Raw genomic sequence first — 131533 nt, 5'->3', positions numbered from 1 at the left:
CAAAGACCGTTTAAAATTGCGTTTTTAAAACTACAAGTTTCAAACATTTTCCAGGGAGAACCCCTGGACCCCCTCTTTTTAAAAGAGAATTTTCTTCCAATGTGCCCCTCTAAAACTGTTTTCTAGTTGCGCCACTGCTCCTGTTGTCATGTTTTGACAGGCATAAAAGTTTTATTAATTATGCATCACTTAGAGATTAGATAGAAATTGGTGTTAACACACTTTGATATTTAAAATATTTTTTCTTTTCCAAAATGCATTATTAGCATATCGGAGAAGCTGCTGAACTCCAAATGATTTCGAGACATGAAGTAAAAACGTATACCATATTCCAAAATTAATATTCACACATAATTTTTTGTATAAACTAAATGTCAAACGTATTTTTTTCTTTTTATATTTGTCTACAAAACCTCTCTCAAGTTGTTAACTATATGTTACCTGAACGCAAGAGCAGAGGCGCTCACAAGCTATTTGCACGACGGCGCCGATCAAGCTTGGCGCAGCCCTGAGCAGTCCTTCCTAAAAAGTACAGTTTTTTCTAATTGACATAAAAATTTTACTTTTTGAAAGAATTAAGTCAATCTCGCGAGTTTAAAAATCTCAAGGGAATCCCACTTGATTGATTTTGGCGCGAGATTGGAAACCCTTGTTTTCATATGAGATACTGGACAAGAAAACGTTTTTGATCAAAAAAAGCATTGGAATTTAAAAATTGTAAATTTTCAAACACGTGATTTGGGCTAGAAATAATAAAAATTTCAATTTTTGTTGAGTGGAAATAAACCCTTTCGGAAAAATCCGTTCCCCCCCCCCCCCCTACCCAAAATGTTTTTTTTTTTTTTCCCCGGGCGTTCCCATCTAAAATCAAGCGTATTTCAATGTACTGTATCAAAGAGTATACGCTTTGTATTTTAAATAAAATTCTAGTGTCGCGGAAAACGGGGGAAAACGAAAGTAAATTTTAAAATATTCATTTCAATGTATTTTTTGAACCCTTTGAGGTATTATGGCTTCGTTTCAGACCTCTTATTTTATTTTTTTTTTCTCTTGAGCTAAATTACACAGTATTTCGACAGTTGGCTGGAAAAAAAAAGAAGCTAGGTGGCCTCAAACGAAACCGCCATTGGTCAAAGAGTTGATGAAAACTTTTTAACATCTAAATGCTGCAAATAAAAATTGTACATATATCTTCCTTCTTAGCCATCTTCCGTCACTGTTATCAGGGGTGCTTCCCTAAGAGCAAGGGCACCCCCCTAAAGCCAGCGCCCCCCCCCCCCCCCAAAGGTCAAAAATACCCCTCAAAACACCTCCTAAAAATTTCAATGGCGCCAGTCTGAGACATGACCCCCTCCCTCCTAGGTGGGCACCCCGGCTGTTATGGTTTTCACTGTTTGCGTATTTCACTCCTCCAAGCGAAATTTCACTCCTCTAAAAAATCTCAAGAAGTATTTTCACGCCTCTTTGGAAGAAACCATATATCTGTATCTCTGGGGAAGAGATATTTTTAACACTTTTACAATTGTATTTCAAGCTCCAAAATTCAGAAGTGCGCCTCAAAAATTTAGTCAAGCGTATTTTAACCAAGGCTGCGGAGTCAGAGTCCGACTGATTTAGGGTAAAGGAGTCAGAGTCGGGAGTTGAAGGTGTAAAATTTCAAGAGTCGGAGTCGGTCCTTTTCCCTCAAAGTCCTCAACTCTGCAAGTGCTTGTGGAGTCGTCAGAGTCGGAGTCTGACTGATTTTGGGGTAAAGGAGTCTCAATTTTCCTCCGACTCTTCAGCTTTGATTTTAACGCTTTGTACTGTGAATAAAATTTAAAGTAGGGGAAAATGGGGAGGGAAAAAAGAAGCATTTGGATTTTTTCAAATATATTTTTTTCCCTTGCTAATGGGATTGCATACTGACTACTAGCCATTCGCAGACCTGAGATCCCCTCGAATGGCGTAGTCTTTCATGTGCCGCGAATGTCCAATGGCATAGATACTTTTGACACCCAGTTTCCCCAGCAGATGAAGGCACCTGGGCTCGCTTCGATGCGAAGCTGCACTAGAAATTTAATTTTGCCTAGAGCATTCAAAGCCAAACAATTACCCAAGGGATCTTAACATTCCGCATTATCATACATGAAAGCGTTAGTCTGAAGCCCTTGTTTTCCTTCTACTGGTAGTAAAAGTCAACGTTTCTGCTCGTATATTAATGGAAGTTTTTTTATATTTAGTTATTTTATATTATTTTTTTTAAGTTAACTTTTCAAAGCTGGCCATCACCTACACATAACTCCTTTCTCTTGAGGTTGTCTTTGATAAAAATTAAAGTAAAACTCAATTTTTGACAAGACTTGTGTATTTTGAAATCAAAATCAGTTCGACAATTTATGGCCGAACGAAGTTTATAGTTTTGAAAACAAATTAATTTTCACTGTAAAATTTGTATTTTCACATTCAAAACGAAAATTAAAATGCTGCTAATTAAATGTAATAATTTTATTTTTCTCTTTTTATTCAATAGAAGTTGATTTGATGCATCCATAATGTATGAAAATAGAGAAATTCACTAGCGCGGCCAGAATTTACCTTCTGGGGGAGGGGGTCACGATAGTCCTTACATGAACACAAATTACCACATTAGCATTGGCAATAGCGCTAAAACCAAGGGTTCCGAGGGTTTTTCCCTTCCCCTTGCTGTGCCTCTGGTGAAATTAAATAACGCTCTTTATTACAAAGCATTATTTAAATTTCTTGCGTAAGAAATTCTACTCCACATTTCCATCAGTAGAATAAATAAAAGTAATACTTTCTGGCTTTTATGACCCACGTAGGGGAAAAACTTGGTTGAGTCTTAATGTGCATTTAATGAAGTAATAATTATGCACCGGCAGTGTTCAATTTCACCAGCAAAATGAAATAAAATGAACCAAACAAATGCGTAATAAAATCCATCACGAACTCAACCAGACAACGAATTCGAATCGAAATTCAAGGTCAAGTTTAGCTCGGCATCTCGCCAAATGCGCGCGTTTTTGGCGATAATGGCTGCCCGTTCCCCGCTGCGAGGGCAGGAAGCAGTTCCATCAATGATCGGGCGTGGATGCATGCGTGTGTGTGAGAAGAGCCAGTCCAAGGAGGGTGGATACCCCAGTTAGCCAAGGTCCCGAGTTTAGCAAAGTCATTCAAGGTCATTTGGAACCAGTACTGAGTGCTGGTGTCTTTCTGGCTCAGGTCTTACACTACGTAATCGCCTGTTTCTTGCGTCACTCGTTTTGCTTTCATTATCCAAATCATTTCTTAGCGCTCAACGCACGTTGGGTTAGATACTCTGAAAAGGTTCCACTTAGGGCTCTAAGTTCAATTGAGCAAACCCGAATCAACAGATGGCAAACCTGTAACCTGCGGGTTTACGTGGTGACCGCGACAACGTTTAACGGTACCGGTTTTTATTTTCAAAACGGTGTAAAAAAATAAATTATACACTAATAGATTTTTTATTTTTTATTCATTAGTGATTTTCCAGCTATTTTGTGCGCTGCTGATTTTTTGAACGTATACTGCTCGGAAATTTCAATGTATAATATTATAAATAATTCAGATTCCTTAACGAAAGTTCGAAATGTTATGAATTTAATATTCTGAATCAGTTTCAGTTAAGTTTGTTGTAAAAAAGAGGAGGAGGTGGAGAAGTACGGCCCAAGCCCATAATTTCACATTTTTTTTTCCTGGGGTTGGGGAGGAAGGAGTCAACGTCAAAAAACAAAAACCACGTTCACATGTATCAACATACCTGCAACGCAGCGAAGGGGGGCTTTGAGGGTAACCCCCCCCCCCAGAAGCATAAGGCGGTATTGATTTTAAAAAAAACTTCAGAAGGAAGTTTTGATATAAAAAAATCCTCTCCAGAAGGAATTTTTCATCAAAAAAAAAAAAAAAAAAAACCCTCCAAAAAGTATTTTTGATAAAAAAAAAAAATTTCTGGCTGCGCTAAGGCAACATACAATAACTTCTCAAAGCCGGGGGTGAGAGCAATTGCCCCCAGGGGCGCCCCGAGCCAAAATTTTTGGGAGAGCAGAAAGTCTCTATTTGCCGAATGGAACTTCCAAATTTGCTGAACTATAAAATACGGGAATGCTTACATAAGTACATATGAAAAGGGACACCCGGGAATTAAAATTTGCGATTATGTCCCCAAAATATGCCGAATCGTCAGACAAAGTTTGCCGAATAAGGACAATTTTTAGGAGGTCACAGTGACCTCTTGTCGGGGCGTCCGTGATTGCCCCTTCCTGACCGCTAAAATGATGGGCCTGACGACTCCAACCAAGAAGAAATTCTTTTTTATTTCTGTCAAAAGATTTTCAGTAAGCAATAAACAAGATTTGCTATGGTAACAAATAGCAATTCTGCAATTTATAAATATTAATGTTTTAACAGGCATATCAACATAAAATACTTATTATTCATACCTTTTCGTAGTTGTTCTAAGAAGAGCACTCATATCAGGTTTCTCATTAAGAACATTATGGTTGTTGAAAATGTGCAAAGACCGAGAGAAGTATTTCCAGAATGATTTCCTAACTTGACTGAGAATAACTTTATTAAATTGGCTTTACTAAAACTGCGCCCAACAATATATATATAGAATTAAATGAGTGTGACGTCACTGTGGATGTATTTAGTTTTTGAGATTCGAGTACCGCGCTTTATGATATAGTCCGTGGCGTAACAAAAATAACCGAAATATTTCACTTTCGGATACCAGTGTGAAATTTTGCACAGTGCTTATGTACATATCTAAGAACAAAAGACCTACGGGAGGTACTTGATCGGGGGTCATGAACCTCCTGAAGTGACGTCATCAAAATGGCCGCCATAAAAGGTTAATAGGTTCGTTTAACGGTGTAAAACGCTTTTAGTAATCATACTTTTATGAAATATAGGTATACCATATAAAAGGTCTTCAGAAACGCTATAAAGAGATTGCTCACGTCATTTAGGGGGATCAGGATTTGCCAATTTCTCCTCCCCCTCCCGGATTTATGAAATCATTGTATTTACATAGCAATTACTAATTCTGTGACAATGTGTTCACTTGTGATGGGCATAATTGAGTTCTCATAATCGAATCAATCGATTATTCAAGATCACTCGAGAACTCGATTATCAGATCTCGAGTTCTCGATTGTCATATTTCGAGTTCTCGATTTTCGCATTTCGAGATCTCGATTTTTACATTTCGAGTTCTCGATATAAAAAGAGCTCGATTAGCAATCGCTCGAGTTCTCGATTTGGAAAGATCTCGATTATCTATCACTCGATTATCGGAAGTGCTCGATTCCCGAGACCTCGATTATCAAAAGTTCTCGATCAATGCCATCACTAGTGTTCCCTATTGAAAATTAATTTTAAATTAGGAGTCGCCCATTAATGATGACACGCTTTGCTTTCAGGGGGAGGGGGTTCGCGAAATTATGACGAAGGGGAGGAAGGGATAGGTAACAGGGAATATGACTTCTCACATTTTGCTACAAGTTTTTTTTTTCTTTTTCATTACGATATGTATATGTAACACAGCGTGACACGTGACAACAAGTGGAAGATGTAAGATGAAGTGGGAGATCTTGGCAAGGGGGAAGGGGGGTCAAATGTGTGGAACATCAGCTATGTCTAGTCCCTAGTTGCATGAGTGATTGGTTTATACTGTAGCAAAATATATCAATTAAAGTTGGGTCGTACAAATTCAATTGCTATTTGAAATAAATAACTTTGCTTGTTTGTTCTTTAGACCTTTAATACACTTATACAGCTTGTATTCATTACTTAACATCCTTTTTATTAGGCGAAATGTTTATTAAACTCACAATATGTTTAGAGATAATTTTCTTTATTTTTTGTTTCGGTGAACCAAAATACTAATATAAGTCGTCTCCTTTTAGAAGCTACATACAATCTCTGTATCTTAAGAACAATTATAAGAGCCCGTTTAGAAGATGGTGGTAAGCATTTCTCGAAAATTTTATTACAAGCATGCAACGGGAAAATACCTGAAAAAAGATATTTTATCAAAATAGATGAGTTGGGAAATTCTCTCTAAAGGAACAGATCCTCAAGGTTTATCCTGAAACCAAAAATCTTCGTCAAAAAATTTACACGTGGATATGCGAGGGGGCTATAGTTTTTGCCAACAACGCTTTGCATCATCTACATGAATTCCTTGATTCCCTTAACTCCTCAGGACTTCTCTTTAATGCTTTTAAAATTAAAGGCAATATTTTAATAATTTTATTGCGCAACTTAAATTTGCCTAATCTATGCAATGGAATTGGACCCCTATTGAAATCACTGTGGAATAATATGATATATAGTATTTTTCTGAAGTTCAGTTAACTCACGTTTCTTGCATACTCATGGTTCCTGCATATTTCCATTTCCAATTTAAGTGATAACTTAATTTTCATCATCCTCAAATCTGAAGTTCAAACGTACAACTATACGTAGTACAACGGTACATACGAGAAGATTGTATTGTCTGTGGGAATTATATGTTGTTCTCTCTTGATCGGGCAATGAGGTAAATCAATTTGTTACAAAACCTCATAAAAACGAAACAAAAAATATTGTTTAACCTTAAATTTTAATCTAAAAGTACCTGCACATTATTTATTTAAGATAGATAATTTTTTAACCCGAGCAAGGTCGGGACAGGCTGCTAATATTTTTTATGAATAGAGAAACTATCTCGTATCGAGAGCGAAAGGACTGCAATATTTGTTCGTAATAACCGAGTGCTCACATAACGCGAGTTCGTGAGCTATCTTATAGTCTCTTTTTTCTGTTATTGTTTACAAGGACTAGTCGCGGGGGGTGGTAGCAAAAAACCTAGTCATTGACTCCCCTGATGGCTAAAAACTTAAATCTCGATGTCTAAAGCACTTCCCTCACCCTCTTCGCGCAAAATAATCCTCCTTAACATTTCAGTAGCGCAATCAATCGAATTTCAGTTTCCACCTTACTCCCCCCCCCCCCATTCGCTGGAGGAACGTGTTTTCAAATACTTAAAACAAGGCTGAATCTCAAGCTCTCTCGGAATCCTGGATCCAAAATGTCGGATACGTCATCCTGTCCTCTAAAATGGTTCAAATTTGGAGGCTTTTATGCTTTGAATGCTTCAGACGTATAATGCATTGGTCGGAAAACATTAAAACAACAGTTTAATCAACAGTTTGAAAAGAAAAAAAAAAAAAACTAATTTCAGTGGCTCCACGCCTCAAACAAAATTTCAAGTTGTATTAGTTCTGGGCCCGTTAAGTTTAATAGGCCATAGAAAAGACGCAAGACGTACTTTCACGCTTGAAAAAGTAAGGATAATGAGCAAAATAATGACACCTTTTAGGCTAAAAAAGCTTTTTTCTACCATTCTGCATAACTTTAACCGCACCTGTTGATTGTTGATAGTTTCCTTGCTAACTGTAAACATGAATTCGGCTGAATGAAATGGGACGTAGTAAACAAAGTGAAACTACGGGGAAAAACAGTGATGTGCGGCAACCCTTGAATGGTTAAATGATTTTTTTTTTTTTTTTTTTTTTTGAACTTTAGCCTTGTTCGATGCAAAGTATACCACTGGAATATTTCGAAAACAAAAAATTATAAACGCTTCAAATAGTCAAAACATTTTGTCGGACTTTTTTGCTGTCTTTTCTTCCATATAAGGATCGTCTACAAATTATTGCCACGCTTTGATAGTGATAAGATTCGTGAAATTGTGACAAAAGGGTAGGCAGGGCCGTCGCGAGGTCAAAAAAAAAAAAAAAAAAAAAAAAAAATGAGAGGGTGTTTTTAATTCGGTGGCCCCTCAATTATTTTAAACATTGTTTCAATACAGAGGAAGAAATGGTTCAATATCTTGTATAAAAGGGAGTCATTAATAAATCTAAGTACAGTGGCCGCCGCTTATATATGAATCACGTTTGTTCTAAACAGCTTTGATTCCATAAAGCTGCTGATTCCATAAAGCTGCTGATTCAATAAAGCGGCTAATTCAATAAAGCTGGATTTTGTTCTGTTTTTGGTAATTTGATTCATTAAAGCGGTTGATTCAATTAACCACCGATTCATTTAACCGGTGTCAGTGGGTTTCTCCCCGGCATATTTTTCAAATTAGTAGCCTTAAAAATGCATTTTAGACGATCTTTGGTATATGGGGAGAAGAGGCTCGTGGTCGATTCCCCGTCTATTTTTCGAAATTGAAACTTAGGTAACGCATAGTGACTTCCGATTTTGATGAGGAAAGGGGGGGGGGGTTCGGGAGACCTGCCGCGTAAATTTTTCAATATTGTAGCTCTAAAAACAATTTTAGACGATTTGTTTGGTAATGATTCGGAAGCCGACCCTTCGAAATTTTTATTTTTTGTATGGTCTTAAAAATGCATTCTAGATCTTTGCTTCTGTTAAGGGGGAGAAGAGGTTTCATAATTTTTCCAAGTTAAAATCTTAAAAACGGAATTTTAGACAATCTTTAAGGATGAGGTGGGGCCTTTTTTTTTTTTTTTTTTTTGAGGGTTTAGGTGGGAGCGCACTCTTAAGAGTCTTTTCGAAGTCGAAATCCTAAATACGTTAGTGTTGGCTATCTTTGATGTCGATAGGCGATAGGGGAAGGGAAGGGATTCGGAAGCTTTTTCAAAGTCGCGCATTTGTTTGGTTTCGTGGCGTAAAATCAAGGGAGAGAGTTCGGAAACCTCCCCCCCCCCCCTTTCTTTTTATTTGATTAAAATATTGATAAAGTATTGTAAGAACACTTTCACCAGTATTTCTTTACCAAAATGGTTTGAGTGTTTTGCTTTTTCCATAGTAAAATGTTCTATTTCCAGCTTTATGTCTTTATTTGTTTGAAATACAAGCGTTTGCAGCCTCAGTCTAAAAAACAAGTCAATAAAAATGACAAAAACATAATTAATAAATAAAGGAATTTTCTGAAATAAACAATTACTGAATAAGTGAAGTATGAAACCGAAACAGTGCTGAATAGAACAGGCAAATGAAAACTGCATGTTGAAAAATTGTTTTAATAGTTAAAAAATTGGAATGTGCTAAAAGCATTATTTCTTTAAATTAAATAGTCAATCACTGCAGGTGAAATAATATTTTTATTTTCTACGTTGGGTTTAAAATATACGTTTATGTAGCACAAAATATTACCTAGAAACTGAGAGCCCGACATGGGGCCCCGATCGGAGGTCACTGTTACCTCCCAAAAATTTCCTTATTCTGTAATTTTGTCTGATGATCCGGCAAAATTCTCATTTTTTGTCAAAATTTGGAATTCTATTCGGCAAAAATTATATTATCATTCGGCAAAATTTGGAGCGACGAATCAGAAGTTTTTGAATTAGATATAGATCCGGAATACTAGAAAACATTTTCTCTCCCCCCCCCATTTTTAAAACTTGAAATATTTTAAACTTTCATTTAGTCACTTCATATATGTTAATTAGAAAAAACCCGACATGCTTCATTTCTTTAACATTTTTTATTTCATTTTAGTAAGTCTCCCTTCCCCCAAATGATCGTCTCGATCCGATCCTAACCTGCGCATTCCACTGATGGTGTTAGTGTATTTTAAAAATAACAAATGGTTGTAAATAGCGAAACTTATTTGCTAATGCAGGGGTGCCCCCCTAAGAGCAGGGTCACACCCCCTCAAATCACGAAGACCCCCCCTCAAAAGCAAGAGCCCCCCCCCCAAATGACAAAAATGCCCCTCAAAACAACATTCCACGAAAAAATTCAATGGCGCAGTCTGTGCCATGACCCATCCCCCCCCAGGTGGGCACCCCTGGCTAATGCTCTAATTGTTAAGAATCATCGACAACGAAATTCCCCCAAAACTTTCATTCACGTTAAAAATAAATATATGTTGTTTTGAGTTATGCTATGTGTGCATATATCTTTTTACACATGTAATTAAAATGAAATGTTTGTGTGTGTTTGCGCAGATGAAAAATTTTTTTGTACTGCCGCCAAACATATTTAAGCAGCCACCGAAGGCGTATTCTTGTCGTTAAAATATATGCGATATGCATAATATAGTTATGCGAATGGCATAAAAAGTGAACTGTGCAAACGGGATGAACTTTCACTGCGCTCTTACCGCAATAGTTTGCTGAAAAATCTTCAAGGGTCTAATAGACTCTCCTCAAACTAAAATCTCTCTGAATCGAAAAATCAAGCATTAATTTTTATTTTTACATTGAAATGTATTTAATAAGCTTAAAATTTTACAGCAACGAAATTACAGATACTTAAAATAATGTTTGAAGAATGAAGTTTCCATCTGTGGTAACAATGCATTTTAACTTGTCTTCAGGTTGGATTCATTAGTCATACTCCTCCAGCTGAAAATAAAGTCAATAATTTTTAGAAATATATTACTTCAACCCAAAAAATATTCGGCTCCAAGAAGGCGCCAGAAAATTTTCACCAAGAAGTTAATAATAGTAGTAAAAATAAGTTAATTGAAAAAAAAAAATATGTAGGGCGTCCCCGAAAAGTCCTTGACACCTTTTTAAAATTCATAGAAAGGCAACGAATTGTCGTATCAATACGCGGTTTTTGCCGTAATACTTCACAGGTTCACGAATTTTCTATGACTGTTAAAAAAAAAAAAAAAAAAAAAGATAAAGCAAAAGAAAAAAAGAGCAAAAAAATGTAATTATAAGTAATTTACCTTGACGGCTAGAAGTATAATTTACCAGAAACTGAAAATTGGAAATATTTAAATAGAGTAGAACACCGATTATACCCAAACTCCTATTATCCGAATCACTGAATCGCTCTGAGAATTTCAGAAAATAAAAATTGAGACAAAAAGGGTACTGGTATTCGCAAAATAATATTCTATATACGTGTTATTCAGTCTTCACCAAGTAATGACTTTAATTTAAAGCGAGGTACTTACATACCCTACTACTGTAACCCAGCCGTAGGTGGGGTCTGGTCTTTGGGGGACCAGGCCCGTCCCTATACCGGTCCCAAGCCCGGGTAAATGGGGAGGGTTTTACGATGGTGTAGCATCCACGTATGTAAAACGACCACTCTTTACTTGCGTGTGAGCAGATTTGTATCTGCCCAATGGCTATCGAGTGGAACAGTGAGTAGGCAATGGGCACCACCGGAGTCAGGTCCGTACCTGGGTCCACGGTGTCTAGAGTCGTAAGTAGTTTAGATCTCGTTCCCTTATGGGTAAGGGGGCCCCGGCCGAAAGGTCCGTTCTCTGGAAGCCCTAGATGGCATAGCAGAGCGGGGTTCCCTATTCTGTACCCTACTACTGTACAGCACTTATAAATACGCTTAAGGCATAAAAGTGCTCTTCTTATTTAATTTATTAAAGACTCTTTTTCTTTAGAAATAATTTTTCCTCCCATTTTCAACATGCATACAGTAATTTGTTAAAATGGACATTTTTTTCAGAAAAACCCAAGTATATAAATTTTTGGTTATCCGAATGAGAGTTGAATAAATAAATACCTTTGTGCAAAAAAGTAAAATAAGAAATAACAACGTCAGAAAGCACAAATTGCAGATTGCTGCAGATACGTGTTACGGCGTTACCAGGGCCGGCTCTAGTAGTTTTGCCGCCCTAGGCGATATTGACAAATGCCCCCCCCCCATTGAATAATAATGATAATAATATAAAATAATAATATATTAATAAAATAAAAATAATAATAAAGTGCTTAAATTTAAAGTGAGTTTCTAGTTACATTCCAAATTGGGTTTTGCATATCAGGGCACTAGTACACTCTTTAAATTACCTTTTTTAGTATTAAACTAGTGCATCTTATGGCACTAAATCAGATATTAATATTTTCAAAAAAATTTTAAATCACGCAATTTGCCGTTTCTGAAATTAAATTGAATTTTTAGTTACATTCCGATCTATGTCTTGCATATCCAAGCACTGATACACATTTTCAATTATGTTTTTAGCATTGAAGCTGTGAATCTGATAAAGCTGAAACATATATTCATACTTCTTTAAAAATGTTTCAACTTCGAAATTTGCCACCCCCCCCCCCAAAATCTGTCGCCCATATCGCCTACCCCAGGAGCCGGGCATGGGCGTTACAAATAACGTCTTTTTCAATGCTAAAGAAATGAGTTTATTGATGAGAAGATATCCGTAAGCTCATTTCTTTTTGCATTGAAAAAGGCGCTCTTTGAAAACGTCGAAACACGAGTCTGCGCAGTAATCTGCAATTTGTGCTTTTTGACGCCGCTATTTCTTATTTATCCGAATGAAGTTCCATTCCAGTTGGATAGTTGGAGTTCTACTGTATTATAAAATGGAAACCAATTCATACATAACACAAACACTCTAAGTACAAAAATACTTACTCGAAACTCAAAGTAAAAATTATAATCAGATAATTACACTGGATTTATTAATTAGGCGACGTGATGTTTCACTCTATTGCAAAGCAGAGGCAGACAGGTCCGACAAGAGGCCATGTCAGCGTAGTCGGAAATTAAGGGCCCGGTGACATTGATGCAAAAAAAAAAAAAAAAAAAAAAGAAAAGAAAGGAAGAAAGAAAGGGGGGGGGGGGGGACTCCGAATAAGAGAAAACGTAAAGATTAAAAGTAAAACTTGCTCTTTTATTATTTACTGTTGAGGCACCTACTAAAGTAGAGTTAACTGTTTTCTAGTAAACAGTTTTGATTTTTTTTCTCTCCCCCCCCTCTTTTTTCTCTTTTTCTACTTTTTTCTTCTTTCCTCCTTTTTCTTCTTTTCCCCTTTTCTTTTTCTCTTTTTTGGGGGTGGGGGGGGGGCGACATAACTGACAAGGGGCCCAGTCAGTTATGTCGCCGCCCCTTGGCTCTCTGAGGCCCTGGAGACAGAGAAAGGAAATTATCCGAGTACATCCTAATAAAATCTTTTCCGAAATGAATCCAAAACTGCTAACAAATCTCATCGCCTGGGAAATTATAACGCTTGAAATGAGCGCATTGAGGCAGGAATTTTACCCACTTTTCAACCGGCCGTGAATGAGTGTTCTCATGAGTAAGATTTCTCGTGAGAAATGCCGGTTTCCATATAATTGAAAGTCACCAACACGGCCAAATTTTGACAGCTCAATTCCGCCGACGCTTTAATCGATATAAAATCGATACTTTGGCTTTTAAACATCAAAATTTTGATCAGTGTAATGGAAAATTTTGCTTAAACATACTCCTAATCTGCTTGTGCTTGCGGTCGTAAATGAGCAGGGCTGCGCAGTCGGAGGGAAAATGACCGACTCCGGCTTCAAATTCCGGAAGTTTTAAGAGCCTCCGACTCCTTTACCCTAAAATCAGTTCGATTCCGCAAGCATTGGCAGAGTTGCAGACTTAGAAGAAAAATGACTGACTTCGACTGTTGGAATTTCACAATTTCGACTTCCGACTCCGACTGTTGGAATTTCACACCTTCGACTTCCGACTCCGACTCATTTACCTTAAAATAAGTTTGACTCTGATTTCGCAAGCACTGGCAGAGTTGCCGATTTGAAGGGAAAATGACAGACTCCGACTCTTGGAACTTCAAACCTTCGACTTTCGCCTCCGACTCTTTTTCCTCAAAATGAGCCCAACTTCGACTCCGCAACCCTGTAAATTAGTGCATGATTTTAAACTGAACATAATGAGCTACAAGTTACCAAGCCAAAGCTAAGGCATGACTACAAGCGCATACCGATAGCTCAAATGCGACATCCAGATACTGCAGTTTCACTCTTATTAGAGATTATCAGTCGGCAATACACATAAATGAACTGAAGGCAAATGTCCTCTCATTGAAGATTAGACTACCTTCACACTGGTATCTAAAAGTATAAATTATCACACCTATCCGCAAATATGGTGCTTTATGATGTGCCGAACTATGAAGTGTCTTATGTCTGATCTAGTCATAAAAACGTGCATTATCTTCGCTTAAGCCATGAACACATACATTACATTTTGATGAAAAAAAAAAAGGATACATATAAAATTTATTGCTCAATTTTTGAAAAAATTCAGTAAGTCTTCGCGTGCCACTGTTAATGCTCTGCCGTTGCCACGGGTTTTCCATCCCTGGTTTATGCAAAGCACAAGAGCTCCCATTCAAATTAAGCACTCCGGCACTTAGCGTTTTTTATGACATTTTCAAAAAGTCGTTTCAGTAAAATTTCCGAGTGATTTATTTCCCGAATACTGTTACCAAGTTTTTTCCCTTTAGTGACGCTATGTTTTCCTACCCGAAAAAAACCAAAAAAAGCATGTACAGTACAATTCCTATTAATAAAAAAAATCTAGAAAATTTTAGTATTTCGCATTTTTTAAAATTTGATTCAATAGCATTTGGACATAAAAAGGGTGTCGCCACTGGCACAAAGCTAGTTTATAACTGAGGAGCAGGAGAGACCGACGAGAGGCCATGTCAGCCTAGTTAGAAACTAGGGGCCCGGATCAGAATCGGAATGCTATTATAAGTTTGATAAGTTTACAGGGGGGAGGGGCGTGGAGTGACCCAACTGACAAGGGGCCCTTGGCTCTCGGCGGCCCTGCTGGGGAGTAGTGGCGTATTATCGATATAATAAACTGTGGCACAATTAAAATTTCTTTATTGGAGGAAAGCTGTTCAAACATTGAAACATTAAAAACACAATATTAGTTTAGACTGAGAAAACTAACAGTAAAAACACAACGTCATAACTTATTTGCTCATATTCTAGGGCTTGAGAATATACAGTTAAAACTAATACTGCGTTAAAACTTTGATTTTTCTCTAACTTTTTTTTAAATTCATATATATATATGCGTATTTTTTTTTTTTTTTTTTAGATACACCCCTATTATTGTCAGTTAATATGCATATTTTTTTAAAAAAAGGTTCTTTTATCAACGAGTTATAACACAAAAATATCTGGGGAGCCTAGCTCTCGCACTTCTTTTAAATTGTTTGTGCATTTTCTCATAATTGGTGGAATTCAGGCTATTAACACATAAAATGAAGTTCTGAAGACTACAGGGCTCCTGCACTTGTATTGTTCATTAAGAGATTAAAGATTAAGTCCTAGAAATAACTATATCTTATAAAATTGGGAAGCTGTGATCAATCGAACAGTTGGAAATAGTTCATTAGCACCAGACAATCGAACTGGGACAGAATTTTGCAAGAAAATTAAAGGAATAGTTTTAAAACAGGCTTTAAAAATTGAGCGCTCTTTAAAAAAGGCGTGGCTTGAAATAACGTCGCCTGTTATTCAACTGGCGCCAAACTCAGAGACCAATCTCTTTTTAACCGACTTCAAAAAGGAGGCGGTTATCAATTCATACCGTATGTATGTTTTTTTTTGTTTGTCCACTCACAGCGTCTCACCTAGTGAACCGATTTTGATGATTATTTTTTTAATGGATAGGGGATGGCTCAACTTAGGTCCCATTACTTTGTTTGACTATATTTGTTACTTAGAAAAAAAGTTATGGGCAAAAAACAGTAAATTTCATGCAATTTTCCTATTAAATGATTAAATATGAAACCCATCGTTATAAAAGTTTTGTGACATATAACAGTAACATTAATAGGAATGGTAATGATACTTTTGAATAAAGGCTTCTCTGAAGCAAGCATCAAGTTTCTTCAGTGTCATTGCTCCACAGTGGGGGTAAACCTAACCTGGAAGCGAGGGGATGCAGTAATCAGGATCTGCTTAGCCTTCACAATACTACCAGGTTAGGTTTACCTCAACTATACAGGATTGCTTCACAAGCAACTTGTATGCTGTGAAATGCAAATTAGTTACGGAAAACTGAATATTTCAATGGTTATAATTAAATTAACATACATTATGAATTCCAGAGAGGAACAAAGATAAATTTTTAGTGCCAATCGCTTAAAGTTTAAGGCGTGCTTATAGTTTTCTTTTTATGCTTTTTTAGTTTGGAGCATTTTTATGAAAAAAATATGGTGAAGTTTCGTGATGGTAATTTATTACTTTTACTGAGTTATCTACATTTACACTAAAAAGAATGAAATAAAAAAATTTTGAAAAAAAATAGAACCGACTTCAAAATTGCTCTAAAAAGTGAAAAATAATTTTATTCTTTAAACACCATCGATAATACTTTTCAACATAATTTTTGAAGTTGGCGCAAAAACGATAGATAAGATCATTCACAGCCATAACTCAACTACAACTATAAATTTAACCCATTCTTAACTACCACATACATTATGCATTGATGACAGAATATTTGAGCAACGATATAAATGTTTCGTTCCTAACTTTTCCTTAATTTTCTGAAAAAAATATGAACGGAGCATGGTTACACTAGATTTTACTTTTTGTTTTTGCGCCAACTTCAAAAATTATGTTTAAAAGTATTATCGATGGTGTTTAAAGAATAAAATTATTTTTCACTTTTTAGAGCAATTTTGAAGTCGGTTCTATTTTTTTTCAAAATTTTTTTTTTCAAGCACCTCCAAGAAGTCTCTTCCATCTTTATCCCTTTTTTTTTTTTGCTTTTTCAGAATCGATTTACGAAAAAAACAAAGGAAAATGAAGCTTGGATTTATCAAAGGCCAATAGAACAACTTTCCAAAGATTTCACTGGAAATTATTTTTCATTTCAGTAAAAATGATGAACCGCTTTAACTTGCCGGAAACACGAGGATCCAAAAAACAGGCTAGTTACCATGAATTTCCAATGTGATCTGACGTTGATTTTATAAATATTTATACTTACATTGCTACTTAAGCAATTGCAGTTAACATCAAAAAGTGTTGTTCTTCTGATTTCCGAATTTATTGTTTCAAAATGAGTAAAATTTAATAAATTCATAGCAATATTTTGTAGCGGTTTTGTAGTCATGTTTCTTTGCTTTTAATATTTTCCAGAAATTAATTGATCATATTTATTTCCTTTTTTCAGTGCAATAATAATTATTAAGATATTTGAAAATTTGTGTAAATAAACTAAAAGCTATTTAAAAATATGACTAAACTTTTTTTTTTTTAATGGAGGATTTTGTATTAAAAGTTTTTTTCTCTTCTACTCCGGGGGGGGGGGGAGGGTATCAATCAAAGGGGGGGGGGGGGACTTTGATTAAAAACAACACTACAACTTTACTCTGGAACATACAACTTTGTCTACATCACGTTTTCAGTTTATAATTTATTCAATGAGCAAACATTACAAGAAGTTCAAGAAAAATATTTATGATATCCTCTTCATCTGCTGTCTTATTGACTTGCATGGTTCTTGAACTCATAATAAGCTTGAAGCATTCAGGAAGAAATTTAGAACGTACTATTAGTTTTGATACTTATTATAATTATTACGAGACATTTTAATTTATTTTATCCTTCTTGGGCATGAATGCGTGCATGTGTCACAGACACTTTTGAAAGATTACTGTGACCTTCCGAAAATTTTCTAGTTCGGCAAATTTTGTCTGACGATTCGGCAAAATTATCAAGATTCGGCGAAATTTGGAGTTTCATTCGGCAAATTGAGAATTTCTGCCCTCCCAAACATTTAAGTTCGAGGCGCCCTTGTGTCCTATGCTCAAATACCATCAGAATTTTTCACCCAGTAACAAAATAAGACTGATGAAACTCAATCAATTACGGCGATGTTTATACTACAGCAGATGCCTTTCGTAAAACATTTGACGGGCATTAAATCGCCAAAATTGGCGAGAAGTCACATCATTAGCAGATGGTAACCTACGGGATTTCCTGCGTGGATGTTCAGTCGAATGCTCAAGCAAGCAGCTGCTTTCTCTGGCTCTCCGAGCGGAACCACGCATATACACCCGAAAAACGAACAAGAAAAGAAGCTTTTTTTCTTTCACGACGTTCGAAAACATTTTATCTCCTTCCTTCCGCAAATTTTACCTTCGTTTATCTGCATCAGACTTAACCTTCGTACAAACACTAACGTGATATGATGCACGTTCTAAAAGAGATTACAATTCATCGCTGTTAGCAGACAATACAAAACAAAAACTGAATTGGATTAAAACAGTGGTGTCGCTCGTTGTGGGGGGGGGGGGTCCACCCCGGGTGTCACCCGTCTGTGGGGTGACACCCAAAGTGAAATTGCAAGTTTTTTAAAAAATATGAAGCTAAAATGCATTTTTAAGACCACAAATTTGAACATTTTCCGGGGAACTCCCACCGCACCCCCTACTCCCACACCATGGAGTGAATACTTATGCTCAGAATTTGGTTGATATTGTCAATACTAAGACCTAGTAGTGACTTCCTCTTATACAAAAAAACTGAACCCCATTATCTTTCCATGTGTTTCAGATACGTTTGAAATAATTAGATTGCCATCAATTACATACACCCCCTTACTTTTTTGACCTCTCAACAGCCTGCACACATACGTCTAGTGCTAGTTAAATAAAAAGTGTTCATAGTTTTTATTTGGATTTTGACAAGAACCCATTTAAAATTTCGAAACACACAAACCTGAAAATTGTATAAATTTCACATTTTTATGTTTTCATAGAAAAAAAAACTTCGTATTTGTGTGTGTGGGGGGGGGGGCGGGGGGTTGAGACCCTACATTACCACCCCGGTTGTCTCCCCTGCTAGGTACGCCACTGGATTAAAACCATAGGGTAACTGTTTCGAAATACTTTTGCTATATGAGGCAGTGAGAAGCAAAAGGATGTAATTGGCAAAAATTAAAAATTTGGAAATAACCAGTACACATGGTAGATGAACCTCTCCTCTGTCTTGGGGCAAGAGATGGTACTAGTAGTCCTGGTAGTTGCTGCTAATACAGCAAGATTTAGAAAAAGAAGTCAATGAAAGCCTACCTAGGATGTTATCTTTAAACGCGTTTTACTCAACACTTGAAAATGTCCACTTGCATCCCTTTGCTTCTCACTGCCTCATGTGTGCTGCAACACAGGTCATTACGCACAATACGGCACAACACTTCTATATCTTAATCAAATGTAATGACTTGGCCAAAATGCCTTAATGCATAAAGGCCTGATGTCCTCACCATCATTCACTCGGGACTCAACACCTGCTATTACGAATATAATTGTAGAGAAAGTTAGAGGAAAGTTTTGTTTTTATATCAACAGGTGTTTGTATTGCCATATTCATCGCTTCAAATAACTCTTTCAGCTTCAACAAAACGAACTGAAATAATCAAAAAGCTTAAAAATGATCTTATTCCGTGGATTTAGGTTTTCGAGAAGACATGGATTTGGTGAAAAAATGCTGCGAGTCAATTTAAAATATTTATTTCTCTTTGTTGTAGATGGTGTTGGTAAAATTTAGAGAACATTCTGTTTTTCATTCTGTCTTCTTTCTTTCTTTTTTCGCAAACATCAGTTCTACTAATTAACATGGACTGCAATAACGGTATACTGGTTTTTTTTTTTTCTATTTCATGCTACAGTCGAACTTGCTTATAACGAGAGTAAATCGACCGCGATATTTGCTCGTTAAAACCGAGTGTTCGTAAGAAATGAGTTCGTGTAGAAAAAAATCATAAGAATTAATATATTAAAAAAAAAAAGTTTTTGTAGATAACCACCGAGAAAATTTGCTTTGAACTGTTTCATTAGGTCTTTTTTCTGCTTCTGTTTTCGAAGAATACTCATGGTCCGAAAAACATCAGTTGCACTCCCTAGCTTCGAAACAAGTTTAAAGTTCTCACATAAAAAAAAAGAGTACGTTGACCTGTTAAGCTTACAATTCTTCACATTTGTCGTTGTTGATATTGCTTTCATCATCTCTATTATTATTATTATTTTTATCTTCATTAGTTTGAATTTGAGCTACAGTATCATTGGAAGTAACAATGTCGGTGCCAATAAATGCCTAATTTTTAAATACTTTTCTAATGCATAAAAATTAAAAAGGTACGTCATATAGGTTTAAAAATCAACTGCATACATTTGAGAGATACCATTTTATTTTCATGTACATATTGTGGCTGAACTTCCTCAGAAATACAATTAATTATTCAATCAGAGCATTCAGACGCAACTGTTGGAACCTCCTAAAATTGATGCCAGTATTTCATATAAGTGATTGCAATACCGGACCAGAAATACAGTTCCGCTATTTGTTATTTTTAAACGTGATATCGGGTTCCTGGTATTAACTAGCGTGGAAGAAATATTTTTAAAAACAAAATATATGAATAAATAACTAAATAAATGAAATAAAAAAAAGTAACAGAAACATGCTCGTTTCATATCAGACAATTTTATTTAAAAAAAGATCACAAACTCTAAAAATGTAAAAAGTTACATTATGAAACAATATAAAATGAAGGACTAAATGTTATAATCAAATGTTAATAATAAGATCAGTTAATAACTTATAACATTAGAAACGAAAAATAAAGGTAAAACGGGACCTTTACAATACAATAAAGGAATGAAAGGTATAGCATTGTTATGAGAAACAGCAAATACCAACTCGCATATATATATATATATATATATATATATATATATATATATATATATATATATATATATATATATATATATATATATATATTTGTTTATTTAGCGCGCAAGTATGATTCTTCACACTATATAGTGGTGAAAATACCCATTGCTTTTATCATTGATTATCTATAAATTCGTGCTTTAGGAGCCAAATTTTAGCATCAAATAATTGACTTAGATTGCCTCATTTATGAGGGGGGGGGGAGAAATCCTCATATATTAATACCAATTCACTGATCGAGTAACACTCTGACGTCACCAACGAAACTCGCGCCATAGCAAGATAATTTCATAATATTTTTTGGTAATGTTTGACATGCAGGGAAATGTTTTACTTTGACAAGGCTCAACTGGATTCGGTAACTAAACTGTAATTTTAGGAGAATGAAAGAACAAAAAAGTGGCCAACAATTGACGCTATCTTCTGGAGTTAAGGGTTAATCCACTGCTGTTAGGGTTAAAATTTCAACGATCAAATTATCTCCAAACAGGCAATTGCTTCGTTCAAATGTAGAAACAATTTTCACCCGTCAAGGCGATTTTCTAGTAAATAAATAAAAATAATACAAAATAGCAGTAGACATCTTATAAGCCAAACTAGATACTCTTTTAATTGAACAATGACCAATATTTATTATTTGCAGAAAATACCGAAAATGCAGGTATTTTACTTCATAAAACAGGGGTGCTCACAGAGGGGGATTGTGGCGTGAGTTGCACCATCAAAAAAAATTTTTTTTTGGCGGGGAGGGGGGGGGGGGGTAAATTCCTTTTAATTAATTTATTTAAATTTATTTATTGATTTGTTTTTAATTTAAATTTTTTATTTTGTTTTATTTTGTTCTGTTTATATATTATTTCATTTGTGTGTGTGCGTCACTGGCATAGAACAGAAGTCTTCTAATAAAATAATAATAATAATAAATAAATAAATAAATAATATCTTTTAAAAATAAATAAAATAGAGAGCTAAAAATAAAAAATACAGAAGGGAAAGAGGGTTGAGAAAAAGGGGGGGAGGGTATTTGCGCCATCGAACTTGGGGGGGGGGCACCCCTGTTATAAAATACCGGTTTTACAAAACAGCACGAACTATCAATATTAGGTATACCGGTATTGCAATCACTAATTGCGTAGTATATTCACATTATCCAATAAGATTCACAATTACAACATCATCCTTACATGCGTTTTGAAGAGGAACCTAACATGGGAACGCAGTCTACTAAATCCTCCACTTCCCGTTACTTAACTCAATGTAGATCTGAAGATGGTATGAAACAGGAAATTCGTCAAGAGATTTTAATTCTGAGTCGGAAATTCTTCCATCATCTTTATTACCAGTTTTGCAGACAGTCTCGCCTGAAGGATTTATGTTTCCCTTTTCAACCGGACATGATACTGACCATCCATTGAGCTGAAAAGTGGGGGACAGCGGAGGAAGATTTACTTCCCACGCACGAAAAGCTGTCACACCAACTGTTTCCACAACGAACTGGACCCTTTGGCAATGCTTATTGAGAAAATAGAAATAGGATTACTTTACATTTTCGGACAACAAAGTTAGTTTCAATCAAATGAAGACTAGTTTATCAAAATTGAACATATCCATTTTTCAAAAACATTCAGGAAGTGAGAAAAACGAATTAGGGTAAGAGCAAAATAGTTTTATCAACTTCTCTGGGTACAGAATTGAGCACAAAAGCACAGCTAATCACTGCCTAGAGTAAGAAATGTTTGAGTAAAAAATAGTAATAATTAATTTGAATTCTGAAATTTTGAATTCAAATTATGTGTTTCGCAATTACGAGTTGCGACAGGACCTTACTTATTGGAGTTATTGTTTCTAGAAACGGCTCCTGTCCTTCCAACGGGAGTGCTGCAGAGGGAGGCGGGGGGGGGGGGGGGGAATAAAATCAGCGTAATGTCAAGGACAGTCAAATGAGAACAATAAGTAATCGTGATTGCTCAAAAAAAAAAAAAAAAAAAAAAAAAACAAGTAGATACCGCCATTTTAATTTTGGATATGTGCCCTTTTGAACGAAAACCTGAATGTTGAGAATTCCAATTTCACCAAAACCCTAATAATTCACCTTCTCATATTCTCTTATCGAAGTACATGAACCTAAAAGTAGTGGATTAAAATTTGGGGATTTTGGACATGTGTTCCTATGGATCTAAAAATTTTTGTACTACAGATTCTTTCAGGCTATGTCCCCTTTTGCTCAAAATAAGACGTGCAGAGGACGGATTTGTTACCTTTTGATCAAAAAGTCACACTTGACCCTTAAATAAAATAGGATTTTCCACGTTTGTACTTTTTGAGAGTAAGTGATTTGATAAAGATCATCTGAAAGATTTAGAAAATGTCATAAAATGAATTTTTCTAAAAAGTGGATATGTTCCCTTTTTATAAATTACTCCTCAATTTCAAATCACTTTCATCTTTTTAAAAATTGAACTTCTTATTTTTTTCAAAAAAAAAAAAAAAAAAGGCTTTGCCACTTGTCATCCCAATTCGAAATTGAAATTATTACTGTCAACTTTTAGGAATTAAATCCGTGCTAAAAACCATAATTTTCACAATGGAGGTGTTGATAATACGTGTATTTTACAAAATGCTCTTTATTTCCGAGCAAAGTTGTACGGCTTTGAAACACAGCATACCTTCGCACTATCTCTATTTTTTACGAAAATATACAGGATCTGGCAAACAAAACTTTCTTATTTAAAAGCGCAATAAAGTCCCATTTTGAGAAATTTGGTGAAAAAAGTTTTTTATTTATTTTTTCTAATGCAGGTATATATATAAAGGCTTTTTTTTCTACGCAGTTTTGAACATTACTTCCTCTTTGCCCATACATCGAGTAAAAGCCCGTTTGTGACATTTCTCGTCACTCCTACACTCTGTTCACGGAAAAGATACACCGAAACTAAACAAACAGGTTACCAGAAGGTTTGCGGCTATGCGACTTTTGGAGATTTTCTCTGTAATAAGTAAAAATGTTAAACAATAATAGGATTGGCATTCACCATCTGCTTGGCACCAATTCGTTCTTATGAAAACTGAACACGAGATTGATGTCGCCAAATGGCACATTAAGTTTTTTACAGGCTAATCGATCTTTCTCGTGAACGCAGCACAGTAGCATAACAGTGCGTTGCAGCGAAATATTGCATCTTGTTTTTCATAAAAAGTACACGTTTTGTGCCACTGTTAATGTTAAAAATTTTTGCAGCATTATTTTACTCTATTTACTGCTAAGTCTATTTCACTCGAATATTAATGCACAATTTCGGCAACAATCTCTCACCATAAAGTTTTCTAACGATTTTCTCACCTTACAGATCCTGCTAAAAATGCGCAAAATAGAACATAATTGAATTTTAAAAACACCATTCAAATGCCGTTAAAAAAAGATTTTAAGCACTAAACTGGCACCTGATAAAAACACACTAAAATAAATCAATAAAGATTATCTGAAAATACTACATATATTAACCCACTATTTATTGTAATGAGTTCAAAATTTTGATGCAATACTCGATTTAAACGGAAAAAATAGGAAAAAAGAGTTCGAGAAAATTTTGTATATTTTTTTATCACAAGAACTTAGATAAAAATGGTCTATTTTGGTGGTGTTGCAGCAGTTGAGAGTAGTTACCAAAAAATGTCTCGCGATTAGAATGAATGAAACTTATAGATATTCTTATTTGATAGAAGTTTGTGAACTGGATCGATCTCTCATCTGAGAAAAACAATCTTTGTTCTGAGGCTTGTTTATCATTCGCACGAAATTTTTTTAAAAAAAAAAAGTGCGCTGGAGAGTAATCGCAAAACGGATCACTCGTTCATTGCCTCATTCGTCATAATTTTCTTGTCAGGAGTAGTGATGTTATACATCCACTTTGCGATAAAAGATGTCGATTGGTTTTGTAGTGGGTGACATGAAACACTATCTATGATGAAACACTATCCGTATACCTCATGACCAATGAGGTATACAAATTTTTCATTGAAATAGCCTTAAGAATAGAGTCGTTGTGTATCACATGTCTGTAAAAAAAAAAAAAAAAAATGTTGCAACTTGAGTTTTTTGCATAAGAGAAAGAAATTAGTTCAATTTCAAGACTGATTTTTGCCAGAGGCTACCAACAATATAGCGCTTTTCTGAGCTTATTTTTGGATTAACATTGCGTATTCGATTTAATGATATGTGTGTTTTTGCCCTTACTTTTCCGTATTAGTTAAATCATTTGAGTGCCGTTCAAATGGAAAAATACAGATCGTAGGTTAAAATAAGCTCCAGAGTCCTTGGTTTTCAGTCATATTGCTAATCCTGGTATGGTATATTTGTATTTATAGAAGTACTGTTTTGACCTCCTCCCTCAGGAGAAATTTTTGGCTGTACTAGTGGAAAAATGTAAGCCTCGGCCTCCAAAAAAAAAAAAAAAACCGACTTGGCAAAAAGATGAACAATTCGTCAATTTCGACTCTCTTCCACTACTTTTATATATTTTTTTCATTTGAAGGTATAGGATCAGTAGTACCAGACTTCGGAGATTAAAACTAACTCAATAACGCCCTTGATTTTAAGCCATACTGCCAAACCTAGAGTGGAAATGAGCATACATATAATATACGCATACACATTATGAGCTCCCTCCCCCGAGAAAAATCTAGCTGTGCTAGTGGAAAGACAAAAGCCTCTGAAAATAATTCATTTGGTGAGAAGATGCGGAGTAATTAGACATTTGCTACTATATTTAACTGATTTTAGTTTGAATCGAATAAATGTCGTTGTGCGTGAAAAGTTAAATAAAATATAACAACGTTTAACTGAACAAAAATTACAGGTTACTGCATACACATATTTCGGCGTTGCAATTAATGCATTTTTTCAATGCAAAAGAAATGAGCTTATGAATGAAAAGATACCCGACAAGAGCCATCCACTTTTTACCCACAAGCTCAATTCTTTTGCATTGAAGGCGTTCCGTGCAATGCAGTAATCTGCAGTTTTTGTGTAATTAAAAGCTGTTTTTCATATTTTACTGACTATTTATTGTTGACTGACTGTTTATTTCTTCGGTTGCAAGTAGGAGATCGGTAATATGCTTCTTTTAAAACTATATATGTGTACTCAACTTGGTTTGTCCGTCCGTTACAGAATATTTGGAGCATCAACCACTTGTCCGGCGCCAAAAACTGATCCCCAACCTTCTTCGTTATCTTCCACCCCCCTGTTTTAGCTCGTTGTGAGAGCAGTGGCCTTTACAGAGGTCCCCTTATCTTCACATTAAGGTAAGTACACAAGTTTACAGCCTCGCCCGTCTTATCAATCCTTAAATCACGCGACTCTTCACTCTGACCTTGGAGGAATGATTGTCTGAGCCAAAGATTTTAGACGTGCCACTTGGAATAACCGTTTCTCAGGGCTGCTGAGTCGGCATCGGAGTCGAACTGATTTGGGGTGACGGAGTCGGAGTCGAAAGCTTTAAAATTCTTAGAGTCCGAGTCGGGTATTTTTCCTTAGAGTCTGAAACTCTGCCAGGGGTGCGGAGTCAGATTCGGAGTGGGCTTTTAAACTCCAGGAGACTAAGTTGGACATTATCCCTTCGACAATTCAGCTTTGGTTTCTCTCTCCCATCTCGCAACATGCTACACATTCTACCAGCGGCGGCTCGTGGCTTAATTTGGCGGGTGGGCGCCCTGATGGAGGTCATTGTGACCTCCCAAAAGTCTCTTTATTTGGCAAATTTGGAGTCCATATAGCTTTTCAGGCCTAATGTATCTTCTAATTATGTTTTAGTATGTGTGCATGCTTTATTTATATCATTCGATAAAGTTAGGAGCTTCATTTTATAAATTGAGAAATGAACCACTCTCCTCCCAAAAGGTCGGGTTGCCTCTGACGATTGTATAAAGTTTTCACAAGAAAAAGGCAAACAGATAAAATGAAGAGAACTAAGATGGGCGTGCCAAATAATAAGGCAATGAAGACCAATAAGACCCCCCCCCCCCCTCCCTCCTTTTTCCCATAAAGAATAGCAAAAATTGGATTGTGACTAGGATCATGCAGCAGCATGAACTTTCACTTTAATATGCTTCGTTATTATATGAGGTAGTGAGAAGCAAATGGATGTAAGTGGACATTTTCAAGTTTTGAGTGAAACGCGTTTAAAGATAACTTCCTAAGTAGGCTTTCATAGATTTTTTTTTTCTAAATCATGCTGTAGAGCAGTACCTACCAGGGCTATTAGTGCTATCTCTTGCCCTAAGACAGAGGAGAGGTTCACCTACCATTTGTACTGGTTAGCTCCAAATATTTAATTTTGCCACTTACATCCCTTTGCTTCTCACTGCCTCATATATATCAAATTACGAAAATGGTAACTATTTCTTCTACAAACACAGTTTACTGAATTACCAATATATTCTTTTTATAAGAAATATAAATTACTTTTAATTTTCATTGTGTAATAATTTAGGTTTGCTCAGAGTTAGAATACTCTAGCGCAGAAAAGACGTGACAATAAGGCCAACACGATTAAGACTTATTACTTTAACCAAATATCATAGCTTATAAGAAAATTGAAAAAATCTCACCCAATGAAGATTATTTTAGGTGCAGCTTTTAATTCAAAAATATAAAGTTTCAACTCTTATTATATTAGCACGACACTGAAAACCAACTGAACCTAAATTCAAACTGAAACTTAAAAAATGGCAAGCGCCTTTTCGAAAATAAAATGTCCATTCAGAAATTTCGAGAATGCGCTCAAAGTTCCATAAAGGAAAATAAACAAATTAAAATGGACATCCCATGCAATAAAATGAGTGGGAACCCAAAATATTGTAAACCCCAGTACCTCATGGTAACAGCCGTTTAAGATTAAAGAAAAGAAAAAAATGGATTAAATCAAAAGAGAGAGAGAGAAAGAGAAAGCGATGAGAGAACTTTTCCTTTCCCCGTGGGGTGGGCTCCGAAAATTCTGCCCATCGCCTCACTGAAACTTAGTATAAGCGACGCGAGACAAGACACGTTCCTCTCATTGCTTACACTATTGCTATTGAATGAAGATATTTTTCGAGGGGGCAGGAAGGGAGCCGGCCCATACGCATCGTTCGGAGTGATATTGCTTGCCGCTTTCGTTACTTTGATTTAATGCTCGCTGGTTTTGTGGGCTGCCGTTAAAATGGCCTAAAGAATCATTCTTGAAGCACTGTCGCTATTTGATAGAAAAGGAACACTTTTTTTCTTATATTAGCGATTAGCAAAGTGCTAGAAATTTAAAATCAGTTTCATGCCCTGATTTTATTTAAAACTGAAACACAAAAGACATTTTTAAATAATTTAATTATGATCAATTTTATCGGGTGGGCCCAGCCCACCCAGCCCATAGTGACGAGCCGCCACTGCATTCTACAAGTCTGGATCCAGTCAGTCGCATCTTATCACTTGCTTGTAAAAAGACGCCTTCCTAGTAGACTTATAAGAGGAAGAAAAATACTGAGAATTTTATGCCCAACACGGAATATATCGCTCATTTATTTATATTAATCTATCGCTCATTTAGAAAAAGAGTGCCAGAATACGAAAAAATGAAATTTTACAGCAGAACCGTTTGAAGTTGAACTCTTCAGGCAATTTACATTAAGAAACGTAAGTTTGCTGTGCTCTCCAGTGGTTAATATTTTTAAAAAATGTCATTTTCTAAAGAAGATAACGTCCTTTGAAGGCCTTTAAGCAAAAAAAAAAAAGGAAATTAAAAATTTCGTATTGTGGCACTCTTCTTCCAAACGAGCGATATTATTTATATTATTTAAAACATTTATTAAAATTATTTAAAAAAAAACAATATCGGAGAACAAAATTTTCCAGAACTGTCCCAATAGGGTTTAATTGTTTATATTTTTATTCTAAAAAATCATTCAGTCGCTAGAAGTGAGCATGAGGGGAGTTTTATGTAATCGTATTTTTTGATTGATAAAATGAGAGGTAAACTCCCGTATAATTCGGGCATTGTATCATTGCTCATGATTTCTTCAAGATCCTCTTGCTATAATATTTCTCACACAATGGCTTTAACTTATGAATTTGATTAACATTCTAGGATGTGATACATTTCAGTTAAGTTTTTTTAAAATTATTTTCAAAATAGTAGTTTATCTAGTAAGAAATCTATTGCTAAGTTGAGCATTTGAATGATCAGGCATAATTTTCTTCGGAACCGTTATGATGACACAATCGCTTGGAAATAAAATAAAGCAAAACGTTTTAGGCTACTTTTACGTTCTCATAGATTTTTTCCTGTCCAGTTTGTACTGCACAAAAATTTTATAATCACACTTTAACATTCTTTAAAAAAAAAGCCTTCAGTTTATTTTAAGTTACATAAAATCGTAAATCGTTAAAAATGTGTTTTCGCTTTTTAGCCTTTCTTTTTTTCTTTAATTTCGTGTTCTCAAATAAGTTTTCTCGCTCGCAAATGTCGAATAAATATTCTTGTTGCATTTAATTTTCAAATTCTTCCAGCAAACTTCAAACTCTAGCATTCCTCAAACATATTTCCTTTAAAAAGTACATTTACTAAAAACCTTGGGATACATTAAATAAATCTCGTATTTTAAAATAGTTTCCGCTTAGCAGTATTTTTCAAAATGAAATTAAATACAGAAAGAAAGCAAAGAGCGATAGAGGAAAAAAAAAAAAGAGATTCATTTATAAACTTAATCATTAGTTACAATTACATCAGAATATGTTATGCTGATAGCAGCTGATACAGTCACTTGGCATGAAAATAAAGCTAATTGTAGAGAATTACTTTTACATTCCTGGATAATTTTCTCTCCCAAGCTAATTTGTTTTATAAATGCATTTGACTCTAAAGTCCTCCAATTCCAAACTACTGTTGTAGTCCTGGGGGAAAAAAAAAGGTGAGGAGACGCATGTGTTTAATTTTTTTTTTAAGTGTGGGGAAATAACGTAGACTTGTCCTTCTGCATCACCAGGGCACCTCGATGGGAGGTCACCGTTGCCTTCTAAAAATTTCCTTAATAGGCAAATTTTGTCTAAAGATTCGGCAAAACTATCATCATTCGGTAAAATTTAGAGTTCTATTCAGCAAAATTATCATCATTCGGCGAAATTTGGAGTTCCATTCGGCAAAATTTGGATTTCCATTCGTCAAACTGAGAATTTCTGCACTCCAAAAAAATTAAAGTTCGGAGAGCCCCTGTGCACTCCTCTTGACTACACCACTTCTCCGGCCATCAGATCCCTTACATAAGGACACTTAAAGGCGTTCTAACATCTTTAGAATATGTTTTTGCGTTTGAATTTTCCAAACGATAATTGAGCATCAACATGAGGACGTAAGATAGCAAAACTAGCTACGCCCTGTTTTACAGAACGCATAATCAAACGCAATAGAATTTGGTTTAAGGGCTTGTACAATCTCTGGTCTTTGATGGCAAGCAACTACAACCAAAGTCACGTAATAAATTAAAAATAGTTGTCCTTAAAGACAGTTGAAAAAATGTAAGGAATCTTACCTCCCTAAGTACTTCTAAAGATCCGAAGCAGTTAGACTGATAAGAGTATCTCAGGTGGCGCTGCGCGTAGAATTCGAAAAATTGGGCATTCCGATCGTACGCAATCGTTCCGAAAACAAGAAAAGAAATTCAATCTTGGAACTTCCAGTTCATTAGTTCATAGCGAAGATATACAAGACTCATTCATTAGCGACTGTTCAAAATAAATTTATGCCACGAATTATCAGTTAAATATATTTCTTTAAATATCTTGGGCATAAAATTAGATAACGATGGCCATCGGACTTCTTTTGAGAAAAGTGGGGATTCATTTGACATTCTACTATCAGACAGATGACATCTAAAAATTTTAATGATTTGGAATAGTTGTTCATACTTTACATGACTTAAATTCAACGTGGGCGATTTTATCCGTAGTGTATAGGATAAAAAAAAAAAAAAAAAAGGAAGAAAAATGAATTACTGGCAAAACTAAGACTCGCAAAACTGGTTGGTGACAGTTGCTTGCTTTATCGAATCAATGCAGTACATAGCTTGGTGACTGATATTCCAATTAAAAGACTAATGTTCTCATTATTGTAGTTGTATTTTTGATTATTTAAAATCTTACATTCAATAAATTTAAAATTGCAGGTATTGCTTTGCATACAACATATGTTTAATTAATTAACTGACCGTAAAAGAATAGCTGGGAGTCTTTTCTTCCAGGAATTTAAGTCACCATCCGTGATAATATGCATACCATACCTGATATTTTAATGGAAAGAGCTGATAGTAGTAAATAATGTACTGCGGAGATTTCTAAAATTCGACGTTGTTGAGTAATTGTAAAGTAAATGAAGTAACTCCAGGATCTGATTAGGCAAATCCAAACAGGGATGCTTTCCAATACACCCCACGAAAAAGAGGGCCTTTAGAAATCTTAACATTGGAAAGTAATAACTTAAGTTCCACTTTATTAATTTCTTATTTTTTAAAAGGAAATGTTAACTATTCTACTCAAAAGTTAGTAGTTTCTTTCACTCAGAATATTTACTCACTTCTGCCACATGAGGCTAAGAAATTTACTATTTTAATCATAATTTTAGAAAGTTTCCCTAGACGAGCACTTAAGTTTCATTTTTATTAATTTTTATTTTTAAAAGGAAATATTAATTATTCTACTCAAAAGTTAGTAGTTTATTTTCTCTCAGAATATAAACCCACTTCTGGCACATGAGGCTAAGAAGCGTACTATTTTAATTATAATTTTTGAAAGTTTTCGTAGACGAGCACTTAAGTTTCATTTTTATTAATTTTTGTGTTTAAAAGGGAAATATTAAATATTCTACTCAAAAGCTAGTAGTTTGTTTTCACTCAGAATATTTACTCACTTTTGAGCCTACACATGAGACTAAGAAAATTGCTATTTTGATCATAATTTTGGAAAATTGCAGTAGACGAACACTCAAGTACGAGAAATCAAGTTTCCTTCTATTAATTTTTATTTTTTTAAAAGGAAAGTTTAACTGAATCGAAACATTTCTTCGATTAAAGAAAATTCTCTCCATTTTCATGGCATTCATTTTATCGAGAAAGCTAGGTACTTGATAACTGTAAAAATGCAAAGTTAAAAAATTTCTTTTAAAACAAATTTTTCGATTCAAAGAAGGTTCTCTCCATTTCCATGACATTCATTATGTCGAGAAAAATAGGTGCTTTTAAAATGTGAAAATGAAAAGTGAGAAATTCTTTTTTTTTCCCCAATTTAATACTCCATTTCCATGACATTTATTCTGTCGAGTTTAAACTGCAGATGCATTGATCTCCGATGCAATTTGGTTGCCGTGCACTGTAGTTGGCAATTAAGAAGTTATTGGTACCGTTTAGCCAAAAATAGTGCGTGTTCAAAGTGAAAATGCAAAGTTCAATATCACTTATCTTTCATCAGATTCTGCGAAAGACGTACATGAGGCCTGCATAAAGAGGACTTCATTTCACAACTTGCGAACCCACACAAAGGCCGGATATTCCTGACTGAGAATTCCTAACTCTGAGAAGAACAAAGAGGGTGGGCGGACGACCAGTTTCTTATCAGTCTCGAAAACAATTCTTTATCAGTAAAATTATACACTTAGAGAGAAACAAATGCCACACACGCATTCATTCTAAGTAACAAATGTTTGAGAAATGTATTTTAGAAATGACAGAATTCAATGTACAATGGGGGATGCTCTTTGTTGGTTTTTGAGTTTGTATGCAAGAATTTAATGATTGAAGTGACCAAAATACCTAAGTTGATAGCAAAAGCTATCACTGATGGGACGTGGAATGGATCAAACTTCTCTCTCATTTATTGTTCGATGTTCAATCGCGGATGCTCTTTGGTATTTTTGAATTTGTACGCAAAATTTAATAACTAAAATACCTAAGTTGATAGCAAAAGCTATGATTGATGGAACGTGAAATGGATCTAACTTCTCTCTCACTTATTGCTCAATGCTTAATCGAGGACGCTCTTCGGTGGTTTTGAGTTTGTATGCAAGATTTTAAAGATAGAAGTGACCAAAATGCCTAAATTGATAGCAAAAGCTAACATTGATGGAACGTCAGCACATGAAATGGATCAAACCTCTCTCTCATTTAATGTTCAATCGGTGATGCTCTTTGGTGGTTTTGAATTTGTATATGAGATTTTAATAAAGAGACCAAAATACCTATGTTGATAGCAAAAGTTATCATTGATGGAACGACGGTGCATGGAATGGATCAAACTTCGCTCTCAGTTAATTTTAATGTTCAATCGAGGATGTTCTTTTTGGTGGTTTTGAATTTATATGTAAGATTTTAATGATAGAAGTGACCAAAATACCTAAGTTGATAGCAAAAGCGATTATAAATGGAACCGTGTAATGGATCGAACTTCTCTCTCGTTTATTGTTCAATGTTCAATCGAGGATGCTCCTTGGTGATTTTTAATTTGTATGTAAGATTTTAATGATAGAAGTGACCAAAATGCCTAAGTTGACAGCAAAAGCTATCATTGATGGAACGACGGCTTTTGAATTTGTATATAAGACTTTAATGATAGAAGTGACCAAAATGCCAAAGTTGATACCAAAAGCTATCACTGATGGATGGAACAATGGCGGTTGGAATGGAATCAATCGGTAGCAGACGCTTACCCAATTGTAAGAGGACAAACCTTTTAGTACAAGTTCTGACTTAGGTTGATCTACCTTCATTGAATTTCCTAATAAGTTGTACATAAAAATGTAGATGAAAATTTTGTAAAGGCACCAACTTAAAAAAAAATCTGCTGAAAATTTGCAGCTTACTGCAAAATTTAAAGATACGAGCAGAAAATCAGCAGAATTACTCAATTATTGAAACTTCAAATCACGACAACCCTATGATTTGACCACTTTTGCTTGGACAACTTTATACCATCGCGTTTGTAATATTTTTTATCTACATTCTACATGACTAATGAGAAAACTCGATGAGAATAGGTCAACCTAAGTCGGAACTTAGATCATCTGTTCAAAATAACTCATCACGCCAAAAAATCTTCTTGATCTGTAAAAACTTTAAAAAATAGTGAAAAGTATAGGAAAATATTTAACTAACTAAACTTTTAACGAGGAAACTATTTCATTATTATCATTCCACAGCAGCCACGGGCGCTCCGAACTTGAATTTTTGGGTGGGCAAAAATTCTCAATTCGCTGAAAGGAACTCCAAATTTTACCAAATGATAAAATACAGGTATGCATACTTCTCAAGAAAAAAGACATTCGGCAGGAGTGCCCCCCTAAGAGCAAGGGCGCACCCCTTCAATATCGCAGAGACCCCCCAAAAGCAAGAGCCCACCCCTCCAAATGAGAAAAACCCCTCAAAACAACCCCTCTAAAAATTTCAATGGCGCAGTCCCCGCCATGACCCCTCCCTCCCCCCCCCGTCCGCAGGTGGGCACATTCGGGCTTATAAAAGTTGTACTTATGTCTCCAACTTTGCCGAATCGTGAGACAAAATTTGCCGAATACGGACATTTTTTGGGAGATCACAGTGAGTAAATGAGGGGGCCCCTGAAAAAAAAAAAAAAAGATGGCATTCAACTTTTAATCATGAGTCATTTTGTGACAGTCTCCATTTTTGGGATAACTTTCTTTCCTTTATCCGAATTAGTTATACATATTTTTTAACTTTCTACATCTTTTATTTGTTGCCTAGCTCGCGATTATTCTAGGAAATACATTTTCGGGCTTACTAAAATTGTAATTATGTCTCCAATTTGCCGAATCGTGAGACAAAATTTTTCGAATAAGGACATTTTTGGGAGATCACAGTGATCTTCCCAGTGAGTAAATGAGGGTGCCCCTGAAAAATAAAGATGACATTCAACTTTTAATCATGAGTCATTTTGTGACAGTCTCCTTTTTTGGGATAACCTTCTTTCCTTTAGCCGAATTGGTTAAACATATTTAACTTGCTACATGTTGCCTAGCTCGCGATTATTCTAGGAAATACATTTTTTAATTTTCGCGCCACAATTACGTTTCACACTAATAGTAACAGTTAGCCAGCCCTTCTAAGAAAATCGTGAATTTTTGCGAGTGAGTGAATGAATGGATCCACTTCCGCAAAGCAGGCATGCTTCGGGAACGAGGCGATTAAAAGTGAAACTGAAACGAGCGCCCTTTCACTTGAATGTCCCCCCACCTCCTGGAACATGGAATGTGATGTAGACAACGTTCCAATTATCACGAAACGTTCGGAAGTGGCCACAATCAAATGAACAAAAGGCTTGAGTTCGAAGTCACGTCAACAGGATGTAGTTAAAAGGACAATTTGAGACATCACTATTGGCAACGAGAACGCTAACAATGAACGCAGTTGGCCGAAATATGTCACTCCTCCGTATAGGAAGGCCAACGACCTAGATCGCAGTTCTGGAGACTCCATATACGGCGAGCCAACTTAATGAATGAACACGGAATCAAGGTCACTCTCTTTTCCCTCTCGATCCCAATCAAAATAACAAAAATCGAGACACCTTTGAGATTTCGTAACCATTCCTCAACCTATTCACTTCGTGTAAACGGTTAGAAGAAGAATGGGTTTTATGGCTGGTTTGTTGTGCTTTAACTTAAAATGCGTGAGTGCTTGCAAAACAGGCGCGTTTCTTGCATAGATAACGGATTTTCAGTCGCGCTATGCATGACATGCCTACAGACCTGCTGAAATTTACGCAAAATCTTCAGAAGGAAAAAAAATGTCGAACAGTTTTTCGAACCTAGTGAGTTAATGTGTATTTTTCTCTTATTGGACTTTCAAAAAAGATGCTGAAGCAAAATAAAGGAATTACGCAAGAAATACGTTCAGAACCAAGTAAACCTGCCTTATCGTATACCAAATCCAACGTTATCACAAGTCTTCACTTGTCCATTATTTAATCAAATTATTCACTAAATGTCAACGGTTTGGAGAAGAATCGCTAGTTTGGCGTTAACTTAACAGACCTGCTGAAATTTACGCGAAATCTTTAGAAGAAAAAAAAAAGTTATCAATTTTTCTTTTAGTCGCTAGTGAGTATATTAATCGCATGCATATTTTTCTTATTTTTGGTACTTCAAATAAAGAAGCTGGAAAACTAATTGAATTGCGGAAGAAATTCGTTCAAAACCAAGTGAACCTGCCTTTATTTATACCAAATCAAATAGAGTGCAATGAATTATTACAAGTCTTCGACTGTTCATTATTTCATGTCCATTATACAATTCCTCAACCTATTCATTTCGTATGAACTGTTAGAAGAATTCAGTTTATGGCTGATTTTATTTATTTATTTTATTATTATTATTATTATTTTTTTTTTTTTTTTGTGTGTTTTAATCAGGGCTGCATTCTTGAAGGGAAAATGACTGACTCCGACTTCGGGAATGCTTAATGCTTAGGTCTCCGACTCGGACTCTTCTACCTCAAAAGCAATCTAACAATGTCAAAAAAGTTCAGGTACGTTTCTGGAAAATAATGGTCAGCTAGTGAGCCTAATTTCTTCCAGGAACATGCATGGAAGGAAAAAAACAGAAAAGTTTCCCGTTAAAAGTCAGTAGCTTTCTGGAATAAATCAGAAACTTTCGAAAAAAAAAAAAAAATTAAATATGTTTATAATAATAGCTTGGCACCTTCCTGGTTTACGAGGGCGGCTGCTAAGGCATTTCAGCAAATATGACCGAATCTATTTGCCTGCAACTCTTGCAAAACTAGTGTCCAGAAACAGCACTTCGGCCTCGTTTGAGGCTCAGTCAATCAATCTGAAAAGGCCATAACAGAGCTGTAGTCGAAATACTCAATAAAGAATACGAGCATATCTTCGTAGCTAAAAATAATTTCACAACAGTGAGCACCCTACATTCATGCAACTTGTTGCAACTCAGGAAACTGTAAGCAAAAATACTTGTTTTTCGCAGAAAACTGGCGAAACCCCGCAAAATAACTTCGGGTAATAATCTTTAACTGTAAATAATCTGTGACGTTTCGGAATTTTCTTACAGTGAATTCCGCAGTCTTGCCAGAGCTGAGGACTCAGAGGGAGGGGGGGGGGGGGAGATGGCAGACTCGGACTCCTGCAATTTTAAAGATTCCGACTACTTCAACCCCAAAATCAGCCAAACTGAATTAATTCTGAAAACGATATTAAATCGATTTCTTTAAACTGTTACGCTTCATATTTCAATAAAATCTAGCAATCAAAGTTCTTTTAAAGGTAAAACATATAAATGCAATATTTCAGTATATTAGTACGCATATTTTAAACTATTGCCAAACTAAAAATTTAATAACAGCTATGAACAATGAGCTTGTGGTTTTTCTTATCAAATACAAAATTAATAATATTTTAAGAATTTTAAAAAAATCCTGAAGTTAAAAAGTAATTTGCCCACCAAACCAGAATTTTCTGTTTCATTTTATATTTATTTATTTGCCGACTCGGAATTTTTCTCCTATATTTCCTTAAAACAAAAAATGAAGAAATTACTCAAATTACTGTATTGATATGTATGATTTTTGACCAGAATAATAGTATTATGGTGATTGGAATAGAATTAAGGGGCGCAGAATGATGTTTAAGGGGGTCCGGGACACATTTTGAAAATTTTTTTATTATGTACTTTAGAGTTTTGAAATTTTTTGAACTGATTCATCATTTATTTAATAAGCAAAATCATAACATAAATATGAAAAAAAAATATTTTTTTATTTAAATTTAATTAGTTTTTTTCAAAAAAATGGGGTTGCTTTAAATTGCTATAACTCAAAATATTGTTGGTCAATTTTCAATTTTTTTTCAAAAAAGTATGCGCAAATATCTAAGCTTTAATTTTTATTCGGCGATTTTAAAAATATTGATTCAATAAAAAAAATAAAATAATAGAAGAAAAATTTCGAAAAATTCGAAGATACTTTTTTTAAAAAAATCATAATTTTTGCATTAAACGTTTTTTTCAAATTCGCCGAATAAAAATTAAAGTCAATTGCTTGAAAAAGATATGCTCCAAGTTTCATTACTTTATCTCTATCGGTTCCTGACTTATAAGAGTTTGAATGCAAGAAATCGGGAAAAATTGCATCAAGGAGAAAAACGCGTTTAAAGTTTTAAAGTTATGTACACATTCGTTAGATGCATGCAACAAAAATAACTATAACTTTCGTTCTATTTAAGGTAGAAGCAAGATTCAAACGTCCTCTTAAGCAGAAAAAAAAACGGAGCAATTTTTCAAGTTATAAAAAAAAAATGCAAAATTTGAGGATTTTTGTGTCCCAGACCCCCTTAATGGAGAAAGAGAGATTTTACTTTAATAGTTCAGGGAAAATATTATGCAAATTCCGTTTTGAACGTTATAAAATGCAAAATGCATGACGTCAAATGCATGATAATGACGAGTTCAGTGGCATTAATATCTCCTGGTTTCTTTTAAACTAATGCACTTCTATGAGTTGACTTAAAAATGTCTCATTCTAGAAACAATTGAATTGGCGGAGAAACATTATAAAAACTATTCGAGTCCAGTAAAGCTAATTATTATGAATGGTAAAATTGAAATTTTATACCAATTTCTTATAATACCGTTTTCTAAACAAAATGCAGGAAAAAATAATTAAAAATAACACCGCAGGTCTAATTTTCAATGTTCGCAAATCAAACTAGATGGAAACGATACAGAAAGGAATAATGCAATTTTCTTACAAGGCACACGCCAAAGGTAACCTTGACCTGAAATTTATTATAGATCCCACATAAAGAACGACGTACAATAAATCCGTCAGAAAGACCTTCAAGTAATATCATAACATAATTTCGCCTGCCACAAATGAAACCTTTTATCAATAATGTAGCAGTAAGTGTTGCGTTGGAACTGTAATGTAACTGTAACGAATCTCTTTGTTCCAGTCAGAAATTTATTTCATTTTGCAAATCAACACCAATTTTTCCTTTGATTTTAATGGTTTTCAAAAATATTTTCAAAATGATATAATGCATACCTACAAAACTCCTTTTATGCATACATTCTACGTTAAAAGTTTTTTTCAGATAAAGTTGTCAGACTTAATCCGCTATTTTGACCAGAAATAAAAAAGAATTATTTTTTATTCGCGAAATCCAAGGTCATTTTCAGGAGGACCCAAACAATTTGTGATAAAATATCAATTAATGAAAATTCATTTAAATTTTCCGTGTCATTTTAAAATCGATTTGTGACTTTGAAAATTTTAGAAGGACACTGAGCATGATGTCATAAGGCATGTAAGTTAGTGTCTTGTTTTTTCAGGGCTATTGCTTTCGGAAGTAAGTTTTTTTTTTTTAATGAAACAACGCTTACTTTGGGAGTACCTAAAACTAAAGGAATTTTAGCTAGCTGAAACTTGTCAAAAATTTAAATATCAAAAATGATATATTATGCCGAATTTTATCAGTGGCAAGAGATAAATTTTTCTTTACACTTTTACTATGGTAAACTTCAAATTTCTGTTAAGCGGAAACATTTTTGAATGTTGTCACCATGTGTGCAAAATTCCGTTTCATTATGACACTTCCTTCTTGGTGCGTCGATTTTTTTTTGTTATTTAGTGCATTTATACTTTCTACTGCTACTGAAAAATAGAAGGAAATGTTCTCCTATGATACGTAAAAATACCCTACAAAAACTCCTGCAGTTTGAGAGGGAAAAATCAAATTTATTAAGCCGCTATATGGCCCCTGAAAAACATGAGTGTAAAGTGTTTTTTGTCACAAAACACTGCGTTTCATATTTTGTTGAATATTAGTCGTACTGATGTTTTTTGTGATCGAATTGTTTCTTCATTCTCGTGATTTCCCCGAATATGAATGGGGGCTTATAGAAATCATATAAAAAGTTAGATTTCGTATTTTTTCGCTGAATTGTTTATTTGCTTCAGACTTTCAACATTTTTACTCTGCATCTTATATGTATCTAGGAGTAAGGGTTGCGAAAATATAGGTTTTTGCTGGTTAAACGGAAACACGCTGTATGCTTTGAATGTACTAGTAGGTAAAAATATACAAAAGCAACCTGTGTTTTATAGCTTTAAAATTTTTCGCTTTAATTTAACTTCAGTTTTTTTTTTTTTTTTTGTCACACCACATAATTTTTCATGTGACGGGAAATTTTGAAAGTGACCAATATGCATCATGCTGAAAAAACATTTGAACTACTTCTAATGACATAATATAGATCCTCAAATCGATTAATAATAAACATAACACTTAACTCTTTATCAATAATAATTGCAGCTATTTCGAAAGGTAACTTGGGTTTTTCCTCATCGTATTCGAATATTTACTAATTTATTTGCTTGATATTATACTCTTGTATATTTCTTTATCACTTTACTTTTTAACATTTACAGTAGACCCTCGTTTTATGCGGGGGGTTACGTTCTACGGAAATGCCACGTAAATAGAAACCGCGTCAATTGAGACCTAATAGTAGTGTTAAAATAGGGGTTAGGGGTAAAATACTTCATTCTAGTGAGGACTAATTGTATAATAAGTTTAATGTGTACTTATATCGGCTTTTATGCACAACATGCATAAAGAAAACATAATTTAATTTCGTGTTCTATTTATAAAGAGGAGCTCTGGCTGTGATAGTCTTTTGGCAGTTATTAAGAATTTTTCTCTGTAGTTCTTTGCAGAGCATTAACGCATCCATGGTCACTTATGCCATTTCCATGACAGAATCTTCCTTCACCAACAAATCAGAAAGATCATTTCTGTTGTCTAGGAATGGCTCACAATTTTCAAGGCGAACGTTTTTGGTTGTGCGTCACCGACGTCGGTATCCTCGTTGGTTTTGGTCTCCTTTGTCACTCCTAAAAGCTCTTCTTCCAGTGAGTTCTGAACTGTGTGAGTTTAAAGACTTTACTTCTGGAAAGATCTCTGGAACCAAACGCATAAAATGCCCCAAGTTCCGTTATTAGCACGCCAAATTGCAGTTATTACGTGTAATCTGAAATCTTTAGGAGTTCGGATTTTGAAAGAGAGGAAAATGTTATATGTTTGCATTGCCGCATCCGCGTAAAATAAAATAAAGGTGTCAAATCTTAAACCGCGTATAATCGAAACCGCGTAAAATAAACCCGCGTATATAAAATGAGTCTACTGTATTTTCTTTTATTTTCTTCTTTGCTTTAGGTTTACGCTACGATTCTCAAACTTATTTTTACTTTAAGCTTTAGCAATGCATCTAAAGCTAATTAAAAAAATAAAATTAGATGTGTCTGCTTTACTTGGTAATTGTGGTTAACTAGTATTTAAAAATTCAATCGATGATATTTTTCATGAATCATTTGTCATTACATTCTAATGATAAAATTTCAAAATTTCTGCAACTAAATTTGAGTTTTGTATTTCAGCAGTAGCAATAAGTTTCATAACATGAGTTCAAAATTTCTCTACCGTAAGAAATTAACGGCGACCAAAATACAGCAGTTCTGAAGCGCCTTTATCTATTAAAGTCAATAAACCACACGGGAAAATTTGATAAGGCGAAATAGATGATAACACAAACTTAGCGTTACATATCTCCTTTCTCAATTCCAACGTTTAAAACTTAAGGTTTGTTTCTGTCTTCTCGACTAGTGCACGAAAGAAAAATTTTCGTCTGCGACGTAATTTTAAATATATTAGATTCGTTGTAGTTTACTCAATATCCTCATAGTTTGACTGAAATGTGCAGAGGCGTGCACAGAAATTTTTGGGGCCTGTCACAAATAACTTTACGGGCCTCCCTCCAAATTATTTACCCCCACATCCCTACATATATTTCACCCCTCAATTTTAAAATCTCGGACCCCCTTCAAGCTCGGGTCCGGGCCAACAGGTGTTAATTCTCCCCCCCCCCCTCCTCCTGCGCACGCCCCTGGAAATATGACTTGTGACGATCAAATAACCAAAATAACTTACCCGACAACAGAAGCGACACAACTCAAAAAATGAAAAAAAAAAAAAAAAACTATACTAATTTGATTTAAAATCAAAATTTAATGCTCTTCCCTCACACGAGAGTTAGTAATGTAATGGTATAAGTTTTAAAAACTCATTGTAATTATCCTCACATACTTTTTCTAGCAGAAAGATTTTGTAACACTTTAATTTAAAAAAGAAAGGAAATCGTGCTAGCAAGCCACGATTTGCAAAGGATGTTTTCAAAGCCATTTAGCGCAAGAAAGAAATCCTGAAAGCAAACACATGGCAATCATTTTAAATAACACCCTTCTTCATGCATAAAAAGCCACAAAACTCATTCATATATTTCATTCATGGAAATTCGCATTCATTTTTATACGTACGTGAAAGAGTTAATCTTTCTCTTTTTTAGTCAACCTCTTATTTAGCGTTCAAAAATAAATTCCAACCGTAATAACTAAGTCTCTGGGTCATTTTCGGCGAATTTCTCCCATTTGAATAGCGGGTAATAATAGGATACAGTAACGGTGGCTTCTTTCTTTTCTTCTAATATCTCTACGTTCCCTTCTTAAACACACCCTGCATAAATGCGCACTTTTGAATCACCCTGAACATGGTGATTCAAAAGAAATAGTGAGTTTCATACTACCGATTTGGGAGCATTATACCTACAGCTTTCTGCAGGGGCGGACTGGGTCCTGCAAGAGGGCGCCAACCTTGGCCACAAAGGGCGCAAAGAAAGAAAAAGTGCAAAAAAAAAAAAAAAAAAAAAAAAAAAAAAAAAACAACGATACACAGGTTTACAAGTTAAAAGAAAAGAAAAAAAGCGAAGTGAAGTCGCACGGGTTTGTGAACGAAAAAAAAAAAAAAGAAACAGGTGTTCAGTCTTGAGGGCGCAACGGCCCGCGGGCCGATGGTGCAGTCCGTCCCTGGCTTTCTGGTGGAGTTAGAATGAAAGGGCTAGTTGTAAAGTTTCAATCCGCTACTGCTAAACATCCCGTCATCAGGGCGGTATTCTGGGGGTTGGGTTTTTGGGGTTCTTCAAATCCCCTCCGAAATTTTGCAAAACTGTTCCAAAAAGCGCCTTTTATTACCTATTTTGCTGTAAAAATTATTATTGCTATTTTATTTCTTATTATTTATTTTTCAATCTCATTTGAAAAATAAAATAATTGTTGTTGAAGAATTGTACTAATTCTGTTTTATCTACAGTATTTATTTTTATTGTAGTTATGGAGAACATCATTTCTTACAAAACAATTCAGCGTTTACTTCAGATTTTGAATACTTAATTATGTTAGTTTATGAAGTGTTCTTGATAGGCCGTCAAGGCAACGGCGATTAAGCACATTATGCTTGCCCCCCTCCTACCCCCAGATCTAACATCGTAAGATTTTTTTTCTTGTGGATATGTAAAGGATACTGAATTTGTACCACAATTATCTGATACTCTTGAGGAAAAATCGAATCACAGCAGCAACCGCTTCTGCGGCTGCGAAAACGCTCACTACAACGTATATGGCAGGAGTTTTAATTGGAATATTGTTTGCAGGGGTGCTCAGAACTTAAATTTTTGAGAAGGTGGAAATTCTCAATTTGTCGAATGGAACTCCAAATTTCGACTAATGATGACAATTACACTTTTGTTCATATTTAAGCCATTGATACAATTAAAGAGCGTGTATTTTTTTTCATAATACGAACGATTACGTTGTAAACAGTACTATATTTTTTGCCATGTTTCTCATGACATCAGATGTAAGTGGATATTTTATTTATTTCATTTTAAAGATTTATTCTTGTTTCTTCCTTTTTTTTCCAGTTTGAATAAAGTTAAAAAATTTAGGGATTTTTGTAGGTGGTTAAATTCGAAATCTATATGTTTTCCAGAATGTCATTTTCCTCTGGTTAAACAAATTAAATTTTGGATTTTTTTTGGGTGATCCTGAAATTAAAATTGCTCTCTATTGTTTTACTAAATCTTATCCGCAATTGGTTGATTAATTTGCGAAAGTACAGAAATCATGACGTCAGAAACTGTTTTATATTTATAACAGAACAAACTTAATTGTTATCTGAATAGAAGTTGCAAATTTTGGAGCAAACCAACTGCAATACGTCAGATACCATTTGTGGTTTCTCTCTGCCAATGAAAAATAAGCATTGCTTCAGACAATAATTAGAGTAAATGCAACCTTTGATCAAACCACTGAACGGCTTTTAAACGTAAAATTAGAAATTAACTCAAAAGCTTGTAAATATTTGATTTGCCATTGGCAGACCGGATTTGGCTTTTTTGGAATGTTAATTTAAATGACATTTTTGTTTAGAATCGCTTGCTCTATCTGGGGTTCTTTGATCTACAGGTATTCGTTAGAGTGACGTCAGTGATTTAAGAGTGCATGATTTAATCTAACGGATTTGTTTCATTAGGTCGCTTTCTTTTCTTCACTCTCCCTTGGAGTTAATAACATTTTCCCGCTCTGAATCATTTTTCTTGGAATATGAGTGATATTTTCTGTGTCAAACGCAAAAGTGGCACTGTCGTTAATTGCGGTAGCGGTTAAACGAATGAATCAACGTTTGGTAAAAAACTGTAATTATATTCTAGCTCCGGTATAATATAGAATATGTACCGCAATGTTCTTGATTACACGAAAGATTACTGTTGGAAAATTATTGGGTGAAATTAGTGAAAATGATTGAGAATTCAAATTAGCGTTTGCGCTGAATATGTATGCTTAGCTTTTATGTAATCTATCAGCTATGAACAGAGATTGACAAAAACTAAAAGATTTGGAGCAAGCAATTTTTTCTTTAAATTTTGGACGTTTTATTTTTCAGAGTTTATAGGAAAATTCAGAGTAACAAGAAACAAGGCTTATGAAAGAGCTAGTCTCAAGGCATTACTTGTTTCAGTTGCCCGGGTGACCAGGCCACCAGGTTTTGTCAGACCCTGAGACCCTGGCAATGAATGGACACGAGGAAAATAATCGAAATATCCTTATCGAGTTAGACGAACTTGCATTGTCAAGACTCGACAAATACAGTCTAGTCTAGTAACTCAAGATTTTATAATTAAAAAAAAGAGAGAGAGATAAGAGCGTCATTACTGTAGGTTCCTCGCTAAGCTTTTTCTACAAAGTTTCGAATGATTACAATAAAAAAGAAGGATACCATCCGCCTCACACTCTGTTCTATTATTTCATGAGATAGAAGAATCACGAGCAGGTTTTAACAGCAAAGCAAACCATATGACAGCACTAAAACGGTACTGTTCGACCATGTTTGCCCCCGTGGAAAATTGCCCCCTCCCCCCCCCAAGCATCGAAAAAAGATGATTCTGTCTGGTTTCGGAATGAGTCAATCAGTTCAACAAAAAAAAAAAAGAAAAAAAAAATGTGATGCGTGTGTTTCGCTCATTTCGAAGTGTGTCTTCGAATTCAGCAAGGTGGAATCAGGCATCCCTGCAAATTAATAGATGCGTCCACCTATAAACCGGATGTTTGCTTTTCCATCTCATCGGTGGTGGAAGATCAACACTGAAAACAATGTCAAACATCTCCAGACATTTAATGAAACGGATAGTTTATACAGTCGAACTTACTTATAACGAGTGCGAAGGGACCACGATATTTGCTCGTTATAAACGAGTGCTCGTAAAAAACTGGTTTGTAAAAGGGAAAAAAATGTAATAGTTATTTTTATATTTCTGTACAGTACTAAAGAGGTTAGTTCTTTGCTTTGTCTTATTGTCTCTTTTTTGTTGTTTTCGATGAACGTGTGGCCCGAAAAACATCGTCATTTGCGTCCGTGGCTTCGAAATAGTTAAGAGTTTTTCTGCACTTGAGAAGCCATTGAGTATTTCGAGGGCTGTTGAATTGTTCTCAGGATATATGCTTATTTATAACTTTCGGCTGAATTCAAAACGTTTATAGAACTTTCCAAAAATCGTACCTTTTCTGAGGTGGAAATGAACTGAAATTTTATGAAATGCAAAAATTTTGCTCGCTTTAAGCGGAGTTTGCTCGCTAAAAGAAAGTTATGTTTTCATAGACTTAACATTGTACCAATCAAATCTGTTTGATTTCTTCGTGAAATCCGAGTTCTCGTTAAATCAGGGCTCGCTATAAACGAGTTCGACTGTAATGCTAATGTAGTCGGAATATGAACAGGAAAACTTCAAGGTGCCTAGTAAACTTACAAGCTACGAAAAGCTGCTCTCTGGTTTATTATACAAGATCTTAAATTTTTCACACTGATTCGACTTTTTGGCACTAAGAGAAACTATAAATCTCAACGACAGAATCTGCTTTATTTTTCGTGAGAATTTGTATAAATGATACGTTATTTTTTGCAGGAACAAAATTTTCCGTTCGGAAAATTTCAGTTGATTGACTAAAAATAGAATCTTATACCCAAAGCTCTCCCTCATTGACAAGATCTAAAACTAAAGCTTTTTTCTAGATTCAGTCCGTAACTTTTTCAGAAATTACATCATTCTGAGGTCAATCCAAATTCAGAGGAATCCACTTCAAAAGCTACGCCATTTTTTGCAGCAACGAAACTTTCCTTGTGGAAAATTTCAATTGATTGAAATGGTGTTGACTTAAAATTGAACCTTATATCCAAAACTCACTCTTCTACTAGATCAAGAATTACAGCATTTTTCTGGATTCAGTCCGTAAATTTAAAGAAGAGAAATTACATAATTCTCAGCTAGCTGATATTTGCATCTAATTTTCTGACGCAAGCAACATATTTTACTGACAGTCCTGAATAAAACAGTAAAGCAAATAAGGTCCGTTCGGAAACGGTTTGTGTCGTGAGTGACGTCATTTCACATCCTCATTCCATTCGCGAAAATGGTGTCAATCCGGAATAGGTTTCACACCAACAAAATCCGAAACATGAATGGCAGTAATTATTATAAAGGAATTGGTAGATTTTTCTGGAAAAAAGGAATCTACAGGAACGAAAAAAAAGGACAAATTTTTACGTCGCATTGTCAAAAGCATAAAACTCATTCTTTCGTGATCGGTGCTGTCAACACACACAGCGTCCTTCCTAACTCTTCTACGAACATGAAGAAGCATTGTTCGTCACCTAAAAACTTTTCGATTTTCCATTCTCTCCGTTTTCATTCCGCATAACAAATTGCGGTAGTGCGTAAAATATTTTTCTGGTGTCAAAAATGAGAAAAAAATGGTGGATAAATATTTTAAAGAAAACTGAGAAAATGTTTTTAGAAGCGGAAAAGAGTAAAATTATTCGGAGGTAACGCAATTTGAGCAATGAAAGATGTTTTCCGTTTACGGAAGAGGAAAGATGAGAAATGGTTAAAAATAAATGACGGCTTGAAATGCGTACACATTGATCGGAATTGATAAAGGGCAATGCAATAATCGGAAAGACAAACGTGTATAAATCCTTTTCGAGGATATTGAAGACAAAATTTCACCAACAGCGTGTTTTTTTTTCCAGCTTGTTTGGTATACATATAAAAATTAAAGCATATTTCAGGAAATATATATCGTGCTTGAAAAGAGAGTTTCAGTGTCACCACATCTGATCCCTCCCCCTTCAACTATGCACAGAGTTGTACGATATCCACATTGAAATCTTGAATCCTTTTCGAGAATATTTAAGATTAAATTTCATCAACACAATGTTCTTTTCCTGTTTGCTATACATATTAATGTTACAGCATATTTCAGTAAGCATACATTGTCGTTCAATAGAGAGTTTCAGTTTCGCAACATCCCTTCATCACTGGACGTATGTTATCCACACTTTTAATGAAGTTTCATCCTATCCATTGTTCGTCCATAAAGATTTTTCAACTATAGTTTGAACATTTTTTTGAATTCTATACTTTGTTCACCGAATAGATAAACCAAAAGAGAACAAATGAGTTGCCAGAAGGTTTGCTACTTTTAGGGATTTCCTCTGCAATAAAAAAAACTAAACCAATATTTGGTGTTTGCTTGCGCTGGTATTCTATTGTTCACGACAAACACGTGCTTGTCGCCTCAAAATTGGCATTCTTTTTATTTGCGTTCAGTCTATTTTTCCCGGGATCGCATTAGAGCAGAGGTCTAAAACCTTTTTTACTCAAGAGCCACACAGCAAATTTTGGAAGCGAGGAGGGTCAACAAAATCCAAAAATATTTCAGCTTGTGGAAAAATTCTTTTTTACAATATTAACGGTTAACATAAGCCACTTTAAAGGATTTTAAGCTTCGCCGGTGAATTCCTGTGAACAAATGAGCCTGTAACAAAACTAAATTGGAAGCTTCAATTCAATTCATAGCTCCTTGGGTCTCTTAAAAGCAGGAAAACGTCCTTATAACAAATACAACAAACTGAGATTTTTTGGGCTAGAAACCACTCTTTAAGCAGAAGCATAATTCATTTTGAAAACTAAGAATTACTTAAAACTGAAAAGAACCGAACTGTCATTATGTCAGCGAAGCTTCAACTGAAAATGCTAATGACAGTTTTAATGTTTATCATCTTCTACATAAAAAAAAGGTTTGATGTAGCAATAAAAGATGATGCTGCTATCAAAATATAAAAAACAGGAGAAAAGCGAAGAATAACCCGGGAACGGGAAATTTTAGATACTGATATATGTAAGTATACAGGAGAAGACTTATTTGCAACAACCTTCGCAGCAGGGGAAAATTCTGTCTGTGCTAGTGCTAAGTGAAAAAATTAAAGATTGAAATGTAATTTTTTCCGAAGTCAATATCTTGTTCAATCACTGAAATGAATTTTTGGGATTATTTAGAATTTTTTGCTTGATGCTACTTGCAAGGCTTTCATCTATTTAGTATGTTTTTAATAGAAAAAAATTGATATTCCTGAGTCTCCCTCTTCCCATATGTTTCGAACTTTTGGATACTGTGAACCACATAAACCGTGTTAACATCCTCTTGCAACGTAGGCAAAAATAGTCTGCTTTCTCCGATTCGTTTTGGTTCATTATTTTTTATTGATTTTGTTTTTAGCATGCTAGGGAATTTTCTGCCGATCCAAGCTTGGCACCCGGGCCATGCAATTGCCACACTTGATCTATCACAGCACAGCAACAACCAGATGCAGAAATTTTAATGTAATCAATTAGACAACGCAATGACTTGGTTTCAGCGGGAGTTTCATCTCGTGAGTCGACAAAAGCAATTTTGTTCAACTAAATAAATAAAATTGTGTCTTTTTTGTACTTAAAAAATTATATCATGCCAAATAAGGCCACCTTTAGGTTCATGGCCTTATATCTCACTCATGTACAGTTCAATTGGATCCAACTTTTGCACATTCATCAGCTGACTCATACAAAAAAAAAAAAAAAAAAATGCGAGCAGTTAATATGCGAGCACTCAATTATGTTTGTCAGCAGTTTTACCAAAGGAAGGCAATTTGGTCTTACTGGGAACATGGGTCTCTAAAGTCAATACTGGGCAAGGATTACTCCACAAAGGGTTGAAGACAAAAAATACATTCAAAAAAAAAAAAAAATTTGAATTCTGACATCGTGAATTCAAATTGTGTATTTCGCAATCACGAGTGTGTGTATGTAGGCGTGTGTGTGGGGGGGGGGGTATGTGTGTGTGCAGGGGGTATGTGTATGTGTTTAGGCATGTGTGTTTGTGTCTGTGTGCAGGCATAAGTGTGTGGGTAGTTGTGTGTATGAATGTGTATGTGTTGGGGGGTGGTATGTGTGTGTAGGCATATGTATTTGTGTCTGTGTGCAGGCATGAATGTGTGAGTAGTTGTGTGTTTGTGTGTGTGTATGTGTAGGTGTCTGTATGTATGATTGTGTGTGTGTGTTTGTGTATATGTGCTTGTGTATATATGTGTGTTTGTGTATATGTGCTTGTGTATATATGTGTGTGCGTGTGTGTAGTTGTGTATGGATGCGCGTGTGTGTTGGATTGGATGCAACCTGTAGACGGTTTTCGCTACAGGAGCAGCATCGTGAGGACCCGGTCGACGGTGATGCTGCAGAGGGTGGCGGTGGGAAAATAAAATCATAGGACATCAAAACAGTCAAATGAAAGCAATAAGCAATCGTGATTGCTCAAAAAAAAAAGAAAAAAACCACGCACACACAAAAAGTGCAATAAAAAAAAAATTGAAAACTTCTTTATTTTCAATATAAAAACAAGTAAAACCACGTTTGATAACCTTAAATCTTTATCAAAAGTTCCATATTTACTTCAAGGGAAAAGAAAAAGATCATTCGGCACATTCTGAGCCCTGGTAATTCGTCATTTGCTGTTGTTTTTTTTTTTTTTTTGGTCTCTCCTGCGTACAGTTTGGATACGTATGTGCAGCAAATGCAGCACGGGATCTTATCATATACCCGAGCCTCCGGTGTCCTAATAAGGTCAACCATTGCGTTATTGGGCTACAATCTACTTTTCTAGGTTTTCAAAACACAGGAAAAAACGACAGTACACAGTCACATTTTTCTTTTTGAATTAACTACATAAACTAGGCCTCAAGAACAATCAACAACTTCTTTTGCACTGGTAAACTACAGTGAACTACGAAGGAACAAAACGTACTGTGAAATAAGATGAGGTAGTATTGACAACACTCTTCTATACTTGCACTGCTGCCTGGTGATAACAAACTGCTTGTTGATAACGTTTCATTATCAGTTAGGTTTTCTGATTACGATGAAGTCACGATCTAGCAAATTTTTCTCATACTACTTCAAAAATTGGGCGTTGGCCTAATTTGGCTTTACCCTAAATAAGAACCCTTCATAAAAAATGCATGCCTGCTTTCATCGCTTGCAAAATTCTAAAACACTTATGTGTGTGTGATTTTTTTCTTTTTTTTTGTCTATTTCTGGGTAGTAGCAAACGGCTGAAATAGTCTTTCCAATTCCAACTTATCACAGTCTATTTTACATAATTCTATTATATTACACTTTACCAGTGATTTCAGTTTTTAATATTTATAATATGCTAAAGAACTTATCACGTAATCTGAACCGTATTTTCCCTGCATAATCTTACAGCAAACATCTCATATAACCATGTATTTTTTTAGCTGTTATCATAAACATTTGTGTCAGATGAACCAAATGTTTGTTTAAAACAAATAAAGAATCCAATAAAACTGAAAACTTACCGTAGGCGTCATTTCTTTTCCAATTGATAATTTCCGTTTGGTGCCTTTAAGTTATAGACCATGTTGATTCAATTCTTGGAGTCATCATACTTTCTCTCATAGGATTCAATTTTTTTTTTTCTAGATCCATCTCATACTCTATAACGCAAAATGCGATTCGTAGTTGGTGGTTGGCCAGTCACCTCTCAAAAGCGAAAAACAGCCTGAAACGAAAGCAAGCATTTCTCGAATTAAAATGGAAATATGAACTTCTAAAGCACATTTTATCTTCAAGAGCATTTCAAGCTGAAAATAAAACCGTGAATTTTAAATGACTAAAAAAATCTTACCAGACACTCAAAAGCCTTCATCTTCGTAATTTCGTCCATTTTCATTCATTAGATAATGCCGTTCAAACTTTCAGGTCATTCCATGTTAAATGACAATCGATTTTTGTACGTCGTAATTCGCTAGAGAATAATAATAATAGAATTTCATTAACGTTGATTGAAATAGTACGTTAATGGAAAAATATAATAAAGTAGTATCTCTCCATTAATGTGTGGAGACATTTGATTCTAATTTTCTGTTGAGCTATATTATATTACTTAGTGCTACTGAGAAAAAACGGGATCGCAATCCACCATGCGTTTCGACCTATATCACTACTCCAGGGGAAATATCTACAGAGAAATTATTCCCTTTTTCAACCTTAAGAAAAATTGAGTAAACCTATCATTTTCTTCATTTTTACTCTCTTTAGCACAATTAATCATTGGCGATCATTGGTGTTACAGATTTATTTGAGAGGATTAACTAAACTACAGAACCTATGTTCCAATAATGAACCTCTTGAAAAGGAAAGCATTGCTATAATTGTAATTTTCATTTTTAATTTAAATCTTTTCGAAAGCAACAAGATTTGCAACAGTAATCTATTTTTGTCTAAGACCATTCAGATTACGTGCACCCGTATTCCTAATAATGTCTCTGTTTTATGCATTTCAAATGCTATCTTCTATGAATATATTTATGTGTCTTATTTGTATTTGTATTGTGCACAAAATGAAAAAAAAATATATTCAAAGATTTTTTTTTTTTTTTGTAATTCATAAATTTATGAATAAATAATTTTTTTTGTATCTTTCAAATACTAATTTTGGAACTAAAAAAATTCGCACACACGTATTACATTACTGTTTTTAACAGTTATCAAAACACTGTTGATTTGAAGTCTTACCTTGCTTTCTCCAATTACACAGGTCTGCAGCCTTGATTCAGTAAGTCAAATGGTCACGTGATTGCGATCACAAATGCTTTCCTATTTGACAGCGTAAAAGTAACCCTAATTCTCATTCTAGTTTTAACACCTGGGGTGATTCACTTCAACTGGGGTTTGAATTAGAAGAAAATCAAACTTACAGATTCTATTTCTCTCAGGTAATATGAAAATATTATTAAACATTTTAAACCTATCAGTCCCCAATTTTTTTTTCTTCTGCTAACATGAAGGGGGAAAAAAAAGGAAGAAATATATGACTTACTAGATTGCTCCAGTAGGTATACACATATCAATTTTGTGTGCAAGAAAAACGAAAAATCCAACAGTCGAAAATTTTGACTTTGTGTTTTTCACTTGTAGCTACTAGATATTTTAGCAGGGCAGATGAAAGGCCATGTCAACCTAGTCGGAAACTAGGGGTCCGGCTCGGAAAGGAGCATCATAAATTTAAAAAGTTTTATAGGTTTAGAGAGGCCCGGAGACCAAATTGACAAGGTGCCCGCCTTGGCTCTCGATGGCCCTGTGTTTGATCTGATGTGAGAGTATTATTTCCATGTTTCAAGATTAATATATTATGCTTCTCTCAGTCGTCAATCTTAAAAAGAAATTTGCTAATTAGAATTCATCAAAAATAAAGGCTTATTATGGATAATAATCTTTGTTGAATTCCGCAGGAAGTTATTTTCCATTGCCTTGTAAAAGATTAAAGTGGATTCTAATCAATTTCAAGTTCCTTTGCCGCTTTTGAGTAATTAGCTAATCAGAATTTGAATGCTGGGATTGTTCAGTTTAAGTACTGAAGCACTAGTTTTTATTTTTCAGTGGTTTCAATTTTCATATCACAATATTAATTAATCCCTTTCAACTTTTAAAAGTAGACAATATTGTAAAATTATCTTTTGCAGTTTCAAGAAGAAAAAAAAATGATAAAAATTATCGCATCTGAATCTTCTGTAGATGTTTCGGACGAAGTTTTCTCCAATGGACAGTTTCCTATTTAAATCTCTGCTGTGATAAATTATATTATATACCATCAATTACTCATGTGGTTGCGTTTCTAAGTCAATTATTTGTTGGTTTGAACCTGCTGACATCGGAGCCTTTGTTTTCACTCATTGTACTGCTATGTGCTATTAATTAATACGCTGATTGTTACATTGTATTTTTCTAACGTTCTTAGTTTACGAACTGTCATGGCTGTGAAGTACATGTCTGATCCTTTAAGCTTTTGTTTGCAATACTTTTAAAAATGAATGGTGAAATACATGTCATTAATACATTAAAATAATGTGCTAAATCAGTACCAAAGATTATTACGCTATTTGTTATCAAATAATTCTTGGTATTAAAGCTCTTTGTTTGTGGAGTGCTTTGTTGAGTATAAAGACTATACGTAAATTCTTTTTTGGTTTGGAATTTTCGACATATACTCAGTGAGAAGCAAAGGGATGTAAGCGCCAAAATTAAAAATTTGGAGATAACCAGTACAAATGGAAAGTGAACCTATCCACTGTCTTGGGGGAAGAGATGGTACTAATAACCCTGGTAGGTGCTACTGTACAGCATGATTTAGAAAAACTTATCAATGAAAGCCTACATACGACCGCAACTTGAAACGCGTTTTACTCAAAACTTGATAATGTCTACTTACATCCCTTTGCCGCATATAAGATTTGTTTCATGATATTAAATGTGTGGTGAAATGAAAGTCATTTATGCCAGTAATATACTGATTTTGAATCTGTACCAATAACTATAACGTGAATGTTTATAACATTGTAGTGCATAATCCTTGGTTTATAGAGCATCATGCTTGTAAAGTGTATGTCTAATTTTTAAGTTGGTTAAAAGTATTTATGACTTTTAGATTCCTCTTTTTTTTTTTTTTTACTTAACTTTTACTTTATTTAACTTTTGTATTTCCTACTTTATTTCATTATAGTCGTGATTCATAGTTTATTCGTATGCCGTGTTTATCTAACAGCATTATGTCCATATTTCGGTCTACTATTCTGAAAGTTTTAAACTCGAAGAAATCTCTTTTCGTATAAACTGCATTTTGCTTCAAATTTAGTAGCAGCTCCATTACCTTCCTTACAAAAATTATGAGTCTCACTTATTCATTTATCTTCTTTTAATATTTTCGCCCATCGCGTACTTATAAGTGTATGCAATTTATACATTAAGAGATATTTCGCACATCCAGTTCAATACCACCATAGTGAAAATTTTTAATGTTTAGTTTGATGGCGATATTGCAGTGCTAACATATTGAACTTTGAAACAAAATGCAGCCAAAAGTGATCTGTTAAATCACAATCACATATGGTTGTATTTCATTTCAACACGATAGCACTGTAATACTGCTATAAAATTAAAGATTTGCACTTTTTGCGGTGTTGAACTGGATATATGATTTTTTCATATGATATTAATGATATAATATCTTTGAGTTTTAGGAATGCAATTTTTTCTTCTTTTCCTAAAGGGGTACGTCCCTTTAAGGTACATCCTTTACGTACATGTCTTCCCTGGCTACATCCCTAGAAACCTTATTGCATCGAAATTAGAGTCTGCTTCTTTAAAAATTATGAAAATAATAATTCTTAAAAAATTACTAGTACTGTAACATTTTACAGTAATAGTTACTGGCAACATGGATGCCAGTAACAATTACCGTAAATTTTCCGGAAAATTTTTAACAGTGAGGGTTTCTGAAACGAAATAGTTAATGCTACGTTGATGACATTTGTGTCACAACAACAGTTGTCTAAGTCAATTTCCAAAAATTTCGTGAAGTCGAGTTTTCCAACTTTGTCTTTATAAAAAGGACATAATTTGCAAGGGAGCTCAGCTTTCGTATTACTTTTCCATTTTATGTGATTAAAAAAAATAAATAAAATAAAAAATAAAAAAAAAAAACAAGGAAAACGAAAACCATAAACTGCCTACATTCTCATCATATTACTGGATAGTGCTGGTTTTACTGTTAATATAATTGTTGGTTCTTTTTTTCTTCAAGGAGAACCTTCCTCGAGGTAGTCGGAGGTGTTTCAACACTGATGCTCTTTACAAGTGAACTTTTTGAAGCAGCAAGTCATTCCTTAGTATCTAAAAATTTTTGTTTTAGATTTTTTTCTCTTATCTTACTTCAGTAATTCTGTTACAAACACACTTCTTGGATTTCCGGTGAAAATAAAGAATTTTTTTTTACAAGTGGCGGAATTTCCGATTTTACCATTTTATTGATGCTTGAAGGACGTCAAGCACGCGTTTCGTCAAATATCTCTAAAACTCAGTTTTTTTTAGACTGCCCACGGCAGTCATTACTCTCACACGCTTTGTCGTTAAATTGATTTTTATAAGTAATAGCTAGGGACACCCCGATGGGAGGTCACTGTATGGTCTTCCAAATATACAACTATTGGGCAAATTTTATCTGATGATTCAGCAAAACTATCACCATTCGGCCAAATTTGGAGTAACGTTTGTCAAAATCATCATCATTCAGCGAAATTTGGAGTTCCATTCTGCAGATTCAGAACTTCCGCCCTCTTAAAAGTTTAAGAGTTTGGGGCGCCAACACGACCTGATTACCCAAAAGGCTCGGGAAGCTTGAGCTTCCCTTCAGAATTTCTAGAGGGCCCAAATATGACTGTAAAACTGTGCTTAACAATTCCAGTTTCTGCTTTTAACTTTTTTTTTAAGAATTAAATAATTATAGAAAATGAGGACACATTTGATAAAATGTGGCCACAAGCTATATTTTCAAATGTGGGATTTGATTCAATTCTGCGACAATGTACATTTGTGACATTTAATTTCCTTTGTAAAGTGTCAAATATGCCCATATTTGCTGAGAATTCAAGTGCAACGCATATAATAAACAAAATTTTCGTCAGTTCTGCTAGGTCACTTAGCATTAGTCAGTGCTGTATCAATGTGCATGGAATGTTTAGAAAAATTTCCCCCGAACAAAAAGTGGGTGGCCCCAAAATGAGACCGAGCTTCCCCTAATTTCAGAGGCTAATCGGGCTCTGGGCCAAATATCTTTAGGGAACCACGGATCCTGAAAACCAAAAAGGGAACTAAAAAATATAAATAAGAAAAATGCAGGACCACATTAGTGGTCGCCAAAAACAAATGCCGTCAAGCGACTGTGCAATCAACAATAGGCCGAAGTGCAAAAAAGGCGACCTTGCCGTGCCACTTTAGACAATCTGGACAGGAAGTTGGGACTGACCTCTCTCACCTACTGCTCCGACTGACAATAGCAGAGGACTTTGGCCACTCTCATCGAAAGGATCGCCTCCTCTCTATCTAATCTTTCGCCTCCTTACCTCCGGAAAGAAGAAGAGTTCACCGCCTCTCGTCTGGAACAAAGTCACTCCGTCTTAATTGAGCTGGAGACGCGGTTGCACACACACAGTGGCTGCCTTGGAGACAAGGACAGCGTATAGAGATTGGATTGAACATTTTATACCATGTGTGCTAACACCATTTGTAGATTTTATGTGCAGTAAATAATAATATTTCAGAGGCGTGATATAAGTGTTTCGTCTGCCAAAAAGGACAGCTTTTTCTTTTTTTGAAGACACAGGTATAGCAATCGATTCTTACTTGCGCAATCCACGGGTGTAACGTTTTTACGGGTATATTTTCACTTTTCCCCCCTATTCCCCGGGAGGGGGGGATTTCCCCAGATTTCCCCCCGATTGGCTTTATATTTTTAAATATTTGCATTGTAATGCAAAGGATTGTAAATTACATTTAAAAAATAATGATTTTATTCTAAAAACAACAATTTCAAAAATGACGAAAAAGTACTCAATTTGAACATATCGCAGAGTCAAAATGGCTCTGACTAGGTGGTATTCAAATTTGAAACATTCAAATACTCAAATCAGCATGTGCTCATTTTTGAGGTATTTATGCTCATTTTTGAATATTTAATAATTTTAAATTTGAGTATTAACCAAGTTATGTACTCATTTTTGAGTATGAAATAATTCAGCACACTATTTGAAAACATGGGTATGCATATTTGAAACAAAAGGTTTCAAGAAAATTTGAAAGCATGAATGTACTCATTTTAGAAAACTTCATTTTTCTCAGTGTTGTACGTGTTGCGGGTGCGACAGTAGAGTCACACCCGTAATATGTGCAAATCATTACTTTTAGGTACAAAAATGTTTTTAGAAAGTTGATATACCTTCTATTATGATACACAATGGATCTTTACGGTCAAATATATGAAAATTAAAAGCAACAGTCATCGGGGATGAAAGTGCACCCGTGCAATTAATTGAGCATCGGCAGAAATTTTATAGGATATGCTAATTGCAGAATTTAAATTTCTCGGAAATAAACTTGTCCTTTTCAAGGTGCATGGCATATTCTTCTTTCGACTATCAACACCATTTAAATGAGCGAAGGATTGAGGTCAGTGTGAGTAAAAGATAATTTTAATGTCCATAGAGGCGCATTTCACGCATTGAAAAATATGAAATACGCCTCAAAAAGACAGTCAATCATATTTTTAAAATACTGTATTTAAAATAAAAATCTATTATTGTGGAAAATGGAAGACAAAAGAATCAGCATTACGGAATGTCAAGCATTTTAGAAGCTAAAAATCAAATTGAGAACACATTTCTTTTTTCCCTGCCATCAGAACGTTGTGCTTCTTTCTTTTTTTATGGAATTGATAACTATTACGGTTTTCACTGTTTTCGTATTTTTACATTACAATTAATTGAATCGCAAAATTTCTGAAAATAACTTCAAACAATTAAACAACTTTTCATTTAAGATGAAATTGGCAAACACTTATAGTACTCCAAGAGATATGTACGTTGGACAATTTAAAAAGAAAATCTATTTTCGTCCCTCATATATTTTCCTGAAATATTTCATCAATATCTCCTGAAAAATAGCAATCGACAAATCTCATGATGTGTAACACACACAAAATTTTTAGGTAATTTTTCGGCTGTAGGTAACTGAAACATTTTTGAATACACACTGCTCAAAAAATTAGGGGAGCACATGGTTTTAATAAAATTGAGAAAAATAGTATTCCGGAAACTAGTTTCTAACAAAGCCTCCATGTTTCCAGAGAACATGAGAATAAAACTTAAACTTTAGAAGCAAATCAACGTTTCTGTCGTTGAAAAGCAGAAAAAGGATACAAGTGCAGAAATCGCGATTTCACAGAAGCCCATTTTTTCACTGTCTGAGCTGTAAAACTCAACCGTTCAGTTTTTCTTTTCATTGGAAAATGCCAGTACACTGTAATTTATCGGATTCCATGACTTGACGTTTTATCGGGGGACTGGAATCCGGGCAAACACAAAGAACTGTAGCAGACGATGTTGGAGAGGCATTATTTCATGTTCGTTTCGCTGTCCTAGAGGAGTGAAGTTCCCAGTCAAATTTTTTCTGCTTCTTTTTTGCTGTGTTACATCTTAATACACATGTATACTCCATTTTATACCTTTGCAAGGCTACCTCACAACGGTTTCTTCACTTTTGTGTGATTGCTCCGTGCTCCCCTAATTGTTTTGAGCAGTGTAGCTGAAAACTTAAATGCTACATTTTGTGATACATTTTGTGACACATTTCGTCACAATTTACTCAAAGGATTAAAAAAAAAAAAAAACTTTGCAAATTAAGTACATACACGCTTTCACAGATACATATACATATTTATACCATCAGTAAAATAAATACTAACGAAATTAGCATTTTAATTTTATTTTACACTTAAATATATGCTCTACGATTATTATATATCTATAGATATAGTTTTTTAAAAAAATTTACAGTAATTAAATACAGAATATCGCTCTACATCTACTAAATACTTACTTTAATGTGACCCGCACTTTAGTAACAGGATGCAAAAAATGTACGTTTCTGAGATGCAATGAGCTCTACTCATTTGGAGCAACCAGACTTTAACCCGGTGACAGGAGGGGACGATTCATAAGAGCCCTTACATACGTATATTAATTAACATATAAGGATGTGCACTGTGCAGTATTGCTTAAAACTCGAGTTCTGGACGGGGTTTAAACCCTGGTTGCGCGACTGGTTCTGCTGATCAAGACTTCAGTTTCACCAAAATGCTCCTCCTGCAAAAACTAAAAAAGATAAACACAACATTACAAATAAAACATTGAATTATGCAATACCAAGGAAGTAAATGTTTACTATTAGTTATCCTAAGATTGTGTGTGGTTGTCATAAATCCACTTCATTCTCTTTCCTTTAAGCAATACTTTTTGTGACAAAATTAATGAACGGACATTACTGTTAAAGGAAGAACTTTATTACTGGTTGAATCCCAAAAGAAGGCTTGAATTGTGTCATACAGTAGTAGACAGATTTAGTGAGTCATGGACCTGAAAACCATTTTATACAGTTGAACGAACTCCAATAATAAAATGTATTCGTGAAAAGTGATTAAAAGTATCAGTGACGTCATGATATATATATATATATATATATATATATATATATATATATATATATATATATATATCCCCAGAGGGTTGCTTTTTTTTGAATATGTAAAAATTTAAGCCCTAAGTTTAAAATTTCTGGATTAAAGTGCAAATATATACGAATATCACTTCCGCGAAAATGGATTGCACAATTTAGTACAGTAAAATCCCGTTTTTGCAAAGACTTTGGTAATCCTCAACTCAAATTACATATAGAAATTTTCAAGATTTGTAATACTGTTATAGCGAAATTTCACTACTGCTAAACAAATTCGCTGGGCTGTAAGACTTAATTTAAACGGGATTCGACTGCACATAACACTATATATTTAAATAAAACATGTGTCACAGGGTAAGAAAATAAATCAAAAATGTCTAGTAAATTTTATTTTTTACTGGAAATAACTGAAAATTATCTGTTCACACCGTTATCGTGCTAACTTTAATCATGCATGAATAAATTTGCTAGAATTGAATATGATTTTGATATTAGTCGCTCCCGAAGTATAAACTAGGAACTATTTGAATGATACAGAAATATTTGTTTGGGGTTGGCTTCGATACTTTTTTTATTAAACCGATTTATGTATATTTTACAAGTCAAAACTCCCAAGAAAAGCCTCAGCTAGGAAAACGAAAAAAATGCAGCAGGTAAGAGTCGTTGTATAACTTTTCTGAAAAGGAAAAAAGTGATAAAGAGAGATGTTGGCTATTACAACATCTTCAGTGATAACACGAAAACTGAAAACAAAATGTCTGAAAGAAAAGGGTTGAAAACAAAATGAAGAGCAAGAGTACCATATTTGGCCACGGCAGAGAAACTGTTTACGAATTATAGAATCGTTTAAGTCAAAAAAATGAAATAAATAAACGGCATAATACACTGTTCGCGTGATGCATAAACAAATTGCACTTCACGCGGTAATTTTAAACACAAAATACGAAATTGAAGCTTGTGGGGAAAACGGGTTTTTTTGCAATGCCTTTAATAAAAATCGTGAACCAACGTCAGAAGGGCTTTTTTCCATACTGTTTGGAAATACAAAACAATTAACATGCACTGTAATAATGCGATTATGGGGCACAAAAATATATCTTTCTTGTTGTTAATTTAGAACACGACAAAGACTATACAAAACATTCAACGCTTTTGCGCATAATCAAGCTATTTTTAATATAAAAATGGCAATAGAGTTTGAAAATTAAAAGAAGGGGGGTGCCATTAAACCAGTTACTAAGCTATAAAGAACTATTTTAAACAGATCAACAAGCAAATTAAATCTGAACCCAGCCGCAGAAGGTAACAGTTTTTTAACCTATAAAAAAAAGCTTAAACAGTGCAAAAAGCAAATTAAATTCGGAATCCAATCTCGGAAGATAGCAATTTAAATTGTAAGTTTTGTTGTTAATAATGAGCATGTAATTATTTCAATGATTTTCCTACTTATTTATAATACGAAAAAGGGTCACAGAAAATCTTCAACTCTTGTTTAAAACTATTTAGTTAACTAAGAATAAGAGGAGGGTTTTACTGAAAGTACAAACCATAAGTTTTAATTATGACGTTGTTACAGCAAATAAGAGTATACATCATGAGTCTGTAATCGAAATCGGCATACGATAATCGTAATCGAATACATTTTTGCCAGCTGTCATTGTTGCTGTAATCGTAATTACTTTTTAGCAGAGGATTATAATCGTAATCATAATCTATTTTTTACACTTGTAATCATAATCGTATAATTGATTACGATTTCTCGTAATCGACTTCAAACCTGTTAATAATTAACATATAATTATTACAATTATTTTCCAACTTATTTAGAGTACGAAATAAGGTCTCACACAACCTTCAATTCTTGTTTAAAACTTTTTAGTTAACTAAGAATAAGAGGAGGGTTTTACTGAAGTTGGTGTGGTAATTAATGCCGAAAGTTTAGTTTTAAGAAGAACACAAGTAATGAAGTTGATTTTATCCAGCATGGTAGAAAAACGTTTTGGCAGGAGATATTTGAAAATAATGTCGAGGGGGAAAAAAAAGAAAACTTCCCCCTTGCTACAATTGTTCAAAAATTTTGTTTATAAAAAAATAAATAAATAAACACTAAACTTGAAAACAACAATGGTATTAAATCTAACAAGGAGTTAGAAATGCCTACATAATCTGCATCATTGTAGAGGAAAGAATTTCGAAATTTTTCAAAAGATAAGAACTGCTTAAATTTTGACAAGAGATTGATAAACAGCTTTTTGTCCAAGTAATTTCTTTAGCAAAAAACTTTAACTGCGCATGTTAGTGGAATTGTAGCATACACATCATAAGAATAAATTTTCATTTATAATTTTTAGTTCGAGTTTTATGGGAATTCTAAAAACGAATTTTATTACATATTCACAAAAAGGTATTTCCTGTGGAAACTTTTTGCAACAAAACTTGAGTGCTACATCCATTTCTACAAGTGAGACTGTTTGAAGAATATTTGTGCTTTATTCCCTCCATTGAGTATCATAATATGAAGCATCAACTTTTTGAAACGTTTTCTTCTATTTAAATAATGATTTGTACCAATGGCGCACACAGGAATTTTGCAAGAGGAGGAGAGTTCAAGGTCGAAAACCTCATTCTCGTATCATACCCCAATACGGATTCAAGCATATTGACTTGATTTTGTTGATTCACGAGAACGAAAAACCGTACAAAATAAACTACTGAATAAATAATTAGAATTATTTAATGAAATATGCTAAAATAAATAACCAGAAAGCAAAATAATTTACGCTTTTACTTTTCTCATAATTAAAAAATTGATTCAAGTTCATTTAATCTATAATTACAGCACTAAAATTATGGTTATTACAGTGTATTCATTTAGAATCACCATTCTGCTTCTTATAGACAATTCATTATAAGAAAAGTACGCAGTATTTAAAAAAAACTTAACATGAGGATTTTATTCTTTCACTTATTAGAGCTGAAATTATGGTTACCTTTATTTGAAATTAATCTACGTACAAAATACATAGAATCTTAATCAAACGGGAAAAAAGCAAGACCTATGGGAAGGGTTCGGAACCCCTGGACTCCTCCTTTGTGTGCGCCACTGATTTGTAGGTGTTGCGGCCATGACCCGTACGGTCACACAGATACAATATTCTCACACAATATAATATGCATACATTATTTCTCAAGTACAAATTGTTTTTTATACAGCTGATACTTCATATTACGATACATATTGCAGGGGTCTGTCCAGGATTTTTCACAGGGTCCGTTTTTTGTGAAAAATAAAATAATTTTGTGAAAAATAAATTATTTTTGTGAAAAATCAAATAATTAAAAAAAATTTTTTTTTCTTGTAAAAACGAAAGTTTAGACTCTTGAGATGGTGGAAACTGCATCATTGACACTTAAAGTTGAGTGTTTTCTCTCTTTTCTGTTGAGAATATCATTCTTGAGTGTTTTTCTAACACTCAAGAGGAGGGGGGGAGGCATCGCTCCCTGGGAGATGGGCACCCCTCAAGTATCAATATTTATCTACCATTCTACATCATGTTAAATTATACTAGAAATGTTTTTTGCATAGTATTTAAAATAACTGTAAGAAAAAAAAATAGGCAGGGGTTCAGCATTTAACTTTTTAACCCAAGACACTGTTTAAGAGCACAGTTTCGTTCAAACCTCATAAACTCCGTGATTTTGACAAAAATAAAAAAAATATTTTATTTGTTTACCTCTTAACTAAGCGTACTAAACATCGAAAATTCGAAAAATCCGATTTCCACAGCGGATGCAAAGAGATTGCAATCCTCAAAGTGAAGGAATCAAAAGTATAAAAACGGCTTGTAAAATAAATATTTTTGATAAAATTACTTTTGAATTGCAGTTTAGAGTCCTATGATAAACATATCATTAATATCTGGACACAGTTGAAGCAAAAATAAATAAATAAATAAATAAAATAAAAAATGAACCATCGATTCAGCATTTTAATTATTGACTCATAAAGGAAAAAGGAATTCCCCTTTAAAAACTTGAAATAAGCTTTGTTACAAAAATAAAGAGACTTTTCATTTATTTGCATCCTAATAAAGCGAAGTTAGCTTGAAAAAAAGAATAAAATATGATTCTCATATCGAATGTAAAAAGATTTCGTTTTTCAAAATGTAGACATCTATAGAAAAAAATAAAGGTAAATAAAAGTTTATTTAAAGTTAATTATCCTTTTTAGTATCGAAAAACCAAACCCATATAACTTTCTCCCAAAATAACAGTTTAACATCGCATCACCAGACACTAAGTGGCGATAAGTTTAAATTTTGTAACCCTATCTGAAGCGATCACATCCGCCCCACCCATACTATCCTTTGCAGTTCTAAATTCATTTCGCTGTACATTATTGATGATTAAATCATGAGTGGGGAGAAAAGTGCTTACTACGCCTATTCAGAGAATGTTGACGCTTTTCCAAAGAAGTTTACAACAACACCGCTGCATAAAACAAACAAGCAAAATTATAAACCAAACTGACTTTCAGCTGTTAATTTCTTTCAAAGAAACCAACAACAGGCATTATATTTATTTGGCGGTAGTAATTATTTATGACTTGCAGGAGCATCACAAGAGTGCCGATTTTTTTTTTCCTTTTGCAAAATTAGCTGATTTTGTATAAGTTGATTCCTCTAATTTAACTTTAAATATGCTGTATTATTTTAATTTGAGATTTGCTCTTTCAATAAACAATTTGTGAAAGATCCGTTTTTGTTTACCAGAATTTTGTGAAGGGTCCGTTTTGGTTGATCGGATTTTTGTGAAAGGTCCGTTTTGGTTGATCGGATTTTTGAGAAAGGTCCGTTTTGGTTGATCGGATTTTTGTGAAGGGTCCGTTAACGGACCCAAATTTGCTCTGGCCAGACCCCTGTATTGGTTCTTTACATTCGAATATCTCACAATTAAAATTAAATATTAAAATTCAGGGAATAAAGTTCAAACATATTGCAAAGTTACATCCGTGAATATGCAGGGGTGCCCATCCCCCCCCAAGTTCAATGGATCAAATTCCCCCCCCCCATTTTTCTCAACCCCCTCTTTCCTTTTTTTTTCTTTTTTAGCTCTTTTTATTTATTTTATTATTTTTTAAATATTTTTTATTTAGTTTATTTTTTAAATATTTTATTTATTTAATTTACTTTTTTTTTGATTTTTTCATTTAATTTACTTTAATATTTTTATTTGTTCATTTTTAATTATTATTGTCATTCCTATTTTATTTGAAAAGTTCTGTGCTATGCCAATAACATACACACACAGACTAAATAAGTAAATAAATGAAATAAAATACAAACAGAATGAAATAAAATAAATAATTTAAGTAAAAAATTATTCATATAAATTTATTTTTTGATTTAAGTTAAAAAATAAATAAAGAAATCCTCCCCAAAAATTTTGATGGCGCAACTTGCGCCATAATCCCCTCCCCCCCTTTGTGAAAATGGGTTGAGAAAAAACAGCATTATTGTACATGTATTTTCGTAACAAATTTTGAGATATTATTAGTATGCTTCAACTTATATTTCATCTCATAGTACTATACTGCAAGACATATATCTGAGTTCTGAAATAAAGTTCGAATGCTTGTACAATGTAATTTCTTTCTGTTGTAAAAATCCCGGAAGACGTTATAGTAAATTTTATTTCATGTTTAAATTCGAGGGAATAGAGCAGATAATATTTCCGTAAGAAAACTCGGAAGAATATTAAAATATACATTTTTCATGTTAAAACTTGTGACAACATTACTCTAATTTTCTGCTTTCGTTGTCTAAAAAAAATCACAACTGTACTGCTTTATGTTTTCTATCATATAAACTGTCATGGAGAAACATAGTTTCTTCCGTGAACACAAAGTCTATTCTCCGTTTTTTCCTCACACCCCTATACTCAACTAATGGTAGCATTACAGCTTTCTACATCCATGCCAATGAACTACGTATTGGAAAGAGCAGCTCGAAAATAATGAGATAGTTGAATATTCTAAGTAAAATTTGAGTTTTTAAATTAAAAAATGATTACACTCAATCTTTACCAACATAAAATTTCTTCAAATTTCAACTTTTCCAAGATGGTTGTGACTTGTGAGCATGGCATTTCTAAACGTTTGAAAACGAAGTGTCATTTGTTATCTCCTTCTCCATAGCTTCCTTTACTCAGAAACTGAAAGACTATTCCACAAAAAGAAAAAACCACTGAAGCGTGGCGGGCAACTACTGCGGAAGTACTTTATAGATTTTGGAGATCACAAGGGACTCCAACTAACCACGAAACAAAGCATTACATTGGAAAATGCAATTCGAAACCTCTTTACAGTTAACTTCAAAAATATGCACTGAAGCTGTTTTTTTTTTTTTTTTTTTAACGGAATAGAGCAACATTAAAATAAATTAAGAAATTGTTTTACAACACATTCTTAAAATATTTTTCAAAAAAAAAAAAAAAAAAAGTGGTTTTTCCTCAAAGTTCATCGAAGTACTTTCTTTTTCTTCCAACATTTAAAAATATGACTGTGTAAGGTCAAGTGAGGTAATTATCACCACTGGGTAATTGTGACCAGTGTCATTTTTAAGAAATTCATCCAGGTTAAAAACAAAACAAAAAGGTTTTATCTATATCAACGTAGTGTATTTTGTTTTAGAAATCTGCAAAAAGTAATTAGCAAGGGTGTGTTTAAAGGGGGAGCCAAAGAGGCCCGGGTTGCTCCCAAAATGAGTGTGAAAGCCACTCATTTTGAATAAGGATTTCAATATTTCAAACAAAAATTTGGAATTTCTTCATAATATTTGACTTTGCCTGATGGGGTATACGCTCCTGGTTTTAGACTAAAATCAAATCAATATAAGTAATTCCAACAAATATGCGAAAAACAATAATCGCACCTGTTGATTCCAAGTGGTTTCAACCTTCAAATAAATCTTTTATAGTAAGCGCAAATCTATAACTGAGCCAGTGATGTCTCTTTCTTCTAATTAATATTTTCTGTTTGTATTTTAAGTATAGACCCTTAAAGTATGTGGTTAGTTAACCAATTTGTTACCACAATGAGGTAGTTATGACCCACATGGAAAAGTTATGAGAAAGTAAATGAAACAGTAAACAAGCCCCAACCAAGGTAAAAACAAAATAGATATGGAAGAGGCTGGACCCTATCAAGTTCATGTTCTGCGCAGTTTTTGCAAGAATGTTGCCAATCCTAATCATTTGATCATATACCAGATTGGCTCTAAGATAGATTATCTCTCAATTATTAACTTCATCTAACTTTGCCTATAAACCTTAACATTCCAGTACGAAAAAATAAGTTATATAACCAATAATGTGTCCCCCTGCATCTCCAAAAAAAAAAAAAAAGAAGCAGTCAAATGAGCATTTGAGCGTTCTGTCGAAATTATATTAATGTCCAACAAACGACTATATTGGCCACACGATTAGACCCTCGGTTAGACAGCCAAACCACCAGTCAACGCCTTATTCAACCAATAAGAAGGCTTCAACCAGCAGTTCAGGTGTCTGACCTAGAGTCGAATTATCTGGCGAATTCGAGCATAAAAGTTCATTGACCGGTTAACTTTTATATTGTAACCAATGAATAAACATCATAGTTTACCCTTGATTTATTTGTAAGAAAATTATTTAAAAGAACTAATGCCTCGGAGAAGACTAAAATAAAGATATTTGTATGACTTTAAAGAGCTTGACTATAATGATTGCTTAGGAGCAACAGCGCAAGAAGAGGAAGAGGCGAGGCTAACAATAGAATGCGGTTATAGAAACGCAGCCAAAATATTCTTCTGATAAAAGAGAAGATTTTGAAACTGCTATTCTGAGGATGTAAACAATGTCACGTGCATGGGTGATGCATATCAGATGCAGGGAAAGACTCGATTCAATGAATATTTTTAATTTAAAAAGAAAGTTATAATATTCTTATGAAACTGTCTCGTCTTGCTAAATTTCTCAACGGAACTGATATATTTTAAACTAATAAAACTGTTTTGATATAATTTTTAATTTAGTATTTTTAGGCAGGGGCACAAATTTTTGGGAGGGCGGAAATTCTCAATTTGCCGAATGGAATTCTAAATTTTGCCGAATGGGAACTCCAAGTTTCGCCGAATGATGATAATTTTGCCGAATCTTTGACGGAATTTGCCGAATAAGGAAATTTCTAGAAGGTCACAGTGACCTTCCATAGGGGTGCCCCTGATTTTAGGTATCATAAAACATAGTGGGAAGAATGAGTTGTATGAACGAAGTGCAAAGATGCTCACAGGCTGAAGTTATTTCTACAATAAAAATAACAAGTAAACACGAGGTATATACCCAAATCGCTAAAAATAGAAGAAATTTTCAAACGGATTATACAACTTCGTTTGTTAAGGAAAATACTTAATCAGATGGCTAGGATTAAGGGAGCCGAGGAGATTAAAGATTGCTGAGAAATTTTCGGCATAATATTGATGCTGTAGTAATCCATATTCGTTTTAGTGTTTTTTAACAAATTCAAGTTTCAGATTAGCTCCTTACATAGGAGCTTAACATGCGATACTACAACAAAAATACAATTTAGAACATTTAGCTGTAATGAACAATAATAATCCCTGTTTGAAATTTTATCTGCAAGAAAAGTACGCCGAAGAAGGTAGGAAAATCACAGACAAATGACTGAAAATCCTAATAAAAAAATTAATATTTGGACTTGAAAATTGTGTTGGAGAAAATGTAATGATTTCGCCATGCTATGAAAGAAAAATGCATCGTCAATAGTTAAGAAAAAAATTGAGAATTGTTTAAATATTCAAGAGATTATTTTTTAAATTTTATCGAAAATTCTAAATAAGATGTCAGTAATTTAAAGCACTAGAAATGGAATTGAAATTTTCTAAAATAGAAGCATAATTAATTGAAGTATACCTTTTTTTTTTTTTTTTTTTGCCTTTACAAACAAAAAATCAAAACAATCTTCAACAATACAGGTCTGTTTTTTTTTTTAGATTATACAAATGCTGAATGAAAACAATTTTTAATGAAACCGATCTGTTCCAACAAAGCCATCTGAAAAAAAAAAAAGAAAGCAAAAAAAAAAAAAAATAAAATAAGAGAGAGAGAGAGAGAGAAAAGAGAAAAAAAGAAGAACTCAAAGAAAAGTGTAGATGAGAGCAATTATGACATACAAGTACGAAAATTATTAGCTTGAAATGGCAAATTAGTCCCTTTGCACGCAATAGGTCGATTGCTAATTATTAAAAAAAATTATACCACCTCGTACCGGATTTATCCCTCTAGGCCCTAGGCCGTGGCCTCTTAAACTCACAGGCTCTAAGAGGATAGCATTGACAAAGTTCTTAATGTTGTTTGATACTGTTTACAGGAAAAACAAATGACAGGAGCACTTCATTGCTAAATAATGCACATTTTTGCTAGTTGTTCGTACAAATAAAGCAAATTTTCAAATAATGTAGCAAAATGTTTTTGTGTCTACAATATTTCCACAAAGAACTAAAATTATTAATGATTAAAGATATTAAACCTTTAAGGACTATAAGCTTTATTGTCGATTGTGGAATTCTTTTATACATAAAACTAATAAATGGCGTTATTAGAGTTGCAAATTTATAAGGACTAAGAAGTAGAGGTCGGAGGGTGGGATTCGGACGGATTTTGGGGTAAAGGAATCGGTTTCAGGAGTCGAAAGTTTTAAATATCTAAGAATCGGAGTCGGTCGTTTTGCCTCCGAGTCCGCAACTCCACCATGGCTTGGAGTCAAGAGTCGGAATCGTGTGGATTTTGGGGTAACGTAGTCGAAGACTAAAATTTCAAGAGTTAGTCATTTAAAATTCGATTCCACATAACTGGTTAAAACTACTTCCCAAAATCTGATTAATTGATTAGTTAAAAAGTAATCTTAAATTAAAGTAGAAGTATGGCAGTATGGATGCAGATGCGGTTAGTTCATTTGTGATGTTGTCAAAAAGAAATTACAGTATTTTTTTTTCATTTTATTATTATTTTTTTTTTTACATGCATTAAGATTTTGATGTCTAAACAACGTGGGAAAGATATTTATAAATTTTGTATTCGATTATTCGTAAAATAAATTTTGAGCAAAGGGGACAAATATGTCCCACATAGACCTTAAAGGATTGAGGAGTTATAAGAATTTGAAAATAACGTGATGAGTTTTTCCCTTCTATACTTCTTTTTGAAATTAATTTCTTAATAGGATGGAAAATAATCATTTCTTAGAAATTTCTGCTCCATAGCCTAGCTACACTATAAGTCAAAAAAAGCAACTATTGCCATTGCCTATTAAATTCTAATAAAGGAAAAAAAGCTAAACCATAGCATAATAAAGAAAAATAGATTACCTAAAAATATTGAAGTCATAAATGTCTTTGCCGTTAGGACTCATGAAACGATATTCCATGCTACATCCCAAGACCTATAAGATATGTCTACAAAGATATGTTTGCAGAAGTATGAATTTTATCTTCTGAAATAGATTTAATCGAAAATGAAAGACACATATAACATGTAAATCAAGAGAAGTAGCCGTTATATAAAGGATTTTTCTAGAACCTGTAAGCTGTTCAAATATGCGTCAAGTACAAATACAGTTTTGCCATATTTGATTTCTAGTAGTAAAATGTTTCTTTTATTGTTCTCCAGGTGAAAATTGCATACCACAGATTGATAGTCTACATAAAAAGAATTTTTAGTTCAAAGGATTGGTTCAAGGATTGTCAAAAATCATTTGACGATATCAATATATGAGTTGAAACATTATCAGATTGGTTATCAGATCAAACGACAATTCATTCGAAGATTGATTATCCATTGAAACGTTCAAAAAATATGTATTCGAAGAGCTTCATTGGTTGAACTAATCTCCAAGAGACCTTTACATTTTAAAGACCAAATTTGACATTTAGATACCTATGAATTGCCGAATTATGCGCCGTATCATAAATTTATTTCATTTTGAGTGGTCTCTAATAATTTTTTTTCTTTTCATTTTGGATAACTTACGTATTTCTGGAGCGTTTCTGTAATTTTATGCCAAAAATGCAACAAAACCATTAAAATATTGAGTCGAGCAGTTAAAAATAAAGAAATTGGATCATGGTTCCTCCTAATGACTAAAAAGAGATTATAGGTAATGGGAAAGCGCCTCTTGCTGATACGTTAGTTTTTCTAAAGATTAAATAGGAAGCTGTGCGGGTGATACTCAAAGGATATCGATAAAAAGGAAAATTTATAACATGGCCGCGGGAAAGAAAGAAAAGAAAAATTAGAATATTATGGTTATAAAAGAATTTAGAATACTATGCTGGTTAAAAAAGACGAATTGAGGCAGTGAGAAGCAAAGGGATGTAAGTGGCAAAATTAAAAATTTGAAGATGATGAACCTATCCTCTGTCTTGGGGCAAGAGAAGGTATTAGTAGTTCTGGTAGTTGCTGCATGTTTTAGAAAAAAAAAAATCAATGAAAGCCTACCTAGGATGTTATCTTTAAACTCGTTTTACTCAAAACTGAAAATATCCACTTATATCCCTTTGCTTCTCACTGCCTCAATTATGAACAAAGGTTACTCGAAATGACTAAAATGAGAAAATGGGAATGAGTAAAAGTCTCTTTCTGACACGTTAAATAAACTTTTTTTTTTTTTTTTCAGAAATAGCAAACTAAAAAGTGTGTGTGCAAATTTGAGGGATAGCGAAACATAGGAAAACTTAAGAGACCCATGAAATATTAAAAGATAGTGAGGAACATTGATAACAAGGCCGTGGGGAAAAAAAGAAAGAAATTAGAATAGTTAAAAGAAATTAGAATATTATGGTTAAAAGATAGAGACATTGTAAATAAAATGACTAAAATGAGAAAATGGGAATGAGTTAAAGCTTCTCTCCTACACATTGTAGAATTTTTTTTAGGGATATAGGAAACTATATCATGTGTGTGCGCGTGAAAATTTAAAGGACAGTGATAGATAGAAAAATTTGAAAGAAACCCTTGAAATATAAAAAAAAAGAAAAGAAAGAAATTAGAATATTACGGTTAAAGGAGAGACAGGGAGACAAAAACAGTCAAGGAAGCAATTTAATGAAGATGAGCAATTGACAAATAAAAACCAATTCAAGCGAGATGAGTAAAAAAATAATCTCAAGGGAAGTGAATAAAATTGAAGGACACTCCTTATTTAACATTCAGGTGATACAATCACATGGAATCGGAACTGTGTTTAATAGCACTAAGGTGTTAAGTTGTTTAATTAGATTTTAGATTATATAAAACTCAAAAAAAACCAATTTCGCAAATAAATGTCAAACATATCGCGTCAAGAAACAAAAGATGAGCTCATTTATTTCAGGGAAAACGTGCCAAGAATCGAAATAGCGTTAATGAGTGATACAGGTAACGGCATTTTAGAGTAAGAGTTAATTTGTCCTTCTACTATAGCCATCGATTGATACCAAAGGTGTAAATATTCATATTATATTTATTAAATGATAGAATTGTGTGATTCCTGAATACATACAAGAATGATTTATATATTGCAGCATAATCATTGTTAAAACTACCAAATCTTTTTTCAAGGTAATTTTCAGATAATCGTAATTTGTTTTATATTTTACAGAAAAAAATTAGTCTATACTACTACAGTAGAAATGCTTTAGAATTAGAAGTCACGTATTCTAGAACGAACTTCGAATTAATTTCATACGAATTTGAAAAGCTACGTGCTATTATAAACCAAAAATGGTCTCACTGTTTTAGCATATGTTATAGACCAGCGTCGTGTCTCAACCGTTTTGGACCCACTGACTGGTAAACATTTGATGAACAAAAATTCACAAGCGGGGAAGGTTTCATTAAAAAAAAAAAAAAAGTCTTTCAAAGCTGGTTCCACATGTTAATTGTAAGTTTTTTTTATTGCGATTGCAGTAAAACCTGTAAAGTTGACCACCCTTGTAAGTTGACCACCTGTCTAAGTTGACCGCTATTTTCGAGTACAGAATTAGATCTATACCATATAATTCAACCTCTGTAAGTTGACCACCTGTTACGTTGACCACTAAAGTAGTGCACCACAAGTGTTCAACTTACACAGGTTTCACTGTATACATATGTAATTGAGTCTTCGAAAAATCACAGGTGATTATGAAAAATAATCACATCATCAGCATCGTAAAAAAATAGCATGTGTTTTATTTTTTTAATAGTTTCATTATATTTTTTATGCATTAACTTTCTATTATTTTATTTATTTATTCTTTTGATTAGGATAATTTTTTTTTTAACGCAGACCGGTAAGAATCTCTATTGACCGGTCAAATTTTTCCATGGAACTGTGCCGGTCCGCTGGACCAGGGGTGGATACTCGCTGTTGTGGACTTAATCGAAAGATTAAAGTCAAAAATAAGCGATAAGTAGGAATGACGGCAATTTAATGTTTTTTAATAAATTTTAAACACTTCTCCTAATTCAGTGTTTTCCATCATTTAAATCAACATCTGCCAAAATGAGTGCAAAAATGTTTCTATTGCTGCACATTTTAATGAAAGAAAATTAATATATCATTAATATTAAGATATTATTGTAAGAGAAAAGGGGCAAATGAATTTATTTATATCGCTTATTTGGAAGAAGAGCGCCACAATACGAAGAAATCAAATTTTACAGGAGAAGCGTTTGAAGTTGAACTCTTCAGGCAATTTGCATTAAGAAAAGTAAGTTTGCTGGGCTTAATATTAGAACAAAAAATCTCATAATTTTCCAAAGAAGACAACGTCCTTTTAAGGCCTTTTAGTGAAAAAAAAAAAGAAAATTAAAAATTCGTATTGTGGCACTCTTTTTCCAAACGAGAGATATATATAATATTTTTTATGGGATGATACTAGTATGGCAATATTAATCTTTTCAAGTATTTTCATTTCTTACACTGAATGAGTTATTAAAATAAATCTTAACATATTCAATTCAAAAAAGTCAACATTTTCAATAAATTTATCATAGTAGAAAAATCATGTTCATCATTGATTTTCAGCGCAATGTGAAAAACTAAAAGACAAAACTATTTCTTTTTAGTCAAATTCAATCTGTTCATTTCAACTAGGGTCGCTCCTTATGTTGAGAAAATTAAAGTAATTGAGAGGCTGAAAAAAAATTTACAAACAACTAACATCTTTTAACTTTTTTTTTTGTTTCAAATACCATCATATCATCGTCATCTAGTCAGCGGTTCCCAACCTGGGGGGTAATTACCCCCTAAGATGGAAAGTGGGATTTTTCTGAGGGGTAAAATAAGTACCAAGATTGTGTCATTGTTCGCTCTGAAAACAAAATGATCAAAAATTGTATCAAATTTACTTAATCAACAATCATTAGTGATTGATAGAGAAAAAAAGAGATAATTAACTTGGAGCTTGACTTGCGATGTGCACTGGCCGAAACAAAAACTATTAAACAAATTGCTACAACTAAGCAATATCATAATATCAACCGTCACATTGACTACTATTTGATTTTATAACAAATTGCTAAGAAAGAGGCGTTTTCTTTATCTGAATGATTAAAATGAATGATAGTCATTACATTTTTTAATCTTAATTACGAAAATGAATAATTTAATTTTAGAATGAACGTTTTGGTGGTAATTGCTAATAAATTACCCGCTTTTATGAGTAATAGCCTTAAAAAGGTTGAGAACCACTGATCGAGATATATAGTCAGGTGACAATTCCAATACTTAACAGGATTTGATAGTCTAAAAACTGCCTAATAACAAGCTACAAATATTATAAATATTTTTTTTTTGTTTTGTTTTTAAATTTCGACAACAAAACGTTCGAAAGCATTAGGCCGTCTAATCAAGAATAATATGCAAAATTTTAATTCATTGGAAAAATTATTGTTATCACATACTGGTTCCTCTACCAAATATTGAAGTTTTCAGAGATAAATATGTTTCTAAAAATAATTGTAATTTTCAGAAAGTTTACAATATGTCATAAGACAATATATCTCTCTGCTACCTGCTAAACAGAATATAAAATGAAATTAACGCAATACCAATAAAAATTGGGTACCACCAGCAATCATTCACAAAACAAAATGCAAAATAAAATGAAAAATATGTTTATTAATCTTTTTAAATTAATTTTATCATTCGCAGTTTTGCAGTGCAGCACACTGCTAAGCTTTTTATGCCATAAATTACATGACTTATTTACAAAAGTGTGCAAGTATTTACATCTTTTACATTTTCTACATATTTACAGGGATATCACACATCCTATAGGTTCAAAATGACTGTTTACACACAAATAAATAGTTTATGTACTGAAATTTCGGATGAAAAGTGTTCATAGTTTTCAATTTAAAGTTATGCAACACATAATACTGTTAACCAATAATAGTCTTTATATTAGGTGCACATTCTAAGAGATCTTTTTATCCAAGATTTCAGTACATTTACAGTTATTCTTTAAAAGAAAACTCTAATGATATGAACATTTAAAACATTTTAACCAGACATTTTTTAACTGTCAGTAAATGAGAAAGAATTTAAAGGGAAAAGTTTATTTTAAATAAACTCACGGATGTGCAAATTAAAATGATACTGAAATAGCTTGAACTCTGGCGAAGTTGACCACACAAACGTAATTTGATTAGTTTACACAACTGCTGAACTAATTCGGTTGTAACAATTGCTGAAAATTCAGCATTTCAAAGAGTCGTGGAACATTGGGTAATGCATTTTCAAGCATTACATCATATATTTATATATTTTAAATATATTACTATTGCACACTTTCAGGGAATTGTAATGATTTGGAGAAAACGACAAACACCAAAATGTTTCCATATTTATCAAAATATGTTCTTTAGTTTCCAGCAATCTAAACATCCTAATGACATATATATACAAGCGACTAGACTACTTCGTAACGGATGAAGTAATGAAATTGTTTGATTTTTGTACTTATAGCTCGTCTAGAGTTTGAAAATATTTTAGAAAGAAAAAAAAACACTAACTAAATAGTATCGATAAAGATTCAAATTATGTTTAAAGATTTCATCGAAAATTAAAGTCAAAGAGATAAAGATATTACAAATTTATAGCGCTCGTTTTGAAACAATTTAAAATTTATGGCACTCACAATTTCAAAAATTCTACTAACAAGGTAGTCAAATTATATTCAAAATAAATTCAGCCACAAGCATGTATAAACGAGGCTCTCATTTATTAGTCACAATGAAATTTCTCTAAATTTTTAAGTTTGCGTTTCAAGTCTTATAAATTAAAATTTCGAGATTTTTTTTTTTGGCAGTAATTTTTAAAAGGCAAAAAATGGTTAAAATTTTGAAAAGGTGTTGATCGAAACAGAAATCAACACTTAAATTGCAACTTTGAAAACAACAGAAGTTCTGAAAAATAACGTTATTCATATAAAGTAAAGTTTTTAGGCATTTATCTATCGAAATAAAAAAAAATCTGGCTCAAATTGATGATCCAAAAAGTGAGTACATTATATGGTTGAAAAGTAGCTTCATGAATGTCGATGATTTAATAGCAACCGACATGTGAAACTGAGGGAGGATTCATTAATATATCATTATCTTTAAAATTAACGGTGTAGTCCACAGGGGGTCTGTCCAGCCATTTTCACAGGATCAATTTCAAAAATAACTTTTTAACGAATTTTGTAAAATTTCAACGTTAACGCCAATGTGTTTTTTTTCCTTATTATTTATTCAATGAAACTTTATAAAGGGTTCATTTTGATTGCTGGGAATTTTGAGAAGGTTCTGTTTTTGATTGATTGGAGTTCAGTGAAGGGTCCGTTAACGGATCTAAATTTCCTCTTGGCAAACGCCACAAATGTTGGTAACTCCTAAGCGAAATTTTTCATTAAAAACACAGATTAATACTCGCATTATAGAAAATTTTTATTATTCAGGGAGGAAATGTGTTCGATATAACCCAGCCTATGTGAAGGAGTCGCTTCAGAAGGAAGTTACATTTTGTAATTGCCGACAGGAAGAGCTCATCTAAGATTAGTGACTATCCCCGCTACACCACAACCCACGCGCACAACTGTACTCCATATTGCCGTGAGAGCAGACTCCATTGAATCCAGCCTAATTGCAGTCATCAGAACTTCCTGCCTCACCACTACAGCAGAGCTAGAGTGTGCTGCTAAATCGAGGGATTTTCAACAAGAAATGGAGATTCATTCTAGGAAATGTGTCGAAAGTTAGACACCTGGTAGAATCGATAAGGGAGTGCCAAAATTTTTTAATAGGGAGTAATTTTTGTGTAAAAAATCTCCAGTGATTATTTTACCCGAAGTTTCTAATTAAATTGGGGATGAGGTTAGACGCTTTAAAAAAAATCTGTAAAATTATTTCAGATAAATAGGGATAATTCTAAGTATTTAAAAGAATAATTGCAACAGTCAGACATTTACCTTAATAATTAAAAAAATAATTAAAAAAAAAAAAAAGCAAACGCCATTCGTGAAGATTGAGGGAAGCGCGGGGTGGGGGGGGGGTTAAAATAAATAAATAAATGAACATCTAATAGTTTCACTGTAAAAGAAATTCCAGTGATTGTTTTGCCCGAAGTTTAACAAAATGTAAGATGAGGTAAGAACCCTAAAAATAGTCAATAAATCTGTAAATTTATTTCACCGATAAATAAGAACGATTCTCTGTATTGAAAAGAATAATTGCAATTTTCAGCAATACAGAGAAATTTCAAAAATTGGTAGCAATTTTAATTTAAAATATCTCAAACGATTGTTTTGCCTGAAGTTTTTCAATGAATTGAGGATGAGGACCTTATAAAATTAATTAGGCAATGAATCTAAAATGAGTTCACCGACTTATAGGGATAAATCTAAGAATCAAAAAGAATAATTGAAATTACCAGATATTTCCAATAATGATTAAAAAATAAAACAAAGCAACTGCAGTTTTTACAAATTGAAGGAGGGGGTAAATTTCAAAAAATAAGAACACGCATCTGATTTTCTACCCCAATTCAATTTTTTTCGACGGCTAAAATACTAGTTTTCACAATATGATGAAAAACGGATGCTTCCTCCACAAGTAAAATCGCTATTAAAAATTAATAAATACATACTAAAACACGTGATAAAGAGCAATCTAATTAGGAAAATTAATGCGCAAAACCGAGGACTATGGAAAAAACGACTACTGTATAATGTTCCTTACTCACGCAATATGACTTATTTTTTGCAACAAAATACGATTTAACAAATTTTATCTTATTTATCCGAGATATATATATAATACAAACCTGTAGAACAAAAATACGCTCAAAATAAACCAAACATAATATTTAGCTAACTTACCAGAAATTAGCAACGTCAATTGTTATTCATAACTAATAAAATAATTCAAAATACATCAATGATTCTAAACTTACGTTTTTTTTTTCAAACCAGCATTGTTGGATTCGTCTTCACAACCTCAATACTTTATAAAATAACACAATCAATATTTGAAACTACTATAAACTTAATAAGGTATAAAACAAAGTAAGAACTTACACCTTGAGAAAATAATTCAATGAAATTGTTCAGGAGCTTGCACTTCAATAATGTGGGGATAGGCAGCACTTAATGGTGGTCGGCAAAATTTCGTAGATATTAAATGCAATAAACGACGTAGTTTCCTTCTGTATAAAGTGAAATCCCGTAATAGTGAATACCAATACAACAAAATATCCGTCTCAACGAAGTAAATTTTCAGTCATTTAAGTTCCATTAAATTGCTTGAATTCCCATTAAAGAAATCCCCCATACAACAAAAAAAAAAAATTGCGTTCCCTTGAATTTCATTGTAACGGACCTTTATAGTATTGCACATTTTCGCAACACTGCTCATATTTATTGGTATTATTGTACTTCTGCCTATTATATTTAGAACGATTGACATTGTGAATAAAAAAATAAAACCTTCAATTGCAATATTTAAAAAATTCCATTCCCCCTCCCCCCCTCCATGTTATTTTTTTTTCTTTCAAAATACTAAGTGTAAAAATACGCTTGGCTCAATCTTCGAAGCATATTTCTGATTTTCATCACACTTGTAGAGCTGCTAAAAATATCTGAATAAAAGCAACCTTTAAAAAAAAGTCAAGTTTTTCTTTAATCATAAGTTAGTGACATTTACTTTCTTGGATGAACAATAATCAAATTACAATTTTGGAAGCTCTTTCCGATTTTCACTACGCTCGTAGAGCCGTTAAAAATATCTCTAAATAAAATCAACCATTAAATAATAACAAAGTTCTTTATCATAAGTTAGTCACATTTACTTCCTTGGATAAACAATAATCAAATTACAATCAAAACAAACCACTCGTAAAGAAAAGCCATTTTCAACTCACCTGAAAAAATATCCAGCAGAAAGCCCATTGGTTGAAAGACTAGTAGATCTTCATTTTAAGTTCTCTGGAACAGATGCTGAATCTTTTTCTTCTTCCAGTGTTCCATAAATAATCCTCGGACTTTTAGAAAACGTTTAAACAAGCATGCACATAAAAGACGAGAGCATATTAGGACTGGCAGCCTAATTTTCTGTGATAACAAGCCCGAGTCTTCTAGCGCAATGACGTACAAATGATGTGTTGATAACATGTTTATGATTTTCTCAGATTAGCAATGAGCCTGTTGTTACATGGGCTCAGATCTAACGTCCAGTTAAAGAAAGAAAAAAACTAATGTGCAAAATGTTTTCATAAGTTTTTTCCCCCTTTCTTGTTTTTGGAAGTGTCCATCAGCAGTTTTGTAATAGAGTTCTGAGAAATACTTACGCTGCTTGTTTCGATTGATGTAAAGACTTGAGCTAGATGAAATGTACATTTAAGATATTTTTGCTGTGAATTTTCTAAAGCAACTCACCTTCTTGCTTGGTCCAAGTGATTTTTTGTCTTATTGGTATGGTAATTGTCAACTATTATATGGTAATTATTCTATTGTGGTATAACTATTGAACTGTGATTAAATATCTGAAGATATGGTCAATGACTCGTGTCCTTGTGTGAATTTAATAAATTATAAGAAGTTAATGTTTTAATGCACAGTAACCCCTCGTTACACCGCGTCTCGTTATATCGATCATTCGGATGTATCGCGCTTTTTTTTCTTCCGAAAAATTAAATTTTCATTAAACCATACTTTAAATTCAAGACCACTCAACTAAAAGCATTACATTCCTAAGAAAAATCAGTTTCTTCTTTCAATAAATGAACAAAGCTGATGTTTTGCATTTCTCTAAACACGCTGCTGTAATATGCACCTTTCGATTTTTTCATTTGAAGGAACTATTTTACATACATTTTTCTAACTTAAAAGAACAATTTTAACTTTTTTTTTCTGTAGTTTGTATTACGAAAGTCGCCCGGGTATGATAACAAATGAAATCCTTTATAGGAATACACCTCATTTATTTGTACCTTAAATAAACAGTCCATGAGCTAGGTTATATCGAGGTTTCGGATACATCGCGTTTTTCTCTTATCGCTCGAAAAGCGGTATATAACGAAGGGTTATTGTACTTGGACTAGCAATCAACACATACAGTTGACGATCCACACAGTGACACAACGCATCCTTTCAGGAAGTCAAAGCTGCACCTATTTTCAAGGGCGCCCCGATGGGAGGTCACTGTGACCTAAAAATTGCCTTATTCGGCAAATATTGCCTGTTGATTCGATGAGTTCCAAGCGGTAAAATTATCAGTCGACGAAATTTGGAGTTCCATTCGGCAAAATTTGGAGCTCCATTTGGCACATTGAGAGTTTCCGCCCTCCCAAAAATTTAAGTTCAGGGCGTCCCTGCCTATTTATTATACTACCCTATATGACAAAGTAATAGTCCACAAGGCGTCGTTGCAACTCGAGTGTACATTATACAAGAAATCCCTGTTATAACGATACCGAATGAGGACTATCAGTTTAACACATTCCACCGAAGATCATTGTTAAATTGAATAAATGTATCTTAACTTTTCAATACATTGAAGTCGCACCCATTGATATTGATGATGGACCGTCCACTGTATGAATAAATTGCTAACCCTTAAGTTGTGCAACAGTTAAGTGCAACCGTGTGTCCTACTGAAATCTGAATTATTTTTTAACATTTTATAGAGCTTAAGTTTTATTTGTTTAAACATATTCAATAATTTCATTGAATATGATTTCTAAAATTTTGTACTCAAACTGAATTTTAATTAATATTATACGTTTGTGTAAATAAGACATAATAACGTTAGAAAAAAAAGTCGTGTAAAATTCAAGTTTTCGAGTTATTTCTATTGATGTTTTCAAACCAATAATTCCGAGTAAAATTAAGTGTAATTTGATGAACCAATTGTAAGGCGATTATTTTTTCTTCATGTTATTGATATACATTTGAAAATAACTTACCTAAGCATCATTATTACTTAGACCAATCTATGACTTACTTAAATTAATCTTAATTCCTCTAGAATTTTGACGCTGATTTTTTAAAGGGAACTTTATTCTTCTGCAAGGTCTTTTGATGTCTTGGGAAAAGGATCAATTATTTACTAATTCCTTTCTTTCTTTTTTTTTTACTGCAGTTGTTACTAAAATAGTATGGCGTTAACTCAAAAAAAAAAAAAAAACCTTAGTTTCTAAATATCATTAAATTTTTTCACTGGATTTTTCACACAAGTGCTTTTTCTATAAAAAGTTTTGCCCTACAGACACCAAAATTTCCTCACTTGAATGTATATTTTTCTTAAATACAAACTGGTAAATATTTCATAAAAATACATATTTTTTAAAATTTTCTCCTGAATATTAAATGCTAAAAAATACATTTCTTCCATTTATTTAATTTTAACAATCATGAATTTCAACCAAATACTAATGTATTCACTTTTCAGCATCTAAGTAAATCACTGCACTAAGAAACATAGCAGGATTATTCCTAGAACTTTTTTTAATCATAGAAATCAGTAAGCTTGAATTACAAACAAGCAGTAGCAGTTAATGATAAGTGATATCTTAAGATACTTGAATCGAACGACCTCTGATACCGCAAAGAAGGCAGGCAGTTGATAGGAACTATAGAGAAAGAACCTTAAGAAAGAGGGGCTTTTTCTGAGATTCACTTGTTGACTATCTATTGTTTTACGAAAATGAAGTGTACATTATACGCTCGTTCAACAATGCTTAAGCTGAAATATGTTTTCTTACGTTTCAAATTATACAGTTAAATAGACCAAACACCATGGTGATTTTTGACATTTTTAATTAAATAAGCCTAGCATGATGGTGATTTTTGACATTTTTAATTAAAAAAGTTTGACATCATGGTGTTATTTTTCTTTTTAATTAAATAAGCCTAACATCATGATGATTTTTTTAAATCAAATAAACCTAAACTCATGGTGATTTTTGATATTAATTATGCAAACCTAACAGCATGGTGGTTTTTAATGTTTTAAATTAACTAAACCTGACATAAATGGTTATTTTTGAAATTTTTAATGTTACTTTTTCAAACTCTCACGAACTGATAAATTTAACCATTGTATCAAAATGCAGAATTGAAGATTAGAATAGTTAATTGTAGCCATTTTTTAAATAAAGAATAGCTCAAAAGAGACAACAAAATGACTGCACAGATTTGCAGACTACAGTGGTTTTTATTGAAAATTTCAGCCTATTTCCGAGCAACATTTTTTTATGAACTTGAAAATAAATATAACACATTTTTTTCTCATATAAAATAGTTCTGCAACATAGCGCAAGTATTACACAATAAATATCCTTTGACAAGACTTTTTTTTCTCCATCCATAAACATATATACAAACTCTTTTTGCTATGTTCAGGGTGATCAGTATTTGATGAAAGAACGCACATGAAGAGAAATATCCACATAAACCATCATTCACTTTCTTGAACAAAGTTATGAAATTTAAGACATAACTTGACATCTGTACTAATTTTGGCCTCAACATTTCTAAAGCTGATGCGTGTGTAAAATATCTAGATTTAGTTATCACTTTTTTAGCTAATTTGACACATTTTATACAAAAATCTGAAAATATTTGCACTGCACATATTTTTTCTTTGTATACAACGATAATCTACAAATCCAATAAATGTATCAATAAATAATTCCAGCTGTGCTGTTATGCCATTGTGAAATTATGCACAAAAATATATCAATTTCGATTTATATTTACATTTTAACAAAATAATTAACACAACATTATGACTACAAACGCGATAGCGTCAACCTATCGTATCTCCATCAATGGTTTCATCACTTTGAGTTAGAGTGCACTGCTCGACTTGAAAAACATTTTGATTAGCATAGAACACAAGACACCCAACTTTGAAATGATGACAATCTTAACGTTCAAACTGGATAGTTTCTTCACGAGCTATTTCACAACAAATGTTTCAACGTGTTTTAATGAAATAATGAAAAAATAAATCCTTTAAACTAAAAATGTTTTTCGCTCTTCCGACTTAGTGGTATCCAGGGATGAAGGAAGTTGTTTTAATTAACTTTTTTTTCTGTTTTGATGTTACTTTAACTTTATAAGTGTCCAAGAAAACTCATGGCAGTTTTTGTTTTCGGAGACTAAATCTTTGGAAAACAAAAATGGTGGTTTTCAAGATTCACCAAGTAGAAAAAACATGTGTAAAAGCAATTTATCTACGAAATTTTTAATAACTCTTTTAAGCGAAGCCTGACAGTTCATTTTTTTACAGCTTTTACCAAAAATACTTTTTTAAGCAAAATCCTTTTTAGCCAGTATCTCAATAAGTAATATCTTTTCGTAATAGCTTTAAAATTTAAGGTCATTTAAAATAAAAAGGCTTGAACTATGAATATTCAAAATTTAAAATATTTAATGCTGAATTACTTTAACTTTCGAAAAATAACTATTAATTAACATGTTTTAATGCCATTTTCATGTTATTTTGGAAGAATAAAAATCTATTGCGGTCACAGTAATATTTTTAAGGAGTATGATTTTTTTTTCTCCCCATTTCAACGCTTTCTAGTATTGTATTGAACATCTAGTTAAATAAATTAAAAATACTTATGAAGGGTTTTCAACATCCTCCCCGGATACACATATCGTGGAAATAGTAAATTGATACAAGTTATTTCAAATAATAAAATGTAATCAAACTGCCTGGTTATATTAGTAGTAGTAAAAAAATACACACCACAAAATAAACATGTTAAACATATGCAACTTAAAGAAGGGTAATGGAGCTAGTTTATCCTCTGAAAAGAGTGTACTTATTATTATTTTTATAAACGTAAATTTAGAAATATTTTCCAATTGCCAGACAAAGGACACATAAAACTGCACAATAATTTGACTCCTGCATCAAGTTTTACTTTAAAACATAAAATTCTAAAGCAGTTTTGAAAATTATTGCAAAATTTGAGTAGAAATAATTTTTTGAAGTTCCATCTCTGAAATTTTTTACACCTACCGTTAAAAAATTGGACAGCTCTTCTTCACTGAAAACCTGTTCTATCACTTTGTTTCATTGCCATTTACAATAAATCTTCATATATAAACAGATTTCAATATGATATAAATAATTTTGGTTTCCATATCTACACACTTAAAAAATAATCAGTTATATTGCAGCGCTCTGTTACGCTTTACCGTTTAAATCGACATTGGTAGACAATAAAACCACCAACAACCTACTTTATTTTGATTTTAAAGTTTTATTTTTGCACTTCTTACGCTTTACCTTAGCAATCGACTCAGGTTAGCTGCTCTCAGATAAAACAGATACTTAAAATACATGAAAAATGAGCAAATGTTATGATAAATGGGCACACTATGAAAAGCGAAAATAATGAAGATGAATTGCTGCGCGCAAGTATTTAAAAATAAGCCAAAATGATGTACATTCCTTTGAAATTTAGCTATGTTTAAAAACACATTACTGATATTTCTGACAACCGCCTATGCACACATTCTAAACAAACAGAAAAGCAAATCACACAAAAAGGATTTTGAATCCTCATTAAAATTATCAGCATTGACACATACAGTGTTAGAAATAAGCGGTCGTTAGTCGCATTTTGAGACGAAAAATTTTGATTTGGCGTCAGGATTTAGAAATCCAGTTGTCAAATTGGACGTCTTAGGTTTTGGATTACAACAAAGCTTTCCTTTCCCAACTCATGATTGAGACCCGCAATTGACATGAAGAAAAAGTAATTTTAAAATACAATTAATTTTGTGTCTGATTTTTTTTTTTTTTTGTATACTTCACAAATCTTTTATAATTTTAAATCGGCAAAATATAGCTTCTCTATACTATACAGATTACTTTTTCTTTGTTGTATTCTAAGATGTGTATATTTGATTCATTAAAAATGGCGCCAAGACTTCATTTTGACGCCTAGAAGCTTATGCTAGGTTTAATAATGAAGTCTAACTTTAACTTCTTATTTCTAACACTGAATACTGTATTTCAACGCGATGTAAGATGGAGTGCTCAACATTAACGGCCATGTTCACAAGCCGATTTGAACCTCAGTCAGACATCCGAATCGTCAATCGAAGCCTTCTTCAACCAATCAGAAGGCTCAACTCGGCTTTTAAACATGGCTGTAAGAAACCCTCAATAACCAATCAACTTTAACAATGCCTACATACTTTATCTTAAACATTCATAATATCAAGTATTCAATTTAGAATTTCTTTTAGAAATCACCGAATCATCAATTAGATTTAACTGATTTAAAAATTATATTGAGCGCAGAGATTATTTGATATTCGTAGCAAAAGGTTCACATATTTAAGCTCCGAAATTTTAGAAAACTCTTTCTACGGCCAATTAATATCTTAAATATTTTTTTTATAAAAGAGTTATATACAAGATGTATCTCTTTTCAAAGGAGGGTCAGTGCGTTTAGTTTTCATTCATATCGACACTGACGTCACAACAGTAATTAGATGGCGGCAGGGTTCAATAAAACATTGCTCTTTACTTTTTTTTCCATTTCGTGACTTTATCTGATATGTAAATAATCTTATTTACTAAATTATTATCACATAAGTTTAGTTTGTGAAACAGGCACAGTATAAAAAAAAAGAGCAAAATATGATTCAGTGCATTCCGAAGTGTTTTCGGAAAGACGATTTATTAGTTTCGAAAAAAATACGTAAACTTGAACACCACTAATATAGAAAGCAGACTCCCCTTTAAAAAAAACATGCTATGAGTTTCGTTTACAAGGAGCATTAGTAGTTTCCGTTTCAAATTTAAAAAAAAAAAAACTTGGTATAATTTGAAACAAACTCCTACAATACCTGCAGCGTGTATATAAGTTATTTCGCAAACTCTATTTTAAAAAATGGTAAATCGCACGTATTGCAAGCATAGTCTTTTTTTTGTTCTTTCATAAAGCAATAAACGACGTAAGATTTGAAAAAAAGAGAAGTTTAATTACTGTCGATTATAAAAAAAAATTTTATTCAACAGTGTCTGGAGGTGTGAAAATAAAGTTAAACCGCTTCCGGTAAATGTTTGAGATATAGTGTTAGAAAAAAAAAATGGTATTATTCAAAGCTTCAGTTGACTTAGAAGAAACCAAGCAAAGAACGATATAGCGATAATGCTCACTTGAGATTTATGCCCTTAGCTGATAAGGCTTTGACACGAACACTAAATGAAGGGAGATAACACTAGTATATCCCAAAAGATAACGGAGCAGAAAATCGATTAGAAGTGAAATAATGCTTTGTTGAGATCGCAGAAGTAAAAGAGCCAAAATTATTGAATTGAATTTAGACAAATTATTTACTTCATCCACATTAAGAAAAGCAAAATAATATTTGAAATAGTCTTTGTGTAATGGAAAATGTTTAACGGATTCAGCGCAACTGTTCGACTTGGACAAAAAAAAAGTACAGTGGCTTCCAACTTGATAAAGAATATAGACGTTAATTTTCATTTAAACTATTTTGTTACTATTAAAAATGAACATTGAAACAATTAGTAATCCAATACGTGTGTATTTAGTAGCTTTCAGTTTAAATCAATTTTTTTCTACAAATTATTGTAAATTTATTTTGTGTATCATTAGAAATAATGTCTTTTTCTTTTTTTAATGAGTGGGATGATTCTTCTCAAAGAGGTTTCTATGCTTAGATATTTCAAAGAAAGTTGCCAAATTCATCATAAATAATCCTTTGCTTACTATGCTGCAGTTTGCACAAATTGTGCGAGGCTTAAATCAGAGCGCATATTATTCAATTATTTAAAAACAAAAGAATTCTGTAATTTTATTGGATGATAAATTTTATTTCTTGAAAAGCATAGCTAGATTGGTCGTCAAAACTTATAGTTTGCAAAAGAGTTGTGAAAAAAAAAAATGCATTAATTTTACCGAAACTATCGACTGCTACTCAAAAATCTTAAAATAATTTCGTTCCAATTCAAGAACAAATACGTACTTCATTTCAGCTCAAAAACTAAAATTTTTATTTTCAAAATAAAGCTGAAAAATTGAAATCGACACCGATCTAAGTTAACATTGGGGGGAGGGGGATTATATCATTACATTAAGTACATCAGCTCGATCTCCTTTCCAATATTCATTACACACTTAAAAATAAAGAAATGATTTTTCTGCCGCCTAAAGCTTCTTCCGGTCTCCTAAGATTTTAAAATTTTGTCGGCATGTCTCTGTAATGTATTACAAACTCTTGCTAACCGCTGAAAATGTTCATAAAGTCGAAAGTTCGCAAAATCAAATGGTATTTATTGTTTCATTACAGTATCTTTCTGGCCTGGTCATCTGTTCGTAAAATCGTGAGTGTTCGTAAATTAGAGGTTCGTAAAATCAAGCGTCGACAATAAATATCGCCGTGGTCCTAAAATAGTTTAAATTCTACAATTAAGTAGTATTTTTCATTAACTCCCTTTAAAACAAATTCAATTTAAAGTTTTTGTTGCAGTTAGCTTTCAATTCATTTCACTGCATTGAAATAATTGCAATTAAAATACGGAAAAAATACAGTGAAACCCTGATTTCATTTTCCCCGAATCTACGTTTTTCCCGCATTCAACACTTTTCATCGGGTTCCATCATCAGTTTTGCTGTTACGTATTTAGCGCGTTTTACGTTTTTAATACACAAAAATATTACATACACAAAACAAACAATTTATTTTCAAATTTAAAAAAAAAAGATTTTGAACGAATAAAAGTTTAAAAGTTTCGGTAAAATTAATTTAGAGCAATTTCCTCAGTCACGCTTATTTGGAGTAACGCCCTACCGCAGATAGTGCAGTCAACACATTTACTTACGCATATGACCTTGCCAACTTCCGCTCTTAAAAGTAGAAGCCCTTTTTTCTCTATGATAAACACCTCTCCTTTCACCAACCGTGAAAACTTCGATCCATATATAGATAAAATAAAAGTTGCGTAATTCAGCGAATTTACGAACGCAGAGATAGAAAGTTCGTGTATGGAGTGATTCCATAAAGGTTTTTTCGCCTCGTAGCATTTGAACCTGTCAATTATGGAGTCATTAATCAAACATTTCGCCTTCCATGGAAGGAGACGATGCGAAGTCACAAAAATTATGTAATGGAGGTCATTAATAAATTGACGCTGCTATATTGTAGAACAAAATTCTTTGATAATGAATATTTGTTTTAAAATATTACAAGTCTTAGTTTTCATGAAATGAGCGAATCTGAGTTTTGTGATTGTACTAATCAAAAATTGATTAAATTAAGAATTTCTGGTAAACAAATATCTATTGAAACGCATTGCGGTTACACTATTTTAAAAGTATTGTTAAACATTGAAGTAAAACAATGCTTTTAGATTTTTTACAGGTCCATGAATTTAATCAACAAATTTTTCTTGTTTTTGAATGTGCGGTAAAAACTTAAGTGTATAACAATAAATCAATTTTCAATTATTAATATTGTTAATTCTATCATTTGTTTTAATCCTGTAAGCACGAACAAGATACTACCCTTTTTCATACAGAATAGCGTAAATCCCATGCCGTACTACAAGGAAGAAAATTACTTTAAGAATATTTCTTCTATCATTTTCATTCAATTTAAAATGTTTCTTAATAATGATGCGTTGTATTTGCGGAAATTTAGTCTTTAAAAAATTAGCTTTTAAACCAAATTTTAAAAGTCACTACAGAAACAAAAATGTTCATTTTTTCGTCAATAATGTACTAATCTTTCTCAAAAAGGCTAGATGTTGCTGTACACCGAAGTTAACTTATCAAATTAAACCTGATAGTTCACATTTCTTTAAAAAAAAAAATTACATCACTATAAAAGTACATAATTAGGTAGTACGTAATTCAGAAATAATTTTGGATGCATAATAATGATTTAAAACTCATATTAAGTTAAATATTTCTAAAAACCCTTAGCATGCATTATGAAGGAATTTTAGCATAGATTGTTATACATAAATTTTAATATAATTTATAGAAAATACGATCCCCCCCCCCTTCATAGAATTTACTTTTACATCAGTATATTTGCGCGCGAAAATGACCGATTCTGTAAGTTTGTTTTCCCACTCCCCTACACAACTTTCTATTCCCGCTACTTGAATGTTAACCATTCATGAAAAATATGTTGTCACATATTAAAATTAATTTCAGAAATTTTGCTAAATATTAACGAATTTCAACCGAAAATTTTGACAAGCTAACAAACGTTTGAGACAAAAAATTTTGACGCTAAATAGCACACCGAAGTTTCTGAAGCCAAACAAACAAATATTTAAATAAGAAAACCGACAATAGAGATGTCATTTTGTTCTTGAGCGCTAAGAACCATCCAAACGACCGAAATAAGCATTTCTAAAATTAGATGCGGTACAAAATTTTCTATTTCGTATAATTGTGGCACGTGTGTATGCCTTACCTTCGATTAATCTAACAAACCGATAATTTTTTTAAATTAGTCAGACAACTGACAAATATATTTCTTTTACTGCACTTGTGATCATAACCAATGATCTGAATTAAAATGTATTATGCAGAAAAATCAATAAAAAAAATAAAAGGCTCTCTCAACTTTCATAGAATGGATTTTAAAATATTTTTATACATAAAATTTAAACTGACTACTACATTTTTATTCGATTTATAAAAAAGTACGTAAACGACATGCAATTTACATTAAATGTAATTGAAATCGACACACGAACAAGTAATTACAATGATTACCCCCAGAGAAAGCAGTATGAATCAAATTAAAGCAAAATTAAAACCCTCACATGTATAATAACTTCAATAATATTTTGAAATAAAATCAGCATACGTAAAAAGAAACGAAATACTGAAAATGTTCTACATTAATGTCAATTCTCTCTTTTTTTAAACACATTTTAAGAAATGGTATTTCACAACGTACAGTGTGAACGCCTAAGCCAATATTTTGGATGGTTAAATCCCCCTCCCCCGTTTTTTAATGAAAAAAAAACCCTCCCAAATAGTCGTAAAAAGGGTTTGTTGAAAGCATATGGATTTTTTGAAACTTCAAATGTGGTTTTTGACGATGTCGTCATGATAGAAAAAAATGCAGAATAAATATTCCACCGGTGAAATGTTCACTTCTAACCTTAACATTAAAAAATATCGAATGTTCTTTCAATACCGATCGATAATTTTAACATTGGAATCCTTCAACATCTTTCGCAACTGTCATTAACATTTCGAAAAGCAATATGATGATCTACTTCGGCAACGGTACTACATAACTTCAACCGATTCGAATACTGATCAATAAATCTAATTGGAATCTTTACACAATTTCACAACCTTCATTAAGATTTTAAAAAGCAATATCATGATCTACTTCAACAACGATACTGCCAAACTTCAGCCGATTCGGATTCTATCACCTCTGCTATTTTGTTCATTTCGGTCAAAGAACTCGCTGGCCTAGTTAAGACTACCTTATCATTAGTTCCAATACTTCAATGGCTTCTACGGTTCCCACACACGGCAATTGCAACAGCGGACAATAAATGGGCTGAACGTAAGCGAGCCAAAAACTTTTTTTACAACATGGAATTCATTCGCAGCTGGTAGAGTGACTGATGAAGCAATTATACGTAGGCAAACTCGTAGGCAGCGTATATACTTCTAACTTTAAGTAGTACTTCTCGCACAAGATGCCAAGGTTTTATTTATATGCATAACATATTTTGGCATTTAAAATGTAGCTAAAAAGAATTTTACATTTGATTTCAATGTTTAGGGAGTGTCAGATGTTAAATAATCATTTTATAAACATTTTCTCAAAACCGTCATTGTTTGGTATTTAAATTCAGTGAAGTAAATGAAATTTAGCGTACGAAACAAAACTTCGTGTTAAATTGGGTAACTCTTCGGAGTAAAAAGCGAAAAACAAGTAATTGATTTAACTCCGTAATGTAAATAAATTTAGTACATGAAACAAAACTTCATGCTCTGTTGAGCAACTTTTCGCAAGGCGAAAACTATTATCTCTATTTTTAATCTTTTTTTTCCTTATTGTTTTACATTAACTATTTTCTTATTCCATTACTGTAAAGTATAACAACTAACGAACAAGACCAATAGACTGATTTTTGTTTCTTTGGAATATAAGTGGTTCATAATTTCTTGTTTGCTATTACGTTTTGATCGTGTTTAACAGAGTTAAAAATGCATAACAGTTTGCTCACAAGCTGTAGTAAATAGTGTAGCTGTAGGCTTGCAGTAATTGAGATTATGTAATCGTAATCTACCGTAATCGGTTACATTTTTGTGTAATGACTTCATTATTGTAATGCAATGATTTCCGAAATCATAAAGATAAGATTACATATCCGCGTTAATTTTCATCGTAATCAAAGTCACTAAATTTTGATGTAATTGACATCGTAATCGGTTCGAATTATAATCAATATCTCGTCCTGGAGTCACGATTACAAAATGTAAAATTTAGGTTGTGTTTCTACTGTTGTATGGATAAGATATTTAATGCTCCTTAACGAAAAACGGAACCCTTTTAAGTGACTGGTGAATGTAGGAGATAAAAAGGTTTTGTTTGTTGGAGAACGTCATCCCGAATTTTTAGAGGGTCACTCGATCATCTTTTACCACTAGGCAAGAAATGCCCCCCCCCCCCCCGGAACCGTACCGTAGAAAGAACGTATACACAACGGAGAAAAAAATTAAAAACGTACAGAAAAAAAGTCAAGTTTTGCTTCAATGTTAAAAAATAAATATCTGAGGACTTGTGTTTAAATGTTTACCTTTATCTCTATTGCTCACCCGATACTTTACTGTGTTATGCAATTTACACATGTTTTATATCCATGAGTAGCCATAAGAGCGGAGCACAAAACTCGGAGAGTTTCAGGTTTGGAGTAGAGAAGAGACGAGCTCAGTCTGGGCCCGACAGCCCGAGCCCGGGCCCGAAGTGGGCTCGGGCTCTAGAACCGAAGATAGGTTTCGGGCACGGGCGGGCTCGGACTCAAGCAAAGATATTCAATCGTCCATCTCCAAACAAATTCAAAGCAAAAAACATTATGATGCTGGGAGAATAAAAAAAAACGAACATTTAAATAAATTGAATCAATGAAAATTTAATTAAAAAAAAAATTAACGCTTAATTTATAACTTTTTTTTGCGGTTACTATTGCAATATGTCACACAGTAATGCATTTGAAGTGGAGCATTTTGAGAAAATTTAGAAACTTCTGTTAATGAGGAATATTCAACATAATATTTTTCATTAACAGAGAGATAAAAAAAAGAACCAACAGCGGTTGCAATACAAGTACCCATATTTAGTTGTTGTAAAACAACAGCCGAGACTAACATTACATTAAATCATGTCAGACTGTAGACGGTTTTTGATACAAGAAAGTTTCCTTCGGACTTGGGGGGGGGGGGGGGCTCGGATTTTATTCGGACACAATATCACTCGGGCTCGGGCGGGCTCGGCTACAAGTTTTCGGGCTCGGGTGGGCCCGGGATCTCAAAAATGAGCCCGAACTCATCTCTAGATCTCTAGTTTGGAGCCCGTCACCACAATTACCCTACAAGTACTGCAAAATTTGTGCGTGTTAAAAATGTGATTCCTGAATCCCTGTGGTCACTCACTCGTCAACACTAAACAAGGTTACAGATTTTCTGAAGGTTCGTTAAGTCAGTAAATCGTTGCATAATTTTAATTGGAAAATATAAAAATATATATACTGTACAATTTTCGGAAATTTTGAACACTAAAATTTGATTGTATACAAAATAACACTGTTGGTCACATACAATATCCATTGTGTATACAAGTACATAGTACTAACATATGTGTGTGCTTATGCCTGCATACAATATATCTCATACGACATTTTGAATGCGCTAATAAATCCAGATTTGCCGTTGTTGAAAACATTGCCTACTATCTTGAATACATGGGGTTTTAAACTAACACTACAGGATGAGTGCAATCATCATTCAAGCCTGTAATTATGACTATAATACTGAATTAAGAAACTATGACATTCTTCCGAAGCTATACGTACACCTAGTTAAATTTTCACGAGTCTGTAATTGTAATCAAAACAGTAATCGGCAACTCGTAATCGTAATCGATTGTACTTTTTACCCCCCCCCACCCAATTATTGCTGTAATTGTAATTGCTTTTTGACGGATGAATATAATTGTAATCGTAATATCCAATTTTTTGTGCTCGTATCGATTATTTTCTCGTAATGACTCCAAGCTTGTATGTTGTAAACAAAATACATGTGCTAGGGTGCTTTACAACAATCATAAAGTTATGCAACGATCTAATTTGAAAATGTGATTGATAAAACTTTCACCTTTTTTTTTTCCAATTTAAAAAGCTTCAATTTGTATGCTAGTTAGATTTTATTGATGATTCACTTCGATACAGATAAATCAACTAAATTAAAAATGTACTACTTTGAAAGAAAAAAAAAAACGTTAGACCTAAAAGCAACAAATGAGTACTTATATCGAGCATTAACCTCTTCATATGCGTGCTTCATACCGTACCGAATTAATTTCATTCTAGAACCCGTACCATGTTAACCCTAGCGTGTCTGACTTGATTACAGAGACATAGCAAACCCTGCACAGGAAGCGATCTAGCTACATTTGACAGAAGCTTGGACAAATGGGTAGTTCAACGATTGCGACTTGAATGAACAATGGGGAAGTTTGCCTTTTTTTTTCTTCTTTAAATTTGTTTATGTTTATGTTGAACAGAATTTAATAGATGAGTCTCACAGGGGAAGTATTTCTGTAGTTTGGTGTTTATTTATTTATTTTACCAATTAAAGTTATTTTGGGTGAATTGAGAAAGCCAAATGCGGGAAACGTGTCAAGGTCATAATGTTTTGAATTATTATTCACTTTGTCGATTTAGGAGCGAGTTGGACACTTTTAAAATAAGCTCATTTTCAGAAGAAAAATACGAATTTGAGATTAATTGACAAATAAAACAAGTAGCTGAAGTAAATAATTACAGTAAAAACTCATTTGTAAGTTTAGCAGAATATTTTTGGTCGTAAGTTGTATTTAGTACGCAGAAATCAGCAAGAAAAGCTGGTAAGACTAGCACCAAAACAACTACCGAATTAAATGTATATTTTGACATGTCATTTTTTTACACATAGCTTAAATAACATTTCTGGTGTCAAAAACAGTTTTATGGGATACAAAAATTAATACCCGAAAATATAAAATTATTCTTCAGCGATAAAATAAAGTTTAGGTAAATCTAAGGTAAAGTTCTATAAATCTTTATATACAAAGAAAATAACAACTAAGCTTAAGAATTATGAAATTAGGAGCTTTGTTTAGAGTGTCCAAAAATTGTGTGTACAGCCATTTCGGCAAATTTTATTCCAAGAACGGACTGAAAATTTAAAACACGGAAAATCGATACTGTTTAAAACGAAATCTACATTTAGATAATACGAATTAATAAATATAAGTAAAGCAGCCAGTGACGTTACTTCAATGTGGATTCAATAACAAGAGTTTTTGTCATCATAATACCTTAAAAACGAATTACTAAGACATAGAACACTATTTTTTTACGCAGCCGGAATTGGAATTAGTCATCTACACTAGTGGCGTCACTACAGGAGGGCGAGGTCCGCCCCGGGTGTCACTCGTCTGAGGGGTGACACCTAGAGTGGAATTGCAAATTTTTAAAAAATATAAATTCTTAAATTCAGAAAATGTCCCCCCCTTTTTAAAATTATCTTTACTCTATCAGTTGTATCGCAAAGGGAGGAGGGAGGCGCCTGCGTTGGGAGACAACCTATGTAGGATGGCTGATACCAAATTGGATTTAAGAATTTCATTTTTTCATGTTTAAACATTTTAAAACTTTTTTTTCTGTGTGTGTCTGTGAAGGGGGGGGGGGGTAACACCAAAGATTGCCGCCCCCCGGTGTCACCCACGCTAGGTACGCCACTGCCTACAAATGTAATTCCACTATTGAATTATTTTGCGTAATTGTGGGCATGCAGTGCAAAGATAAAAAGATAAAATGAATGAAATTCAGGAATATTAGAGCGTTTACATTTTCCTGCATAAAAATACATAAATCATTATTAAAAGCTTGGTTTTTATCTGTCATTGTAAAATTTATCGGTTTAGGGGATACGTGTTCAGAGCCAGATCTAGGGGGAAGCAAGCTGGGGCCCTAACACAGCGCGGCAACTTATAGAAGGCGGCAAATTTACCGTATTTCTGTGTGTGTGTGTGTTTTTTTCCTAGAAACTCGACATAAAGCTTAAAGGAAGATGGGCAGATCGATAGTTTCAAGATTTGGCCCGGGTCGGAAAATTTGGAGATCCGGCGATGGGTGTGTCAAGAAATTTACGTGTTACGTGTAGAAATGTATAGGTTTCGCTAAAGAGCTTTTGTGCAAGTCATTTTAGATTGGATGAATGTAAATTTTATGAAAGAAACATATGAAACGTTGGACTTAAAGTACTTTGTGAACATTAGAAATAATAACCACTGAACTAACAAAATCATAATCGTGTTTATCGTACGATTGAAAAAGGGGTAGACTTGAAACGCTTTAAAAACGATTCCGCGATTTTTTTGCGACATTTTCCGAATGATTTATAAAAACTCAGCATTAACAAAACAGGTGGTAGAGTGTATGAGTTTTTTTGTTCCCCCCACCCCCTAAAAATGTTTTGTGCGCTCTTGGCAGTTTCAAAAAAAAAAAAAAAATCAAACATGAAATTGAAAAAATAATTTTGAACTAAAAACTGCATATTCATCATGTATCCGCTTCAACACTTATACTTGTCTTAAAATTTTGTTTGTGAAAATTTTGCATGATTATAAGCAACCTCCAATGCAACCCAATTTAAATGCGACTCATAACAATGAAAATTATCATTCATAACAATGAATTGAAATTACTCGATTTTCAACGAAAATTTGGAATTAAATATGAGTCCTTTAAATAACTTTAAAACTAAAAAATTTAAAAAAAACGCAATTATGATCACATAGCCAATTTCAAACATAAAGCTCAAACATTAATAAAACATTCTGGAGGCCAAATATTTTTACTGTATCGAATGTATTAATCAAACGGTTATTAATTTCAGCTGTAACTGAAATTGATAAAAACGTCCTATGCATTAGTATAATAATGTTGTTCTGTTTAAAACAACTGAATCCGTAAAAAATTCGATCATACAATTTCCTTTTTGATTAAACTATTAGAAATACCGCGTAAAACTTATTTACCTATGTTAGTAAAAAAAGAAGTTTTTGGCGCACTTCGATCAACATACACAGCGCCATCTAACATCAAAGTGAATAATAATCGATTATTGTCATTCATCGATAGCACGAGTATAGATCAGTTAATTTAATTCCTAAGAATTCAACAAATGTCGATACTTTTGTGATCATTAGTTAAAAATTTGGTAAGGAAAAATTATTATCGCCAGTTTTTTCAAGAAATTCGATATGGCTGAGTTTAATAAAGTGTTTTATGGGGGGGGGGGGAATATAAAAGGGGGAAAGGAGCACTAATAGTGACTATGCCGATTAAAAAATGTTTACTTAATTTAACGAACAATAGAGAATTTGGCCCGGGGGCATTTAAAAGAGGTGAATTCAACAAAAAATTCTCTATTCCGTGAAACTTGCAATTGAGCACTAATTTTCCGAAAAACTTAGGATTAAAAACATATTTCTAGGCATAAAACTACGCCCTAAAATAAATTTAAAAGCAGATACTGAAAAAAAGATGAAAAAAAAATCTCTCCATTCAAACAAGTTATGTATGATAACGATATGACGCATGTACGTAATTTTGAGAATTACATATTTATCATATGTTAAAACGTCAATTCTAAAATAGTTACGCGAATAAGAATTGCTGTTTAAAAGAAAACATTCATGAATCATAAAGTATTTGAATACAACAGTTCGTTAAACGGAATGAATTTGGCAACCTTCTTTTATTTGATTAAATGTGCATTACAGTTTTACTTCAAAGTTATTAACGATTTATAATAAACTTGAAATCTAAGCATATTAATGTTGGTTAATTCAAAAGGTTATGTGATCGGATTTTGTAAATTATCAGATGTTACTAATTTGAACGACATTTTAAAAACGTTTTTGCCGATTAAAACCGATATAAATGTTAATCGGCATCGATTGATAAAAAACAGATTAAAACGACTTTTAAATGTTAGAACACATTCCTACGTCAATGTAAATACTATTTTTTGCATTTCATCAAACAAAGCAATATTTCACAAACACAATTTTTGAAAAGAAATTAGCAAGCAAACATGGGTGGATTTTGCGGGAAGGGGAGGAAGCGGTTCACGCTCCCTCATTTTATATATGAGGACTTTAAATGAAAAATAAGGAACAAAGTAACTCAAAATTAAGCCTTCCCTCCCGGGATTCCCGCTTAAATCCGCCCATGAAAACAAGAATCAAGCATAAGGAAGCCTTTAGAAATAAATTACATTTATATAACTTCAAATACCAAATTAAGTGATCAAATTAATTAAAAAAACAACGGATACAAGTAAAATCTATAAGAATTATTAAATAATTGCTTTAAATTTAAGCAATTGAATGCCTTACAACAGTAAACGGTTATGATACCGTTTCGACTTCGGTAGCAAAATAGTTTAAAATATTAAGATATTTGTTCTTAAGATAAAAATTGGTATGTATAGTTTTCTTTCTCTTTTTTTACGAGTAAGAAACTTTTCCTAACCGATAAGCATTTGACGCTCAGACTACGCTTGCATTACGCTGAATTTCACTATCAAGACCGATTTCGTTAACATCACTGTATAATTCAAATAATACGCGCGTTCAAAGTAAAACTACTAACTTAAAACTTTTTTTGTACCCATAATTGGATAAAAATTAAGAGAAACTATTTTTATAACAATAGGTATGGACATCATTTTGGCTTTACGTAAACTTAACATTTACGTGTTTTGGCTTATTCATTTTATTAATATAAAAAAGCGCAACCTAAACTTAACTCACAAGCCGTGACCTACGAGTAATATTTTAACATAAGCACACATTCCGTATGAAAAAGAGTATTGACGTTCAGATGACTATACAACTGAAAGGTGCTTATGAAGCCAGCTGCTTTAGGGTTAGGGTATTGAGTATTTAGTGTTTAGGGGTAGATCGTATTTAGAAGGCGATCTACTCCAGACTCGACACATAAAATAAGCTATGAAATGTTCTATAAGCAAATGAGAAGAGATTTGCAAAAATTTGTCTGCTTACTGTCTGGTGTTGTTCTCTATTGTCTTTTCCATCCGAGAGGTGTGGACTCACAAGCACTGAAAGAAAATGAATTTCCACATGCGTTTGAAAAAATGCACACGAACAAGAACGACACCGGTTCCCTTTTTGCGAGGCAAAACTCTTTGGTAGCAAGCTGTGGTGCTTAGAAAAAATAGAATTCAACAGTCCGAGTTGGAATCGAGCAGTCTTTTCTCCGGGGTCTGCTCAGTCCTGTGTTGCGGGGCCGCGCACCGACAGCCGTGGCCTGTGCACTTGGAATAGCAGGCCTCGCCGGCCTTGAGGCATCCGCGCAGGGGCCAGTAGCAGCACAGGCAAGGCAGAGGCAGGGCTAGCAGGCCTAGGCAGCCCCACCTGAGCAGGCGCTTGTGGGGCGCACAGGAGCACGGTTGGTCGGCGCACGAGACGTCAGAGTCCATTTCTGAATCCTTAGCGTAGTGATAGAAGAGCCCGCGCACGCAGCACATGCACGAACAGTAATCCACGACGTTGGCGGCCGAGCACAGGCACTTGTCGTGGCATATCCAGCGGGCCGGAAGGGCCCGGGGCCCTCGACAGGCTTCGCATTTGCAACGGTGGCACTGGCGACAGATGATAGAGTCTCCGTGTCCGGCAGGGTCCGGCAACGCAAGAGACGCCGCCGACTTCGCGGGTTTGGCGGCAAGGGTCGGCTGGGTAGTAACGGCGCTGCGGGCCGCATCCTTCTTCAAACGGGCTTTGGCTGCGGGCTGCTGCGGCAATTGCGGCCGCAGCGGCGTCTCAATGTACTCGTTAAGTCTTCTCGCAGCCCCAGGCCTCGGCTGAGCAAGAGTTATGAAATCGTGCTCGCCGACCACAATATTGTCAGCTCCGCCATCTTGTTCCATGTAGCTAAGGACGATGCGGCGGTCTTCCGTTTTGCAGCACTGCAGTTCAACTGCTGCTTGCCTTTTTCACATGGCCAACTCCAGCCATCCACAGGCCAGGAGCGAACTGCCTCCTATACAGGCCGCTAATCCAGCATCGTCGTCCACAAAAACCCGATCAGATTTCCCGACACTTAGCAGCAAGTCGAAATCCATGCGACGATCGCGGAGCACAAACGAAAGCGTACTCACACCTCGCGAGGAACACACTCAAATGCCACGGCTCCGCAGCGCCCCTACCAGCTTACGAGTTGCTCCTCAGAATCGACCAACGGGAAGCCGCCGTGACTGCTGACGTTTTTATGAATGGATAGCTCTGAATGAAACGCGCAGCCCCAACCTCATTAATATAAACGTAAAAGAAAAAACGCTCTTTTTTACTCCATTTTAATAAGCCGACCCATCCGGGTTTCTGATAAAATAAATCGACCACAAAAAACCGCGCTTTCGTCACATTTTTTAACAACCGGGATGAATCTCACTTCAAATATTTTTTTCCCTCCCAATTTTACTTTATATGTGTGTATAATTCCGATTCTAAAGTAAATTCGCGATCGAACTTGCCGCACGACATCTAGTGGCCTAGAATTGAATCAGTACGAAACTATTTTTGGTTTCATTTACAACTTGCGTTTTTCAGGTTGTCTTCAGATACAAATAGAACAATGAATCGGGGTTTTCGGGCGCGTTTCGCGTTATGACGAGTTGTGTCTGTCTCGCTATGAATGACATTTTCTGATCAAAAAATACGTGACATTGAGTAAATATTGAATTCGGGTGTAAAATATAAAATTATAAATTTATCCACGTTAGTTTTTCTTTACATTCGCCGTCTTCAGATAATGAATCGGGGTTTTCTGGATCGTTTCGCGTAGTTATGAGGGTTGGGTCTGCCTCAATAATACGCTAATGAATGACATTTTCTGATTAAAAAATGCGTGATATTCAGTAAATTTTGCATTCGAGTGTTAATTCCTAAATGTAAAATTTTTATCTTATCCAAGTCGGGTTTTTTTTTTTTTTTTTAAACAATAGCCACCTTTAGATACAAATAGAACAATGAACCGGGGAGAGGGGTGGGGGAGGAGCGTTTCGCGTAGTGGGGTTGCGTTAACGGTGGCGTCAACCAAGTTCTAAATGATATTTTCTGGTCAAAAAATTCATGATGTTTAGTAAATTTCGAATTTAGGCGTCAAATTTAATTTTATCCACCTCATTTTTTTTAGGTATTAAAATTGTCGCCGCCCGTAGATACTCATAAGACAATGAATATGAGCATTTTTCGTTGTATGAGGCTTGCGTCTATCTCGCTATGAATGACAATTTCTGCACAAAAAAAAACGCGTAATGTTGAATAAATTTCTAATTTGAGAGCTAAATATAAATTTTTATTTTTCATCCAAGTTAGTTTTTATTCTTTCTTTAGACGCCTTTCGCTATACCAACTCATACACGCGTTATGTGTTTTTTCCCCCTCCCCCCCAGTTTCATCATCACAAATAGATCGAAAATTTTGATAATTACAAGTTGAGAAAAGGGTAACATTAAAAATGAAAATTGAAGTCATTTTCTTTTCGCAAAACACTAAGAGTTGCAGTTAGTTTTAATAATGCAGGAAAATTGCTCTTGATTCTCAAGCAAAAATTAAAAAAAAAAAAAAAAAAAAAATCGCCAATCGGCTAGAGAGGACTCGCATCCTTGGAGTTTGAGAATGAATAGGAGTACAATAGAGTCGGGCAGACTCGGCCTAATGTGAACCGAAAGGAGGCCGAGTTAGCGAAAATGTCGTGTAGGCACTAAAAAACATTTACGGCTAACAAACAAATCGGTAGAGGCGCTAAAAAAAAAAAACAATTACGAGCGTTTCCTCAGAAAATACAGTATTATACTTGTATGCATTTTTTTGCTTGAGAATACAACAGAAAATAAGCTGCCCAAATCTTAAAACACTTTTTTGAACACATACACTTCTCCCCTTGTACTAGAACAGTTTGAAACATACACTCTCGAAAAACTTTTCAGAACGTTTCTGACGAAACTAAAATAGTTCAGCACACTTTCTAAAGCATTTTCGAACACTTTTTGGGAACACATTTGAGAACTTTTTTGACCTAAATACTATTACCTTTTCTAAAACAATCTGTGGTACACTTCTTTACACATTTACAGATCACACATCTTTTACACGCATATATTACCAAAGATATACTTCCCTTATCTATATTCTTTGGTATTACTAGCTAGTGCAATACGTACACCGTAAAAGTCGAAGTGATATTCTCAACCACCGACCATCATATGGATGGATCACTTGCCAAATCGACTAACTCCATAAAACAAAAAGTAGAGAAAAATTATGAAGATGGTGTTATCCACAGGAGTATATAGGCCCTCGTGTAACATTTTCTGCCATCACATGATCAGAAATGTACTGAACCAAAACTTTAATATAAATTCACATGCGCAGCATCACTATTAAAGCAGAAATGAGGTTTTTTTTTTTAAAGTGGAGTTAATCGATTGGGCAATTAAGGCACCCATATGACCTTTGACCTAGAGCCCCTTGAAAATGACAGGCTGACTTATCCGACATTTTGGTTCCAAGACAAGATTGGATCCAACCTCGTTCCTAGTATTTATAAATACGTAATAATATTCGTTGGTTGCTATGTCGTAAAACAATTGATGTTGAGTAAAATGTCATTAATGGTGAATCTAGAAAGATTACTTAAATCACAAATTCAACAAAAATGTATCGGGAAATGTTTACTGTAACAAACCTCATTTTCACACCTTATTAGTTTTTAATTTGTATCAGTTAAATCGTCTTCATCTACATAATAAAATAAGCAAACATCAATCAGGCAACACATCTAAAGCTTGGGCACCAGTTTTCTGCAATAAGGCTCTTGTACAAGTACTATTTTTTTCGCCATACAATTTTGGAACAAAAATGTCATCCGTACTTTAATCTGGAAAGGGCCGAGGCCATCATTAATAGCGGCACTCGTGACGTCGCCCAATCGTCACACATAGGAACACGTTTTGTTATAAGTATCATATTTAGGAGTCCTAATGACTGGTAGTTAAAGAAAGCTTTTTAACAGTAAACAAAAAGGAATATCTTAATTTTTTGACACGGATAGTCATCAAAAATAAAAGGGGAATAAAAACGTTCAAAAAACGTAATCAAAAATAAAAGGGGAATAAAAATGTTTTGTTTTCAATTTTTTTCAATAAAAAATTGAAATTTGGAACCCGATCTCTTCTCAAATGTGTCTTCAATATATTCTCAACTTTCTAAGAATTAACTAGAAGGTGGCAGAGAAGGAAGATTTTTGTACTATTTTGATTTTTAACCTAAATATTGTTTAAAAAAAATTAAATGTAGTATTTCAAATAATGTCATAACGAAATGTAGAAATATAATCTTTTTAAATTCCTTTTTTTTAATTAGGACAAGACACCTTATTTTCAAGTTCTTTCTTTCTTTATTTATTTATTTTTTACTTTTCTTTCAAATTTGAGCAATTAAAAAAAAAAAAGATATTAGATTCTACGAATTAAATTGTATTCCTATTATGAGCCCCGTCTACAGGTGGATTTGCTTCGAGCAAACTTCAGCAGAAAGATCTTCTGATATAGGAAATATTCAAGAAAGGAATTTTTTTTATTCTGTTGGGAAAATATTATTTCCAAATACACATTATTAAATTTCAATTTATATTAAAGTTTGACATTTCGTACTCCACCCTCGGAATTATGGGCGAAATATAAATTAGTGTTTACTCATAAAACTTCAAAAATTTATTCTATACCTGTCCCAGCCAAGAGCTCTAGAATTGCCCTTGGCCTAGCGTGCAATGACTCGACTTTATAATCTTGATGTATCTTGACGGTTAAAATCTCCGCCTTATTTTTAACTATCAAACGTATTTCACTTCTCTTCAAGGTCCTTTCATTTCTGAAATATAAGTTATTTATCATTTTCAAACATCTAGCTTAGAGCTCGATGGCTGCATTCGTAACTGACCAGACATAAAACGTTTAATTTGAAAGGAAGTCAAATTAAGTTCACGTCCATGAAACCGGATTCTAGTTTTGGGTGAAAAAACTCAAAAACTTTTCAATTCTAAAACCTTTTCCATACATTTCATATATGCTTAGAAATCAAATGACGGTTGGGGTAGAGCCTTAGGTTGGGGGTTGTCTACAAATGACGTCACGCATTGGGGTTGGGGAGCTGACTTATCCGACATTTTGCTTTCAAAATTGTCGGGCGAAAAAAAACAATTGTATTTGTACAAAAGCCTTATTGCAGAAACCTGGTGTCCAAGCTTCAGATATATTCGTTGATTAATGTTTGATTATTTTATTCTGTAGATGAAGACGATTTAATTGATACAAATTAAAAACAAATAAGGTGTGAAAAGGAGGTTTATTACAGTAAACATTTCCCGATACATTTTTGTTGAATTTGTGAACTAAGTTATCTTTCTAGATTCACAGTAAGTGACATTTTACTCAACTTATCATCAATTGTTTTACAACATAGCAACCAGCGAATATTATAACGCATTTATAAATACTAGAAACGAGGTTGGATCCAATTTTGTCTAGGAACCAAAATGTCGGACAAGTCAGCCTGTCCTTTTCAGGGGGCTGTTGAAAGAGTAATAAAAAAGTGACAGCTTGGGACCGGGATGTGAGTTTATTAAGAAATTTATTATAATAACGCTATTGATGCTATCCGTACGTTTTTACATTGGTCTTGGCGATATAAATCGGGGATTGAGCTGGTTTTGTAGTTATCTGGTCTAGAGAAGGAATAAAAAAGTATCAATTTATATAAAGACTAGCTGACCCAGCCACGCGTTGCTGTGGCAAAGAAGTTGGACTAAAATAAACTTTTACTCAACAATACAAAAAAAAGCTTAGCACCTTTCTGATTTATTAAGGAACTTCTATAAGCAGTAATGCAAACATAGCCAAAGCTTAGCCAGAACTGCAAGAAAGTATCGAAACTTTTTACTCAGTAACGTTTCGGATTTTTTTTTTTTTTTTTTTTACAGTGCAGGCTGAAGAAAGTACTTATTGAATTCAGTAAGTACGAACTAAATTTTCTATGGAAAAGCACGATACTTATACGCTTAGTAAATTTTGTAAGTATGACTTCCGCAAAAAAATAAAAAATAACTTGAAAGTGATAGTAAATATCGAAACTGATTGTAAAATAACCGAATGTAGAAACTAAGCGTAAACCACCATACTTTTAGATTCTACACTACCTTTTATTCACCTCAGCTTTCTCTATAGTTTGTAATCAATAACTTCTTTACAAAATACACTAACTAAATTAAAAACATATAAAAATTAAATTTTTTCAATGAAGTAGATAACATTGACTTCAAACTATTGTTTCTATTATTTGAAAACTGAAAACTGTCTAAGCACTAAGTTGTGCACAATGTTCTTGCTTAACCAGTCTTTTGTTAATACGAAAAGTATGATAACTTTTCACATGTGAGTAGGCGATATGTGGTTGCCCATAAGAGAAATATTTATGTTTCAAGTCCAAACCGAAAGAAGACGTTGTTTGTTCTTGAAATCTATTTATGGTCCTTGCAAAAGCTAAACGAATCAAAAATTAAAGCCTTTTAAATGTTTTGAAAATTATGACGCTATTAATGGATTATGTGGCAACACAAACATTTCTTCTTTAAACTTTCTCGACAAAATTGTTGACTTTTGACGAAGAAACGTGTACTGTTGCGTAATTTAGGTAGGTTTAAATCGTGAAAAAGAATAAATTGTTGAGCCAATTTTCAACCGGAAATCGTGTAGTCGCAAACCTGGTGTATCCAGGGAATTTAAAAATTCAGTTGGAATGTTTACTGCTTTGTTTTCATCGACAACTGTATAGGCTTGTTCAGCATCAATGGGGAGCTTTTTTTTCCAGCCGTCAGTAATGGCTCATTATTCGCAATAATTGTAGCTAAGACAGCGTCATTGCTCTGTTGTTATACGCTGTGTAAATCAGTGTTAACTAAGTCGGTGGCCCAACTATCAAGTGACGGCATATCATAATAACTAAGTGGCAAATTTGAAATTAAAACGCAAAAACCTTCAGATAAAACTAAAGTTCATATTCATCTCTGGTGTAAAATCTGGATTTGGACATTTGTGTGTTTGTTAAACTTTATGAAATACGTCTTCAAACGTGAAAGTTATATAGTTTCTACTTAAAAAATAATGATTGTGTTGGATAGTATGCCATCAAAATTGTTTTAAACAGTTGACGAATGCTGTTTCTCCTTATGTCAAACCTGTATTAGAAAGTGTCAACTCCCAATGACTTTGTGCGACCAATAAATACAATTTGCGACATGCATCAGGATATGTATTTGACAGTCGACAATTGACGATCCACAAATATTCCTGTCTGTTCGGGAATGTTTACCGAAAACAAAACTGCTACAAAACCAGCCCGATTACAGAGGCAATTATGATTTTAAAAAAATTAAATTTATCTGGGAATAGACTCTCAATTAGTTCACTTTTCGTCTCAACGGCAATGTAGAAATTGTCTGGCTATTTGTTGTACTATATATTTTGATACAGTTCAATTTCACCGTTTCCAATACTCAGCAATTGCTTAGAAAATACTTTTGCGATTAGATTATTTTGCGTTTATACACGCATGTTCATGGCCAATCGCATTATCTCGACATTACGCTATAAAAACGATTGTTTTAAACATGCGTTGATTTCATTGGAATAACTGGTAATGTCTGCCGGAAGTCCCCAGACAGTATTCATATGATTTCGCCTAAAAGTTTATCGTTGCCGTTCAAATCTTTCACAATCCTAGGATGTGCTTCGAATGAATGCTTTTACTCATGAGCCATAGTACACTTATCCCAAATTATAATTTCACTCTCTTGCAACACTACAGCCATACCACGTTTTTTTTTCTTTTCTTTTATGTTACACATTGCGTTTTGTTTGTTATGAATATCTAATAAGCAACTTTAAAGCTGAATGTGCTGCTCGTCTACCATCTAAAAAAAGTAGCAGCAATGCCTGACGATGCAATTGTCGCTGCAATTTTCTGTTGCGAAAGTTTCTCTGCAAGAATTAATGATATTAAAACTTTCTTGAGGAACAAAATGAAGAAAATACTTGTTTTCCGCTTAAATTCATTAACCTTCCTGAAATTAACCTGGAATCTTTTTGAAGAATTCAGTAGTCTTCTTGGTTAAAGGCAGTTATGATTCTGGCACCTTCAGAGAAGCCTAACGGAGGTTTAATATAATAGCCTGGAACCTTCCTGCTTTTCTAAGAAGGCTGTCAAAGCATTAATACACACATTGCCAACGCGAAGACATACTCTCAAGCAATTATCTCGAATGCAACTCTTGCAAAGCTTCGTGATCCAGATATCTTTTTTCTCACTCATTGGGTTTTGAGTCAATCTGGACGAACCGTAATTGCTCCGAAACCGATACACCTATTAAATAAGTTTAGTTAATCTTGATACTGGTGGAGAAAAATACTTTTCACAACGGTGTGAAATCTGCAATTTGTAGCAATTCAAGGAAACGTTTTGAAAAAATAGTTGATTTTCTCAGGAAGTAAATAATAACCTGTAATATCCCGAAACGTTATATGGAAATTCTAAGCAGCATTTCTGAGTTTTTATTGTCATGGTGTTTTTAGCAGTAAGTCATACGATGTTAGAGTTATATCGATTAATTAACTTACACCGACATCTATTAAGAATTTTTAGAACTAAACAATTAATTCACACTATTATTGCATAATTAATATGAAATTTGCAATAAAAAATTATAAAAACTATCCTATCTTTTAAGTTGGACCAAATGACACATAGATATGAAATTTTGAGAAAAATCGATTGAGTAGTTTCGGAGTTTACCCCGAACAAACATCGTGACAAGAGGTTTTTATATATATAGATAAACTACTTTTGAAAAATCGTGGATTGGTTTTGATACTAAGCCCCTCAAGTGCAGGATCATACATTTTGGTTAAAATCAGAACATTTAAAAACGGCCTGCTAAACATTTATGTTTATATTTTTTCATCTTATATCATTTTTAAAAGATAAAAAAAGTTATTCATTTTGGTGATCTTGTTTTTGTATTTTCATTGATTTTCCTTTGTAACGGGATTCATCGAAGCATATCAAAATTTAAATACATAGTTGAAAGTTTAAATTCAAAAAGTGTTAATTCAACCTATTTGTGAGTATTTTGTGTTCATAATGAAAATATAAGATTGAAAGCAATTTATGAGGTGTTTAGCATCAAAACAGATAAATCCATCATTTTAAAAACTTTACAGGCGTTTAAAAAAAAAAAAATACCTTTCCCGTTCTGCCCACTTCATTTTTCCAAAGAAATTAGCAATTTTCTTTGGAATAGTCGTTGGTGTAAGACTTCATTTTTTAAATAAACAGTATCTGTTCAATTTGTAACAGGTAAAAATAATTTGGATTGGGCTGGTTTTGAAATAAATTGACCCTTTTTTTTCTTTCATTTTCCTTTCACATTCTAACTAAATTACTGTGGTATATCTATTTCATATCCAGGATTAGCTAGCCTCTGACTTTCCAAATATTTCTTTGTTCAGCTTGTCTGACGATTCGGTAAAATTTTCATCATTCAGCAAATTTCGGAGTTCTGTCCTGAAAAAATATCATCATTCGGCGAAATTTGTAGCCTGCGTTGTTGCAGGGGAAACTCATAATAAAGAAGCTGACTATATCTTCACATTGGTGTCAAAAATTATTTTCCACACTGATGAGGAGTTTTAAGTTAGGAAATATCTCGCAAATATACTTGTTTTTCACAGGAAACTGATGCAAACCGGTGAAATCCCGTAACGTTACCCGGAAATAATCTTAGGCGTTTTAGAATTTTTTTACAGTGTAATGAAAACGAAACTGTCATTAATTAAACTGCATTGCTTTGGAAAAATGGCCTGTCGAGAGATTTAAAAAATGAATGCTTGATATTAAAATAACAATAGAATAAATATCTATACAAAACATATCGCACCCCGGCATGGAAAGTGACATAATTCAAAACTTGAAAAAAAAAAAAAAAAAAATAATAATAAAACTAACTGTTGATTTAAAATCTAAATTTAATGCTCTTTCCTCCCACAAAATTCGCACAAAGATAGCTCACATAACTGGCGTAAAATCGATATAATCAATTTTAACATAGCATTAAAATTTCATAATTTAGAAAAAAAAATAGAACTTAAAATTATGCCTTATTAATTAAGACAACAAAAGCTAACCAGTAAACTTCACGTCAAAAATGGTTTGTTGATACTAAATCGCTTAAAATTGCTATTATGTAAAACCTTGATTTTTCGCAATTGCTGTTTTTTTTTTTTTTTTTTTTTTTTTTTTTTTTGAGTTACGTCACATCTCTAGCCGGGCGCGATATTGTGCGAATGAAAAATATTCGCGAATTTTCTGTTCCGGTACTATTGTGCGTTAATTTACGTCATTTATGAATATTTGGACAATCCAGGACTGGATTGTGTGAGAAGAAAATAAATATCTGTTTCTAAATTGGTGCACTGATGGGCTACAATACCTTTCATTAAATATTACATTTTTTAAGTCTCTTATATAATACTGCAATTGCGTGCATTTCTCACTGCATAGATAAAATTCATTTTCTCATGATTACATGATGCACTATGGTAGAATTTTTTAACTATTGCGATTCAATAGCAGGGGAGCCCCGATTGAAGGTCACGGGAGGTCACTGTGACCTTCCGACCATTTCCTTATTTTGAAAATTTTGTTTGACGATTAGGCAAAATTATCATCGTTCGACAAAATTTGACGATTCGGCGAAATTTGGAGTTCTATTTGGCAAATTGAGAGTTTCCGCCCATCCAAAAATTTAGCTTTGGCGCCCCTGTTCATTAATATTCTTTTATATGATACTAGAGGCCTGTCGCGACCTAGTTCGGGTTAAAAAAACAAAACTATGTATCTTAAATAAATATTATAAAGGTAATATTTAATTTGAAAATTTATCGTAAGCAATATTTTTTGCTTTCACTTTTATGAGGTTTGAAACAAATTGATTTACCTCATTTCCAGATCAAGAGAGACCAACATATAATTCCCACTGAACAATACAATCTTCCCGTATGTAACGTTGCACTACGTATCGTATACATGTACGTTTGATGATGGTAATGGCATAAGAAATTTATTTTCATTGGATATTGCAATCGTTTAAATTGGAAAAGAAAATATACGGGGACCATGATGGGGATGCAAGGAATATAAGCCAAATGATCTGCTGCTGGTGCAGTAAGAACAATACTCAAAATCATATTATTCCGTAACTAGTCGACCCGTGCGGAACTCCGCACTGTGCTTCTAATCGTTTCATAAGGCATTTCGCTCTTTAAGAATTTCAAACGAAGAACATTATGACGAAGAACCGAAAAAAAAGTAAGCGCAGAAGAGAAGGCATGTAATTTAAAGACATCAGTAACAAAACCTCGTTAAATACAACGTTGTGATAATTTGATCAGAGATCCCCTTTTAATCGTACATATTTTCAATGCAAACATAAATGTCATTAAAAGTGTGGCTGAGTGGTGACTCGTGAAAAAGCAATAATTGTGCATGTGAAAAAACAGGTTGTGGCAAATACAGTCCTGCACATGTCAGCATCTGACGGGAAAAAAGAAACATTAAAGAGATATTTATTGGCACGTATTCGAATTGGCGCCATTCTGACTAACAACCCGACACCCCAACAAACCTAGCAATTGCGCCTTCCTTTTCGAAAGCTATTCATTGAAGGAATGCGTAGTAAAAAACAGCAAAAAAGCTTTTTGCCAAAAAAAAAAAAAAAAAATAATAATAATAATAAGATCATGCATCTGTGTTTTGTCATTAACCAGCATGATACGATTTAAAATTATTCGCAAAGCATGGAATTTGATTAAAGAATGACGAAGATCTCACGTAGCGATTGAAACAAACATTCTAGAGAAGTAATAAATTTGATTGAAAATAAGTGTTTTTATCTTTGAGTATTGAACTATTTCACATAGAAGGTTGCTTTAACCGTTACGGCTTAAATGCCCTCACATGTTTCTCTTTTAATCGAACACTTAAAATTCAAAACAAAAACCAGTTGAACTGAGTCCGTTCTTAAGTGTAATTTTTCGAACGCAGACAAAATGTATTTTTTTTTTCAGCAGAAAGCAGAGGAGTAGAAAATAATTTCTTGCTAATGAAGTTGATAATACTTTTAATGCTTTATATCGTATTCGCGCGAATAAAAAATTAAAGGTTTACTGCGTGAAACTCGTTGTTTTAATCGGGCGTAGTATTTTTTCATTTGTACAAAAGGTCGAACACTGCTATTAGAAACATCTACATTTTAGCATACAATAAAAATGTTTTTCTGCACAAAAAGGATTTCTTTAGGTAAATCTAATACTTTTTTATGCTTACATTATGTTCAGTGGTCTGGATGTAGTCAAAGAACACAGTTCGATTAACAATCAACTTATCCGAATGATAACTGTAGCGTGCATAAAGGAGTCGAAACACCAAGTAGCATTCCCACTGCATTTATTTTATTAGGTGTGTATGTTATGAGCACATGTAATGCGTAATACTAATATAAATTTGATATTATGTCGGACAGCCCAAGCTTGCCCGAAGTTCAGATAGTTTATAGCCGAACGCTTTACCGAAAAAAACTTATCAATTAAACCGAACAACTAAGTCCAGTGCTGTTAAGCTTTATTAAAATATAAACACACACACAGGCTTTTTTTTTTTTTTTTTTGCCGAAAGCGACGTAAAAAATTTAAAACTGCATTAGAACTTTGCTTTAAAAAATGCATAAGAGCTACAGGCAGCATCAAGGTTTTGAAACAGCAAGAGGCGATTTCGAAAACTTGAATTTTCGACCGTAAGTCTTTTTTTCGTCATTGGCCAGCCTGATAAGTTTTAAAATGAGAGGGGACTAATATATAAGATAAGATATTGAAGAAAAATGTTTTTATTTCTGAAAATTTTTACAATTTGTTATCGCAGGCTGCTTAAACCGTTATAACTTAGATGGCAGCACGTGTTCATCATTTAACAGCACGGTTAAAATACAAAATAAATTGAACTATGCTTTCGAATGTAGTAAAAATGTGATAAAATATTTGTTTTTTAGCAAAAAGAAGAAAAAATATATATTTTACCCTTCAAATTGAGGTAGTATTTTATTTATTTGTACAAAGAGTCAAAAACTCATTAGAAGAATATATATTTCAATATACGATTTATTATTTTTTTTCTGAACAAAAAACAATTCTATTGTAGTCTGAAATCTTAAACCTGTTACTTATATTTTCGCTTACATTATGCTTTAATTTTCTTTCCAGAGCCAAAGCTTCAAAAAAAAAAAAAAAAAAAAAAAAAAAAAAAAAAAAAAAAAAAAAAAAAAACACGTGCAATTTCGAAGTAATTTAGCATAAAATTACTGAATGTTTTCATATCAGCAAGGAGCATTTCCTTCTCATTTATTCTATTCCCTCACAGTTGTTATTCATTTAATTCAGTGTTCATGTAATGCGCGATATTTCTAATATTTTTGTTGCAGATTGTTCGGACGTGGGCCCGAACACGTAATCTCCTGGTTACGAAGAGAACGCTCTGCCGATCAAGCTACTCAGCTCTGTCGGTCATAGCGCAAATTAAAGTTATAAGTTTGACCGAAAACCTCATTCTGGTTCTTTAAAACAGGTTTTTCGGCTAAAAGAAATAATTTTCAGACCTTGGGTCTATTTTTCGTCAGTAGCCAGCACCATAAGCTATAAAATAAGCCGTAAATCAAAGAAATCGATCAAGAATTGAGGGAAATTTGGCGTAGAAACCAAAAACAGGCTACAGAAATAATATATAAGGATGACTTACATTGGGGTTGAATTCTATTGAAGATATTAGACAAATTGAAGTTGCGCAATAAAATTATTAGGATATCGCCTTTGATTTTAGAAGTATGAAGAGAAGTAGAGAGGAGTACCCTATACAGTAAAACCCGTGAAGTTGACCATCACCCTTGTAAGTTGACCACCTGTCTAAGTTGATCGCTTTTTTCAAGCACGGAATTAGCTCTTATCATATAAATCAACCTCTATAAGTTGACCACTAAAGAAGTGCACCGCAGGTGGTCAACTTACACAGGTTTCACTATATATTAAAGAAATTCTTCCAATTTCCCGTCTTATCTTGTAAAATATACGGAGTCTTTCTGTTGGATATATTCAAAGTAGCTTAAATGTGAAATGGTCAGTTTTTATGACGTTCCGTAAAAAAACATCGCAGAAGCCTGTGGTTGTTTTTTGATAGTGTTGATTTTTTTTTTTTTTTTTTTTTCCGGTTCCACCGGCCACCGGGTATGCCGATCAACATTAATTTACGTTCCTGGTTTTCATGTACCCATCATGTTTCAATAGAATTTTTTCGTTGATGTTCTGCGGCAGAGGAAAACACAAGTTTCCTGTTGAGTGTCCGCTTCATTCACAAGTTTTGCCTTTAATTTTTATATCGCTTGACATTGAACGACGATCAAAGTATTTCTGCTGAAGCTCTTCTTGCAATATGTCGTCAAAGAGATTTTTTTTTAAATGTCTGTCATAAAGCAATAGGGTTTAAAAGTTGACATAAAAGTTAAAATAGTTGTAAACAATTATCTGAGTTTAGAAGCGAAGTCAGAAAGTTACATGTATAAACTAAGATTATTTTCCAAGATATGTCGCCGTCTATAAGACCGAGTTCTTTTTATGCTGCTTGATAGATTGGCAGGATCGTTAACTGTTAATCGACTTTTGTAAATATGTAGGACCACAAAAATATTTCAAATAAATTCTTATGTGACCGAATTCTTATTAGCTGTTAGAACGAATATTGTATATTCTACTAACAGGTGAGTCCTTTTCAAGCTCGGGATGCCTTTTAAAATGTTGTACTCGTTCAAATCGGAAAACTTGCTTCTTTTATATATATATATATATGCCGCCTTTTTTTTTTTTTTGAAATTTCCTTCTGATAGGATATTTGTGAGCTGTATTAGTTTATTATGCCGTTTTTAAATGCTTAAATACGGTAATCATGAAGACTAGTTTCGCAAAAAAAATTTTATTTATTTTTTTCTCTTCATAGACAAATTCTTTCCTATCCACTGTTTTTGTTCGTTCTTGTTTTAACTTTTAACTTTGAAAGTACGGTAATTGTGTGCAATTACTCTTTCAGTTAATAATTTTCTAAACTAAATGTACTTAATTGAATGCATGCAAAATTACAACTTTTATAAAAACACGGATTATTATTATCTATCTACACTACTTGAATTCAAAAACTGGTTTTCGAGAAGCAAATCGCATTTATATTTCATTTAATTAAATTTTGAAGCGTGAACATCGTGTGAATCTTAACGGTTTTCGATGTCCTAGGCTAATAGAATGCGACAAACCAGATCTTCTTTAGACTCAAATACAGGAAAAAGTTTCGGCGGTTCTCCGGCTGGCATCGAGATATTTTATATTTCACATGTGCACATCCCTCAGTTTAAAGGAGAACCTTCAACCTTTTTATCATGGCAGAGTCAGAGCAATCGCGGCTCGTTTTTACGTATATAAGAGCAAAACAGTACGAAATATAAACTGGTAGCGAAGAGAACTTATTAGTTAAAAAAAAAAATAGTATGAAGACGTATATGCATAACTTATCGCCTATATCACTCAGTAAGAATGCACCTTTCACATAGTGAAGGAATTTTTCAAATGGGTGCAGTGCAGTGGTTACGGAGATTACGTCGAACATATAAACACATAAAAATCCGCTCTCTCTCTTTATAATATTAGTATACATTTAGTACGAATAAAAAAGGTATTTAGTATGAATGGAAAAGATAGACAGAAATTTATACAAAATTGTAACTTTTTAGGAGATCTTAGTCGCAATCCTTGGTTGCAAAAACTTGAACTTGTTAAATATAAATTTAGTTTTTCATCCTTACCTTTACCTTCGTATTTACATGCAAATTTGAAATCATCATCGACAATGATAAACACCACTGTAACGAAGTGAAACATAATTTTGAACACGTTAAAAACCAATAGAAGCATGTTATAGAATTCAGAAGAGCCGGATCTGACTTTGGAAAACTGCATCGCTCACTCCAATTGTTGAGTGAGCGCACTAGAAAGGTACACAAATGAAATTGAACTGTAGCGCACGAGCAGTTTTTACTTATTTATTCAACCCACGTTACAAATCGTACTGGTGGTTAGGGATTTGTGATATAATAAAATTCATAAAAGATTGACCAACAACATTCATGCAAAATTATAACTTTTAGGAGTACGGAGTAATCACTTAGGTGAGATCCATAAAGGCAAAAGCTTGAATTGATCGGAAACAGAGTTTGTTTTCTGTCATTGCCTTAATCTTCGTTTTCACATACAAATTAACTAAATTATCTCACCGACAGCAGTGAATTAATGTACGAGTAGAGAAAGAAGATTTTGAAAATTTTAACATTTTAAGAACTTTTGCGGAATTTGTTATGAAACTCTTGATTATTGTGCCTGATTTTTAAATGACATCGCTCACTTCGACTGTTGAGTGAGCGCACTAGATTGGAAGCGAAATTCAATTTCAGTCGTTCGTATAGAAGTAGTTTCAATTATTTATTTAACTCAAGTCACAAATCATTCCGGTGGCTACTGTTTAATAGTTTTAGTTTACTTAAATTGATTACTAATTGAATGCTTTAAATTGAATGCAACTGTTACTATTGTTTCTTATCGTACTTTTACTAATTTTGATCAAATAACAAAACGAGCGTCATATTAAATTTCTGATTGCTGAGCTTATGATCCTTTTAACCCGATGTAAGGAAAATTTCAACTAAAATCGCAAGGAAAGTCCCATGTGATGGAAGTGATGTCACAGATTGGCAAGCATTTTACGATAACTTAATGATCAGTTGTTGTCGTGTGCCAGCTAGGCAGACAATTTGGGGTGCGCTGCTTCACTTCTCCAACTGTACCGTAATTTGGTGTGAAGTCCGATTTCCACAGTACGCACATGCCATAAAAACAATTTTATAGGGTAGGAAACCATTCACAGCATAACAACACATTCACACAAAGAAATGACAAAGACAGAAGAGAAAAAGTACATCGGGATTCGAACCCGGAACATCCCCATCGCAGTCAGTCTTCTCTGACCACAAGACAAGGTAGCCAGCAGATGATCAACCGAAAGTCGAAATGATCTGCCGCGGCATACATGACTCGCGTACATGAGTATACATGAAATGATAATCTTGCTTTTCGTTTATTTCACAAAAATAAAATTGTTTACTCTTATTTATGCTAACCAACTAATCGTCGTAGGTGGAAATTTTCAATGCTGGTTGAAATTGTTCAGATTTATTATAAAATAATCTTGAATTTTTTCCCCCGGTTCACGCCATGCGAGTACCGCTGGTAAATAAAAACTCCTAACGTTATTTTCTAGTGTATAGTTTTATGGAATTGTTCTCCTTATTTTAATGGAGTTATATTTCATTTCATTTATTTTGGACGCTTAATTTTCACCTTTTTGCTTTCTTTATTCTAGTACACTATACAGTTGGGTAGAGTTTGCGTATTTTTTATTCCTGGAAAAGCTTTTTTGTTTCTTTGATAAGTTTGTGTTTCAATGTCTAAAGTGAAAACATTGATTTTAAGTGTTCAGAAAGAAACAGTAGTGTTACTATTTTTTAAACATTTTCCTTACAATATTTATTTACTTTTGAAAATAAATTGTGTGCAATAAACTCAACGTTAAGAACAAGTGATGACGTCCTTTTTTTTGCAATCCGTGGAGCAAAGATGCATTAAATTAGGGAGCCAAAGGTGCTCTGGCCCCTCACAAATTAATTTAAAGCCTCTTTTTTTTGTGAATAAGGATGCCATTTCTAAGGAGGGAGCCAAAGGCCCTTGTCAAAATAAATTTAAAATCATTCATTGTGAAAAAGGATTTAATATTTCGAAACTTAAATTTGGAAATTTCTCATAATACCTGACCTGGGCCCTTCCTGAAATAAATGTCTATATACGCCCCTGATTTGGAGTAACGAAGCACTTGAAAATCATATATTTAGTGACGCCAATGTGATCGCTTCCGAGATACGTCTGAAGATATAGTAATTCAAATTCAAACCAACGAAAATGAAAACGAATAAAAAAGAAATTTGAGACTGAGCTACCCTCAACATACTCAACATCTTTTGATAAGCAGAAAAACTTGCAACTGTTTTTGAAACTAGGGATACAAATGACGATCAGAAAGAGACAAAAAGACAGTTCAAAGCTAATCAACCAACTTGTGAAATACTGTACTGAAATTTGAAATATAAAACAAGCAAAGCAAGAATGTATGAATATGTGTGATTTTTTTTTCACGAGTCCGTTTTTTACGAGCAGTCGGTTATAACGAGCAAGCAGAGGAGGACGGACTTTCTTTCCAAATGATGATAATTTGGCCGAATCGTCAGGAAAAATGTGCCGAATAAGGATATTTTTGGAAGGTCAAGTGACCTTCCGTTCCCATGACGTCTATTAGGGCCGTTTCTATGGCCACTTTCGATCCCGGAAAAAACCTGCTTTTCACCGCATTCCGGTTATTTGCGGGGTTTATGTGGAATCTTTCTACTCCTGCTAGCTTCTGGAGTGAAAGCGGTGTTTTTACCCAGAATGCATTACGCAAAACAAGTTCGCCTACTAGTCGCTAAGGATGCTGAGTAAAAATCGCTTTCTCTGGTATAGTGGGAGAACCTCTTTTTACAATATGGAAACGGGGAATTTTTCAATCGGTTTTTTGTGGAGCCAGAGTGGGGATTTACCGGGTCGAAAATGCGTTATGAACGCGGACGCATCTACGAGCAAGTATAGCGCTATAGTGGTCCTTTCGTTCTCGTTATTAGAAAGCTCGACTGTATTATAAAAACACATAATTGAAGTTTGAAAATAATAGTTTTATTGCCTATAACATGGTGCTTGTTCGTGAACTGCAAGTATTTTTTATGTAATACAATGCGATATGTGACCGGGGGGGGAGGAAGTAAGGTGACGCGTGACATTTTGTGACAGAGGGGGTGACAAAAATTTGTGACAAACGTTCAACTACATACGTTTGAGTAAATGCTTGAAATCATTTATGGCTAAGGGAAATCAAATTTAACTTATTTATTTCAAACTAGAGGTAGTTACCGAAGTTTACTGCGCCGCCTTTAGGGAATATAAAAACTTTAAATGTAGTTTATAAACATTTTTGAAATAGTATATGGCTATAGGGAAAAAATTGTAGCTTTTGGTTTCACCCTGCACGCAATTCTGAATGTACACTGATAGCTTTGCTGCACATTTAAGGACGAAGATACAAGTTATCATCCAATAATAAAACTCGCAAATTAAGTGGTGTATTTTAAGTTATAGATGTTAAGTTTTTTTTATTTTATTCGGGTTGCTTTAAGCTTTGCAACGTAAGCATTGCTCTTCGGTTAAAATAAATTTCATGAATAGTTAATACAAATTGCTTAAAAGTCGAAGATGTTTCGGATTCGCTTTATGAAATCAAACGTATTTGCAAAAAAAAAAAAAAAAAAAAAAACGCAGAGGAATGCGTCAAACTTAGTTACAAGCAAACTCAACTGCAGAAAGGAACTGTAACTGCAGAAAGGCAACTTCAACTTGAAGGATCATATCTTACTTTAACTAATGTCTATAAAATATTTTTCTTAGCCACAATAGATTTTAAATCATTGTATACATGTGCGAGCGTAAATATGTATTTGTATTGGAAGAAAAATTGCAGAGCTTTGGATTATCAAATAATCAAGATTGCTTATAGCTTGGCTAGCGTAAGTTCCGTTTATCTGCTTTGTGATTGGAAGCAAGCTGGTCATCCATTACCATTGTTTGAATGAGGAATATAATTCATGAAAGCTAAATTATTGAAGGAAAAACAAATCATATGTTTGGTAGTAAGCAATAGACATTTTTTGCCTTTTTTTTTCTTGAAAAAATGTTTCTTACTATTTTTTTTTCTTCTTTACCTTCCTATTTTTTCTTTGGAAATATCTTCTGGATTGGATTTTTCGTACGTGTCTTTATTTCAGTATTTTTTGGAATATTATTTAATATCAAACTCTTAGATGCGGACATTATGATTTATAAATATTTTTTCTTTAAATCCTATCTAACTTAAGAATTTCGTACATCAATATATTCAAATGAAATCATTATGATATGATTTTCATGTCACTTTATCTCTACTTAACAATAAATAGCTTCTTTTTTACTTCTACTCTATAACAGTATCTTTTCTTTAATATTACAGTCGTACAGTCAAAGTAAAAAATGAAAAATAAAACGTCTAAATCAAACATTTCCCTATTGTAGGTATTGAATCCAAAACGCGTTTCTTTAAACATCTCGAAAACTCAATTCTGGAGATAAAGCCGTTTACATGCCCATGGCAGTACCAACTTTCATAATGTTGCGATTTATTTGTGCTTTTCTTGTAGGATATTTAGCAGGAATAATACAAATGAAAATATGCAGTAAAATTTTTGCAAAATTAAAACTTTAAGGAGCACTGCAAAATCACCTAGCTGACGATCCTTAATTGCTAAACTTTAATTAGTCAGAAAATAAATTAAATTTTCTGTCACTGCTCTTACCTTCTTTTTTTTCATACAAATTAACTTTCTTATATCTGTCTATAATAAATACCACTTAAAGAAGCGGAACAAGCTTTTGAGTCATTGAGACTATCGAGAACTACCGTTAAAACAGCTTACCAAAATCGTACTAACCGCACTTAATTTTTACATTACTACGCTCCACTCAGATTGTTGAGCGCGCGTACTAGATAACTGCTGACCAGGATGTCACTCGTCATCGACTTGTCAAAAGCAGTGTTAGTTATTTATTTAACTCAAAATATAAAAGATACCGCTGGTTATGTGCTTTTGGTTAAGTTTTTCATGTATTACTGAATGTTTTAAACTAAGTTTCAAACCGTATAATTGTTTAGTATCGCACTTTTACTAATTTTAGTTAAATACGAAAAATGACCGCTAAATTTAATATATTATTTTTGAGGTTTTACTCCTTTTCTTCAGAACTGTTTAGTCCGAGTCCGAGTCCAAGTGAAGGGTCGGAGTCCGACTGATTTTGGGGCGAAGGAATCTTTTGTTTTTACCCTGCACGCAATTCTGAATATACACTGATGGCTTTGCTGTACATTTAAGAACGAAGATTTAAACAAGTTATCATCCAATAACAAGACTCGCAAATTAAGTGGTTTATTTTAAATTATAGATATAATTTTTTTTTATTTTAATATTTTTCACTTAAAATGGACCACAAACAGATGCTTTAAAAGAAAGAAGAGGACGAACAGTACTTGTTTGATTAAAACGAGTACCATTATGGCTTATGTTCATGCAGGAGACAGGATGGCTTTCAGTCCGATATAAACCTTACGAATTACAATTCGCTTTTATTAGCAAGCAAATTTGGAAAATGTATACATTAGATTTCTTAGCTTTAAAAGAAGGAAAGAGGAATAACTGTAAGTGTTTGATTAAAAGGAGTACCATTATGACTTATGTTTATGCAGGAGACAGAATGGCTTTCAGTCTGATATAAACCTTGCTAATCATAATTCACTTTTATTAGCAAAAAAATTTGGAAGATGTTTACAATTAGTGATTGCAATATACCAGGACACCGGTATACTAAATACTGGTACTTCGCGCAATTTTGCAATTTCGTAGTACCGGTATTTGCTGAGGTAAAATACCGGTATTTTCGGTATTAGCTAAAAATAATAAATAGTTTCAACTGAAGAATTTTCAATTACTCTTTTTAAATATACGTATACTATATTTTACATGTGCATTTCTTTTTGCATAACACAGAACCAAAATCAACCTATTGATGTAAAGATTTGGCTTCGAACGCACGAACTAATAGAATATCATAAAATAAAGGTAGCGGAAAGACTGCAAAGTGATAGTGTCATTACTAGATGGTGAGATGAATCGCATTTTCGTGCGCTTTGGATCACCATGTTTTTATTTTTTTCATTTCCCTGATCACTCACTTTCCCTCTTGTGAAAGTTAATTTCGAGTGTAATTTTCAGTGCATTTGTCCAATGAATAATTTACTCTAACCATCACTCGCAGTGATACTTTATGATTTTTTTTTTTTTTTTTTTTAGATATTTGTCTCAACTGCACTAAATTTTGGCAAAAACCTTTTTCTTATTAGCATAACAAATTGTAATTTGTAGTCACCAGTATTAGTTTGTTGTCCTGTTTCGCTATTTGGCTTTATACTTGGCAAGACAATATTAATTATAAAGTACCTTGAAAATGTGCATAGAGGTAAAGCATAATCAATTGAAACATATTTTATGATATTTACATAATTATAATTGTAAAGAATTTTGAAAAGAATGCGAAAACGAATAAGAGAAACTAACAAGATCGAATTTCGTCAAGTTTAGTGTAAATTTCAAACCAAAGGGCTGATAAAAATAAACGCAAAACTATTCTGCTCAAGAGAAAACGATGCTAATATTGAAAAATTATCGTCTCTCGGAAAAAACTACATCTAACTATGAATTTAAAAAAAAATAATAATACTACGCACAATGCAAAAGAAACGCACACACATATACAAAAGGATTTGTTCAAAAATAACAAGCAAGAGACCGAATTATGTTAAGATGAAGGACTTCCATACAACTAGAGGAGCTGTATCATGCATTGTTAACAGTACCACCGACCTGCGTGAATTCAGAAGGAGTATATTCAACTGTAGAAAACTTGAGCTTTAAAATGAGTTCCAGGCTTAGAAACAATTCAATAGATGCATCATGTTTTTTACTATTATTATTTTTTTAATTATGACATTTGTTCCTTCATTTTATATTTATTCACAGTAAGTTTTCATAAATAATACAATTTTTGTACAAAATTATGAACTGTGGCAACGAAACAATGTTTTCAAGCCTTTTTTAGAATACCGGTATTAATACCAGTTTTCCGGTATCATGTTTTAAAAATACCGATTACCGGTATTGAATTTTTATTCCGATATTGCAATCCCTATAATAGATTTTCTTTATAACAATTAGACTGAGTGATACTGATTTTTAGGATGATACAATAATTCGGGTTGCTTTAAGCTCTGCAAGTTCTGCAACGTAAGCATTGTTCTTCTGTAAAAATCAATTTCATGAATAATAAATAAAAATTGCTTAAAAGTCGAAGGTGTTTAAGATTCGCTTTAGGGAATCAAACGTATTTGCAAAGAAAACGCAGTTTAATGCATCAATGTTAGTTACAAGCAAGCTCAACTGCAGAAAGGAATTGTAACTGCATAAAGGAAACTCAATTTGAAGGATCATATCTTGGTTAAACACACTACCGTATATGCAAATGCTTTCCTTAACCTAAATAAATTTTTAAAACTTCATGGAGTGAAATTTATGCAGAATTATAGCTTTAACGAGCACTGCAAAGTCATCTAGTTAATGGTCTTTAAATGTGAAAACTTTAATCGGTCTGAAATAAGTTTAATTTTCGTTCACTGCCTTTAGAGCCCCTTGAAAAAGACAGGCTGACTTATCCGACATTTTGGTTCCAAGACAAAATTGGATCCAACCTCGTTTCTAGTAGGGTAAAGATCCCAGTAATTGGCACTTTAAGAGTTTGTCCTTAATCTTACCTCTGTTTTCAGTACTTAGAAAAAAAATACTCTCTTGCAAATATTTTTGTATCAAAGAGTGCACATCTGTGCATCTATTTGGTTCACTGAAATCAAAAATATTTGAATCGATACTTTTATAAAAATATGCATAAAAAAGTTACCAAAATCACCAGTAATTGGCACCTGATACCCCAGTGTATGACACCTTGTGATCGAGTAATTGGCACATGTTAATAGAACTGGAAAATCACTTTATTTTTTACTTTTAAATTACATACAAATTTTATCATCATAAGAAACATGAGTAATGTTAATGTAAAGTAAGTAATCTTTACTAATAATAAAGCAGAAAGTCTCTCTGTCAGGATCTCTCTGTCAGGATCTCTCTGTCCAGATCTCTGTCTGTCAGGATCTCTGTGACGCGCATAGCGCCTAGACCGTTCGGCCGATTTTCATGAAATTTGGCACAAAGTTAGTTTGTAGCATGGGGGTGTGCACCTCAAAGCGATTTTTCAAAAATTCGATGAGGTTCTTTTTCTATTCCAATTTTAAGCCCATCTTTCATATAAATTTCATAGTATGGGGAAGAATGTTTATCTTTCTTCTTTTTTATCTTTATTAATAATAAACCTGGAAGTTTGTCTGGATCTCTCTCTGTCCGGATTTCTGTCTGTCTGTCAGTATCTCTGTGACGCGCATAGCGCCTAGACCGTTCGGCCGATTTTCATGAAATTTGCACAGAATTAGTTTATAGCAGGGGGGTGTGCACCTCGAAGCGATTTTTCGAAAATTCGATTTTGTTCTTTTTCTATTCCAATTTTAAGCCCATTTTTCATATAAATTTGATAATATGGGGAAGAATTTGTTTTCTTTATCTTTATATTTATCTTTACTAATAATAAAGCTGAAAGTCTCTCTGTCTGGATCTCTGTGACGCGCATAGCGCCTAGACCGCTCCTCCAATTTTCATGAAATTTGGCACAAAATTAGTTTGTAGCATGGGGGTGTGTACCTCGATGCGATTTTTCGAAAATTCGATGTAGTTCTTTTTCTATTCCAATTTTAAGAACAAAATGATCATAAGATGGACGAATAAATTACGAAATTATCATAACGTGGAACCGTAACATGGGCACAAGCCAATTGGCGAGATACGAAATTATCATAACGTGGAACCGTAACATGGGTACAAGCCAATTGGAGAGAAAATTCGCCACACAGGCGAACCAAAAGACCTTTTAATTTTTCTATTACGGGCAAAGCCGTGCGGGTACCACTAGTTTTATATTAATTAATGCTAAATCACTCTTCTTCATGTTGAAAAGTATTTTAGAGAAATAAAAACATAAATTTGGAATGTTCCATGGAAAAGATATTGAAATTAATGCTGTTTCATCCTTCGGTTTACAGTTTTGATTTTACGAATGTTACCAACTTAGGTTTGCCCCAAGTATAGTTAAAAATTCATATAGCATACTTTTTTGCATAAATTTTCCTCTTTTTTTATTTATCAAATGCAACAAGTCGGTTTTCTTTCTCTTGAAAAACCACCCGCTGCAGGCGGCATTGAGATACCGTAGGTGACAAACGGGGGTTAGCGAGCGAATCGAGCAGAGGACGGAGCCCCAGTATAAAATTAATTACTGACTAACTTTCATTTGGATTTTTTTTTTTCTGGTAAAAATCACTCCAATTGACGAAAAGCCGCAACTTCAAAAATTGATGATTTTGAAGCTTTTTTTGACAATTACTGTACAAAAGCTACCGATTTCAATTTCCGCTTTATCATATTCGTAATCTACGCAAAAAACTGAAGATAATGACACCTCACTCAGCTTTATCGCTGACATGACGCTATTTCCCCAGTACTTGGCACACATGCCAATTACTGGGAACTATGAAAATTGAAGCACCAGTAAATGGCACACATCATTATTTTGAAATTCCAAATAGGGACAAAAATATACTTCTACACAATTAAAATAACACCTTTCAGCCAAACAAAACTTTTGACAACGAAAATTTAAAATATATTTTAAGTCAGATTTTAATGGATTTAAGTGCATGCTTCCCTTAAGCCAGAGAAGAAGTTTTTGCAACAAAAATGACTGATTTGACACAAGACACAATTGTTTCTCTTTCCCACGTACTGCTGCCATTTAGTAACATGAATTGAAGTTATAATCTTTAAAATTAATGTACATTCAGTTGGTATATAGCCTTCTATTTAAAAAAAATGGATTCAAATCTTTTTTAGGACATTTTTGTTGGAAGTGCCAATTACTGGTGCCGTGCCAATTACTGGGGGTGTTACCCTATTTATAAATACGTTATAATATTCGTTGGTTGCTATATCGTAAAACAATTGATGTTGAGTAAAATGTCACTTAAGGGGAATCTAGAAAGATAACTTAGTTCACAAATTCAGCAAAAATTTAACTTTTTAACTTAAAAAACTTTATTTAGTCAGAAAATAAACTTAATTGTCGTTCATTGCCTTTAACTTCTTTTTACCATACAAATTAACTTTATTATTATTGGCAATGATAAATACTACTAAAAGAAACGGAACAAGCTTTTGAAGTGATTTCAGAATTTCAAAAACTACCACGAATCAGCCCATCAAATTCGTACTAATCCAGACTTCTTTTATTATGCTAATACGCTCACTCAAATTATTGAGCTTGCACACTGCAGGAAGTACCAGAAAGAAACACCCTCTGAACGACTGTTTGAAGGCTGGTTAATTAATTATCTAACCCAAGTTATAAATCATACTGCTGGTTATGTGCTTTTGGTTCAGTTTTTGATGTCTTACTGAATGTTTTAAACTAAAGTTCCAAGCATACAAGTGTTTAGTATCACACTTTTAGTATTAATTTTAATTAAATACGAAAAATGATCGTTAAATTTAATGTATTATTTTCGAGGTTTTAGGCCTTTTCTACAGAGTTGTGGAGTCCGAGTCGGAGTAGAAGGGACAGAAACTCCTCACCTCCCATGCGAATGCATGCAAGTGCTTCTCGCGGGACAGGGAGGTGAGTCTCTACTCTCTAGTTTCGCAGGCCGGGTCCCGGCTACAGAGCCGACACCACGCCCCAGTCACGGGTTTTACCTACGATGAAATCAAACAATTTTCCCCGCCTGGCCGCGGGGTTGTGTGTATAGACCTACCACCGTTGCGGACGGGGGACAATCGGAGTAGAAGGGTCGGAGTCAGGCTGATTTTGAGATAAAGGAATCGGAGTCGGGAGTCGAAAGTTTAACGTTCCGACAGTCGGAGTTAGAGTCGGCCATTTTCCCTCAAAGTCCGAAACTCTGCCAGTGCTAGCGGAGTCGGATGATTTTGAGGTACAGCAGTTCTATTCCTATTCCTATTCAGAGTCACAACTGACTACAACTGTATTTATGTCGAGGACTGCATACTAAGTGCCTTGCCTCCATTATTTTATATACCGATAGATGGCAGCACCATCACCGGATCGAACAGTTAATGAGAATTTAGAAGTAGTCCAGGAGCTAATAGCTACCTGGTGCTAGCACCCCCAGAGGTATCGTTTCACTTGGAGGACATTGAGACCACGAGCATATTTAACGTCGCCCAGTCCCCTTTAATGACGACGGTGGGTCTTCGACCATCGAGGTTCGAACTCAGGACCCTCCGGCCCCGAATCCGACACTCTACCGATCGGGCTACCACGGCCCTGGGTAAAGCAGTCGTCGAAGGTTCTTAAGTTTCCGGAGCTGGTCATTTCCCTTCAGCTCCGCAGCCCTGCGTTTCGTTACACTTCTTCTTTTCAATTATGGAGAGTAGAAATTTTTAAAAAAAGGGGCTTATAGAAAAGAACTACATAAAGAAGAAGCAATGTTTCGAATCTTGGCTGCAATCTTTCGTTACGATAATTTTAATTTATCCGTAAATTTTTTTTTTTAGAAGTGAAAGTTTTTATGCGAAGTTTTTGAAATTCTGATTGGCAAGCTTTTGTGTGACGGAAGTGACGCAGTTATTTCTGTGAAGAAAAGTTGCACATGCGATCTTCTCGCTTTCCTTCTTAAAACGTCACTTTCAGCAAATATAGCAAAGAAACCGAAATAGCTTATTTCAAAAAATGCTTCTTGAGAACAATTGAATAGATTAGACCCTCGTTTTACGCAGGTTGATTTTATGCGGATTTGACGCGGTTTAAGATTTGACACCTTTAGTTATTTTACGCGGATGAGTTTTTATTTGACGGATACGGCATAGCAGACAGATTAAATTTTAAAAATCTATGCTCCTGAGATTGCAGATAACACGTAATAAACTGTCTTTTGGAGTGCGAATAAGCGAGCTTGGGCGAGCAGACTTTTTTTTGCGAGTGATTCCATAGAGCTTTCCAGAAGAAGTTATCAATTTATAAAATACAGAGTTCACTGGAAGAAGAGTTTTTAGAAGTGACAAAAGAGAACGAAACCAACGAGGATACCTACATCGATGGCACACAACCGAAAGCTTTCACACTGAAAATTTTGATCCGCTCCTTGACAATGACATATGATCTTTCTCAGTTGTTAGTGAAAAAATATCCCGTCATGGAAATGATGGGAGTGACCATGGAAGCGTTCCCACAAAGAACTACATAGAAAAATAATTAATGGCTACCAAAATAATATCATAACTAGCTCTTTTTTACTTCCTTTTACAAAAAAGGAAGTATCGTATTCGCGAAAAAAATTTCACTCAAAAATCGGTATTAATTTGCATTTTGCTCGCCCGGGAATGAATATTGATTTTTTTTTAAAACCGACCACACGTGGATACATACTTAAGAACGTATAGACACCTGAAAAATCAATTTTGACGATCCCCGAGTTAATTAAAACGAGTTTTCTCGTGACGTCCGTATGTACGTATGTATGTGCGTATGTGTGTATGTATCTCGCATAACTCAAGAACGGTATGTCCTAGAAAGTTGAAATTTGGCACATAGACTCCAAGTGGGTTCTAGTTGTGCACCTTCTCTTTTGGTTGCATTCGGATGTTCCAAAGGTGTTCTTTTACACCTTTTTGGGGTAAAATCATTGTTAATTTCAATGTAAACTCAAGCGGTGCTATAATTTGGCAAACACTTGGCAATATATAGTCAAGTTTTTGGTCGCCAAGTTTTGTCGCCAACTTGGCGACAAATTTAGCGGTTTTTTTTTTTTTAAATCTGGTTTCAATTTGGTCATATGTAGAGCTAACCATTGAATCACATTAAAACTGCCAATATTGGGAAAATTTATCTGTATTAAACGTTTTCTTTGCTTCGGTTCGCAACCGAACGGTTGACAAAAACAGAAGTACCTTTATTCGACGCTTTTACTATAAATAATCTATATTTTCCTAGCAGTTATATTTTTCCATATGACACATTTTCCTTTCAGAACCATGACGTTGTTTTTATATGTAGCTGAGGCTTAGCTTCAGATTATCCTCTACAGCTGCTCATGACAATCACCGTATGTGAGTGTCAGATCAAAGCCAGAAAAATAAGATTATTCTTTACGGGTAGATCAAACTCTCGAAATAACAAGGATTTGGGCTTTTGCCGTCAGTGCAAAAAAAAAAAAAAAAAAACGAAACATCACTGATTACTTCCGGGAAACGCTACGAGATTTCTCTGGTTTACCCCAGTTTCCTGTGAAAAACAAGTATTTTTGAGGAAAAGTTTCCTGAATTGCAACAAGTTTCATGAATGCATATTTCACATTGTTGTTGAAAACATTTTAAACTACCAGTATGAAAATGTGTTCCGCTTCTTTATGAAGAGTTTCGTCGTCCTTTTACGCGTAGTTATTTTGGGAATAGTGAACCTCAAACAAGGGCGAAATGAAAGCTTCTCTGGATATCGCTTATTTTTACCGGAATTACGAACCCGTTTGGTATTAAATGTTTGATTCCGCCTTAGCTTTGGCCATATTTGTTTCTGGTAAATTAGGAAGGTTTCAAGTTTTTACTATTATGAATATAACAATAGAATGTTCTCCAAAAGTTCGTGGATTATTCCAAAAACACAACTAGCTTTTACTGGAAAGGATTCTGAATTCTTTAGAAAGATTTCAGGAAGGTTTCAGACTTTTATCGGGAAACTTCTCCGTTTTTTGCAGATATGTTATTGTATGCAATGAAAATCTGTAGACACAACCTATACTCTATAAATTTTATGTGAGCTTCATAGACCTCTTGCAATGCAATTCGCAAAACCTATGAGTTCGAATGAAATAAATTGCTCGTTGGATACACGAATATAAAATAAGTCGCCGTGCCTTATGTTTTCCAATTACGTATTTTTCAGTTCAGTTTTTACGTTACACTGTAAAAACGATTCAAAAACGTTCCTGGAAAATAATGGACAGATGATGTGCCCAATTTCTGCCAGTAACTTATCTTGCAAAAACCAGGAACGTTTTCCGATAAAATTCAGTAACCTTCCTGGAATTAACCTGGCCTCCTGAAAAATTTCGAAATCTTCCCGTTTAAAGCTACACTGTTATAACCAGAGGTGCCATATAGGAGCAAATTTCCGCCTTAGTGTGCAAAGACGGAACCACAGGGAGACATGGAGGATAGGAAATATTATTCCGATATCTTTTAGCACCTCAGTGGATGAAAGAAGGTAATGAAAGGCCATCAGCTCACGCAGTAGCTAATAGCTGAATCTTTTCCCTTCGAAACGGTGCCCCGCTCGCACATGCGCTGTGCGTTCCGGTATAAGTTCAGTTTAGTCACTTTAATGGCGGACGACGATGCTGCAACAAAGTTGTTGGTACATTAAATTTTCACATTGAATAGACAATGAAACTGGATTAAAATTCAACATTTCTGGGACAAACCTTCAAAAACTTGCGTAAGTACAGGCTTTTAATCATGGTGTAACATTTAAGGCTTTCCAACAGGCTTTTAGTGTTTTCAGAGTTGTGTTTCAACAAAGTAAACTGAGTATTACTTATTGTTTATAGTTAACCGTTTTAACATAGTGGCTGTTTCTATCATGTGTAATAATATATGGTGTTACTTGTTTGTCACGTCAGCGGCCTCGCGGATTTTCCTCAAAAATGTTTATTGTTAGCAATACGAAATAATTATTAAGTAACCGGGATGAAAATGCAATGATTTAACTAACTGTTACAGCAGATACTCTAAATGTCTTTATCTTCTCAATAAAATATTTGCGTAGACGTAGCAAAGGAAGAAAAAAAAATGCTTTGAAAAGAAATCTCGCTGTGTTTTATGCCGTGACTCATTACGTGAAAATATTTCGTTGGTGTTATTTCAAAAAAAGAATGCAGTGTCTAGACGCGTTTATTATTTTTTTTCTTTCTAATTTCTGTTTCCAATGATTTTTATTATGTAGGATTCTAAAAATTTGTTTTTATTTTTAATGTCAAATAAGTTCCTATTTAAAAAAAAAAGTGTTTTTTTTAGATTACTTATGTTCAAATATGATATTTAAATGTCGAACCATATATACGTATCTATATGTTACTCTTGATTAAAATAACTTGAACGTTTATGAAACGCCTGCAATTTATGAAACGATTTGATTTTTCCGTGATTGTAATATAACTGAATATTTTTGGCTGTGCCTGTAAATTATCCATAAATGCCTAATTTTTGGTACCATGCTGTAGTAAATGTCAATATTATTTAAAACTACTGAACAATCCAAGGGTTACAACTCGAATAGAGGAATTGAAGTCATGAACTCTTCTAAATTATGTTGGAAAGTCTGAAATCTGATCAAAAGCCTTAAATGACAAGTTTTAATCCAAAATCAATTCAATGTGAAAAACGTACCAAGGCGTTGTATATCATAAACCTAAAAAATAAACACAATAATATTCAAAAAACGCACGCAATACGGGGGAGGGGGAACAAGCGTTTCCCAAAGGTGCCAAACGCAACCTGTAGTTTTAACAGTGTAGTCGTGTCTCTGGAAATCAGAGTGAACTAAGGAAGGTGTAATATAATTGCTTAGCCCCTTCCAGATTTATGAAACAAGTTCCAAAAACAGCATTACAAACATCGCTAAATCGAAGTCAGAATTGCAAGTAAATATCAAGAAATTTACTCGCCTGCAATTCTTGCAAAGCTGCGTAGTCCTAGACTTGATCGCTCCCTTTGGAAGCTTGCAAAACCAAGTAGTCCATGGACCTTTTTGCTCTGTTTGGAAGCTTAATCAGTCTGGACGTAGCGTAATCAAACTAAAGTCGATACACTTTATAAATACGGTCAGTTACTCTTTAAACTGGGAGCTAAAAATATTTTTTACAGCAGTGAAAAATGCGCATTTGTAAAATTTGTAGCAATTCAGGAAACTTTTTGACAAAGATAATTAATTCTTCCAATAAGTGGATAAAACCTGCGAAATCCCGAAACGTTACACGGAAATAATCAGTAGCGTTTTGTAAATTTTTTACAGTGTACATTACAGATATACATTTGTAACCACTGCAAGAAATTATCTGAAATCCGTAATTAAAAGCAGAAAGCTTTCCCTTTGTGTATGATTCAGTGCCAGTAAATAATAAATGAGTTGTGTTAAGATATTTTTCATGTAACTTTAACAACTACTCTCAATATCTGTTGGATGGACAACTGCCAACATGTTTCTATTTAACCAACTGCGAATCATCCGGTTAGTTCAGATGGTTTGCAGGGAGTCACTGTCACTTCCCAAAAACCCCTTATTCGGCATATTTGGAGACATAATTGCTATAATAGAAATTTTTAAATGTCCGAATGTCAATTTTCATTAGCTTTACTTATGTGTGTATACCTGCGCTTTATGATTCGGAAAAATTTGGTGTTCCATTCGGCAAATTAAGAATTTATGCCCTCCAAAAACTTACGTTCGGGGCGGGGAGTCCCTGGCGGCAATCAGCAACAGGGGCGTCCCGAACTTAAAACTTTTGAAGAGAGCAGAAACTCTCAACGTGCCGAATGGAGCTTAAAATTTCGCCGAATAATGGCAATTTTGTCTAACGAAACTCCAAATTTTGCCGAATGGAAATTTCGCTGAATAATGATGCTTTTGCCAAAATTTTCCGAATCGTCAGAAAAACAATTGCCGAACAAAGACATTTTGGGAGGTCACAGTGACCTCCCGTGAGCTCTCATCGAGGCGCCCCTGATCAGCAACAAGCATTTTCTTCGGTTGCAATTTATTAGTTTTGTCACAGGAAACAATATTCAACAAAAGATTTAAAAGCTGAATGTTGATGATATTCCCAGCGTAATATGTGCAACAAACAATTTTTTTATTAAATCTGTCAAGTACCAATAACGCTCACTCGTGGCGTAAAGATCTATTAATACAATCGTCACATCGAAAGGAAAAT

At 33.7% G+C, this 131533-nt stretch overlaps 1 protein-coding gene and 1 long non-coding RNA gene across 2 annotated transcripts; both read right to left on the bottom strand.

Annotated features, from left to right (window-relative positions):
• Positions 1–10262: 10262 nt before the first annotated feature.
• LOC129231846 (uncharacterized) lies at positions 10263–56354 on the bottom strand. Its single transcript, XR_008581306.1, has 4 exons — positions 56191–56354; positions 51016–51135; positions 50687–50889; positions 10263–10385 (listed from the first exon to the last, which is right to left on the bottom strand). It is a non-coding gene; the product is annotated as an uncharacterized LOC129231846 (long non-coding RNA).
• Positions 56355–98571: 42217 nt separating this feature from the next.
• On the bottom strand, positions 98572–99346 carry LOC129231096 (protein sprouty-like). The gene has a single exon (XM_054865343.1). The coding sequence runs from the start codon at positions 99274–99276 to the stop codon at positions 98572–98574; it is 705 nt and encodes a 234-aa protein (XP_054721318.1). The 5' UTR covers positions 99277–99346.
• Positions 99347–131533: the final 32187 nt, after the last annotated feature.

Source organism: Uloborus diversus, chromosome 10 (assembly GCF_026930045.1).
Source record: "Uloborus diversus isolate 005 chromosome 10, Udiv.v.3.1, whole genome shotgun sequence".
In the NCBI taxonomy this organism is placed as follows: Eukaryota; Metazoa; Arthropoda; class Arachnida; order Araneae; family Uloboridae; genus Uloborus; species Uloborus diversus.
The sequence above is the reverse complement of the archived record's forward strand: the minus strand, read 5'-3'. Positions and strand labels throughout refer to the sequence as shown.

What these genes read in the sequence shown, in the direction of transcription:
- LOC129231096 (XM_054865343.1), bottom strand. Translation starts at nt 99,276, where the DNA reads ATGGAACAAGATGGCGGAGCTGACAATATTGTGGTCGGCGAGCACGAT.